The sequence below is a fragment of the Pelobates fuscus genome, chromosome 5 (assembly GCF_036172605.1).
Source record: "Pelobates fuscus isolate aPelFus1 chromosome 5, aPelFus1.pri, whole genome shotgun sequence".
NCBI classification, from domain to species: Eukaryota; Metazoa; Chordata; class Amphibia; order Anura; family Pelobatidae; genus Pelobates; species Pelobates fuscus.
Genome location: NC_086321.1, coordinates 353,653,880 through 353,798,058, shown reverse-complemented (window position 1 = coordinate 353,798,058; position 144,179 = coordinate 353,653,880). Strand labels below are relative to the sequence as shown.

The following is a 144,179-nucleotide window of genomic DNA, read 5'->3' as shown; positions in this document are numbered from 1 at the left end:
ATTAGTGTTAGGCACTCCTGAATTTGCAAAAACCCCACGGCCAGCTCTCGTGTTCTTGTCTGTTCAGTGAATGCCTCACATATTTATTTTAATAAATAACCTGTAATTAACTACTCACTAACTACTGCAATCACATTTCTTCGGGGAAGTAATGATTTGCATGACACATGGCAGTATGTTGGAAACAACTAAGGATCTACTGTTTGTATAGTAGGGCGGAGGGTCAAGCAAGCAGAGGAAATGTGTGTTTACTGTGTGCTATGTGTGCTGCGATACTGTTGTCTTTATGAGGGCTGGGGTAGGGGTTATTACTTCTGGCTATCATAGCATGATATGGGTACCACAGTGTGTATGGAGCACTGCTGTACTAACATATATCCTCACTGCGTTAGAGTGAACTCCTATTAACACATTAGTTTTTATATGGTTTATCTCTAAGCCTGACAACCAAACAATATTTTTGGCAATAGGTGGGAGATAAATTACTTATGCACTTATAATAAATAAGACTTTTTGCCTCCCAGTACCTGTCCTTAAAGGGACACTTTGATCAGCAAAATCACTATATGGTAATGCAGTGATTTTGGTGCAAAGACCCAGACACTAAAAAATGAAAGCAAATGTAACTAGAGGTACATCCACGTGAAGCCATTGATTCACAGAGAAGCAGTGGATTCAGTGCTTCTCAGCGACTGCTGTGCATGCGCTATAGGGCCCCAGTGCTTCTCGATGAGAATTCTCGTTGAGATTGGATTGGCCTAAAATCATGAAACTGGTGGACCTGCTGCAGCACTAAGACTGGGATTACAGGTGAGTGTAACATCTTTTTTTTAATTTTAAAAGGGTTGGCTCAATAAGCTAAGCATGCACAGGCACACTGGAATGTTATTAATAAACACATCTATTTATAAGGTTACAATGTTCCTTTAAGAGCCCCCATTTATATTATTACCTCACTCTTCCGTTATTGTCCTATTAAATACCCCTTGACATGGACTTTTTGCTCTCAGGACTATCCTTTTCTGTTCCACGATCAGCTTGTCTTTTTTAGAATCCGGATGTGGATCTCAGCTGCCCTTCTTTCCCTTTGTGCTTTCCTTTTAACCTTTTCATTCCATTTTCTCCTGCTTTTTCAGCTTTTCTGTGATGATGCTTATGTTTTCTTGTGATATCATCCTTTCCATTTGTAGTGGAGCTTGGATCTTCAAAGCAGGTACCTCGGCTAGTTTCCCTTCTTCTTACCGTAGAATACATTAGAGTGAGTATAGCCCTATCCCCATAAACTAGCCGAGACTTGGTGACTGTAAAACCAAGAACACTTTATTGGAACAGATCACACATATTTATATACAGAGAAGTAAATATTAGACCTCAGGGAGTGATCCACATAACAAAGACAGTTACCTCCCTGGCACCATCAGGTTTGGGTTGATGACCGTTAATTATATTAGTTTAGGCTAATGACATTACACACTTGCTGTGTCTTTCCCAGACAGGAACGCCAGAAAATCTGAGCCCAAAAGTTCCTTTTCCCAACGTGTAACCCCTGAACATTTTATATCACCACCTAACTTGTAAACTTAGCGTGTGTTAAAGTGTTTTGTGGCTAGGAGTTCCAAGCATGTTGCTTGCTCCTGGACTTATAAAAGGGGTTTCTGGAGCTCTGGGGACATGAGTGCCCTCAAGTACTGGCCATCCCCAGATGTCTCCCCATCCTCCTGACAGCCTCTCCAAAGAGAACTATGTTAGTCCACATGGTGTCAGATCGCCACCCAGCTGAAGGTTTAGCCGGCTTCGGCTAAGGTCCGATCCTCTGAACAGTTCCAGGCATCCCCTTGAGTTCCTGGTTGGAGGTCAAATCAGGGATATGATGTTATGGTGTGGCTGGTGATGAGGGCACTTGGCATGGTTGTGTCTGCTTGAGCCAGGGGGAGACTCAGAAAAGAGTGATATAGCCTTTTATAATATTTTCAAAGCGAGCAGTAACACCGATCTGTGGTGGAGTTGCAAGAAGTACAGGAAAGCTCTTCATATTTACTGACATCAGATGGTCAACTGATCTGTGGGCTTCCCTCCAGTACTGACATCAGCATGGGATGAGCTTAGATTCAATTACACAACTTTGCTGCCTTACTGACAAAATAGTGTGATATAATAACATGCTGATCTCCCCTTCCAATTACTTTCTTGACATTTCACAGCACAGCATCTTTGTAGGTTCAAAAGGAAAATATATAAGAGTTAAGAGGCATTGCATTTGTGCATATTGATTGGCAACCTGTAAACAAATTAATTGTTGTCTTCTACCCACTGTGTCCTTCCTGGTATGCGCGAGGTCAGGACACATTATTTGACTGGTCTGTAGTTTCATTAATCAGATCTTTTTCTCTCCCTGACATGGAAAAGTATTTTTAGTGTGGTTGGGAGGGACTTCAATCTATCTGCACCTTCTAAATGTACTATAAGTAACCTCTGCAGCCCCCAGCACTCAAAAAGAGTGACATCCCAAACCTAGTGGTATTCAACTTCAAACGATGACCATTCTCTTGCTTCAATGGGTCTCCTTGTCCTAAGCAGCTGTTATAGGGATTACTGTAACAATAACACAGAGTGACAGGAAATACTAGCATTTCATTATAAACACACAACTGCCACTCAGTGAGGTTACAGGGTCGCGTTAGCCCACACTCCCTGTTCATCCATGTGCACTGTGCACTGGGGCAGGCGTCTTGAATCCTGACAATATTTATGACTCTTCCTATAGAAATATAAATCTGATGATGCATGTATCGATGGGTCACGTGTGGATATGTTGATATCTTTACAGTGCAAAATTCAATACAGCTGATTAAAACCCCAAAATAGAAGCTTTGGGGGCATTAATTAACACCGACAGAAACAAGCTTGTTGTACACGTCAAGTGCTTCTCACTGTGCCAATGAATCTCTATGAGAATAATTCTCAACATTCAGCGTCATCATGCCCAGATTAGAAAGACTTTTAGTTATTGAAACACTTTATGAGGAAGTTCCGCAAGGGCTGTTTGATTGACAGCCAGTAGAGGCTTACTGTCTGACAAATGTGTTTCTTAATAACAGCAATGTTTACAATTGTCAGACTGCAGGGACAGGATCTATACACTAAAACCATAAAGGCAAAATGCGGTGGTTTTGGTGATTAGACTTTCTATTTAAATACAATGGGTTAAAGGTAAGTCATATCTACAGTAGAACCATATCACAATACAGAACATAATGAATAAAACATTGGCGTCATTCTCTTCTGACTCTTGGTTAAGGCATTATCATATTATATTATAATTATTTTATTATTATGTTAAATAACATGTAGAAAATATTCAAATACAATTATATTCTAAAAATAAATGTATAGCTCACCACAACCAATTTAAGTATTATTTACTTGTTATTTGTGTAAACCGCATGAATAACAAACATTAGGAGATAATGGAATCATTATGTATCCGTAGAGGTGAGTACGTTTGCGGGAAGCAATGACCTCATCGAGCTGCATGCAAATGATTGGATTACTGCCAGTTTTTTTGCTTTGAATTAAGTTACACATTGTGATCAAGTTCCTTCAGTGGTATGAGAGGCCGTATGGATCCTTCTATTTGGTGGTGATACCGGAGAAACTGACGGAAGCCAAGCACAGAGAGATGGACACAGGTTTCTTCAGGAAGGAAGAGATTCTTTATTGGATCACCGATCGGGACTCAGAGGGACTAACGTCACCAAAATACAGCAAGTTCTGAGCCCCGGACAATAGTGCAGGCTCCTTATATAGGCACATAACTCCTCCCATATTAAGCTCCACCCGCACATTCTCTTGACCAATCAATACAAATAAGAATTAACTTCCTGCTTGACCGCATGGCTTGTCCAGCACAATGGAGGAGGGGAATACTACATCCTGTATTCTTGCACATGCTCCGTACACTACTGATCGTATCTTGCCTCGTGCAACCAACTGATCGATACGTCAGCATATGCACGTACACATGCCACGTGGTAATCTCGGCCTACTAAATTTATTTTTACCGAGATTCCACCACATTCCCCCCTTTGATGCCTCTTGATATTTCACAATTACTTGAGGCATCACTTAACCTTAGTTTGCATACACCACAAGTTACCTTGAACCAGACCAGACTTATCTTATGATGTGAATCTTCAACACTCATCTTCCTGCATTGGTTCTCCCTGATCTAGAGCCTCATATTTATAAATTGCCATTATCTGTGCAGCAGCCTTCCTCTCTGCTATATTTTATATCAGACTTTGCACAGACCTAACTACTAAGGGTATAAGACACGGCAGGAGTAGACACAACATTAAAATCAGTAGGACTCCACCTACCACTGCCTTAAGCCCTCCAAACCACTCATACCAGCTACCAAACCAACTGCTTGGATTATACCCTTTCCATACCTGAGTAGGCACATGCGCTAGTTTAACCATATGGCTAGTAAGCTCAGCTATTGCTTGCCCTTCGTCATCTATTTGAAGACAGCAATTGCTCAGGTTAAACTTCCCACATACTGCCAAAAGGTAATCCAAGGCTAATCTATTTTGGTATACTGCTGTCCTCATCCTGGTATTATGCTTCGCTAGAAGATTGAGCGCTTGTGAGGTCTCGTTAGTAATAATCCCAACCACCGCCTGTAATCTTATAATACGGTTGAGCATATAAATAGGGGTTCTATAACCAAAGGTACCATCTTCTGCCCATGTGGCTGGCCCATAATAATCTATAATACGCTGGGGAGGCCATTCATTATCTTCCAAGGCGCCTATTTCTATGGGTCCCCTTTTCTTCCTATGATTCACATCATACACTTTAACACCTAAAGTCTCACCTGTTTCAATAGGTAACAAGAAGAAGGATGGTTTGAGCATACCCAACACACATGCCCCTTCCTAGTCCTGTGGCAACTCCGAATAGGCTTTCTTACCACAGATCCAGTACAAATTTGCTGGGGCTCTCCAGGTAGATGTGATGGATAGATCAAACCACACATCCTTTAAATTGGCGTATCTAGCAAACGGGTTAGATGGTTCTGAGACATTTGAAGCCGACCACCAAGTTGTATTCTTTGTATCATCATCATAAGCTTTTTGCCCTAGACAAGTTAATTCTCCTACAGAAGTATTATACATCATTCCTTTCCTTGCTATGCAAACATAACCTATGATGGAGGTCTTTAATCTCCACTCAGATTTACCTCTAACACTCATATGATAATCGGCTTGTGTAGATATTAATTGGTCAACTGCCTCAGAACCAGACATTACCTCCTTTGCTTCCCAAGGCCATTGGTCTCCCATGTTAGTACCTCCACACACATAGCAGTTGGTAACATTAAGACTACCGGCAATACTTTCGGCTAAATCAATGAACAGGTTTTTAGCATTATGGGGGATCTTATTATCTATACTCATCTCTTCATAAAAGGAATGGTATAATTGATGAGTCTGGGAGGATACCGTATCAGTCTCTATCCCTATAAACAATACTGTCCCAGGATCTAAACCCGTCCCATATATTTGAAACCCAAATAAATTGCCATACTTGTCTAAGAACTTGTCGGGGTTATTTATAAGTATATGGACTGGATTGCATTCCATAGACTTACAATATGGGCTGGTAGGCAACTTAGTCACTATCATGTCCTTGTCTACTGTCTGTCGCCAAGTTGCCCACCCCACACAAGACCAATATGGGCAAAAGTTATAATCTCTATTAGGACTCACATATTTATTTTTACTACTGGGACAAGTATATTTATCGTTAGATCCATACGTCCTCTCCCATCCAAGATCCCCACATACATTCCACGGCTTTCTACCACTTGATATCGCCTTACATGCATCAAATAGCAGAACACCCAAAGAATATACGGATTCTAATACTGTCTTGTTAATTAGGGTCCCCTGAGGATCTCCATTCCTGAGAGTCAACCAAATTGTACGAGGTTGATACTCCGGACTGAAGCACTTAGGTTCTCCTATTCCTAAATGGCACACACTATATTCTATATTTAGGTATCTACATCTTGATACATCTCCTTTACACTCGTATTGTGAATGCCAAATTAGGGTTTGGGAAATATGGTTACCTGTTCTTGTAGTCTTAATGCATACCTCACAGCTAGGAGTGTCGGTACCTCTACCTTCCTGAATATAAAAATACACATAAATAAACATTATCAAGAACACATCTTTCGCCGTCATCCTCAGTCTTCGTCCGTGCGAAGGCACCTCAGCTTCCAGGGTGTAAGGGCTGCAGGGAATGGAGTTCTGCTCGTCTTCACAGGAGTCCCTTCGAGACTTTCCCTGGCTTATACACTATACGTCGGTGGGCGGACAGGCTTTATTATGGCCTTCTCACTCACGCACCAAATCTCTGAAACAATAAAATTTTGTAATCCACAAAGTTCCTCGTTACTCCGACTGAGTCGTGCGTTTTAATCTTGCAGGGATTCTCTGGATCTGCTGTAACTTGCCAAGAATCGACTGCTGCTGGTTTAACCCTGGAGTGATGTATCCACGGAGTCACTTCGGCTACTTTTATCGCTGTAGGGGTAGACAAAAGAACAACATAAGGACCTCTCCACTTGGGCCCTAACGGTACATTATTCCACTCTTTAATCCACACTTGGTCTCCTGGGTGGTGACTATGAACTGGGGGATAAATATTCACAGGTAATCTATCTTGTACCCATTTCTGTACCTCCTCCATAGTCTTACCCAACTCTACAACCTGCTGCCGGGTAATTCCTTCTCCCAACTGACTCAGATCCCCCCTTAAGTTACCAAGTACGGGAGGTGGTCGCCCATGCATGATTTCAAAAGGAGAGAGGCCCATCCTTCTGGTAGGGGTACTGCGGATTCGCAATAGAGCTATGGGTAAGAGAACGTTCCACTTAAGTTGGGTTTCCTGACACATTTTAGCCAACTGATTCTTAATAGTTCTATTCATTCTCTCTACCTTACCAGAACTCTGGGGTCTATATGCCGTATGAAGCCTCCACTTTATACCAAGCATATGAGTCAGTTGCTGTAGGCACTGATGAACAAAAGCTGGACCATTGTCCGATCCTATAGAGCAGGGTAGTCCATATCGGGGTATTATTTCTCGTAGCAGGAATCTCACAACTTCTCCTGCTTTCTCTGTACGAGTAGGACATGCTTCTACCCAGCCTGAATAGGTACACACAATTACCAACAGGTAACGATGTCCACCCGATTTAGGCATCACTGTATAGTCAATTTGTAAATCGGACATGGGGAGTCCCCCCATAAACTGGACTCCTGGTGGCTTTACTGGTCCTTGTCTTGCATTATTTTTAGCACACGTTACACATCTTCGTACAATGGCCTGAGTCAAGTTGGACAATCTTGGTATGTAGAAATGTTTTCTGAGAGATTCTTCTGTGCTGTCTCTCCCAGAATGTGTCCCGTTGTGATAATTTTGGACAATTTCTACCGCTAGTGATGCTGGAATGACTATTCTTCCATCTTCTAACTGATACCATTTGTTCTCCAAATACTTTCCAGGTTCAGTCTTTAACCACTCCTCTTCTTGAGCTGTATAAACTGGAGTCCATTGAGACAGTGGAGTTGGTATAAGAGCAGCTATATGCCCCACATACTCCTGTCTTCCTGATTCAGCGGCACGCTTAGCTGTACTGTCTGCCATCCGATTTCCTTTAGTTACATCACCATCTCCTCTCAGATGCGCTCGACAATGTATAATGCCGACTTCTTTCGGCTCCCACACTGCTTCCAATAGTTGTAGGATTTCAGCTGCATATTTGATTTCTTTGCCTTCTGAATTCAATAGTCCTCTTTCTTTATACAAAGCTCCGTGGGCATGAGTGGTTAAAAACGCATACTTGGAGTCCGTGTAGATGTTCACTCTTAAACCTTCAGCCAATTGTAACGCTCGTGTCAGTGCTATCAATTCTGCCTTTTGTGCTGATGTTCCTTTCGCCAGTGGCCGAGCTTCTATCACCTTGTCTATTGTTGTTACTGCATATCCTGCATAGCGGATCCCTTCTTTCACATAACTACTGCCGTCGGTGTAATATTGAACATCGGGGTTCTGGATGGGAAAATCACGAAGATCTGGTCTACTTGAAAATACTTCATCCATTACTTCCAAACAATCATGTTGACTTTCAGTAGGTTGTGGCAAAAGGGTAGCTGGATTTAAGGTGTTTACAGTCTCTAAATGCACTCTTGGGTTTTCACACAACATTGCTTGATACTTGGTCATACGGCTGTTACTAAACCAATGATTTCCTTTGTAATCCAACAACGTCTGTACTGCATGTGGGACTCGTACATAAAGTTCTTGACCCAGAGTGAGTTTATCGGCTTCAGCTACTAGCAGGGCGGCTGCAGCTACGGCTCTTAGACAAGGTGGAAGTCCGCTGGCCACTGCATCCAGTTGCTTAGACATGTAGGCAACAGGTCTTTGCCATGATCCCAAGTACTGTGTCAATACTCCCACAGCCATTCTTCTTTGCTCATGTACATACAGGTAGAATGGTCGTGTGTGATCAGGTAGACCTAATGCTGGGGCACTCATCAAAGCCTTCTTCACATCTTCAAATGCCGTTTGCTGTTCTTGAGTCCATAAGAAGGGGTCGTGCTCTGTACCTTTGATAGCTGCATACAGAGGTTTTGCCAGTATCGCGTAGCTGGGAATCCATATCCTACAGAAGCCTGCTGCCCCCAAGAATTCTCGCACTTGTCTTCTATTCTTGGGTATCGGTATTTGGCACACAGCTTCTTTTCTCTCTGGCCCCATAATTCTTTGACCTTCAGAGATATGGAATCCCAGATATTTGACAGTTGGCAAACACAACTGAGCCTTCTTTCTAGACACCTTGTATCCTGCCTTCCAGAGAATGTGTAGTAGATCGTGCGTTGCTTGCTGACATATTTCCTTTGTAACTGCTGCTATCAACAAGTCATCTACATACTGTAACAATACACACTCTCCTGGGATGGACTCGAAATCCAGTAGATCTTGACTTAGAGCTGAACCAAATAGGGTAGGTGAATTTTTAAACCCTTGGGGCAGTCTTGTCCAGGTCATTTGGCGTTTTGAGCCCGTTACAGCGTTCTCCCATTGGAAAGCGAAAATACATTGACTTTCTGCGGCAATTCGGAGGCAAAAGAAGGCATCTTTGAGGTCTAAGACTGTAAAGTAAGTAGCCCCGCCCGGAATTAAAGCAAGCAGGTTATATGGATTGGGCACAACTGGGTGTATACTAACAACCGCATCATTGACTGCTCTCAAGTCCTGCACAGGTCGATACTCATCTGTACCGGGCTTTTGAACAGGCAGCAATGGGGTGTTCCAGGGGGAAGTACAGAATTTTAGGATACCATACCGTATGAACTTATCCAGATAAGATTGGATGTTCTTCTTAGCCTTCTGCGGGATGTGATATTGTCTTAGGCTCACTGGATAAACCCCAAGTTTTAGTTCGATTTTAATAGGTGGAATATTGCGGGCCAGTCCTGGTGGGTTGTTCTCTGCCCAAACTCCTGGTATGTTAAATAAGGACTCATCACTCCTAGGGTTTTGGCTAGTCAACGCTGTATAAAGTCGCCACTCTTCTTCCTTTGGTACGGATAATGTCATAATACCTGAAGGTCCATTAAACTTTAAGGATGTTGTTCCATTTGGTAGGAACGTAATCTGCGCTTGTAATTTAGATAGCATATCACGTCCCAGCAATTGGACTGGACATTCAGGCATATAAAGGAATTGATGTTTTACTACGTGGCCTCCCAATGTACAGAGTCGACTTTTAAGAACCGGTTTTTCAGCACTTCTTCCAGTTGCTCCTATCACAGTAATAGTCCTTCCAGATGGAGGAGCAACTAGATTAGTCACCATTGAATGTTCAGCACCAGTGTCGATCATGAACGCACTCCTTTTTCCCCCTATTGATACATCGACCATAGGCTCCGCTCGACCAAGGGGGATGGAGCCCGGTCGGTATCAATAGTCCTCCATGACCGTGTCAGCCAATCCTACAAAGTCCCTACCTTCTCTATCGCGGGACCTTTGCGCTGCTGGAAAATACCTATCTTCCCTAACACTTCCTCTGTTCCCATTGCTCCCTCTATTACCATTACTCCCTCCGGGGCCTCCTCGACCTCTCGCTCTGCCTCTAAAGTTTCCATAACCTGTCCTAGGTCTGTCTCTCTCATACTGTTCTCTTCGCGGACACTCATTTCTCCAATGCCCTTCTTCTCTACAGTATGCGCACTGATTTCTACTTAGAGGTTCCTCATTCCACTTACTATCGCCTCTATCTGGGCCCCGTCTATCTACGCCTGCGATCGCTACCGCTAGCATATCTGCCTTTCTACGCATCTTGCGCTCTTCCTCTTTCTTACTTTCTGTTTCCCTGTTCATGTATACTTTATTCGCTACCTCCATTAGTTGGGTGATAGACATACCTGCAAACCCTTCTAACTTTTGTAGCTTGCGCTTAATATCTCCGTAAGCTTGGCTGACAAAGGCGGAGTTCACCATTCGGGAATTATCTGCGTCTTCCGGATTAAAGGGGGTATACAAGCGGTATGCCTCCAATAATCGGTCATAAAAGACACTGGGCGCTTCATCACTTTTCTGAATCACCTCAACTGTCTTCGACATATTAATGGCTTTCTTTCCTCCAGCTTTCATGCCAGCAATTATAGCGTCTCTATAGGCTCTGAGTTGAACCATATCAGCACCATTTACATTCCAGTCGGGATCGGTGTTAGGATAATGTGTTGCGGCCCATGCTGCTGGATTGGCTTGATTCAAAGCACGGGCTCTGTCCTCTAGCGCTTTAATGGCCGCTTGATTAATTCTTGTCCTTTCCTCATTGTTAAACAAAGTCATTAATAACTGCTGGCAATCAGCCCATGTCAGGTTATGTGTCTGAACTATCGAGGTGAACAGATCAGTCATAGCTTGTGGTTTCTCAGTATACGAGGAATTGTGGGTCTTCCAATTCAAGAGATCGGTTGTCGTGAACGGGACATATACAAAGACTGGGTCAGCATGTGCCATTTGACCTGCGGCATCAATATAGGCTGACCCGGGATTCAGACGAAGAGGCATCTGATAATGTTTTAATTGTTGGGTACCGGTCAGTTGTCGGGTTAGTATGGGGCTACGTGGAGGGGCGTCAGTTATGGGTTCCAGTCGGGGAGAAATAGGGCATGAGGATGTGGGAGCTTGGTTTTGGGAAAAGGTAGTAAATAAAACACTTCGAGCCGAGCTAGAAGAAGCTTGACCGGAAGTCTGAAGTGGCGCCAAATCAGGATATTCAGATCTAATGGAGGTTGGCTCTGATTCCGGAAGGGGAGATTTAGTACGAGAGGGGGTGGATTCTGTACTGGAGGAGGAAGCGGAAGTGGATGAGGGCAATGAGGGAAGGGTTGCAGGACTTCCTGCGTTTGCGTCACTTCCTCTTAAAGGGAAGTAAGGGGGCGGCAAAGGGATCTCGGACTCAGGGGGCGTGTCCAAAATGGGCCTAACACCAGTCCTAGTGGACAAACAAGTCCTAGCCACCATGAGGCGACATTGCTCCTCGTGGCATGTCTGGATCCATTTTGGCGAGTCATTTACGGCCTGTCTCCAACAATCAATATAAGGAAACTGCCCGTAAAGTTCAGGCCTACCCGATACAGCCACGTGTAAGCGCTGTACCAGAGTTGGATCCAAACTGCCACGTGGCGGCCATGCCGCAACCAAAGTAGGCCACTCCCTAGTACACAAAGTGACCAAACGTACAGGAGACATTTTAACCCCAAAATCACATGTTTTGAATCCCTTTTTAAAATTCTTCACCATACAACCTAAGGGATCCGGAATCGTTGACTGCGACGCGCCCATACTTATCAATGGAACGTCGTTGACAACGAATACTATGCACGCGTACTATTCAACAGTCACACCCGTTTCCTCTGGCAACAGCACCACGTGGTACGGTTACCAAGTGAAACGTATACAATAACACAATAAACACTCAGGGAATTCCCGTACACACACAGCTGTTACACCAGTCACTAGATAATCAATATTATGCCCTTCGGCGAAACTATACAGTCACCCACGCTATAATTCTCTATATACGAATTACCCGTCTATAACACACCCCAGTAACATCGTCTTTTACAAATAGCGGTTACAGTACGGTTAGCATAGGTCAAAGCACAATTTAAGGTCACAATACAATTATTAGTGGTTATGGTGTTAAACATGCAATGGACAACAGTGATTAGTACTTATATACAGTGTCAGTAAATATACAGGGTTATGGTACCGTGCACTATGATACAGCAACACACTATTAACACTCTCGCTAGACGGCTGAGCTCGCGCTATCTAACAAGATATACACTTTACTAAACAATCTTTAACACATTTACAATTCCCAACTAAACTATTGGCCAGTACCTTGAATGGACTACCTAAAACTATCTACATCCGTTTTGGTTAGCCACACTGCCCAAGCACCACATATAGCGAGCTAGAGGACCGAATTTACACAGACGCCTCTTAGTCGATTACTATCAAAAATCTAGTGGGTTCCAAATTTACACGCCTTCCCACTTAGCCAAGATAGGTTGAGAGCTAGCGAACCGAATTTACACAGACGCCGCTTAGTCTCCCGGTCCCTCCGACCTAGCGAACAAAATATACACCCTAGAACGCTAGTCTAGACAAGACACCGGTGTCCGGCTAGGGCTATTTACACCAGAACCCCGCCTGACTAACAAAATCAAACGGTCTGACTAAAGAGCGTTCGATCGAGCGGTGCGCCTTCGCTCCTTCCCTCCGACAGAGGGGGCAGATTCCATACACAAATAACCCCTTATGGGCCTACCGCACAATCGGTATACCCCTAGTGGGTCTGCCGTCTAAAACAGCAGTTGTCTTACCTCCTCGTTCCTGAACCTGAGTTCACACTCATCGACGGGGACACCCCAGCACTTCTTACGTAGAGGCCGATGATCTCCTGGACAACAGACCAGTGGCGCCGAGACGAAGGGAGGTCCACGCAGAAGTTCAGGGGTGCAGCCGTAGAGAACGTGGGCAAAGATAGACCGTCTCACGCCTCTGCCTCTCAGCTACCGTTGAACGATGAGCTTCCCGGCCAATGCACCAAATGATACCGGAGAAACTGACGGAAGCCAAGCACAGAGAGATGGACACAGGTTTCTTCAGGAAGGAAGAGATTCTTTATTGGATCACCGATCGGGACTCAGAGGGACTAACGTCACCAAAATACAGCAAGTTCTGAGCCCCGGACAATAGTGCAGGCTCCTTATATAGGCACATAACTCCTCCCATATTAAGCTCCACCCGCACATTCTCTTGACCAATCAATACAAATAAGAATTAACTTCCTGCTTGACCGCATGGCCTGTCCAGCACAATGGAGGAGGGGAATACTACATCCTGTATTCTTGCACATGCTCCGTACACTACTGATCGTATCTTGCCTCGTGCAACCAACTGATCGATACGTCAGCATATGCACGTACACATGCCACGTGGTAATCTCGGCCTACTAAATTTTTTTTCACCGAGATTCCACCACATTGGCAGAGTTTCAAATAGAGGTATGCAGAATATTATGCCACCACTTCACAGGAAATTGTAGAAACCACAATGTATTTCTATATTTACAGTATGGTGTGGCAGTTTCACACAAACTTTTTGGCACAAATCCTACACCCTATTGACTACTGCCAATATTCTTAACATCCGCCCTGGTGTGCTCTGGTTGTAGTAGTAAGTAGAGACAGCTGCTCCCCCTTTTTTGGTGGATTTACTACTACTGAAATGTGTTTGACTACATTGCACACAGTGAAAGAAAAGAAGGATTCTCATCCTCAGTGATGCTGTATCCTGCCTGCAACACTACTACGGCCACACTCAGTGTAGGTTGGGTTCACTTATTCAGCTATTCCAGTCCAATCTGTCTCTGTTGACTATTGGCATTATCCTCAGCATCCCCTGTTCTCAGCCTAAGAGTGGATGGTGGTAGTAGTGGAGGAGGTACTGCTGGTGGTAGATGGTAAAAACGGCACAGAATCAGCACCAGTGGACCTGCTAGTGCCTTCTTGTTCTGATTTTTCCCTCAGTAATATTGACTTGTGGTGTCTTTGCAGATGTTGCTTCATACTGGCACAAGTGTAAACAAACTTTTAATATGTGTAAATCAGTGATTCCAATGCAAAGCTAACAGCAGGCACACCACTAACCATAACCACTGTGCCAATGTGGCAGTAACTAGGCAAGGTAAAGTTTATTTGCCTTTTTATTTTAATTTTTACTTACCACAATACCCCAGAAACACTTAACAAAAAAAAAACCTGTCAAACTATAAATTGGCAATTCTAATTTGCTGTTTAGTGGCAGTAGGTAGCAGTAGGACACAGCAATTTATTTATTTATTTATTTATTTTGCTTTTTACTGAACAACACACTCCCTAAGAAAGGATTTTCTTTCTAAAAAAAACACTTAATAAAAAAAGTAAACTTTTAATAACTGTAAACTGGTAAGATAGTCTCACACTGGGATCAATGACTCTCCCACTCAAAGTTGTTTCAAGTGCCCTGGCAGTAGCTAGAGTGGTAGATACTCTGTTCAACCACAGCATTAAAACAAACTGCCTAATAATATCGTGTAGACCCCCTTGTGTTGCCAAAACAGCTCTGATGTGTCAAGGCATGGACCACAAGTATAAGACATTAGCAGAATATCTTTCAATTCCTGCACCTTTTGAGGAGGGGGGCTCCAGGGATCAGATTTGTTGTTCAAGCACATACAGCAGATGCTCAATCAGATTTAGATCTGGGGAATTCGAAGGCCAAGTCAACACTTTGAACTTTTTGTCATGTTCCTGAAACCTTTCCTAAACATTTTTTGCATTGTGGCATAGTGCATTTTCCTGCTGAAAGAAGTCACTCTCATTAGAAAACACCAGTGAATGAAGTGGTGTATGTGGCAGTCAATCTCTAGGCAGTAAGTACATGTCAAAGTAACATCCACATGAACGCCAGGAACAAAGGTTTTCTAGCAATACATTGCTCAGAGCATAACACTGCCTCCTTTGGCCTGCCTTCTTCCCATAGTGCATGCCGTTGTCATCTCTTCTCCAGGTAAAAGATGCACAAGCACCTGGCCATCCACCTGATCTAAAAGAAAACCTGAATCATGCCCTCTGCTGTTTAGTATATGCCACCCCTTGACAGGTGCCATTGTAACAATATAATCAATGTTATTCACTTCACCTGTCAGTGGTTTTAATGTTGTGGCTGATCAGTGTACATCAATAACCTAAACCCAGTCTTACACTTGAATAAATGGCACAGTATTACTGCTGACCTGTCTCCCTCAATAGCTGCAGTCAAAGTATCGTTAAGATTCCTTCTCGGAAGATAGATAGATAGATAGATAGATAGATTGCTTTATGGCTTCTACTTTTTGCCCTCTATTGGTCATTTGACACTTGATCTGTGAATAAAATCCACATTTACTGTTTGTCCCCTAACCATCAATCGTGTTTTGATTTCCACCTCCTGGTTGGATAGGAGATAAACATGACTGGGCAGACCTCCTATCTATCATGACAAACAATGTTGCTTATTTGCCCTCAAATCAAAATGAGCATCTTCTGGCATTGAACGAGTCATTTGTTCCAAGATTCTGGCACGTGGAGATTTGGAATTTTCATCCCATCACCCAAACAATCTGAGTTCAGACAAATTGCTGTTCAGATACAAATCTCCAAGTCTGATAGATAGATAGATAGATAGATAGATTACATGTATTCCTCTATCACACAGAGTATTGCTTAAAGTAAATATTGAGCAAGTGGCAAATAACTGCTTTAGCAGTAAAGTACTTTCCAATTAAGTGGGCTGTACTTGCCAGATACGAGTTACGAAAGCAGACTTATTATGCTCCAGCAAGCGGTGTCATAGGACAAGAAGCCAAATGGTGCCTGCACTGTGCGAACTAAAGCCAAACAAATTCCATTCAAAGGTATTCCTTACATGGATATTTGGCAAGGGATGAAGACTTCATTATTATGTTTTTTTTTTTTCTATGAAGAATAGATTGGTATGGAGACGTAATCAGCTCTAGGAAATGAGTAAGAAACCTCCCGACACGGACAAAGTAATTAATTGGAAAGAAGTTAGCACAGAAGCTGATTAGGAGGGACAGCGAAAACTGTGATACAGGGAAGATGTATATTCAACAAAAGTATATTATTTTCATTTTTATATATTTATATCCACTTACTATATTCAGTGACAGTAGAAGACAGAGCTTATGACAATGATTGACAGGGAGGTAAGGTGGAAGCAGAATAGAGGGAAATGCAGAATTGTGAATTTCAATATCTATTGTACATTTTAATATATTTAATAAACACGGTCGTGACCATATAGGGATGCGTAAACACTGTTACAATTCTCGGAAGTGACTGATCTCCCATTTATTCCTTATAGGTTCACTCTAGACAACAACAAAAAGCAGCTATCATTGCCTACCTCTCCTAAAAGGTTAATCCAGTTTCTGTATTAGCATGTTAGGAATTAGGTGCCTCTTTGTCAAGTTAACGTGACTGCCGATCCCGTAACGTAACACCATCATCCACCAATCGAATTAATCAGCCTTATCAATAAAGACATGACAACTATGTCAAGTGGATAGGTCAACAGCCACAGTTTTATTAAAACATTTGCTATCTTAAACAGTTAACAACCAGCCAGCTGAAGGGGTGTCTGCCCACCAGTCAAGTCATTTTCCACCATAGTCCTAAGAGTCCCTGATGTGGTGTCTGCCCACCAGACAAGTCATTTTCCACCAGAGTCCTAAGAGTCCCTGATGGGGTGTCTGCCCACCAGACAAGTCATTTTCCACCAGAGTCCTAAGAGTCCTTGCGTTCGGCCCCGCAACAAGCCCCCCAAGCCTAATCCAGGCGTTCTTGGTCCATGCGCTGACCAAGACTACACCAAGCTGTGACAAAATGAAAAAAACAAAAAACAAACAAAAGACAAAAAAGGGGAGAGACTGAGGGAAAAACTACTCTTCTTTAGAAGCAGGATGGGAAGGAAATGGTAAGTTAACATGGAAATATGTGGATGAAATCTTTTACAGGGTGGTGTATGGGATCATTTTACGAAGTACAGGTTCAGGAAATGCCAAATAGTTGGAAGATATGGAATAAATGGGATAGTAAGATAAAATATGGTAAAATATGGAGACACGAAGCAATAAGGGAAAGTAAGCCTGACAAAGAACACGTAGGTAAGATGAGCCCGGAGACTATGGACATAGGAGTGAGACTGATGTAATGAGTGGGGAAAATAAAGTGGGCAATAGGTAGGTATAACTGCAGAGGTCAGTGTCATAAACACCACCTGAAAATACTTATTCGCTATATGTGTTCGTGTGCCGTAAACCGACTTCCTTCTGACACAATACTTCAGCAAAACAATAACACAGCGTTGTGTGTGGGTTTGTTCTCTCATCTGGTTAAAGATGTTCTCTCTCTTTTCTACGTATCAACTTACAATATACACACATTCTGTGTCCTTGTGCTCTCATATTACCCAAATTACTACCTAACTTTCAATGACATTGTTTTTTGTGTTTTTTCCTGTTGTTCCTACAGCCTAATGGAATAACTGAGATTGTTATGAGAACGTATTTTGTTGACACTAACAGATAGCTTTAATTATTACCAATAGTAATATATGTTCATCAATATCATAGGGGGTCATTGAGATTGTTATCAGAATGTATCGTTAACTTTCACTGATCAGCCTCAACATTAAAACCACTGACAGGTGAAGTAAATAACATTGATTATATTGTTACATGGGCACCTGTCAAGGGGTGGAAAATATTAGGCAGCAAGTGAACAGTCGGTTGAGTTCCATGTGTTGAAAGCAGGAAAAGTGGGCAAAAAGATCTGAGTAACTCTGACAAGAGCTAAATAATGATGGCTAGACGACTGGGTCAGAGCATCTCCAAAACGTCAAGTCTTGTGGGCCGTTGCCGGAATTTAGAGGATAGTAACTACCAAAAGTGGTGGATTATGGATCTCTTCCATGATCATTGAAATCTTCTCAGTGAGGTGAGTTGTGCAGTTTGTGGCAGAAGGAGCAGCAACAAGGCGAAGTAGGGAGTTAAAAGTGTGAAAGAGGCATTTGGGTTCTTGGGTGTTATGGTTTTGACAAAAGGTGCAAAGGGAGCAGTAGCAGGACAAAAACAAAGTACTAAAAAGGGATATAATAAACTCGTAGACAGGGAAAGCCAAGGCCAGGGGCAGGCATAAACGGTATAACTTTGTGGGTGAGCACCCAGCATTTACTTATTTAGCCTTTTCCTGGGGCTATCTTGTCGTTTAGTCGAGTGTGCCCACCTTGTCTCATTTGCATTATAAACGGTATAACTGTCAGGTATATCAATAGATCAGGAGGTAACAAGAATTACAGGAGTGTATGCACTGAAGAACTTATTATAACTGAGCACTGAGACTTGGGTTAGCTATGGTTATATAGGGGATATAAGGGTTCCCACCTCTCCCACACCATTGGTTAACTGATTTCCATCTTTATTGTTTATTGAGTCCTGTGCCCCTTTAAGAGGCCATCCTATGGATGCGCGTGCACTTATGACATCACTATGGGGTTGAGGTTCCACCTGCTTAATGTGTCCAACAGGTTGGGGACCCAAACTAATTGTGGGCCATGGCAAGAGTTGCCGCACCGCTTCCACCACTCCCTCTTCCCTGCTGGTGAGCACGCCAAAGTCTCCAGCGTGCACTGAAGAGGAACCGCGATGGCTGCGGGGTGAGACGCAACAAGGGAGAGTGTTGTAATGAGTGTATTGAAGTATAGGGTCAGTTTAGTTTGCCAATGTTGTAACTATGGGCTATGGTTCTTCGGGTGGCAAGGGCGACTCTCGCCGACAGTTTGTTTTGGGCTCTGGTGAGTGAGTCGTGGGGTTTTGACAAGAGCCATATCCAGTCAAGTGGAATGTTGCTGTGTAGTATTCTGTTGACTGTGTGGGCTATGTCGTACCATAGTTGGGCTATTGGCGGCCATTGCCACCACAGGTGTATGTATGTGCCCTGTGCGCCACAGCCTTTCCAACACTGGTCAGAGGTGGCAGCGTGCATTTGCTTCAATCGTAGGGGAGTGAGGTACCAGCGAAACATGGTTTTGTACGCTTGTTCTTTGTGTGTTACGCATATGGAGACGGCCGCAGTGGCTTCCCATATACTCTGCCAGTCGGATGGGTCCCCGGTTGGGCCTATGTCCCTTTCCCAGGCTGTGGTGTACGTTAGTGCGTTGGGGGTGTTGGTGAGGTGTAAGATCCCATAGATAGTGGAGATTTGTCCCCTTTGTACTGGTGTAGTCATGCACATCTTTTCAAACAGTGTGTGCTTGGTGGTGGCTGTAGTTTGGTTAGTTGGGTGGGATAGGAAGCTCCGGATTTGTAGGAAGTGGAAGTGGTCGAAGGTGGTGAATGGGGTGGTGTTTGGGAGGTGTGTGAAGGGTAGGAGGGTTTGTCCTTGAAAATAGTGATAGAATCGGGTTAGGTTGTTGTCCTCGTATCTTGCAAAGTGTTGGGGGGTCATCCCGGGGAGGAATCTTTTGTTGCGGAGGAGTGGCGTTAATGGGGAGGGGGTGTTGATTAGGGCGTGTTTTCTGGTTATTCTGTCCCAGAGTTGGATTGAGTGGGTGATTGCAGGTGTTGTGGGGGGGGGGGGGGGAGGGTTGGTCTGTTTGGGTAGCCATAGGTATAAGGAAGGGAAGTCGCGGCCAAAGAGGTCATGTTCTATGTCCACCCATAGTTTGAGTCCCGCTGGGGCGTGGAGGTTTTGGATCTGGGCTAATTGTGCTGCTTGGTGATAGTCCCAGAAGTTTGGGAGTCCCAGTCCTCCTTTCTTATGTGGGATGTAAAGGGTTGCCCTTTTGATCCTGGATTTTTTGCCTGCCCATATAAATCGGTCTATTTGGGTCTGTAAGGTTTTGAAGTCTGGTCTGGAAATGGGTATAGGTAGGGCCTGGAACAAGTATAAGAACCGTGGGAGTAGATTCATTTTGACTGACGCTAAGCGCCCCAGCCAGGATATTGACAGGTTTTGCCATGTTACCAGGTCTAGGCTAGCGCGTTCTAGTAATGGGAGGTAGTTAAGTCGGTAAGTGAGTTGTAGGTCTCGTGGCATGTGTGTACCCAGATATTGTATGCTTTGTGTTTCGTAGCGAAACGGGTATAATTCTTTTAATGTTGGTAACATGTCGTTGGGGATGTGTATTGGTAGAGCCTCGGTTTTACTGAGGTTCAGTTTGTATCCTGATATTACTGCATATTCGTCTAGGAGGGTGAGTAATGGTGGCAGGGAAGTGTCGGGGTTCGTCAATGTGAGCAGTAGGTTGTCTGCGTAAGCCGCTATTTTATATTCTACTGTGTGTACCGTGATGCCGGTTATGGTCCTTGTCTGTCTGATTTTTTGGAGGAGGGGTTCCAGGGATAGGGCGAAAAGGAGGGGGGGCAGGGGGCAGCCCTGTCTTGTGCCGTTGTGGATCGTGAAGGAGGGGGGTTGGGCATTGTGGATTAGGAGGTTCGCTGTAGGGTGGGAGTATATGCCTCTTATGGTGTCTAAAAAGGATTCAGGAAAACCCATCCGTTGGAGGGTCGCGAATAAGTAGGGCCAGAGGATTCGGTCTAACGCCTTTTCGGCGTCCAGGGAGAGGAGGAGTGTGGGTTGGCGTCGATGGTTGGCCGTCCAGATCAGGTCGTATATCCTTCTGGTGTTGTCGCATGCCTGTCGGTGTGGAATAAAACCAACCTGGTCTGGGTGGATCAGCTTGGGGAGGAAGGGGTGGAGTCGGTTTGCCAAGATTTTTGTGAATAGCTTTATATCGGTGTTTAATAGAGATATTGGTCGGTAGTGGCCTGGGTCCTGGAGGTCCTTGTGAGGTTTAGGGAGTAGGCATATGTTGGCTCTGAGCATGTCCGGGGGTGGGGTTTCCCCTCCCTGTAGGGATGTGAATAGGTCTAGGAGGTGTGGTAGGAGGTTCGTCGAGAAGGTCTTGTAACACAGTCCTGAGAATCTGTCAGGTCCTGGGCATTTGTTGGGTTTTAGAGTTTTCATAGCTAGTGTGATTTCCTCTATTGTTATGGGTGCGTCTATGGCCTGTTTTCCCGCGTCCGTGAGGGTGGGCATGGGGATTCGGTCTAGGAAGGTCTTTATCGTGGCCTGAATGTGGTTTGGGTTTTGTCGTGCTTCTGGGTTGTGGTCATAAAGGGAGGAGTAGTACTTTTGAAAGGTTGCTGCTATTTGCCCTGGGGTGTTGCATGTGGTGCCTTCAGGGGTTCGGATTTGGGTTATGTGTTTGGTGCGGGTCCGTTTACGGAGTCTGTGTGCCAGGAGTGTGTCGGCTTTGTTCGATTTCTCGTAGAACATCTGTCTGGTCCACTGGAGGGCCTTTTTTGAGTCTTGTGCCATGAATTTTTGTATTTCCTGTCTGTGTGTTTGCAGATGTGCCGTGAGGGTGGGGGTTGGATTTGTTTTGTGTTGGGGCTCTAGTGCTCTGAGTGCGGTTAGGTGTGTTTCCAGCTGCTGTAGCTGTTGTTTCTTGTGTGCCGTGGCCACTGCTATCATCTTGCCCCTTATGACCGTCTTGTGGGCGGCCCACAGGGTACATGCGGATGGGACTGAGCCTTTATTAGTGGTGAAGTACTCAATGATCTCTGTTTGGATCTTCTCCCGGATTGTTTTATCATTAAGGTGTATGGGGTTGAGTCTCCAGGACCATGTCTTTGCTGTTTGTGGGATACTGATGGTGAGGGAGGTTTCTGCGTGGTCCGACCAGGTGATCGGGCCTATGGCTGCGCTTGTGACTTGGGGGAGTAGGGAAGGGGATATGAGGAACATGTCTATGCGGGAATAAGAGGAGTGCGGGTTAGAATAGAAGGTGTAGTCCGCAGTGGAAGGGTGGAGTATTCTCCATGCATCGACCAGTTGGGTGCGGGAGACGAATGCCTGTAGTATTTTGTCGTTCCGGGTGGGGGGTTGGGGTCGTGTGTGTGGTGTTTGAGGTCTCCGTCTGTCAATCGCTGGTGACAGGGTGGCGTTGTAGTCCCCGCCCGTTATCAGGTGGTGTGCGGAGAAGAGGCGGAGGTGCGCCTGGAAGGAGCTCCAGAATTGGATGTTGGGGTCGTTAGGGGCATAGATGGAGGAGATGGCGTATCTGTGTGTTCCCACCTGGCCCAAGATCGTTACATATCTGCCTTGAGGGTCTGGGATTGATCGTGTAATGGTTAGAGGGCATGTTTTCCTAACCATGATTGCTACTCTGTTAGTCTTCCCTTTGGGGGAGTTTGCCAAGTAGCAGTCCTTGTAGTGCCTACTCAGGAGCGGGAATGCCCGCGTGTGTTCGTAATCGGTTTCCTGGAGTAGGATGACATCCGCTGTGGTGCGGTTGGCCCATCGGAGAAGGCGGTGTCGTTTGGCCGGGTTGTTTAGGCCTTTACAATTAATGGAGATGCATGTGAGTTGTGCAGGGCCGGTGTTTCCCCGGCTTTCTGTTCCCGTGGGGGGTGGTCTCTGGGGTTGTGGTGGCATTGCGGCGTGCCCGGGGGGTTGAGTGTGGGTGGGAGGGGGGAAGGGGGGGAGAGGGGTGGGAGGGGTGGTGGCTGGGTGTAGTGTGTGTAAACCTGGTCTTACTTTGGTGTTGCCAGGTCGTCCTGGGGGTCGGAGTGGTCAGTCCTTTTCTCGCTGGTCTAACGAGGAAATGTGGTGAACAGGGGAGAGGGAAGGAAGAGGTGGTTCGTCCGTGTCCACGTCTCCCTTCTCTCCGAGCATCAGCGTACTTGAATACGCACTATATCGGTATCTGCGGGTAGAGAACATTTGTTAGATAAGTAGGGTGTCAATGTGTTCATGCGGGTTGTGGTGGGGTGGATACATAGATGGTTATACATAGATAGATACGGAGCAGGTGTGCAAGATAGAGTTGCATGTCAGGAGGTAATGATCTCCAAAGAAAAGAGAGAGTTAATCTGCATTAATAACAACAATAATAACATCAATAACATTAACACCAATAATAACATTTTGCCTAAAGCTTTTGTCCTTTGTCGCCCTGACTCCGGTGCGATAGGGGTCGTGCCATGGTCTAAGGTGGAGGGCGTCTGCGTTGGTCTGGACTAGTTGGTCGGGGGCCCACACCTGGTGAGGTGCGCCGAGACAGGGAGCGTTTTGGGGGGGTGTGAGGAAGTGAGAGGCTGTGGCGGTAGTGCAGGAGCTTGTCTCCCAAACCTTAGGTGCTGGTTGTTGAAGTCTAGTGTCTGCACTTGGGTTCGTCTCCTTGGCCCGCCTCCTGTCTGGGGGTACCGTCCGGTTCGGTCGTGTGGCGCGGCCCAGCGTGTGTTTTTGGGCCGTTAGTGCGTTGTTGCCCGGTCCACGAGGGCTGCATCTGGGGGCGGCTGGGCTGTCTGGGTTCGGGATCTCCCGGTTATGGGTGCCCGGTATGTTGTGGGTGGTGTGGCCCTTCTATGTGGGTCGAGCAGGGGAGGGGATCCCTCGTCAGTGGAGCTGCTAAGTTTTTATGTCGCCCACTATACTCCCTGGTCCCTATAGGTTCCCCCCCTTGCGTCGTCGGGCGGTGGGGGTTTAGGTTGGTACCGGGATGCGCCATGTTGTGTAGTGGGCTGCCGGTAAGTCAGAGTGGGTATCCAGGGGGGGGGCTAAGCTATGTCCTACTGGTCTCAGAGTGTGAAGTCACCCCATTTTGTCCTGACACGTCTTATGTCGTGGGTAGGCGTGGTGTGGGGCTGGGTGTTCCGGGGAGTCCATGTCCCTGGACTTGTCATGTTATAGTAACCCCATAATATGGTAAATTACAACATTATACAGCATATTCGTGTCCCATACTCCACACATTAGAAGGGAAAAGAAAAAAGAGAAAATAAGGGCACATTATATCTGTGAGGCCGGTAGTTTAGCTTGTTCAAGAGATGGCAATGATTACCCTTCAGTCCCCAGTCGCCACCGCCAGTGCCCACAGGGGGTTCCTGGAGTGTCTCTGTGGCCGTGCTACCTGCAGGATGGGCGCCAAGTACCCATCAGGGTGTGTATGCCTGGCGGGCTGAGTCCCTCTGCGTTGGGGTGACTGGCTTATTGCTCGAGCGTGTGGGCCTCGTTGCGATGCCCCCTCCTTACATGGGGGGTATGCGTTCAGCAGTTTCTGGGCCCAGGATAGGCGTAGTGGGCAGGCAGGGCCCTGGGAAGTGGGAAGGTGTGTCCGTGGGCTGTGGCCGAGACAGTTGCCCCTGGAGGGGCCCCCCATCCGGGTAAGCGGGGCAATGGGTGGTGTGGGAGAGCTTGGGTTTACTTGCCCTGTTTTGGAGCGTCAGGATGAGCCGTCTCGGAGTCTCAGGGTGCGGGCCCAGTCCCAGTATCTAGTCTCTGTCTCCGGTTTGTGAGGGCGTTCTTTTGCGTGGTGTGCGGCGTGGAGACCTGGCATATCTCTCTCTCTGAGGTCGGGTTCTGCCGCCGGCGTCCCGGCCTGTCATTGGTGGTGGTGTCTGTAGAGTGATGCCCAGTGAGTCTGCAAATGGTGTCATTTCTGCCGGGTTCGTCAGAATGTAGGTTTGGTTTTCTTTGCGCACTATTAGTTTAAACGGGTGCCCCCACATGTATCGAATGCCGTGGTGGTTTAAGGTGAGGGTCAGCTGCCGGAGGTCCCTCCGTTTCTTCAGGGTGGATGGGGCGAGATCTTGGTAGAGTGCCAGGCGGGTCCCCTGGTATTGTGGCGGGGTGGTTCTGGCAAGGTTGAGGATTCTTTCTTTAATCCAAAGAAGTGTAATCTGATGATGACATCTCTGGGGGTGTCTGGGTTCATGGCAGGCGGCCGGAGTGTCCTGTGTGCCCGGTCGATAGGGAGGTCTTGCGCTGAGGCATTGGGCAGAATAGTTGTGAACAGGTCAGTGAGTGTGTTGTGGAGACTCTCTGCTGTGACCGTTTCGGGTAGGCCCCGGATCCGGATATTGTTCCTTCTGGATCTATTATTTAAGTCTTCCAGACTTTCCTCTATGGCTTCGATTTTTGCGTGGAGGTATGTGATATCCTGGGAGTGTGCCTGGGTGGAGGCTGTAAGCTCTTTAATGCATGTCTCCGTGTGGGTGGACCTGCTCGTCAAGGCCTCGATGTCTTCCTTCAGGCCTGAGAGCCGTTTATCCAGTTCCGTCGCCATGTGGGTTTTTATGTCCATTGTGGCTTCTTTTAGCATGCTTTTCATGTCGTGCAGTGTTAGAGGGGCATCAGATATGGTTGTGTATTCGCTACCTTCGGAATCTGTGCCGTGTTCGTCCGTCTGTTGGCGGCAAGATGGCCGCCGTCGTTCTTGTTGCGGGCGGAGTATTGTGGCGACCGAAGGCGTCTGTTCTTTCTTTTGTTTGCCACCCCCCATCTCTCCGGGTTGTTGCTGGGCGAGCGGGGTAAGTGGTGAGGGTTCTCTGAAGGGGATTTGCGGGTCGTGCGTGCGGATGTCGGCGGATTGAAAATGCTGGGAAGAGGGAGCTACAGGATTATGCTGCCATCTTCCTGAACGGTCAGGCTCCGCCCCCCCAAAGTAAGGTGATTCTTATACCAACCAGGCAAAGGCAATAATTAATAAAGGATTATTTTAAATGAACAAAAAAATTGTCACAGTGTATATGTTAAAACACATTCACATACTCCAACATATACAAATAAATATAATAATAAATAAAGAGAAATTTCACAGAAAACTTTAATACTCACAGTAGTAGCAAAATAACAATATTTCTGTCCTAATAAAGCTTTTGGAAATGGTAAGCCACTACAAATTTGATTTGGCTCTTAAAATACATTACAAAGTTCTTAAGGTTTCATCGGGATTAAATCATTTTGTTGTGGCTTATCTCAGGTTCTAGGACCAGTTTGCCTGAGGGTGGGCTAGGGGTGTTAAAATTCCAGTTTAATGAGAGGTACATGATGTAATATATTTATGTACAGGTGTTCTGATCAGAACCAGGTCAACTGATAAGGCACCCTTGAACCAGATACTGGTTGTAAAAATACCTTCGGAATTTCAGTTCAGCACTTCGGAACTTCGGCACTTTGGCACTTTGGAACTTCGGGAACTTCGGCACTTTGGAACTTCGGTTCAGTTCGTCATTTCGAAATTTGGCACTTGGGAAATTCGGCACTTTGGCACTTCGGACATTTGGAAGCATCCGAATGTCCGAATTTCCGAAATTCGTCCGAATTTGCATTCGGAACGAAACGAATTGCACATGTCTACTATTTAGCTCTAATTTAGAGTCCTTTTCCAGTGAGTTGACAGATGGCCCATTTCCCTAGCCTAGTTAAAGGCAGCCCTTATTATGCTATAATCAGTTATGCCACTTCTTTTGGGTAACTATTCTATGACTACACACGCCACATTACTTAACAATATTTTTGACAAGGAATCAATGACTAGTTATGCATCAGTATTTGTGATTAGTATTTATTACTATGTAGGTCAAGACATATTGACTCACGTTATAGCACAACAGTGGTAACAAGACAGGAAGCATTAAATCTCCTTTTCCTGGTTTGCAGTTTGGCACATGAGTTGAAGGGTAAGGACTTAAGATTATACGATGCCCCCTCTCCACTAACAGTGAATGATGAGAGCAATGAGCCAACTGAGTAGGCAGTTGAAATGGAATACTATCTGTCTCGGTAGTGCGTGGCTTTGCTACGAGGGTAAGTGAGAAGGGTTAGGGAGGTGGAGGGATGCATACACTGCAGGGGTGTGCAGAAAGATTTGGGGGTGAACAGACAGCATGTGGCTAGACAGAAAATATCACAAATAATACATTTTTTTAACAACATAAATAATGTAAAGAATATGCGATGGGACGGGGCACAAGAGGGTCATAGGCAAGGTAAGGAGGGTCTGTGACTCCTTTAGAAAAAAACATTGAGGAACACTGCACTAAATAGTAAATCCTGACAAATGGAAATCAGAACCCCAAATTTAGGACATGTTTGACCTAAAGTTTAAAACTCTGTCCAATGTGTCAATAATACCAATATTCGGGCCAAAATCCTCACAAAAGACCTTCATGAATATGTGTTGGGGGATTGAGGTACCATTACAGCAGAAATAATAGTGCCAGTCAAATAATTTTAATTCCCCATTCATGGCACAGAGAAATTGCTGTGCTAGAATACACACTAATAAGGGTGGTACATGCTAATTTTCAGGTACTCTATTAGGGGCATGAGTTGTGGATAGCACAAGGATTATTAATGCTATTGGTATGGTGGTCAGGGCAATTTCTAGATGCCTTCAACGAGAAAAGCAGGTGAGATATGGATTATTTTGCAAACCTTGAATGGCAGCTCAAGTGGGTATGGCAAGGTACTCCTATTCCCAAATAGAATATATTTTAAGGGACACTATAGTCACCAGAACAACTACAGCTTATTGAATTTGTTCTGGTGAGTAGAATCATTACCTTCAAGCTTTTTGCTGTAAACACTGTCTTTTCAGAGAAAATGCAGTGTTTACATTACAGCCTAGGGATAACTTCACGGGCCACTCATCAGATAGCTTTTAGAGATCCTTCCTGCGTCATGGCTGCCTAAAATGTATCCATACATTCAGTGTCTCAGACACTGAACTTTCCTCATACAGATGCATTGATTCAATTAATCTCTATGAGGAGATGCTGATTGGCCAGGGCTGTGCTTGAATTGTGCTGGCTCTTTGTCAGTCTCAGCCAATACTATGGGGAAGCATTGTGATTGGATCAGGCTACCACTTCTGCTGATGTCAGCAGGCAGTGGGCAGGTCAAAAGAAAACAGGGACAAAGTAAGCAGCTCCAGACCTGAATATAAGTAAGATGTTACTATATTTAGGGAGGCATGAGGGGGCAGGGGGGCTAGATGGTGGTTTTAACCCTATAGGGTCAGGAATACATGTTTGTGTTCCTGACCCTATAGTGCTCCTTTAACTCCCATTGCTCCAAAACAGGTTTGACATTCATTGGGCTGAATATGGGATGGGGTAGATGGGATGCTGTGATTTTACTTGATCATTTTTAGCCCAATCTGAATGCAGAAAAATACAAAATAAATATAAGATTGCTTTAATATATAATGTTTACACATGTACAAACATTTAGTTTATAACTCAACTGTGTGTTAAATACAGAGTATAAAGAGCCAAACCAGATCATTTCTGTGATAAAAGTGCTAAAATAAATATAAGTTACTGACAAAACAAAAAAAAAGGTATATTAAAAGTCTCCACCCAAAAAAATACACCCCAAACAAACCAAATTGTCAAAAGTGAGTTGAGCACTTAAAAAAATAATTTTTATTGACAAAAGAAGATGGCTTATGATGTGATACATGTTATGGACATACCTGTAAAATATACAAGAAATACAAATATCCCAAGGATAGTTATTTCAAATTTAATTAAATCACATATTTATTGTTTATTTAATTGCTTATTAGCATTTAATTAAATTTTTGGCCTTATAACTTAGCAAAACCATTAGATCGGAAAACAGTTTTTTTCTAAATACGTTGACATTCTTGCACATTTATCGATAAGCAATATGAGATACATCTTCAGGATGAAGTCACAGTTGTCCTCTTTGATGAGCAAAACACAGCTGGTCTCTCTGGCATTGAAAGGGTTGAACATTTCTGATCAGCCACACACCCTTAAGCAGCTATAATCCCTTGTGTGGCATGCAGGCCTTGACTGTAATTACCTCTCCAGTACACACTGCACATTTCTGTTCAAACACCTTGTAATAGACAGCTGATCAATATCAAGTGTTCAGGAATGTGGCAGGATCATAAAATTCCATCAAAGACAACATTGTTCTTAAACATGCATGGAGATTGCTGCTTCATGCCTAACCTTGTAAATAACTTTTGGAATGGGGCTCAGTTTTTCACCCAATGAAAGCTTGATAAACACTTTATATATATATATATATATATATATATATATATATATATATATATATATACATACAAATTAAAGGAACACTATACAAAGTATTCCTAACACTACAGTGTGGGAAATATAGTTAGGTCCGAGGCCCCCCTCTCTGGGAAGATAAGAGGTTATTTTATTCTCCTTTTCTCCACCACTGCGCCAGTCATGCTGTGGCTGGCCCCATCACCATAGCTGAGATTATTAATCTTTATTGTCATTGTTAATTAGCCGTTAAGTGGCATAGGTGGCTACCTAGGGCCCGGGCCCAGTGGAACCTTGTCTGAGCCTGGAACAATGGCTCTGTCTATGAGGGGGCCCTCCATGAGCTGGAAGGTAGATGACAAGATTTCCTTGTACGGTCCTGTGTCCCCTCACGTTGTCCTGGAGCTTGTGGTCTGCACTTATATTGAGTGCAGATCACTTCAAGAATTCCATTGAGGTCCTGGCACTTCTTAATGACTCAGAGCACCACAGACAGTGTTCCGAGTCATCGAATGAGCACCAGAAACCACAAGGGAGCCATTGTAGTGATCTGCACCAGAGAGAGGTGCAGACCACAATGCTTCCCAACCAGGTCACTAGCGATAACAACCTTGAGATGGGACTTCACTGGACCACCAGGGATAACAATCCCACCTGTCAAAGGTATGCAGGAAAGGGCTTATGACTAAATTAATAGGGAAAGATGTGTGGAGACCTCTACGCAACACTCTTAACACTCAGACTACACAGAACAAAGTATCTAACCCAGGGCTCTGAGTATTCTTAATCCGGATCTTACCCTGACACCAATTTTCATTTGTATAGCCCCAATGACACTGACATAATGGTGTATTTAGGCTCAATACTTGCTTTGCTTTATAAAGTGACATACACAAGGTCAAGGGGATGATCAGAACCATGTCATCATGTCATTACCAGTGCCACCTTCCATAAGAGAGTGCCCAACTGAAGTACCATACATAGTAGATTTAGCTGGTGTCCAAATAATAAGTGGATTAATCTTTATTTTAGTGTAACCTGACAGATTGCTGAAGTGGGATTTATATTGCGCAACTTTTACCCCATCATATTGGTGCAGACATTTCAACATTAGCATTTTGTTATGACTGTGATTGAATTATGAGAGATAGGTACCAGGTTAGTGAAATTTTAGTTGGAACTGCATTTATGATAAATGTATAGGGTAGGGGTTAGTAACCTATGGCATGTGTTTCATGTATAGCACTCGAGGTGCCTTTGCAAGACACTCATAGCTGCCAGAGCCAAATAGGCCTATGAGGAGTCCCATTGTGACTTCAGATATCTGCCAATACAACCTGAGTAGTGATTGCAGGTGGTGAGGGACAGTCCTCAATTTACACATTGCAGCACTTAAAGGAAGTGATCTCTGATCGTTTTCTCCCAGCACTTGTGAACGTGAATCTGCACTGGAGTAGACCAGCCCACAGCAACTATCACAGCTCCTGCCATTGACCGGCCAGTGCGGCCCCCGCGAAACCTGTGGGAAACCATTGCTAGATATACACAAAGCTGCAGAAGAAGCCTCCCCCTCATACAAATATTACAAACAGCCCACACCCAAACACACACACAGTGCTCACAAACACACCACCACTGACAATCAACATACACTCACACAACCCCTCAAACAGCCTCTCACATACACACACCACCCAACACACTACGTGACATATCATCTACATACACAATACCACAAATTACTAATGAATATATACAATAAAACAGCCCACAGACGCACAAATACAATGCTGCACAGCAACTGCAGCACCCACAAATAACACAAGCAGAATACGGCAACGTACACACCTCAATCTAAAAAAAAAAAAGGGACCGGCACACCAAGCGACTTCAAGACTTTGTTTTTTGTTTTGGCACAGTACTGCTAAAAGGTTGCCTACCCCTGGGATAGGGACTGGTTTAGAGATAATGGTTAGAGTTGGAGGTAAGGATTTGAGGTTTAGACATTACATTTCTAATCATTCCCAACAATCTCAGCCATTCCAAAATGATTGTCCTTGTCCCATCAGAACGTACCTTACATCTTGTACCAGAAACCTCCGGAATCTTCCATAGTACAAGCTTATTCACCAAACTGTTAACTATTGGAAAATCAAAGAGTATTTCAAATTCTAGACCAAACTAGCTGAGCTGAAAATATAGCTGATGTGAAAAAGGTTTCGAATTCAGCTATTTTGACCTAAAAGTTGAAATTCACTTTGAATTTTTTTTTTTTTTCTCATTTATCGTTTTTATTTATGCATAACTGCATCACATATCAGAGCATGTAAGGTACGATACATAGATAAGAACATTGTGCGTACATCATTTACAGTATTCAACATACAGATCTTAATGTGATGCATACAACAGTTTTAGTGTAGTTTAAGGAATTTTATACTAACTGGGGTGGGGGATGGGGTACAGAAGAAAAGAGGGGAGAGGGGTGGGGGGAGCCCTGGACTCATACACAATAATACACAATAGTACAAGTGTAGTAACATAGCATGTTGTTATGCAGAACATATTAGTGTGAACGCACACTATACTACTCTTTTGTCCACCTGGACTTCGTGTCTTATCTCGCCATATGTTGTTTAAGAGGTCAGCCAGCTTGCCCACTCGTGTTCATATTTTTCCAAACGCCCTGACAGTTTATATGCCATCTTCTCATAAGCACTTATTGTATCCAATTTGGTTGTTACCACTTCCAATTGAGGGGCTTGTTTGCATTTCCAGTTACCGGCTATTGCTATTTTCGCTACCGTAAGTATATTTAAAACCACCTTTTTGTGGGGGTGTGTGCTAAGGTCAGGTATAGTATGGAGCAGATAGTTTTCTGGGCGTAGGGGTACGTTGAAACCCGTCTTATGAGAGATTAAGGTTTGGATTTGTTTCCAAAAATCTTGCAAAGAGGGGCATGACCAGAAGGTGTGGAGCATATTACCAGTGCTTGCCTCACATCTCCAGCACAAGTCCGTAACACCTGTATACATTCCCGCTAACCTCTGTGGGACTAAGTACCACCTCATGTTTACTTTACAATAGGCTTCCCACAATGAGAGGCCACTCGAAGCTCTTTTTGTGTTTTTCATTGCCACCTGCCAGTCCTCCCGGGGGACTTGATATCCTAGCTCCCTCTCCCATTTCGTCATGTATTGCAGTTTGTCAGGGATATTGTTGGTGGTGATCGCGTTGTAACATAAGGAAAGGGGTTTTGCAAATTTGGATAGCGATATTTGGCTCGGAGTGAATGCAGGGTCTATCTGTCCGCATAGTGTCTGTTTGCTGCGGGTTTGCAATATGTTTTTAATTCTTAAGTACAAATAAAGGTCTCTCGAGTCTAGTCCTAGTTTGACTTGTAGTTCTGGAAAAGGTTTTATTTCACCCCCTGTCATAAGGTCACCCACCGCCCTGGCTCCTTTAGCCATCCATTTTCCTACCTGTATGTCTGGGGAGTAGGCTGCCAGTGTTGATAGCGGAGCCTTTTTGAAAAGTTGTGTTGGGTCCAACACCAGAGGGCACCAGATCCTCCACGCCCTGAGCAAAATGCTCGAGCAGTGAAAGTTCGGGCCCGCTGATGTCCGAGGCGTTGCGCATGTCCACAAATAGTGAACAATGTCTTTTGTGTCCAGGCATGCATTTTCTAAAGACATCCATAATGGGGCGTGGGGTGAATTATATTCTCTAATGAGCCTTATCCCCTGTGCCAGAAAGGACGCTTTGTAGTAGGCTGTAATGTCGGGTACGCCTAACCCTCCCCTGTTGTATGGGAGACCCATACATCCTTTGGCTACTCTTGGGGGTTTTCTCTTCCATACGTGTGCGTTGATGGTGCTTTGGAACTGTTTGAGCAATGAACTTGGCAGGGAAATAGGTAGGGTTCGGAAGAGATACAGGATATGTGGCATGATCATCATTTTAACCAAGTTGATACGACCTAGCCATGAAACCTCCATTCCCACCCATTTGGCGAGGGTAGTTGTGATGCGTTTAAGCATAGGGTAGTGATTTTCTTTGGTTAATTTATGAGGGGATTTGGTGAGTTTAACTCCCAGGTATTGTATAGAGTTTGTGCGCCAGTCAAAAGAGTGGTGCGACGTCAGCCTGTCCGCTACATCTTTTGGTAGATTAATCGGTAGAGCTTGCGTCTTGGCTATATTGTTTTTATAGTATGACACCAAACCATAGTCTTTCAGCAGGTTTAAGAGAGAGGGCAGGGAAGACTCTGGTTTGGTAATGAATAACAAGATGTCGTCAGCAAATAGAGCAAGTTTTTTGGTACCCCCTGGGGTGTGCAACCCATGAATAGACGAGTCCTGTTTAATGATTCTGACCAATGGTTCCAAGCACAAGATGAAAATTAAAGGGGAAAGTGGGCAGCCCTGGCGGGTCCCATTACAAATGTCAAATGTTTTGGATACGAAACCAGTGCTAAACACCTTGGCTGAAGGGTTTTGATACAGGGCCATTATGCTAGATTGAAAGGTCGGTGGGAACCCCATTTTAGCAAGTGTGAGTAGCATATATCTCCAGTGTAGACGGTCAAATGCCTTCTCTGCATCGAGCGCGAGTAGAAGTCCCGCTTGCTTCGAGGCATTTGCCCAGTCTACCAGGTTTAAGAAGTGTCTGGTGTTATCACCTACTTGTCGGCCTTGTACGAAGCCGGCCTGTTCTTCCGAGACCAGGTCCGGAAGTATCTGTTTTAGCCTGGAGGCAAGTAACTTGGCGTACAATTTGGTATCCGCATTTAAAAGGGAGATCGGGCGTAAGTTTGCGCATTGTGTGGGGGGTTTGTTGGGTTTGGGGAGAGTTACAATGTGTGCTTCCAACATTTCTTTGGGCATAATCCCTACATCTTTGATATGGTTAAACAGCGATGTGAGGGGTCCGGTTAGCTGTTTGACTAGTGTTATGTAATAATAGTTGGATAGTCCATCAGGACCGGGGGCTTTGTGTTTGGGCAAAGAGAGGATCGCGGTCTCTACTTCGTCTTGCGTGAAGGGGCTCTCTAATTGAGTGCATTGCGCCTGGGTTAGTCTAGGTAGAGGTGCTTTATCTAGAAAACTGGAAATTTCGTCATCTGTAGGTTGATGTGTAGTGGAGTTGGTCTCTAGTTGGTATAAAGAGGCATAATATTTTGCTAGCTCGTCTACTATATCTTGGGGGTTATACAGTTTATCCCCTGTATCTGAGGTGATGTAAGGGATTTTAGATTGTAACTTTATTTGTTTCGCTTTCCTTGCCAGCAGTCTACCCGCCTTGTTACCTAATATGTAGTGTGATTGTTTTAAGAAACGTAAGTGGCGCTCGGTTGTGGCTAGGTGGAGGTTGTGTAGCTGCTTGCGGAGTATCATCAGTTTCTTGTGTGTGGATTTGTTTGGGTTTGCTTTGTGGATGGCCTCTAATTTAGCCAGGTCCTGCTCTGTATTTTCTAGCAGCGTTTTTTGACTTCGCTTGGCCCTAGCTCCCATTTGAATCAGTTCGCCCCTCACGACCGCCTTATGGGCCAGCCATTGCATGGTAGTGGACGACGGGCATTTTGCATGGGTCGTAAAAAACTCCACTACTCTGGTTTGAAGCCTCTGGAGGTGGACCGGCACGTCCAGTAGCCCCTCGTTCAGTCGCCATGTGCCTCTACCTCTAGCTGGGTATGGTATACGCATAGTCACTATATGTGGGGCGTGATCGGACCAAGTAATCGGACATATCGACGCCTTGGTGGCAAAGGGCAATGTTTTAGTGTCTAGTAGGCAGAGGTCAATCCTCGTGTATGTCCTGTGGACTGCAGAGTAGTATGTGTAGTCTCTGCCACTCGGGTTAAGGCCTCTCCAAGTGTCGTAGTAGTCATGGTCATTCAATAATTTCCTAAGGTGTTGACCCAGGGAGACTGAGTGAAGTTGGGGTGATTTATTGTCTTCCCTTTGTATGTCGACCTCAGGGTCTGGGGCGCAGTTGAAATCCCCACATATGATTGTGTGACCCATTTTCATGCTATCTATCTTGCGGAAAACCTTAGTGAGGAAGGATTGTTGTTTAACGTTAGGTGCATATATAGATGCTATCGTCATCAGCAGGCCATTTAGAGAGCCTACTAATATCAGTATTCTCCCATCGCGACTTGCAAATTGTTGGGATGGAGTGAATACCCAATCTTTATGAAAATATATAGAGACACCTTTGGCCTTAGTGGGGGACATTGCATCGTAGCTCTGGGGGTAGTGTTTAGTATAAAATTTAGGTGGGTTTTTAACACAAAAATGCGTTTCCTGTAAGCTAACAATGGCCGCCTTAGATTTGGACATCTCTACCATCGCCATTCTTCTTTTATGTGGGCTGTTGAGACCTTTAACATTTAGATTAAATATTATCAGGGAGTCACCCATAGTCCTGTTGTAACGCCGACTGGCGTTGGGGTTTAATGGGAACACTTGCACCTCTTGTTGGGCGTTGTGGGGTCATTCCAGAGCATAGGAGGTTTGGGGGGAAATAGGGGAACAGAAAAAGGGTATAAGTAACGAGCAACTATAACACATATAAAGCGCCATTAAGAGCGTCGGCGCTCTTCGTGGGTGAGATGCGAGGGGGCATACGGCCCTCCTCACAGTACTCATCCTGGGGTCGCACCAGTAAGACGGGCCGAGTGAGAAACAGCCTGTCATTAAGCGGTTTTGTTCTCACCCATGTTGTCTGTATTTTGCCCCGTACTGTACATTCGCGTATATGGTTTGGTTACTATCTACGGCCTAGAACTCATCTGGGGTAACTGAGGTGTAACATACAGATTTCACATAATATTCACATTTGATATTTGTCATACTCACAACCCAATGTATTGCATGGCACTTATCATGGTGACAATAGAAAGGCAGAGTGACTTTTGGTTGACATATGTGACAAAGTTCAAGTTCGTGACAGTCGGGGCAAGTACCAGGTCTCAGACGTGTTTTCGTGGCGAGCCCGCCATTTGCCATTCTGCATGTGGTCTATTCGGCGATTTTGAGCTCGCAGCGTCTCGGTCTTGTAGCGGGAACAGTCCCCATTCTTTCAGCAATCGCATCCCCACTTCCGGATCATTAATAACGTGTGATTTGGCGTTTCTCCATACGAGTAGTTTTGTTGGGTAGCCCCATCGGTACTGTATATCGTTGTTTCTCAAAGTCTTTGTGACCGTAATGAATTCTCTGCGCCTGCTCATCGTCATGGCCGACAGGTCCGCAAAAAGCTGTACAGTAGCGTATGGGTCCGGTAGTTTAGGTAGTTTTCTTGCCGCTTGCAGTAGAGAGTCTTTCGTCGTATAATAATGAAAGCGCACTACCACATCACGTGGCGTGTCTTGTCGCAGGTTTTGCGGTTTCGGTAACCGGTGTGCTCGGTCCATGAGCCATTCATTATCCGCCATGTTCGGCACCACTGTTTTGCATAGGGACAGGAGGAATTGAGATAGTTGGTCTCTCGTGACGGATTCTGGTACGCCGCGAAAGCGTATGTTGTTACGCCGTGAGCGGTCTTCCATGTCCGCGATTTTGCTTTTAAGGAATTGTTGTTCTTCCAATAGGGATTGAACTGTGTCCGCCATGGTATCTTGAGCAGCACAAATATCGTCGGTGCGCGCTTCTAAATTGTTCGTTCTTTCCCCCAACTCAGCTATCTCCTTCTTAATGTCATTTGTGGCCTTCTTTAAATCCGATTGTAGGGAAAATCTGAAGTCTTGCAGCATGGCAAATAACTTCTTTTCAGTGACCGGAGCGTCAGTGTAATGCAGCTCCTCGCCTTCAGTGTGGATATTTGCGGCCTGCACTGTTTCCAGCTCCTCACCTCCGCCATCTTGCGCCGGTCGCGGCCGGTCACGTTTAGTCTGGCGGATCGGGTCTGTAAGTTTGGTTTGCTTTGCAGGAGCCATACCAGGTGTTGTTAGGGTGTCACGCACGGGTGTCGATGTCTGTCGGGTGGAATTGCTGCTGTAAACCACGCTTTAGGCTGTGTCGGACCGGGAGCTCTCACTCCATGCGTCCGTCCACCTCGGCAGTCGGCCACGCCCCTCACTTTGAATTTATTTTAATTCCCCAAAATTCTCACTAGTCAATAACTCTGATAGACAGATCAAAGGAAATGGAGCTTTGCATGTGTGCTCCACTGAGTATTTGATCCGAAATTTAACACACTTGTGTGTCCATAAGTGTCGTTTGTGTCTCAGATGCAGGTAAGCGTTCCTACCATAAACCATAGAATTGTGCTAGTGACTCTCCAGACATTTCTAAAGTGTTCGAAAACAACCAATATGTACAATAACACCATGTTACCTTAGCAACGCCAAGCCTCAGCTATAGTAACATGTTATATGCCATAGTCTGCGATACAGTTTCAATGATAATATTTGCAATAGAGCAGCAGATGACATCAGTATTTGGTTAAAGGGTTACTCCAAGCACCATGACCACTTCAGTGATTTGACGTGGTCATCGTGCGTATAGTCTTTATGTGAAGTGTTTCACTATTAAACACAGCACCCTCAAGTTTAGCTCTGCTGCTGGAGGTGTAACTCCATGTCCGGCAAAGTCATTGGGACATCATTAGCTACCCCAGAAGAATAGTTCTGGACTGGCTGATTTCAATTATCTGCATATTTGGTGTCTGTCGTCAGCGCCTACAGCAAGTTGGCCCCAGACAACCAATGGCATCATTAGTCACTGAAAAAAAGGCACTCCAAGGCTTAGATGGGCATTTTTTTGAACTACAGTGTCCAGCGGCAACGTTTTGTCCCCATGGTCTTTTTCAAGCTGTGTCTTTTTTAACCAATGGCGTCATGGCTCCCCATATCCTTTCCTGACCCCCCCTCCGCATGCATCTCTCTAGTCTCAGCTAGGAGGAGTGATATCAGTGGAGAGGATTTAGCAAGGTTAGAACTTACCCTTGGTGCTTGCAGAGGCAAGTTTTAGCTTTTTTATTTTTAAGTGTGGGGAGAGGACCAGGATAGAAGGGGTTAAAAACAGTATATTTTGGTTGATGTAACCCATTAAAGGAATGCTTTAGTGTCAGGAATAGAAACATGTATTCCTGACACTACATTCAGCGCCTTCATGCAGAGCGCCTCCATGCAAATTGTGCAGTACTGACACAGGAAGCACCTCTAGTGGCCGTGTGAGTGAATGCCACTAGAGGTGTTACTAGGCAGAAATATAAACAATGCCTTGAAAAGCCTGCAGGGACATGCTATACACACCAGAGCAACTACACTAAGCTGTTGTTATTCTGGTGACTATAGGGTCCCTTTAACGTTTTAGAAAGACTAAGCTATTGAATTTAGCAGCATAAGTAACAAGTGTAACCAGACAAACGCCTTCAACCTGGCCTGGGGAAACAGAAAAGCTAGCTTCAGTTAATCAGTATAGCCTCTAGGTGGCGCATCCAGCCAACAAGCTTTTCCCTTTCATTGCATCTGGGCTTTTTCTCTTTTTTTTCAGTCCCCACCCTATGACTTGATATAGGGGAGGAGAAAGGAAAAAGCAGGTTAAGAGTCATTCACACACAGAATGATACACTCTAACAGCCTCTGAGACAGCGCCACTCCTCCTTCACCAAGGATATATTAACTCATATTGAGAGAGGAAAATACGGAAAAAAAAGCAGGCAGCAGACCTACAGACAATGGATCCCCTCCCAATCTACTGAGGCTGCAGGGAAGCACTGACGGATTTCCAGTAAGGAAGTGCCTCTCATCCTGGGATTTTTATTGCTGGTGTATTTATAGTGTAGGCGGTGGTGGTGGTACAGTGTCATCATCTGGACTGGATTATTTTGGGGGGCTACCCTCCTCTTATGGAGGGGGCCAGGGAAGCATGTGCTGCAGCCCCCCAGCTTGGAGGCTGGCCGGTGTGTGTTATACCTTCTCCTGCCCTGAGACAGCACCAGCTGTGCCCCCGCTGCACCTGGATCCTGGGGACCACCTAAAGAACGGTGACATTCTGTTTTAGAATCCTGGGCGTGTTCCAATGGAACCCTGGCGGACTAGCCAGGCACCAGCAGTGATCTCGGACTAGCATGATGCACAGACGCTGATTTGAAACCCCTCCCCAGGGTAAAAATGATGGCATCAAAGGATGGTGGCATGGACAGCTGTGACCTGAAGACGGCCAGGCTGTGGAGGGACGCGGCTCTGAGGTCCAGGAAGCTGAGGAGCAGCCTCCGCCAGCTGACACTGAGTTGTGGGGAGCAGAGCAAGCTCACCTTACCTGAGAACCTGTCTGATGTGGAGGTGCTCAATTTGGGCAACAACTCTCTGGAGGAGGTGCCTGATGGCTTGCAGAGCCTGGCTGAGGGCAACCTGCACGTCCTGATTTTGCGCAGAAACAAGTTCCTCAGTGTCCCATCGGCGGTGTATGAGCTGGGCAGGCTGACTGAGTTGGACATCAGCCACAACCGGCTCACTTGCCTGACTGAGGCGGTGGGGCTGCTGAGCCAGTTGAAGAAGCTCTGCCTCAGCCACAACCAGCTCCAAACGTTACCCAAGGTGATGGGTGGGCTGCTCCACCTGGAGGAGCTGGACGTCAGCTTCAACCGCATCAGCTACCTACCTGACACCATGCAAGGGCTCCCCCGTCTCAGGACCCTGGACCTAGACCACAATGAGCTGTGCCACTTCCCTCAGCAGCTCCTGCACCTGCCCACCCTGGAGGAGCTGGACTTCTCTGGCAACAAAATGCTAGGTAGCAACTGTGGTGGTTCTCTTCCAGAGGACATACGAGTTATGAAGTCTCTCAAAGTCTTATGGCTGAGCAGCACTGGGCTTTGCACTTTGCCCTACTCATTTTGTGACCTTGTGAGCTTGGAAAGTCTCATGCTGGACAATAACCATCTCGACTCCTTGCCTGCAGGTTTTGGGTCCCTGCAGAAGCTCAGGATGATCAACCTGTCTTCAAACTCCTTCCAGGACTTCCCCAACGCCCTCTTGCAGCTCCTGGAGCTGGAGGAGCTGTACATAAGCCGTAACAACTTAAGTGTGGTTCCTGAGGAGATAGCTAGATTGTTCAGACTGGTGACCTTGTGGTTGGACAACAACAAGATTAGGTATCTACCAGACTCTATTGTGAATCTCAGTTTATTGGAGGAGCTTGTGTTGCAAGGTAACCAAATAGCAATACTTCCAGAAAACTTTGGGAAGCTCTCCAAAGTGAATATCTGGAAGATCAAAGACAACCCTTTGATACAGCCTCCTTATGAGGTATGCATGAAAGGAATTCCTTACATTGCTGCTTATCAAAAAGAACTTGCCCATTCTCAGCCTGCTGTGAGGCCAAGGTTAAAGTTGGTCTTCATGGGCCTGAAGAATGCAGGTAAGACTATTCTTAGGAATTGTTTGACTGAGGGTCAGCAAGTCACCCCCATTGTGGGAAATAAAGGAATTGAAGTTACAAACTGGACTGCTGATGCTGAGAGGAGACTCACTTTTATAGTGTATGACTTAGCCGGGGACCAGAGCTATGATATCATTAAACCATTTTTCCTTTCCCCTGGTGCTTTGTACATTTTAGTGGTTAATTTAAAGTCCTACATTTCCAATAATTTTTATACCTACATTGGTTACTTTTTACATTTTATCAGTGCCAAGGTACCACATGCAGTTGTCTGCATAGTTGGAACTCATGCAGATTTATGCGACGAGACAGAAATGGAGGAGAAATGTCTGGATATACATCATCAAATATCCTTACAGGAAAAGAGGGACTCTGAGACTCTGCACAATATAGCTGAAATTGTTGACGAAGCTTTGTGTCAGGACTATGATATGCGTGCCTCAAACCCCCATGCAGCTTTTTACGGTGTTAACGATAAAAATCTGAGGAGGAAGAAAGCTAATTTTCAATATCTAATGAACAATCGTCTTCAGATCCTTTCGCCTGTGCTTTGCGTTAGCTGCCACGACTATTCGAATATCAGGCGGTTGAGGGAGAAGCTCTTGTCTGTCGCAGAACACCGTGAAATCTTTCCGAACTTGCATCGTGTTCTTCCGAAATCCTGGCAAATGTTAGAAGAATTGCACTTTAAACCTCAGGAGCTCTGGCTGACCTGGTGGGACTCGGCCAGATTGGGCCTACAAGCAGGGCTTACCGAAGACCGACTGCAGAGCGCCCTATCCTATTTACACGAAAGTGGGAAACTACTTTATTTTGAAGATAACACTACTCTTAAAGAGTACGTTTTTCATAATTTGACAAAACTGATTGACATTTTGAATGTCTTTTTCCAGAGGGATGCTTCGGTTCTATTGCAGAAACTAGCTTGTGACAACAAAACTGATGATCTGAGGTCTACACAGCTTCTTCATTATGTGGAAGGGTTTCTTCTTCATGGTTTGTTGCCTAATCACATTCTAAAGATGTTACTTAAACCGCATATCAAAACGCATCAGGACTTGCAGCTTATCTTAGAACTTTTAGAAAAGATGGGCCTCTGTTATTGTATCAACAAACCCAAAACCAAACCGTTGAATGGGGTCACTGCTTGGTACAAGTTTCCATGCTATGTGAAGAATGAGGTGCCTCATGCGGAGGCCTGGATCAATGGTACAAACCTGTCTGGACAGTCGCTGGCTGTGGAACAGCTGCAGATAGAATACAGTTTTCCATTTATTTTCCCACCTGGATTATTTGCCCGATTTAGCGTTCAAATTAACAACCACATAGTGCAACGTTCAGATGGTAAATTTCAGATCTTTGCCTACAGGGGAAAAGTACCGGTGGTGGTGAGTTTTCGACCAGCTACAGGAGCCTTACAGTCAGACATATTGTCTATTTCTAGTCATGCTTCGTTGCCCAATATATGGACAGCATGGCAGGCTATAACACCACTGGTTGAAGAACTCAATGCGTTGCTACAAGAATGGCCAGGCCTTTACTACACAGTGCATGTTCTTTGTTCTAAGTGCCTTAAGAGAGGATCACCCACTCCACACACCTTCCCAGGTAAGGCTACATTTTGTTTCCTGAAATCTAAGAGGTTTAAGAACAGTTTGCTACAAACTACCAATGTTTTTTTCTTTACTCCAACTGCATAATGTGGAATTTAACACTTCTGTATTATGTCAATTTTGCCCGAACTGGAACTAATAAGTAGCTGAAAGGGCTTATGAAGGGTTTGTTCATCCCATTCAAACAATTAATGATTGTAGGTTGATGAAAACTGATATCAATGCGAAGATATTCTGTATAATCAACGCTGTCAAGGTGGAGTTGGTCCTTGGGTACAGAGAGCAGCCTCAGTTTGTTTACAAAGGGTTTATTCAATAAACTCCAAATTATAGCATATTGAAATTCATATGGCAAACGTTGGTCAAAAGTTTAGTTACAACTGGATTACATTTTGGATTTCAATTCACTGTAATTTGGAATGTAGCATATAAATGCCCTAGTCACAGAGTTGAAGGGTGGATGCCCAACTTAAAAACATTAGGCCAACAAACCAGAGGTAGAAAAACCGCCCCGATTGAATGAATTCGAGATTTTATACATCTCAGCTTTTATTTTATTTTTATTTTTTTGTTGCAATAAAATTATACAACTTAAAGTGAACCTGTTATGAAAAAATGAACTTCCCTGATATCGCTTCCCAAAGTCTTGTTTAATTTTCCCTCTTTGGGACCCATCACCAAGAAGGGCAAATCTCATCAGTGATGTCAGCATGCCAAGGCATTGGCTGACAACTGAAAGACAAACTTAATCTAAACATCAAACACTAATTTAATGTCCATAAGTTGTTTAGGGCATGACAGGTGCCCTTTTAAAGGGAGACTCCACTACCCAAATAAAAATAACTGTTTTGTTGATATATCCCCAGTGAAAGTATACGTGTCTTTAATTGCACATGTCTTTTTATTATTTTAAAAACAGCTTGCATAAGCTGCGGATTTCTTGTCTGCAGCCTTTGCAAGCCCTCACCTTCTAACCCCGCCTAGACTTTCTGTGGCTGTCCAATCACAGTCTTCCCAACGCAGCTCAATTATAAGTTTCTGCAAGGCAGGTGCTCTGGACAGTTGCTGTCTTTGAGTTTAGCTCCACAGAGCTAACCAAACCAGGAAGTAACAGGACCTGTAGTCAGCTTGGAAGCCAAGTGGGTGTAACCTGGTTAATTTGTGAAATTGACAATTTCTATTGAAAATCTGCACATTTTATAAATTGAACAAAAGAGGACATGCTCTTCACACAAAAAGTACTTTTGCAAGCTGAAATGCTTTGAGGGTCTCTGAAGTGTTCTTTAAATGTTTTCTTATTTAATGTTTGACTGCAATTTGGTGATACGGCCTGAATCTCTACAAATTATAAATACGTTTAACTGGTGTTTGCTTTTAAGTAATTTTTTTCTCATTAATAAAAAAAAAATAGTTGCATGGTTTATTTTAAAATTTCTCATTGTTTTTGTCTGTTTGGTGAAGCAGCCATTTCTGTTGTGATTAATGGCTTGTTGGCAGGACTATATTATGCCCCAAGAAGGCCGGCCTTATGGGTCACGCCACGTATGATATAAACCATGAAAGTTCCTGTTGAGGATTTCTATTTATTTATATTTCAACAAAACAAAAAAGGCAGTTGTAACTCAGAAGCTTTTATGCATTAGTCATCGATTCTGTTACTTTGTTTTTTTTTAAAATATGTCTTTAGGTTCCAGCAGAGGTAGTTCCAGTCCTCATCTTAGGTAACAGTGCCCATTACCGCATGATATCAGTGTTGGGCATATTGCCAAGCAGACAAGCTGTACGCTGTAACGTACAGAGCTGAATGACTGGTTGAATTACCCCGGAATACCAAGTAAAACTGGTTTTATTCAAATGCAAAGAAGCATCGTTACTGAAATCCCCTCCGTTCGTTTGTTGAATTCTATTTCAGTAGTAGTGAATTTCTTTTCAACACTGTAGTGATATTTATTAACGTGTGAATTGTTGAGATTTCAGAGTGAATTCAAAGTGAATTTTAAATTTTAGATCCAATTTGCTAAGCTGGAAAAAAAACTCTTCAAATCGGCAGTTTTTCCAGATTGGCAGATTTTTTAGCCCAAAATGTAAAATTTAGTTTTTCAATCCTGATAATTCACACTTTAGTGATTAACCCTGTCAATAAATTATTGGGAAGGGAGGATTCGGGTGCAAGTGTATAGGAAGCATATGATTCAATTTACCACTACCAAACGCGTATGAAACCTTTTCTGTTTCTATCTCATTACATTTGTATACACATAACAGTGAACCACGTATAATAGGAAAATAATGACATAGCAGGGTAGTAGATACATCATAAAAAACCACAAGACCAAAGGTCAAGCGGATTATAAATGGCTCCAGGACCCAGCGATGGGATTATTTTTAGTCCTCATGTAGTGTTATGGTAATGATGTTTTAAGAGGAGGGCTTCCCTGTATGAGCCGTCTGGGGACCCTAATCTTTGTCAGACCAGGGCTTACACGTTCCAGTCTGCCTTAGATTAGTGCGAGTTACAGTCCCAAACAGCAGCTATTTCATCTGCCGCTAATTATTGGTTCAGGTATCGCTTGGGAGTGTGACTCCCACTAATCTCGGGCATAGTTTAGGTTCCTCTGACTTCATGGAGGTAATTTGTGCAATTATTACCTGCTCATTGTGCGGAATAATTGCACAGATGACATCATCATCCATAGAGTATGGGATTCTGTAACGTGATCTGAGCAAATCATAGGATCATGGTTTCGAATCACCTATTGCTCGGAGGATGACATCATCATGTAATTATTCCCCTTAATGAATAGGGGATAATGCTTGATTCACCTCATGCAGTTTGTAGGATATAATCTTGGGCAGAACCTATATTTATACTGTACTAGCCACTTTCTGTCCCAGAGTAGAGGGAGTTACACTCCTGTGCAGCAGCTGAATTGGGTGCAACCAAGGATTGCAACTCCCACTAATCTCTAGCAAACCTGAGACATTTCTTTCCCTGTACTGCCCTTACAGTAATCATCTTTTCTCATCCTCAACTTTAAAGTATCATGTGACATAAAAAGGTACATAGAGTTCACGAATGTAAGCTCGTTTGAGCAGGGCCCTCAACACTCTCTGTTCCTGTGCGTCCAACTCGTCTTGTTACAAATACGTTTCTGTCAGTCCACCTTTTGTGCAGCGCTACGGAATTTGTTGGTGCTTTATAAATAATAATAATAAAGGGGAAGCGTATTTTGGGGGAAAACAAGCCATCTTGGAGTTCTAGAGTCTTTTATAAACAACTCGACCTTTGATGACCCTAATGCATGGTTTACAATTTTAAGCATGAGCCTCTGTAAAGCAGGCATTTCCTTATCCTCTGCTGTAAAAACTGTTGTTTGATCAAATGTACTATTGTACTTTGCTGATCTCTGGTGCTGGCAGATGGTTCTGAGAGTTGCAGTCCAGTGTCCTCTTCAGGATTGCCGTTGTTGCTGGCCTTATTATAAGAGTGGATGGGTCATCCGTTAATTACGTCCCAAATAAAAATGATCAAGGGCGTTGCGAAGCATTGTTCTGGTGATTTCAGAAAATGGGAGAAAATGGAAACCCCCCTTGTGAATCATTAGTGTGATTTTCTCGAAAAACATGAGTCATTTTTCTCCCTATTACAGCGTGAATAAATTACTTTTACAGACTGCTGATTGTGTGTTATATAATTGAGCTTCATGATGTAATCCTGGGATCTGCACATCACCAGGAAAGCAATGCTATTTGGATAAGCATGCCAAGCATTTAACCCAATTACTCAGGTTTACCTGGTACGGCAAATATGTTGGGTTTTTATTTATTATATATATATATTTTTTTTTTATTGAACACTAAATATGGTAGCAAGTTAAAATCAGACTTGCAAAATTTAAGTGAAAAAATAGAGAGTGTAATATTTAATGTGTATATATAAATGCGAAAGGTTAGTGAATAGTGCTTACACACATTTTCCATTCTTGTTTTCTTTTCTGAATACATAGCAAGTTTAGATTTTACTGGAACACGCCATGCTTTTCCTAACCCCTCTGTTTTACTTTTAACCCCTTAGTGACCAGACAACTTTTGAATTTTCTTACCGTTTGGGACCAGCGTTGTTTTTACATTTCTGCGGTGTTTGTGTTTAGCTGTAATTTTCCTCTTACTCATTTACTGTACCCACACATATCATATACCGTTTTTCTCACCATTAAATGATCTTTCTAAATATACCATTATTTATATCATATAACTTACTATAAAAAAAAGTTTATAAAATATAATGGAATTATGTAAAAAAAAAACACTTTCTGGAACTTTGACCCCCAAAATCTGTTACTCATGTTAAATAGTTTTTAAATTTAGTTTAGAAATACCCAATGTTAACATGTTCTTAGCTTTTTTTTTTTTTTTTAAAGTTATAGGGCAATAAGTACAAGTAGCACTTTGCTATTTCCAAACCATTTTTTTTTCAAAATTAACGCAAGTTACATTGTAACACTGATATTTGTCAGGAATCCCTGAATAACCCTTCACATGTATATATTTTTTTAAAACAAGACAACCTAAGGTATTAAACCTGGGGTGTTTTGACTCTTCTTATGCAACCATTTTACCACCAAATTATGCCAAATTTAATAAAAACAAACAATAATTGGTGGGGTTTTTTTGACACACATAGCAATTTAAGAATACATGTACTGAGAACTTTAAGAATTACTGCCAAAGAACACCCCAATATGTGTTCAGCAACATCTCCTGAGTACAGTGATACCCCCCATGTATAGGTGTGTCAGGTTCTCTGGGGCCTAAAAGACCTTATTTGGAGGGTGCGCATTCCAGTTTTCCAACTTGGAATTTTCACAGCTGGTCATCATGCACCCATGTCCTATTTTGGACATTTTTGAAGCCGGCCAATGTAATTTACCCCCATCAAACCATATATTTTTGAAAAGAAGACACCCTAGGGTATTTCAAATTGTGGTATTTTAACACTTTCCAAGCACTAATTCTGCCACCAGTCTTTGCCAACCTTTTGGGTAGTCATTTTGTTGTGTTATTTTTCACGCACATTGTACTTTAGTCATGGATTCTCAGCTCCTGTTATGTATTACTGCCAAAGAACACCCCAATATGTGTTCAGCAACATCTCCCGAGTACAACAGTGCCCCCAATGTACAGGTTTTATGGGTTTTTGCAAACTTACAGGGGTCAAATGTAGGGCTTTCCCTTTTCCATGTTTGCACATTGAAATTTGCCAGATTGGTTTGCTGGGCCTATGTTGCTTTTGAGACCGTATAGCAGCCCAGTAATGAAAATAAACTCCATCATGGCATACCATTTGTAAAAGTAGACCACCCACGGTATCCAATATGGGGTATGTCCAGTTTTTTTTAGTAGTCACAAAGTCACAACCCCTGGCCAAAATTAGCATTTATATATTTTTTTTGTGTGCATTTTTCACACATAATCTGCCATTTCGCCGCTGATATTATCAGTTTAATACATTTAACTGCTCTAACACACTCATATTTGTGTAGAGCAATGTCTCACAAGTACAACAGCACATTTTAAGTCAGGTTTTATGGTGATTTGGAAAGTTACAGGGTCAGTATTGGGCTTGCCCGATTCAGTTTGCCAGAGTGGCTTGCTGGGTCTGTGTTGCCTTTTGAGACCATATGATAGCCCAGGAATGTGAAATAACCCCATCATGGCATACCACTTTCAAATGTAGACAACCCAGGGTATCCAAAATGGGTATTTCCAGTCTTTTGTAGTAGCCATTATTATTATTTTTTATAATAATATATATATATATAGTTATTTTATATATATATATATATATATATATGTGTGTAATTTTAATGGCTTTCGATGCTCTGCTCTACACTGCCGGGCGCCACGTGGGGAAATCTGGAAGTGATCGCTCTGGGGGGAGCAATCACTCGGGTGCCCGGCAGTGAGGGGGGGTATTATACAATACCCATAGAGCGGCTCAAATTAGCCGTGGATGTATGAGGTACGTCCGTGGTCCTTAAGGGCCGTTTTTTGTCGGACATACCTCATACATCTGCGGCCACTAAGTGGTTAATGCCTTGGAATTGTTTTTTTTAGATATTTGTATTAAATTATCACTACACGATACTTAATTAATTAATTCCACTTACTCTCTGCAAATCTGCGGCTTCTGTAGAGAATTGGAACTGCTGTGTGTCTTCTGTCAATCCTGTTTTCAGTGCGAGCTCTGTACATATACTATAGACCAGGGGTTCCCAATAATTTTTTCCCGTGGAACCCTTTGACATAGTGTATCAACATCGTGGACACAAAGATACACACACACACACACGTGCAGTGAGCATGCAGTTCCTGGTGTCTACTGGGGCTGCTGAGCGGCTTGCGAGCAGGCCCTGGGGTCCAGTGGGGCCACTGAGTGGCTGGCTTGCGGGCGGCGAGGGAACAGTGATGCTCCCTCGCGCTCCTCTTAGTGATGCCGGAGCCAGAGTGATGTCATATTCTGGCTCTGGCATCACTGCTGTGCATGCGAGGGAGCTGAGCAGGGAGATCACTGCCCACTGCTCCCTTGCCGCCTGCGGCCATTTTGTTTTTAGAAATTTTGGCGGAACACCAATTGGGAAACGCTCCTATAGACTTAAAGGCTAAAAAAGGGTCACAAGAGTATTCTGAGAACGGACAGCAACTGAAATAGCCTGCAACTGGATCCCAGCTCAGAACTCAAGCTGGTTTTAGCTCATCTTGTGCCATTACAGAGAGAACACATCTGAAGCATATCAGACTGGTCCCACCCATATGGGCAGTCCAGATCCGAAATGCCAGCAAGTTCCCTCTGCACGAGAAATACAGCAACCCCAGACAATCGTTTCTGCCTTATTAGGCATCATCAGTGAGGCATAGCTGATATCTCTCTAGGCACCGTGAGCAAGAGGTCAACATCTGGATTACCCTTTGAATTTATTGAGAGCAAAAAACGGGTCGCAAGAGTATTTTGAGAACGGACAGCAACTGAAATAGCCTGCCCTTCGGTGGGTTCCCACTCAGAACTCAAGCTGGTTTTAGCTCATCTTGTGCCATTACAGAGAGAACATATCTGAAGCATATCAGACTGGTCCCACCCACACGGGCAGTCCAGATCCGAAATGCCAGCAAGTTCCCTCTGCCTAACAAGACAATTACAGCGTTATTTACTAGAATTAGAAAAATGTCAGGGATCCAAAGTGAAATTATTCTTTTTTTTTTTCCAATTGAACTATATTGGCCTCAAAGGGACACTCCATAGATCATAACTTCATCAGAATATTTTTTTTATGGTGTGAAGAGATCCAACAGTCTAAAATCTGGCACCAGTCACTACTTTTTTTGGTTTGAGGTTTCAATCAGGAAGGGCCGGGCTCCGCTGGTAGGCCGAGGAAGTCAGCTGATGCTCTCAGCCTATCAACAGCCGTTCTATTACAAGGCTTCCTGATTGAGACCTTGGACTAACAAGAAGGCTTTCGGATTATAACCTTAATTAACAGTTTAACTTCTAAAAGTAAAGCCGGTGCCTGGTATCTAAGAAGTGGTTATGGTGCCTGCGTTGTCCATTTTAATTTGAAATTCACTTTGAAGCAAGTAACCTTTTTAAACATATGCACATACATACCGCCTTCCTTTAAATAAGCTATTAAATACTCCAAGTACCATAACCAATGCAGGCTGTTTTAGTGGTTATGGAGCCAAAAGTGTCCTCTGAGGTAAATAGTCAAACCTTTTTAAGAATGATTTGGTTTGACAACTTACCCAGGTCCCCTACTTGAAATCTGTTGTACCACAGTTCGTAATCTGTTGATATAAGAGTCTCTGGAAATATTGTTTTTAATTTTTACTGTATAGTTGAAAGTTTATTGGAATAATCCCAAAAATAAAATTCTATCAGGATATAGAAAATCTGCATTCTGAGTGCAGTCACCGTAAGTAACTATTCATGTCTACTTAGAACTCTTAAATAATCTTTAGCATCACAGCGAGGTCATTGTTTGTGTTAATATAATACTATAATGGGCACCTAGTATTTTGGAATGTTTTATCATCTAAATCTCCCAATCCTGAATGCATTTTGACTCTTACATAAACAGGACTTTGTAAAGGTATTCTGACCAATGTCCAGGTCACTAATCGAACAGCACTACAAAATGGCACACACTTGCTCGGTTTTAGCCATGTACACACATTACAGGTATTTCAGATAAGATTTCAATACGTTTTTATATCACAGAGAAATTGCGGGCTTCAGTGGTTATGGTGAATTTCATTATTGTCTACTTTGAAGACTAAGTATATTGTGTATGAAGTCCTGGAAAGTGGTCTAAAGCCTTGTTTCTCAACCAGTGGGGGCTGACGGGGAACTTAGGCAAATTAGGCACCTGCTTACCCGGCTGGCAGGTGGCTACTCTGCCCAAATACAGTGTTGGGGAGGGGGTAAAGGAGGCGGAAGTGGCGAGGGTGTTGTAATCATGATTTTTTAACACTGCTCCGGTGCTCCCTTCCGCACCCTGCCTTACTACCTTTAATGAGGTTTGTTCAATATGGAATTGATTTAAATATCAGTGTCTACACGTTTCATCTGGCATTGAAATAAATAGAAATTACTTCCTCAAGGCAGGCCTGCTTCTCAGTAGGAGATTGGGAAACCCTGGTCTAAAGTAGTAAAAGTTGGGGCAGTCACCATAGAACCAGCAGACACATTCTATCAGTGGCTTTGTCTTGTTGACATCTTTATACACAACACAGTTGTGTTTATTCTTAGTTTTTTTTGTTTTTTATGCAAAACAATAAAATTTACACTTGTTTTTCCAAATTACATTTTAAATGTCACCTTATTAAAGTGAGGTTGAAAATTTTGATTTTTTAAAAATTTTGTAATTTTTTTTTTTAATTCCCCAAATTTAAACAGATTCTGTTTTTTTTATGTAAAGGAATGTTGGGATATGAATTCTCTGTCTGCTTGCAGTCATACGGTCATATCCACCTTTTTTTTTTTTTGGTGCTGGTAATGAAAGCCAGTCTCATGCTGATGCGTTAGAGAGCAGTTCAAGACTAAACATTTCCTAGCTCTGGCCGCGTGCCTTTGAGATTCCTAGAATAACTCCATGATGTACTGAAGTCATAGATCCCAGACGCACACAATACTTCTTAAATTAGGGCAGTAAAAAGGTAGATCCAAAACTGAGAGCTTCACCGTGGCTGGAAAAGCATCATAGGAGTTGTTGTGCAACAACTGTGGATCTACATTTTGGCCACTCCAGATCACTTGCGACCAATTCTTTTCTCTCTCTCTTTTTTTTCCCTGATGCATTATTCACATCTATCTATACGGTTTATTATGATTAGATTAATTAAATGGCTTAAAAGGTACTTTTTAAAAAAAAAGGGACAGTCTACTTTTGGTTTCACTGCCCTTAGAAATGCATTCCAGACTCTCGAGGCAGAGAGATACTTTGTGTCTGTGTGTACACAGTCGCTGTTCAAGAATTGTCATTATTACTTTGTAATGGATTCATGGTTATAAGTATAAGTAAACATCACATTGTATTTGTTCTTTGCTGTTGATCTTACAATGATGCCTGGAAGCTCTCCCTTGAATAGACTTTTTAGTTTGGCTACTAGAGCACAAAATTCATTTTCACTCTTCTTTAAACTCTGGAGAGGCTCAAATAGGCCCAGGAGGAAGCTTTATGTGAACCTGTCACTCAGAATTAACATTCTTCCGTAACACAGGGTGGTTTTATAATGACCTCTCACTTATATTAAAAATTGCTGGGTCAGAAGTCCAGCATTGTTGGATGTGTGGACTAGTGACCCCAGACAGTTTCATTGTTATTGATTCATAGTAAAAAGCTGTATGTTCTGACAAATCACTGAAGTGGTGATGGTGCTTGGGGTACTCCTTAACACAACTACATAACTAAAACACCCCAGTTTTAGAGAGTACTAACCACATTTCAGTATAAATGGGTGAAGTTACAATATTAAAAGTGCAGTTCAGCTTGATCTGTGAATTCTGGAACCTGAGACCCTCATTGATTAACTTCAAGATTTCCGCATATATAACAACATGTATCTTGTCACAACTTACTGTCACAACTTACCTTTCCCTACGCAATCTCCTTACTCAGTTGGGTCAGCCTGTGCTCCTCCTTAGCTCTTCTTTCATTTTCCTGCTTAAAGGAGCACTATAGTGCCAGGAAAGCAAACTTGTTTTCCTGGCACTATAGGGTTATTAGGTCCCCCCCCTCCCTCAGGGCCCTCCTCGCTCTGGGCTGAAGGGGTTAAAACCCCTTCAGCCACTTACCTTAATCCAGCGTCGGGATCCCTCAGCGCTGGAGACCTCTCCTTCGCCTGCCAACGTCGGCTCTGAATGCGCATGCGCGGCCAGAGCCGTGCGCACGCATTAAAACCCCCCATAGGAAAGCATTACTTAATGCTTTTCTATGGACATCCAGCGTGTCCTCAATCGGATTTTCGCATTGAGAATCGCGGAAGCGGCCTCTAGTGGCTGTCAGGGAGACGGCCACTAGAGGCTGGATTAACCCTCAATGTAAACATAGCAATTTCTCTGCAGAGTTAAAACTAGGGGGACCTGGCACCCAGACCACTTAATTGAGCTGAAGTGATCTGGGTGCCTATAGTGGTCCTTTAAAGGGACACTGTAGACACGGAGATCATTGAGGTGGTCTGGGTGCAGTGTCCCTATTGCACTTAGTGCTACAGTGTTAAACATTGCAGTTCCAGAAAAACTGCAATGCTTACATTGCAGAACTAAGACTGCCTCCAGTGGCTTAAGGTGCTTCCTGCATCCAAACAGTCCTGTATCTGACACAGAACGTCCTTACGCTTTGCATGACAACATCCAGCGTCACATTTTTCATCATAGGAAAGCATTGATTCCTGGCACCATACAGATGCAGATAGAGAAACACCGCGCCAGATGTAATGAAGTGTAACAGTGAACTGTATACCTACAGGATATTCCAAATATAAATGAACTCCAAGAGAAAAATAGAGAAATATAAGTATAATACAGTACAGATAAATAAAAATATATATGTGCTGGTGATGGTAATACACTCACGTGTCCCAGAGTTACCTAAGAGCTCTGCTATCTTCATCCTGCTTCCTGGACATCTGCTATGTCCCAAGGTGGGAATTGTACCACCCAAGGCTTATTAAGCTAGAGCAAGTACTGCTCTAGAGAATGTAAGTACATTTTAATTTGTACACATTCTTATAATATCAGCGTACATCACGTATCTTTTGTTTTATGTTTCCTGTACATGCTGGAATAATACCATCAAGACCTACCTATATCCTTAGACGGGTATTATAGCATCCGTGCCTTATTCAGCAGAGCTCTTAGGTAGCTCTGGAACACGTGAGTGCATTACCATCACCAGCACATATATATTTGAATTTATCTGTACTGTATTATACTATTATTTTCTATTTTTCTCTTTGAGGTCATTTATATTCGGAATATCCTGTAAGGTATACAGTTCACTGTTATACTTCATTACATCTAGCGCGGTATTTCTTTTGTTGTATCTGTTTTGTGTAAAGAGGTTTTGAGAATTCCTTTATTATTCACTGCTGCCACTTCTGTTGATTATAGTGAGCGCCAATAAATCCCTTTATTCCTGGCACTATTGTATTCCTTTAAGGACATGTCTCCAAGCAGGGCATGGAGTCACTTCACTCCATTCCTATACTACTAGCCAGCGCTAGCAGGATCGACTAGGGAGTTGCCATAGCAATCACAGTGCATGCGCTGTGGTTGCTATGGGTGGAGAGCAAAGATAATTCCTGTGGGAAGGCTCTTCTGCTCTCTATGTCTCTCAATACGGTTTTCTCCAAACCTATAAAATTGCTAAAACAACATATAAATGTAATTTCAAGGTCTTTTTAAAAAAGCTATAGTTATTACAGCAATGATCTTTTTATTCACGGGTTTGGTGGGGGCGTATATTTCACGATATGCCTCATTTATTTTGAAACTTATCTGTTTCTCTAAATTAGTAATTTGAAGACTTATTTTAACACGTAAGATTGAGCTATGGTTTTCAAAGTCTGTGTTTTCACCATGTTGAATTAAACTGAAACACGCTAAAAGATTATTATTTAAAATGATTTTTAAAAAAATTATTTGTTTTGTTTTGTTTTTTTACAATCAGTTTTAAGTTATTAACTGCTCCCTATTTACTTTCTTAATTGTGATTACGCTAAGTGACACACATCTCCTGAAAACATTGCTAATCTTCTGTAAGCATTAATTAGGTTTTCCATAAACTTGAATGTTTTATGAGTTTAAAATATAAAAGCATTTCATCATTGAGTCAAGACTGATTGGACTCAAAGCCCAGATTTCACATTAAGAATTATTCATTAGATTTTCCACATTTGTAGAGTTAACTTAGAACGTCTTCAATTTTCCGATTCGTATATTGACTGTCAGTTTATTTCCGTCTTCTAATGGTAAATTAGCTGAAAAAAATTGTCCCATCTAATGGACAATGCAAAATTATTATAGTAAGGATACCAACTTTGTGGTGAGGACTGAACTCTCCAGGGTATAATTTTAAAACCTGTTTACGGGTACATAGCAAGTATTGTTTGGTTTATAGTTGCAAATCGTAATAAGCAAATAAAAAACAACTGCAGTCGTCCAGGTTTAAGATTGGCGAGTCTTTCTAAGTTGATGCAAACCTTGCCCTATAACTTCATTGAGGCTGCTGCTTAAAAATATTGTAATGTTTACATGGTGCATAAATGTATAAAGAGTCATTCAGGATGACATTTGATGTTTGCCCTTTTAGAAAATTGTGATTTAAAGGGAAATTTTTATTTCCCCAAAATTGTTAGCATTTGGTTTACTTAACATCATATTTAACACGTGTATTTTTGAGATATGAAAAATAAAATTTAAAGGTAAAATTACATGCCTCTTTATTGTGAAAATGGATGTCTCCATCTTAGAACCCATTGTTGTTATAAGCTCTGTCCTTTCCATTTGGTAATCAGCAAACAGCACCTGCATGTTGGTTAAGAAAACTTTTATTTGGGGGGCGTGGCCTGGACCTGAACGCGAGCAGTCGCATGGTTTGTTAGCTCCGCGGCTTTTAGGCCCTCATATACCTTTGAAAGACCCAAATTGACGGAAAATTACAAAAATCCGGGAAATCTTATACCATGTCTCATCACAGAAGCAAAAGGGGATCAGAAAAGCAAGACAAACTGCACTTTTTCGGCAACAAACAGGGGCAACCAAAAGGGGCCCAGATACCGGAAGACTCGCAAGATGGCGCTGAGTCAGACGACGAGCAAGGAACACATGCGGAGACTGCAGGCCTCGTGCTGACAGCGGAAAGCCTGCAGGCTATGTTCGACAACATGGAGGCTAAGCTGCAAGGTACACTGCAGAGATCATTCACGGACATCCGCACAGACATCCAAAAACTGGGGTCCCGTACCTCGGAACTGGAAAACATCGTGGAAGCACAAACTGAGGCACATAATCGCCTAACTGACAGGATGGAGGAGGCATGGGACCGCCTAAACCAATACGAGGCGAAACTCGCCGATATAGAAGACCGCGCAAGAAGGAGCAATTTGAGGCTGAGGAATATTCCGGAACAAGTAGGCCCGCAAGATCTACAGGCCTTTGCAACTGGGCTGTTCCGCCTCTTAGTACCGGACATCCCGCAAGACGTCCTGCTGCTGGACCGTATACACAGAGTCGCAAAACCACAATACTTGCCTGCAGACATCCCAAGGGATGTAGTGCTCAAAATGCATTACTTTCACGCCAAGGAAGCAGTCCTCAAGGCTAGCCGCACACGCATGGACTTGCCTACAGAATACCAGAAAATCAAGATTTTCGCAGACATCTCCGCCATGACACTCAAAGCGAGAAAATCCTTCAGCATGATCACGGAAGCTCTCAGATCGAATAACATCGCATACAGGTGGGGATACCCGACCAAGCTGCTAATTCACCGCAACGGGACTCTCACAGCTCTCGCAAGCCCGGACAATGGCCTACAACTCTTAAAAGACTGGGGTATAGACATGCCTGCCTCTCAAGCAAAACAGACTCAGGACAACCGCTTGCCTTCAACATGGAAGAAGGCGAGGAAATAAATGCCACCACAATGCCAAGATCTTTCCCGAGTCCGCAAGTATCAGATGACACCGCTTAGTACATAGTTATAAGTATTGATTGTGTTTAGTGTTAACTACTTTAACAGAGGCTTTGGTTTAGCCTAACAAACCGAGTGACAAACAAATTTGGTAACATGGGGTGAGGGTGGCGGGAGAGGGGAATCACTCGACCCCAATAGCAGTAGTAGAAGTGCCAGCTCTACCAGGAGCGGGGTAGGTCGGCCCCCAGGCACACCGCCCGCGTGGCCTCACGAGACATTCCCCATGTTACGGAGACTAGTTAACTAGCGGATAAAGGTATTGAATAGATAAGTATGTATAGGGTCTATAAAATTGTTATTGAGTCAGCGAGGGCCAGCCTCGCGGTAGCACCATCAACCAGGATCGAAGCTTTTAGCTCCGACCCCCAAGGTTCCCCATATGGGTACCTAGCCAACAAATTGGCAATATTGTTCTCCCTAGTAATTGTATGGCAAAGTTGTGTTGTTAATTGTTATGTCATTTGTTTTTTCACTGTTATGTCACCTTACCTATCCCGCACCAACCCCCGCCCGGGCCTAGTGGGTGGCCCAACCATTTTAATTGCCCTTTACGATAACAGATACGCTGCACTCCCAAACCTGGAGCTGGACTCCGGAATGGGCTACAAGACAGGTGCCCAAAGGAGAATGCAAGAGGGGATCTGCCTGGCTCGACATGGCTGGGGAAGGCAGAGCCCTCGTTTCGAACTACTTTCACTTGCAATATACAGATACTTCCCTTATATGACACCCTAAAGTTGTATAGTCATAACGTGAGGGGACTCAACCTCCCAGTGCAAAGGCATCTCCTGGAGAGGGACGTTAGGGTACAGGACGCAGACATAGTGTGTTTACAAGAGACGCACTTTAGGGGAACGACGCACCCACGCCCACTGACCTCTTTATATCCTCACCAGTTCCACTCCACGGCAGCTACCAAATCTAGAGGGGTATCCACCTACATAAGCAGAAAAGTAGCCTTTGATTTGATTTTGGAAGACATAGACAAAGAAGGCAGATATGCCATTATAGTAGGCCGTATAAACCATGTTTTGTACACGATAGCCAATATTTATGCCCCCAACACCAACCAGAGGAATTTTCTCCATAAAATAATGGGAAGGGTAGCGAATATACAGCAAGGAATGACGATTATCTGTGGGGACCTAAACCATGTCCTGAACCCAACTCTAGACACTACACTCTCCCAGCATAGCCCTAGATATAGGCCACTAAAAAGGCAATGTGCAGCCCTGATGAAATTACTGACCTTGCACCACTATTATGATGCCTGGCGAGTAACACACGCCGAAGACAGAGAATACACCTATCATTCGTCAGTCCACAATACCTACTCCAAAATAGATGGGTTTCTGGTGGGGGGGGCGGACTTGGAGCAGATAATAGACAGCAAGGTGGGACAAATAGTATGGTCAGACCATGCCCCCGTGGAATTAACTCTGAAAGACAAATACGATTTTAAGCATAAAAGCCCCTGGCGCCTAAACGAGACCCTCCTTACCGATACCACCTTCTCAACCTCACTGAACGACTCTCTTAAAACCTATTTTAGGGAAAACGCGAGCCCCTCGCTGTCACACCACACACTATGGCAAGCTCATAAAGCGGTTGCAAGGGGAATACTCATAAAACAAGCATCACATATAAAACGCAAAACACATGCTAAAGTGCTAGGGTGGCAAAAAGAGCTCTACTCCCTGACGGCCCAAAATCAGATTAACCCGACAACACAGAGGAAAAATCAAATTTCCCAAATACGGCACGAATTGCGCCAAAATGCGCTTGACAAAGTGGGATATAATTTGAAAAGAATGAAGGCAACACAATACTCTCAGGGGAATAGAGCAGGGAAACTACTGGCATCGAGGTTAAAAAAACAACAACAGGCACAAAAAATAGCGTACTTAAACACTGGTGCAGGAGGGAAGGCTATAACCCCCTTAGACATCAGCAATGAGTTTGCAAAATATTACTCAGGCCTTTATAATCTCAAACACGATCCGACAACACACAAACCACTGGAGACAGAGATTGCTGACTACTTAGATAGCGTAGAGCTCCCTACCCTGACGGTTGTACAACAGGAAGCATTGGCGAGTCCAATCACCGCAGAGGAGGTTAGAGACACAATTAAAACCCTACCGAAAGCTAAAGCCCCGGGCCCAGACGGCTTCGCGAATTCCTACTATCACAAATTTGGGGAGGTTCTAGCACCACATTTAGTGGCAGTATTCAATGAAGCGATACACACGGGGACACTACCGGGAGAGATGCAGGTTGCCCATATCATTACTCTCCCCAAACCAGGTAAACAACCAACATGCCCACAGAACTTCAGACCAATTTCGCTCCTCAATACGGACGTCAAACTCCTAGCTAAACTATTTGCACTAAGACTGGGACCCATGCTCCCCCATATTATACATGATGACCAAGTGGGGTTTGTGAGGGGCCGACAGGGAGCAGACAACACAAGGAAAGTCCTTAGCCTCATGCACAGCCTTAAAGCGGCTGGGTCCGGGGGGGGTGTGTTGCTGTCCTTGGATGCGGAGAAGGCCTTTGACCGGCTGGGATGGGGATTCCTGGAGGCGACCCTGAGAAGGTTCGGGCTCCCGGGGGGCTTCATCTCGGCGGTCAGGGCCTTATATTCGGCACCAGCGGCACGAGTCCTAAACTCCGGGTTTGTATCTGATAAAATCAGGATCACTAATGGGACAAGGCAGGGGTGCCCCCTTTCGCCACTGCTGTATGTGATGGCGCTGGAGCCCTTGGCAGCGGTCATAAGGGCACACCCATCCATTAATGGAGTACAAGTGGGCGACAGGGTATATACCCTAAACCTCTTTGCGGACGACATACTCCTAACATTGACGCAACCACAAATTTCTTTACCTAACTTGTTACAGTGTATACAGGACTATAATAAAGTATCCTACTATAAACTTAACCTAACGAAAACGCAGGCGTTGGGCATTGATCTACCGGGCCAACTCTTGCGTAACCTGAAGAACTCCTTTAACTTTGACTGGAGGGATGATTACCTAACCTTTCTAGGTATTAAGGTAGCTAGGTCAACACACTTAATGTTTAAGTATAATTACGTAAGGCTGTCCAGTGAACTCACACAAATACTTCACCAGTGGGAAAGTGACTTCCACTCCTGGCACGGGCGAATAGCGGCATTCAAAATGTCGCTACTCCCCAAACTGCAATATCTGTTCCGTACACTACAGATTCCCATCCCCAAACAATACACACTAGCCCTACAGAAACAAGTTACTCGTTTCGTCTGGGCAAACAAAAAACCCAGGGTAGCACTCCAAGTACTCAAGAAACCAATACAACAAGGAGGAATGAACCTCCCTGACATACATTTATACTACAAGGCCGCACTCCTCTCCACAGTAGCAACCACACACAGGACAGATTCCGTACCCCAATGGGTGGCTATAGAATCCTATTGGGCGGGCAAAGTGGGGCTACACCACCTATTCTGGGTCCCGAAACGGCTACGGCCGGATACACCGTACATCTTAGAACAGACCAAGTTGTTATTAAATACATGGGATACACACCAAGTCCAACTAAGCGGCCCTCTGGCCACTTCGCTAGCCACAACGATGTATAGCATCCATTTGAGGAACCAGACATTTGATCACAACATATGGGAGAAAGCGGGATGTACACACGTATACCACCTATATAACGGAACGTCCTTAAAACAATTCCCAGACCTACAGGAGCAGTTCAATTTACCCACTAGGGCAATCTTCCCGTATTTACAGCTTAAATCTCTTTTGCAAAAGACATCAGCCAGCCTCCAGACGCCAACAATGACCAGATTTGACGCCTGGTGCTTCAAGGGGGCACCACACAAAAAGATTTTTAGCTTAGTATACGCTACACTGTTGGAGAGTAAAAAACTCACGGTAGACAATTTTAAACACGCATGGCACGCAGATTTGGGATGCACCTTCACCGAGGACCAATGGGCTCAAGCTTTCACGGCCCACAAGGGTAACACCTCCTGTATCACACACTTCGAACAGGTACGGAAACTACAGTACCGCTGGTACTTAGTACCAACGAGACTGGCACATGTATACCCGGGCACATCCTCCAGTTGTTGGAGATGCGAGGCAGACAGGGGCTCCCTACTTCACATATGGTGGTCCTGCCCACGTATCCAACCATATTGGGCCATGGTAAGCGAAATCATTACGAACCTATTGCCTGCACCTATGAGACTCACACCAGAAATCTGCCTCCTGTACATTTGGCCAGAAGGTCTTACCAGGGTACATACAAAACTCTTATTTCATACGATAGTGGCCGCATGCCTCCTCATAGCTAGAACATGGAAAACACAAACGACCCCCAAGAAATCTGCACTACTTAGGCAAATCCAGACAAACTGGGATTATGAATCAATGGCATATCGCCAAATAGGGATAACGGGGGCAACAGCGGAGGCACGCAGCATATGGGATAGCTACTGGACACAAACGGGATGTACAATAGATGGGGAAGAGTGAACAACAGAGTGGATGGGAACACCGAGGGATAGGTGATATAAAGTGATATAAAGTGTTATAAAGTGTTGTAAAGTGTTGTAAAGTGTTGTACAAAGACGCAACGATACCAATTGTCGAATCATGCTAAGCGGGACTAAGGACCTATGGGCTGAGGTCACAATTGTTCCTTCTCCTTTCACCCACAGTCATCGTGTCACACGGGGACTGGAAATGTAGCAGGTACCCGTAACACCCGTCAAATCAGGCTGATAATAACGTAGTGCAGTTTTGATTTATACCCACTTGTATATAAGTTACCCCCGACCCCTCCCCTACACATCCCCATAAGCCTCCCCCCCATACCATTCACCACAGAGGCATGAAACACATTAGTAAGTGGCACCTCCGGGTAGGCGCGGGCACCCTCCCAAGGGACGTCCTAGAGGGTAGAGAACATTCTGTGACCGACAATCATCTCCCCGGCCTCCCAGGTTGTGGATATTGTTGATGCATAAAGCACTGACTACTGCAATGTATGACTTGTATGACTTGTTTACGTGTTCATGGAATTATACCAAGAATGTAAAAACTTAAAAAGTTATGTCCCTCCCCTTCTTTTCTTCTGTACCCCGGAAATAATTACGCATTATGCTAAGAAAGAAAGATAAAAGTTGTCAAATTGGAAACAACAAAAATGTATAACTAGGTAATGTAAATTGATAATGAACAACTGGTGAAACTGGTATTACTTTCCCCTCCTAACCTTACCCTTTCTTTTCTGTACCCCCTATGTTCTGCAAAAAAAAAAAAAAAAAAATTGTCAAATTGGAAAAAAAAGAAAACTTTTATTTGGGTTGTTTCGTCATTACTGGGAAGTGTCAAGCCATGTTCTAAAGTGTATTCTAAAAATGTGAAATATATGGTACTGTTGTACTGTGGGAGAGGTTTTTTTTTTTTGCTTTTTTCTTTATATAAACAACGGCTTTTGTAAACTTTCACCCTTGTAGGTTCCACAGCTATAAAACACCTCAAGTTCATGTATTTTTTTTTCTTCTAATAATGCCAAATAGATCCACTTTCTCTAAAGTCAAACACATGCATACCTATGTCCCTTTTTAGCAGGTCCCTCGCGTGTACTGTTATGATGCCGATGCTGGGATGGTGTCATATCCCAGCTGCCACATCGCTCACACCTTCCTAAGGCCAGACCTGGTGTCACCCGGGGCAGACTGCCCCCTGTTACTACGCCACTGCATATGCCTCAAAACATCCTCACTCTAATGCCAGCATATTTATTTATCTCTAAGCTGTGTAAACTCTGATTTGTGTTGCACACAACCTGTCACGGTGTAGACAAGATATTTCCCACCATGCTGTTGCCTTCCACCTTTGTGTGTGTACTTGGAACTATGTCCAGTCTCCCTGAAATAATCACTCTGCGTCACTCTCACATACAAGTTTTGGCCATAATCCCATGGAGTAGATTAAAGGGACACTTTAGGCACCAAAAAAACTTCATCTTAATTAAGTTGTTATGGTGCCAGGCAGCACTCTTACTTCAAGTTTGAAAACCCCTTAGTTGCCTCCAGCGCCAGTCTCAGCTTCCTCCTCGGCAGCATCTGGCTTCAGAATTTTAATTTACAGGAAGCGTGAAGTGCCGTCGGGCAGGGGCGCCGCTGATTAGGTGACGCTCTCAGCCAATCAGTAACTCCCCATTCACTAAACTAAATAGGAAAGAAACGTGCATTTCTCAAGAGTGCCTCCAGGGGCCTCCTGGCACTATAACAACTTTATTTATATGAAGTTGTTTTGGTGCCTGCAGGGTCTCTTTAAATAGTAAGTTTAGTTTACAGTCTATTGTATAAAACAGTAGAGACGTACTGGATTCTGCACTCTCCAAGTTTCAGGTGCTCTGAAACCAGGGCTGGCCAGGCCACCGTTCCAAGATATGCAAAATAAATAACGGTTCAGGTACTCCGGGAGCACTCCGGGGTAACAAAAAATAGCAGCTTTATTGGGGTTCGACCCAACAAGTCATTATCAAGCTTGATAAAGACCCAGTAGGGTCAAAACTTTGCTGTTTTTGCCCCAATAAAGCTGCCCTATTTTTTGGTTATCCCGAAGTGCCTAAACCGTTATTTATTTTGCATATTCTATAAAACAAACTTTGGACTTACTAATACACATAGGTTGTGCGCAACATGTCCATACACATGACTTATTCAGCATACTTTCCATTTGTGATGGGTTGATTTATGATATCTTGAAGGGTTAGACTCCTTCACTATTAGAATAGAGCATAAACGTTTTATTTTCATGTATTTTGCATTGTGAAATCTAGTCTATAAAGACTTACTCAACCTCACTTATACTCCATCTTTGCTTACTAGTCAGTAAAGGACCGAATTTCTTTGCCAGAAGCCACTGGCCACACAAAATAAAACATGTTTTCTCTGCACTATTGTGAATGTATAGTACAAACACAGAGCACCCAACCCGTGCACCACATATTTTCAGGGTCAACTCCTTGGTGCCACTACGATAAATAATAATTAATCTTGTGCTTGACTGTCACAATTCATCAACAATGTATGGCTTAGAAAATTGCATAGCGACAAGATGGTCTTTTGTGATTTCCTTTTTAATCAGAAAGGGGAAATTTGGAATTGTTCCAAATATAATATTGATCTCTGTTTGGGAAGTAAGTCTAAAAGCGAGACAATAAATTTAAATACAGCCATCAGGATATGATAAATGAAAATAGAGAATATCCTTTAACATTGTAGTGATCACTTTAACAGTAAAACGGGGGTTTAAGAGCCCATGATAAAGGAAGCCGGGGTCAATTCTAAAAATGAGTGGAGTATGCGTAGTCACAAGCCATGATAGGAATTTGTGGTTGTTTTACAAATCCAGGTCTGCTGAGTTTGAGTTAGAGGAGAGCAGGAAACTCTATGGGTAAACCGGAATTGCTGTAGTAGAGTCTATACATTAGTATCCATCTGTGGAGAGAAGCAGTGGTGGTTCACCAAATCCACATCAGCCAAGTGTCTGTCCGAGGAAGCGGTGAAACGGCAAAGGTGGATTGGAGAAAAAGTCGACTTTCCACTTGCTAGAGTCTAGGAACATGGAAGAGCCAGGAGGTAGACAGAAAGTGGTGGTTTAATTACATCTTGATGAAACCGAGGTTGTTGAAGAGACTCCGTAATCGAGCTCTGAAAGTATGTCAGGAACCTGTTTAAAAAGGATGAATGCAATTAACTTGATAAAGGAACAGCACATTAATTGAACTATACCTTAATATGAGATTCAAAAGCCTATAAAAAGACCTAATATTCATGTATCAAATTGATCATATATGAGTAAAGGGAGACAATACAACCATGACAAAACTGAAAGGTCCATTTATATTACCTATTCTTGGTTCATAAAAAAAAGAATTATATATATATATATATATATATAAAAAGCTGCATAAATGTGAAAGCTTATTCTCGCTAAAATCTGATCAATATATTGAATGCACATTCACATCTCAAATAAGATATAGGAAGGTTTCATTTTTCATCTTCTGCAGGGCTTTATTTTGAGACCTGTGAGGTATTATCTGACTAGCCGCCAACGTTAAATCAATATATTCCTACTTTAGGGCGGAAATTGTGTGCATATAATGAAAGTAAACATCCACCCTCTTTAGACCAGGAATGTCTTCGTTCAAGGGCAACCTACTGACCTGTAGATCTACTCTGGGTGATCATGTTGCAGTTAATGTTGAAATAATATACAGAAGCATGATTTTCCAGCAGCATGGGGTGGGGAGCTTGTACAGGTACTGTTTTAAACAAAATAATGATGATTCCTGGGTGTAGAGGGGTGCACTTGCACCCTCTGTCTCTATGTTGTGAACACCTGTGATTATCTACTTTCTGCAGTGTGAGTGGTATTTGCTGTTTATAATAGATGTCTTCATGACATATTTCTCTAGAATGTAGGAATCATTGCAAAGACATATAGGTTTTATTTTTTTCAGGTTCTATGAACCTATAAATAAACATTTTTAACTATTATCCCAGAATTGTATTCCTACATTCTAATTTCTCATGATGTCCGCGGGTTTCTCCTGCTCTGTGTCCTATAACTGTTGCTGTTCTCTCCACATTCCGTACCCTCCAATGTCTCAATGCTTCTCTGGTACGTCCAACCATCTCCTTCGATTCTCTAACAACTAACAATTCTTTCCACAACCGTGTTAAGTCAATTAGTACTTCAAATCCCCTACAACCACTCATCTCAAAGCAATCCTACTAACGATTTCTCTCATAGCTGAGGAACTGCAATATTTATGTTTTGCCTTAAACCCTCCTCTAGTGATTTCAGATAGTCACTATAGGCACTTCTTTCTCAGAACTATTGGTTTTTGAAGGTTTTCGCCAATTACGCTTCTCTGAGAGGAACATTGGATTCAGTGTATCTCTTAGAAAAGCATTGAGTTAGTTGCCTCTCTTTGAGAAGCATCGAACTGGAAGAGAATGGCAATTACTGCCAACGTGCCCTATGGATGAGAATTATTGGACAAAAGTCATGATGACTTCACGTGTGAGAAGACTGCAGCGAAGAGACTGTCCCAGTGCTGGATTACGTGGGTTCCACAAAAATCTAAACATTCTGAAGTTATAAATATAGTAGATAAAGGAAACTCTTGAGACCTCCAGCCCTCAGAACTTCATCGTAATAAAGTTAAGGGGCCTTGAATCCTTTGGTGTCCGGGTTATACAATTTTTATGAACAGTTTAACCTCAAAGTTGTCCCTCCAGGTGCCTGTCCACACTACCTCCTCAGTTTTCCTCCAGCTGCCGCATCAATTAACCCCTTAAGACCGCAGGACGTACTATGCCGTCCTTATTTTGGTGGCTCTAAAAGCCGCAGGACGGCATAGTACGTCCTGCGATCTTATGTACTTACCCGGTCGCCGGCGATCCCACGCCGGCGATCGCGGTATGGGGGACTTACCCGGGAGCCCAGGGAGTCCCCCTGCGTCCTCTTCAGCCACCCAGGGCCATGTGATCGCGAGGTCCTTGCGAGGACCCCGCGATCACATGGACGGCATAGCCGTCCAAGGCATTGCCAGCAGGGGGAGTGCCTGTAATGACAGGTACTCCCCCTGCTGTCTGAAATACAAATAAAAAATGTTAAAACAGTGTAAAAATAAATTATATATACTTAGATCATATATATATTTATTATATATATGATCTAAGTATATATATACACACATATACACACATACACATAAATATGCATACACTGTCTACGTGTATTTTAATATTAATAATACATAATTATATATATATATATTAATATCAAAATACACGTACAATGATATTGATTAAATATATATATAATTTTCATTATATATATATTTATATATAATAAAAAATAAATAAATATATAAATACGTTAAAAAAATAAATAAAAAAATAATAAAAAAATAATGAAAAAAAAATAGATAAAAAATATATAAACATGCGTAATTTCGTTCTAACTGTATTTTAAAATTAATATATATATTTTGATATCAAAATACATGTAGAACGAAATAATATATATATCTATATACATAAGTATATACGTATATATCACTATGTATATACCTATATATAAATAAAAATAATTTAAAAAAATTATATACATATATATACACACATATATATATATACACACATATATATATATAATAATTCTACGCATATATTTATGTAATAATTTTACATAATTAGGTCATTTTATTAATTACAATTTGCAGGACCTGCCTGCCAACCCAGGCCAAAAGTTCAGGGAATTACATTGTCTAGCACTATATTTAACTCTGTAACTTTCCAAGACACCATGAAACCTGTACATGGGGGGTACTGTTTTACTCGGAAGACTTCGCTGAACACAAATATTAGTGTTTCAAAACAGTAAAATATATTACAACGACGATATCGTCAGTGACAGTGACATTTTTTGCATTTTTCACACACAAATGGCACTTACACCGACGATATAATTGTTGTGATACGTTTTACTGTTTTGAAACACTAATATTTGTGTTCAGCGAAGTCTCCTGAGTATAACAGTACCCCTCATGTACAGGTTTTATGGTGTTTTCAAAAGTTACAGAGTCAAATATAAGGTTTGCGTTTCAGTTTTTTCACATTAAAATTCGCCAGGTTGCCTTTGAGACCGTATGGTAGCCCAGGAATGAAAATTATCCCCATGATGGCATACCATTTGCAATAGTAGACAACCCAGGGTATTGCAAATAGGGTATGTTCAGTTTTTTTAGTAGCCACTTAGTCACAAACACTGGCCAAAATTTGCGTTCAAATTAGTTTTTTGCATTTTCAAATATTAACACTAACTTTGACCAGTGTTTGTGACCAAGTGGCTACTAAAAAAGACTGGACATACTCAATTTGCAATACCTTAGGTTGTCTACTTTTGCAAATGGTATGCCATCATGGGGGTAATTCTTATTTCTGGGCTACCATATGGCCTCAAAGGCAACGTAACCAATCTGGCGAATTTCAATGTAAAAAAACTAAAATATGTAACACGCTATATTTGACCCTGTAACTTTCCAAAACACCATAAAACCTGTACATAGGGGGTACTGTTTTACACGCGAGACATCGCTGAATACAAATATGTGTATTGTATTGCAGTAAAAGCAAACAGTATTATGACATTCACAGTTAGAATGTCACGTAGAACTAAAAAAATGTAAAAAATTCTTATTTTCTCCCATTTTTTAAATATTTTTTTCATATTAAATTATGTTCCATACCTAAATATTTGATGTTAAACGAAAGCCCCGTTTCCCCTGAATAAAATGATATATAATAATGGGGGGTGCATTTAATATGAAAGAGGTGAATTATGGTTGGACAGACATATAGCGCAAATGCCAGGTTTTGTTTACGTTTTTTTGGATCACAACTTGTACATTTGGCTGCGGTCTTAAGGGGTTAAGAAGATTCTGCTTAGTTGCCATTGATGTACTGAAAACGTCAGCTGATAAACTCGGCCTATCACCGGCTACTTATTGTGATTGGTGACCAGTGATTGGCTGAGAGCATCAGGATTCGTTACAAGCTTTTTTTTTGTATTCTTGCATGTGAATGTTTTGCGTGATTCATGCAATTCTGGCCATGTCTAAATCATTCCTCGTTGGTTCTACACAGTTACATTTGCAATTTTTTTGGTTTTAATTATCTTCATTCCCTAACATTGCAAACACCACAATTACCCAGCCTCTTTAAACTGGATACATTATTCTTAAAGGGACACTATTGGCAACCAAACAACTTTAGCTTAATGAAGCCGCATTGGTGTATAGATCATGGCCCTGCAGTTTTACTGCTCATTTATCTGCCATTTAGGAGTTAAATCACTTTGTTTCTGTTTGTGTAACCCTAGCCACACCTCTGATGCCGATGGTGTCCCTTTAATTTACAAAATTGTACTGTTGGCTGTATTAAGACAGCATCCATATAAGTAATGTTTATCTCTAAAGTAACTATGCATTACTTCATGAATTATTTCTCTTTCATCTATAAAACAATTAGTGTGACTTGAATTGAAAAACAGGTTTGGTATCCCTGGGCCATTACAAACTTATAAAGACTTGTCCTTCTAAATTACCTGCGTACGACCTGAAGCATGTCATCAAGCCAGTTGAAAACAGCCATTTTGGATTCAGTGGGCCTCAATAATGTTCCTATAGGGGATAGGTCCCTTGTTATCTAGACAATCTTTTGGGGGATTTTATATTTCCTTGGGGTCCAGACTTTATTACACTAGTTTATCTCTGTTCTCATAACTTTTTCCCTTTTTGTGTGAGGGACAGGTCACTGGTAGTCAGTCTAGTTAGCATGTCCAAAGCACCCTACATAAAACTCATGTGGAAATGTGTTTACGTAAAATGGAACGTTTACGTAAATGTTGCATGTTTTAGGATCTTGTTCTGTTAGCACCTTCTGGAGCATCTGAGCTCCCGTTGCCCCATTAAGTAACTCACTTGTATCACACCGACACTCACAAAACATCTGAAACAACTGTGTTTACTCTGTCACATACCTTCCTGGCGCCGTTTAATGCCTCCAGATGAGCCATATTGTTGCATCAATCTGCATTAGGTAAGCCATTATTGGTGTTATTTGCTTAATCAGAATAGCACACTTTAAATGGATTACTCCAAGCACCATAACCACTGCATTTATTTGAAGGGATCATTGTGCCTGGATTCAATGTGTGCAGCTTTTCGCTATAAAACACTGTGCACACAGAGATTAACCCCTTACCTGCCACAGGTGAAACCACATCTCTGGTAGTGTCATTCTGTGATGGAACAGAGATAAGTTTTACGGTTTGTTTTTCGTTTTTTTTTTTTATAGTTTAAGTTAAAGGGGTGGGTGGGGGGGGCGGGGGGATGGTAAACAAACTCAGAAAATGTTACTCTAACCAAAGTCGGTGTTTTATGACAACACTGGTTTTAGGCCGGACTAACCCTCTAAGATAAAATAGCCCACAATTGTAAATAAGGATTTTAATATTGTGTGTTATGTGAACCGTGGTGCATTGGATGAGATCTTTTTTTCTATTTTAAGTGAGATGTTTGTGTCTCTGTATGTAAAACTCTCAATAAAATTCTTTGACGATCAAAGCTTGGCTGAAACTGAATTCCATAGAAGACTTCCATAATTCCCTCTACAGCATATAGAATAGTATATCCTCCGTATGCTGGAACAACTGTATAAAAAAAAAAAACAGGTGTTTCACTTATATCCAGTATTGTCAAAAAAAACAAAAGTAAGAGTTGTGTTTTTTTAATAGTTTTTTTTTCGCCATTGGCACCATTAATTTATTTCTTGACACATTGTTAAAACTTTCCGTGGGCAGTTGCTCAAAATTCCATCCCTGAATGTGTTGGATTGCATTGTGTTACGCCTACAAACGGCTTCGATGCATGCTAAGGTGTGTAAGATGTATCAGATTCAGACTTGCATAGGCCGGACGCAAGCTGCGATAAAACCACTTTATCATATACCTCTGCTTTCAGTACTTCTGTTGTAGCTGCTGCACAAACGTAACAAAAACGGTTTGGGGAAGAATCTGTTTTCATAGAAAGGATGACCTCATTCTTTGACTTTGTTAATCACAAGTGACTGGGGCCTGTTGCATGAATAATGAATAACTATATAGAAAGGATCACGGAAGGCTGTGCTGTAAAAAAAATACATAAAAATATTGGTCTGCAGTTCTGGAATTTTATCTGAACATTCCTTCTTGGAGACCCAAATACTCCATCCGTTGTTGTTTTTTTTTCTTTCTTTTCTATCAGGGAATTGGCATGTTTGCTGTATGTTACAATGACAGTGTTGCAATCCAGTTATCAGTTACATGTTTTTAAGGGGCAGGAAAATGTACTTGAAACATTCCTTTTATATAAATTTGGTTCCATAAAGAGGCCCTAATTGAACTAAAATGTTTTTATTACTCTTGACCATAACTTTGCTTCAGTTTATTTTACTTTTTTATCCCATGATATCACATGTAAGGATTTAAAAGGACCACTATAGGCACCCAGACCACTTCAGCTCAATGAAGTGGTCTGGGTGCCAGGTCCCTCAGGTTTTAACCCTGCAGCTGAAAACATAGCAGTTTCAGAGAAACTGCTATGTTTACACTGAGGCTTAATCCAGCCTCTAGCGGCGGTCTCACTGAAAATCACAGTGAGAAGACGCTGGATGTCCATAGGAAAGCATTGAGCAATGCTCCTTTAAGATAATTTTTCTATAACTACGGTAACCCTCAGTGAAAATATAAACAGGAAGCATTGACTGTGCTCAGACACACAGCTCTCGGTAACTCACTGCTCTGTTCAATGGATGGGTTGAACCCCTAGCCAGTTCAGTTACTTCATCATCTTGCAATAATATTTATGCTCAAAGTAAAAAGCATTTTTACGAGTTGACTTAATCCTGTGTGTAAACTGGTAAAGCATAAGGTGTTATGGTGAGGTGATATTTATGTGGTCGTTAACTCGAATAACTCTACAAGCTCGTTAACTCTACAAGCATGCCATTCTAGTTGCCTTTTAACAGTATAACTCGCGTTACTAGCCAACCAACACTGTTTTATTTTGGGAATGAGTGAGTTTAATGGTGTGCACTCATACAATTATTAGTGCAGTGATGATTTGTAACGCATTCTAAAGGCAGGCAAAGCATCATGGGAGCTGTGGTTCTACAACACCCGGCGATCTACCTTTTGGGCACTCCTACTATACTATAACATAGCCCCACCTGTAGCATGTGCTGCTTATAAATGCCATAAAAAGAGAAGCTTTATATATGACATCCTAAAAGGGACACTCTGGACACCAACGCAACTTTAATTCCTTTGATAGATTGTGGCCTCTTTAATATGCCAAAGATTTTGCATGCTATTTTATCAAACCCACCTGCCCCCTCCCCCCCACAAAAAAAGTCTGCACCTTTAAACATGCCCCCTTTTGCCACACCCATTCTAAAAAGATGTCTTCCTTATCTGTACATAGAAGATCAAGTTGGGGGTGGGGGGATCCTAGGTCCACTGCTGTTTGTCCGGCTCCTTCCTGCAGCGTGTGGACTGACTGCAGAAGTGCAACTGTTTAGAAAAATAAAGAGGGTATTAGTAGTGATAATGCATCCTTTTGTACAGCACTACTGAATTTGTTTGCACTTTATAAATAATAATAATTATATGAGGGAACGCCAAACCAAGGCCCACAGAGTCCCAAGTTCCCCAATACCCCAAAGGCCAGTACTATGGATCTGCAGTCAGATCATTGTGCTAAATTTATGGTCTCTGGGATTTTATTTTATTTGTTATCTTTTTAGTATGAAAAAATTGGGGGATGCCACCGTAAGCTCTAAACCTGACACCGGTTATTGCCAGTAAATAAGGCATGTAGAGTATGTTCTTGTAGCCTACCGGTTGCGTAACTATGTTTTTTTCTATGTAATTATGTTTACTGTGTTTGTAACCCAGAATAAAGCCATTTCGGAGAGAGGTGGTAGAGAGTGCCCACAGGGTGGGCGGGAGGAGACAACTATACACCTTGCAGGCACTCTGCCTGCAAGGGGAAGATGTTATCATGTCTGTCACCAGCATGCGCTGTGCGCTGACGACCGATATTAAATATGCACAGAATTGACATTGGGCAACCCGGAACAGAGTTCTGGGATGCTAATATCATGTCTGCGGTGGGTGCAACTTGCCCACAGTACACAAGTGCCAATAAATCAGTATGTGCAGTGTTTCAAGCTGATACTGACTCCTACCACCACGACTACTTCAAATCACTGAAGGGGTCATGGTGGTTGGAGCAACTCTTTAACCTTACTTATTTTTTTCTGTTTGCTGGCAGACTTTAAAATGTACATTATTTAATATAAATGTTGAGATCCCCCCTATGTTTCCATCCTCTTTTCCAAAGAACACAAGCAATATAGCTCTAAAGTGGAATTTATTCATATTTACAATCCTGTAATAGGTCAAGATTCTATGATATCCATACTGTGACCATATGTTTAAACCAGCGTATCCTCCCCCTCAGAGGCGTAACTAGAAACCATGGGGCCCCGGTGCGAAAATAGCCCTGGGGGGCCCCCAAACATCCCCGCCCCTCCATACTTCCACGCCCCCCACATGCAGACAAACAGATACACATGCAAACACACACAGACACATACATGTAGACACATACATACACACATACACACAGAGACCCATACATACATACATACATACAGACACACACACAGAAATATAGACACACACACATACATACATACATACAGATACACAGATGCACTAACAGACACATACACTCCTATACACACATACACTGCTATACACACATACACTCAAAGACACACACTCAGACACACACATTCACTAACACACACACACACACACACACACTCAGACACACACAGATACACTCACAGACACAAAAAATATTCATTTTTTTAAATTTAAAAATGTCCACCCAGCCTCCCTACCTGGAGAGCTGGCGTGGGGCTTCAGTGAGGCGGGTGGCTGTGTTTCCGGCAGAGGCAGCGAGGGAGCTGTGTACTCCCTGCTCTGCTCCCTTGCACCGGGCGGTCCATCTACTGATGCCGTGAGCCGGAATATGACATCATATTTTTGCTCCCGGCATCAGCAAACGGCGTGCGAGGGAGCAAAGCAGGGAGAACACAGCTCCCTTGCCGTCTCTTCCTGGAACACAGCAGCCTGCCGGGAGGGTCTATTAGGTGGCCAGCAGGCCACCTCTTGGGCCCCCTCATGACAGGTGGAACACAGGTGGTGGCATCCCAGTCTGACAGGAAGTGCTCTCTTAGTGAGCACTTCCTGACAGACCGCTCGACCACGCTACACACAGTAGGGGAGCAGCACAGCTCTCCCCTCCTGCCAGACACCCGCGGACCTGGGCCGGTGCGGCTGTGTACCGGCCCAGAAGGTTTCCAGGCGGCCCACGGTCGCAGGGGTCGTGGCTGCGGCTGGGCCCCCTGGAGTGAGGGGCCCGGTCGCAGCTGCGACCCCTGCGACTGTAGGTACGCCACTAACCCCCTTGCTTTTGATTGCTTGTGGTATATATGCACAAAAGAGACTAGATCTACAGTATGTATCTTGCACTGAAATTGTTGGGGTTTTTTGTTGGATTTTTTTTTGTCAAGAGTATTAAATCTTTAATACCTAAAACCACAAATTCTCCCTGTTTCCGTTGTTTCAGTAATCTTTTCTAATGAATGAGTTGCCTAACGTAACGTTATAATATAATCTACTGTAGTTTGTAACTAGAACAAAGGGCACTTGTTGTTTTACAGCTGTACATGCTATTTTTTATGTTGACAATTAACTAAACTTGATGCAGTGTATTCACAGTGAATCTTCATTTGTTTAAATACAGCAGGTCTTTTGCAGACATCGTCCCACTGCAATCCTTCTCAAACCATTCTTGCACAAATACTGTGTTTGTATTTTGTCTTGGTTGGAGAATTGACTTTATGTAGAGCAATTGGTGACAAAATCTAATTCTATTGCATTCTGTTTTGAATATGTTTATTTGAGTCGCATAAAAGCGTAGGCAGACATTTTATGAATTGCTGAAGGTAACATATGGTTGCCTGCGCAGAGGCATATAAGTCAGAAGAAACAAGCAATAAAGTAAATTGGATGTACATAGACTTTGCGAGATTTGATATAGCAAGGGCATTCAACAGGCATATTAACGCATTATACAGGCTGTTTAGTCATCCGCGCCATACCTATATCTAACTATGCGTGCGATGGCGCTTTCCGTATGAGTAGTCTTATACTTAATGAAATATACATGCAGTTAAGTAAATTAAGCGTACATAAACTTTGCGAGGTTTGTTTTTGCTTTAAATAAATCCTAAAAAAAAACATAGCAATAGTACTGATAAACATTGACTTTGTGACATGTGGTATATCAAGGGCATTTGACAGGTATATTAACGCATTTTACAGGCTTGTTAGTCATCTGGGTAATACCCATGCCTAGCTACGCGTGCGATGGTGCTTTCAGCGTGGGTAGCTATATACGTAGTTTAATAAACATGCAAATAATTAAATTAAGTGTACATAAACTTCGTGAGAGTTGGTTTTTGTTTCAGATAAAACCTAAAAATCTACTAAACTGCGGGTAGTTAACCAAGAAAATGTGTCAGTACTGCGCCTGGTAGCATTGCGCCTGGCTTAAAAGCTCTTTTTATATCTAGCTGACGTGGAGTCAGCATGTTAGCATCCTATTGCATTCTGAATGGTGTAACTACACAACAACTAAAGCCTCCTGGGCCCATAAATGCTACACCATACTGTAGTGGTGATGGTGCTTGGATTGTCTCTTTTAAAAGTGATTTTTTTTCCCCCTTAATTTTTAGACTCTCAATGGAGGCCAAATAAACTAATCTGTGAAACGAACACTTTAACATTATGAATAAATATATTTATAATCTGCAGTGAATGATACTTTAATTAATTCTGGTTTAGTTGAGCATCTTCTATGACAACACGTAAATATTCACAGTTTTTAAATTAAAATACAATTAAATCGTGAGAGGAAAACATTTAAACTTGGCTGGATGTGGAACAATTTCTAATTTACTTAAGAAAATGAGTTCATACACAGCAGAAAGCTTTACCTATTATTAACATATCACTCTTTCCCCTTATCTTAAAAGCACAGGGCTTTTAGTTCCAAAAAATATATATTTTTAAAAAGCAATTACTTTTGGATGTCTTGTTTTTGATAGCGGGATCAGGGTGCAAAAAGCTAATTGATGTTGCCATAGTGCGTTGAATTCCCAGGACGCCGGCTGTCTGCATATACAATTCTGTTAATGGAAATATTTGTTGGAGCTAGGTTTTTATATTGTATTCAAAAGCCATCTGCAATAACAAGCATTCTTGAAAAAACTAAACTGTCCCTATGTAATAATACTTAATAATTAGAATATTAGACTTACTAAAAAAAAAATGTCAAGCTTTTATCCATATAAGGATACTCCTCTTGGCCTGGGATAGACTATAAATTAAAGGAGCACTCTGGGCACCATAACCACTTCAGTGCAGAGTTTTTGGTGTCAAATCATTTTTAAGCTGTTTGTCAAAAACAAACTGCGGCTCTCGTTTAACCTTGCCCATCTCCTGTGACATGTCTCGGAGCAGTTTAGCTGAAGTACACATCCCTTAGCTGAATCGTATGAGAGGCACTAGGCCTGGCACAAACCAGGAGGACATCACCCCTGCAGATGGCTCCATAAGAATTGCGTTGCGCTGCGGCAGTCACGTTGCTAAGGTTTTTACCCTTTACCCAAATCCTATTCACAGCCGGATTCTACACTTGCTGAGATTCATGGCAAAACAATACCCCACATGTATACTTTGATAAATAACTCAAGGATGGAGTTTTGATCACCTGGAAGAGTACCAGAAGTTTAGTTTGACTTATTTCTGTTGCCAAACTCGCACCAAGTAAACACTTCGGTAGCTTTTAATTACGGTGACTAGGAGAATCTGTCACCATCTGAAAGGTTGCTCTGAATCAAAGTATTGTTTCCTTGCCAAATTAACCCCTCAAAGACCAGTTAAATTCTTCGCTGTCATCGTAATCTGGCCCCTAAAGACTTTACACCACTGTGGTGTTTCCTGCTTGCTCCATATTGGCAGCTCCATACAGCCTTGCAGTCATTAAATGATTGGCACATTCCATTCTGGAATCGGATCCTTAAAGACCAAATTGTTATGACAACACAGACCAACGTTCAGCCTTCAGGAGTTAAATCCTATAACTAATGCTGCTAAATGTTACACTTCTCAGAGCTGACCTACGGTATGTAGAAAACATTTTATTAATGATCATTAAATGCACGTTAAAATATTTAGTGTGCTATCCTTCATATTAAAAAAGGAATGCTGCCTGATCACGGCTTCTCTTGCAGGGTTATTCACTGAAAGCGACACAGTCACGCCGAACTCGCCTTTCCCCAATTGTTTCCTCTTCCCTTCCTCTTTCCTACTCTGTCTTCCTTTTTAAATTTCTTTGATCTATTTCTAACTAAATACATAAGACAAAGTAGGGGCTCTTTTTAATAGACTGTTTTCAGCAGAAGGGTTAACCCTAGAGGGACCTGGCAACCAGACCACTTAATTGAACTGAAGTGGTCTGAGTGCCTATAGTGGTCCTTTAACCCCTTAAGGACACATGACATGTGTGACATGTCATGATTCCCTTTTATTCAAGAAGTTTGGTCCTTAAGGGGTTAAAGTTCCACTTCCTGTGTCTAGGACAGTTTTTTTCCCCCTCAGAATACTTACCTTTCCTCTATATTCTCGCATTGCCTCCTTTCGCCATTTACGAACGTCCTGTGAAGTGGGTGTGCACAGGAATTTGACCGCCCGAACTGGTGTGGGCAGATGGAGGTGATGTGGTATATGTAATTTCCAGGAACACTAAGATGGCGGCGCTTAGAAAATAGATTTGACGCGAAGAAATTAGGCAGTGAAAAAAAGGGGAAATGGGGGACCTAGAGGCATTTGGGGGTGGTTGGCTTGACAATAAAATGTAGGGTATTCGGGAGAGGGGATAAAAAAAAAAAAAAACAGACTGATGCTGCTTTAAGTGAGAATTGAAGATGAATTTAAAGTGAATTTAAAATTTAAGATCAAAATAGCGAAACTGGCTAGTCAGCTATGCTTTCCATTCAGCCAGTCTGTCCTTAAATTAAAAATTCACTTTGAATTCTCACTTTAGTGGTTAACTGTTGGTCTCATGATCTTTCACGGCCCAACAATAATATTATACAAACAAACATAGTTTATAATATATATATATATATATATATATATATATATATATATATTAGTCTGTCTGGCTGCAAACTAGCCTACAGACAATACAGAGTTCATGAAATAAAATATAATAACTTTTTGTTAGTCAACTTTAAAAACCACATCCCAAGCACCATAACCACTGTAGTCTAACTTAACGACATTTTATTTTGATTGGCTATACCTAACGTTAAAGTGAAACCAGAGACCAAACGCCGCAGATTAGGAGAGAGAAAATAGAGAATTTGGCACGCCTGCCATGATTTAGCAACTGGCTAAAGATTATACATCTTTGCTGCAGTAAAAATTTGCATCAATACTTCCTTTGTGACTGTGACACATCATAATATATTTATTGTGTTCAGCCTGTGACGTTGCCTTTTTGATTTTAGGATTGTCTGAATAAAAAAGGAACACGTAGCGACTTCCTAATTCATTTCTAATGTATAATACAGACAATCTTTGCTGTAATAAATGGTGTTTGTTTCGCTTCAGCTAAGTGGCATTTGCACATAGCAGGGCGATCGCCCCAAGACGACCTTACAAACAAGATGGCAATCACTGGGGTGTAACATGATGGCATAATGGAAATGCACTGCAGCAGTGAAGGTTAATGGGTTTTCTGCGAAATTTGCTTAATGTGCGCTGTTCTCAAAAAGTAAAGGGGAAAACAATTATCTTTCTAAAAAAAAATTGTAATAGCCTTACAATGATTTTAGAGATATGTCGTAAATCATTATACACACATACTTCCCCAGTGCCCTTCTTTGGTTGTTCAGTCCCCATTCCCCGGTGCCTCTATTTTTAAGGAGCTCAGCAAGTCTGCTGCATATAAATCTTTTGCTGAACTTTAGCCAAATATGCAGAGATGTGCATTTATATTGTGGCAATTGTGTGTTTAATAATATGGTTTGTGTAAATGAAATATGTGCCTCTTGCAAACAACTTAACATATGTCAAGAATGAATGTTAATATGCCAAGAATTATTGGAACAACCTCGCCCTCTGGCTACGTCTACGACACACACCCAAAGAGGAAAACACAATATTAGCGTAAAAATGCCCCTACGTACAATCCGTGGGTTGTCTACTTCTCAAAAGTGTGTAGGTTTGTGAGATGTTTTTGTGATTTGCGAGAATGTTTAGTTTCTATTTTATTTATTTATTTTGCATGTTTTCATCACGTTAACTGATGACGTCTGCGTGTGTCTGGGTTAGCAAAACTAAACCCTATCCAACCAATAAATATGAACTGTCACTTCTCTGGGAGTCACCACTGCGCAAAACACGGAAAATTTCCTGCAACTTGTATCAACTATTTTCATTTGCTTTGGTGTTGTAAGCTAAAGAGGGTGGATTTCTACATTTAAAGGGACACTATAGTCGACAAAACAACTTTAGCTTAATGAAGCAGTTTTGGTATATAGATCATGCCCCTGCAGTCTTACTGCTCAATTCTCTCCCATTTAGGAGTTTAATCACATTGTTTATGCAGCAATAGTCACTCCTCCCTGCACGTGAGTTGCACAGCCTTCCTGAACACTTCCTGTAAAGAGGTATCTAATGTTTACATTTCCTTTATTGCAAATTATGTTTAATTTAGAGTATCTTATCTCCTGCTCTGTTAACAGTTTGCTAGATCCTGCCGGAGCCTCTTGTGTGTGACTAAAGTTAAATTTACTGAACAGGAAATAAAAACCTTTAAAGTAAACTATTTCTGATTGAAATTAAACCATTTAGTTTCATGCAGGCTGTGTCAGTCACAGCCAGGGGAGGTGTGGCAAGTACTTTATCAACAGAAAAAAAGAAGATTTAACTCCTACATGGCAAAGAATTGAGCAGTGAAACGTCAAAGGAATGATCTATACACAAAAACTGCTTCAATAAGCTAAAGCTGTTTTGGTGACTATAGTGTCCCTTTAATTTTATTTCTCACACCTCGCAAAGACATATCTGTTAAATGTCGATAAGTAAACATAATACCAAAAATATCATCGGAATTGAGCAACGTGCTCAAATTTGGCTTGGTGAGGCAAGAGTTAAATGGATTTGTCCACAAGACTGAATAATATTCGTAACAGTAATGAGTATAAACACACATTTACATATGGAATCTGATCGTGAAAGGTGTTCGTGGAGTCCCAGTTCACACATATGCTTATTACACTCTCAAAGGAAACTAGAAACCCTCAAGTAAAAATAAACCCCCTCGTCTCCCCTTTAACCTTTCTATGTTCGGAATACACAAACCTAAAGGTGGTAGGATTGCTGACTGGCCTGTTGGAGTCTGACAGCTAATCCTACTACAAATGTAATGCCAGTTAGATGTGCTGCATGCCTAAGGTCAATCTACTGTACATCTGACCTCGGCAATCTATTAAGGAGAAATGTGATCCAGGCCAATAATGTTTAGTGGTTACTTAAATGCACTGTACCTCCAGTAGTCTGGTAGAAAATAAGAATTTATATGATAATTCTAATTGGCGGATCTTGTAGTAAAAGTTTGATATGTCAAAGGCAGACAAATTGTGAGGGTTGTTGTTTGTAGAGCATTGACAATGTCCTCAGTGCTGTACAGTGGGTGTGCAAACATACACATTGGCAACAAAGCAAATTTCACATATATACGAAGAAAAGCTTAACAATTTATAGTCTAAAGGGAGTGGGGCATATTTACATAAAGAGCTTTCTGTACAAAGTGCGAGTTGCCTTTTTAGGTTTGTTGACATTTTATAATTTCTGAACATTATAGGACTTATTATAGGAAAAAAGCATGTTGGTGAAGGTCGAGCCAGTGCACACATTGCATTGAAGGACATGTAGTTCCCTGGTAGCTATTTTCCCTGGTGGCCGTCCCCCACCTGCAGAAAATAAAAAAGTTTTTTAATTATATTTGCTCCCTTGTAGTGCCGATCTCCTTGCTGAGATCAATATCGATGATCTCAGCCAATCCAATGCTTTGCAATACGAAAGTATTAGGAGGCTAGTGTGCATACGTAGTTTTACTCTATTTCCTCAGAAGCGCCACTAGTGACAATCTGAGTGACGCCACTAGTGACAATCTGAGTGACGCCACTAGTGGCAATCTGAGTGACGCCACTAGTGGCAATCTGAGTGACGCCACTAGTGACAATCTGAGTGACAGCCACTAGAGGCAATTAAACCCTGCAATGAAAACAATGCCGTTCTGCAGCCGCAGAGGTGGGAACATGGCCTCCAGGAAACCACTTTATTAAAATGCATATTGTGTCCCTTTAAGGCAAAAACAGCTGAATCAAAAAAAAATATCCAAAATCAGCTATATTTCCAGTTTGACTGTTATGGTCTGTTAGGAACGCTGGTATGTCAGATACCCGCTCGCTTCGGGTTCCTCACGAACTGCTAAAAGCGGAGTGATTATAGCTTGCCGTTCGGGTGTTGATTCGAACGTTCTCCAGAAGAAAATACAGTATCCCAAGTAAATTCTCCAAGCAATCATATGCATATCCAAACATCAGCCTAAACTAGATGAAGGGTACAATAGGAAGGATTTTTTTATGCAAGTACCCATACGAGGGTTTACTGTGACATATTGCAGGGGCATTCCACACGAGACCTGAGAGGGGACTATGACAAAATACACACTGTAACTACATTGGCTCTCAGGTCCAGGATACTCCCACACAAAACAAGATAATCCCTCCCCTGTGCCTGTGAGATAATTGAGTCAGGAACTGTACTAAACTCAATTATCTCCAGGCACAAAACACATACATTTTAATAACCCCCCGAAAATACCCCAAAACACATGGAAACCCCACAACAGTCACACCCCCTGATCTCGGGGCTCAACATATCCAAAATTCACCAAGATTGGTTTAGGGGTTCACAATTTCCATGGAAGTCATATTTTGACCCACCGCACACAAAGTTTTATGCCTAAAACAGTTCCACAGTTTCAAAGGTAACGGTCGGTCTATTTCGGGGAGTTCTAAAAACGAACGAATCCACAAACTGTTCCACTGGCTCATGGGTAGTGTTTGTTCCCCTAGTTTGTGGGAACAAACCTACCGAATAGTGCTCTCCTGGCTGGTCGGTGAAAAAAAAAAAAGCAGGCGTACCCAAAGTTGACCAACGTTCGGGAAGTCGAGTATCCGATTTTAGTTCCAGACACTCGACGACCAAGTCCCGCTGCCTCTTTTCGTGCGAAAAGAGGGCCGCTGTTTTCTCCAGCACTTGGCGATCGGCCATACGAACGGCGGCCACACAGAGAGAGCACTTAATCTGCAGTTCCCTTTGTAGTTAATGAGCCAGAGGGTGGTCGGTGTTCGGTAGTTTTATCTACTGAACGAGAAAAATCCAAGTTAATGAACAAAACAGGGTAGTTTCTTCACATGGTCTAAAATTTCAAAGTCACTTTGAATTCCCAATAGTACTCACTTTGGTAAATATCCCTGTTTATGTAGACTGCCAGGTGCACAGGGCAGGGCTTATAACAATGTTTGACTGGAAGCCAAGATGAAGACTCTCCATTCCAGGATATAGGCAAATACAGCTTACAGTGTGGATATTTACATTTAATTTTATTTGTCAAATCTCGCAAATATTAAAGATAAGGGACAAATAAGCCATGTTGGGAAATAATGTTTCCTTTTAAAGAAGTATGGCTTTAGAGAGAACTGAAATGAAATCAAAGGAGAATTTAATAGAGTTTTGTAGTTTTGTTGTGTTTTATGTTTGTTGTTTTCTTGCAGAGCTTAGGGTCTGGGACATACTTGTTTTTTAAGTGACAATAAGTACCATAAACCATGAAAAACAAGGATTTAGGACTGACACGAGGTGAAGTATGGGAGACCTTGCAGATGGGATTGGAACATAGGAGGATAGTTTATGCATGATAGGTTACAGTTATCAAAGTGCGTGTTAATCAGAGAAAGTTAAACAGCCTGTGCTGTGGAGTCGATGGTAGCAGTGACTTGTAAATTGGTGCATTTTGAGGCTATTTGCCCTAAATTCCGAATTAGCTATTAATCCACGACAAAAAAGCTAATTTAGAGGTCAGGTTTTTTTTTTGTTTTTTTTTTTACAAAAATGTAATTGGTTTTCAACAAAATGCTTCCTTCTCTGTATTTCATAATATATTCCCATCATGTTTTGTGCTCTCTGTAGAGATCTTCTGGATCTTTTAAAGATTTTTAACAGTGCAGGGACAGCAAGATTCACGTAGGGGTTTGTGTGCTAACACTGAAGGGCACAAGTAATTATATCCTCCCTGACAGGTCCTCAGACACTGTTGCACAGTTCCATGTAACAGAATCAAAACAACTTGTCAGATGGAACTTTAAACATTTTGTTTGGTACAAAGTACAACTTCTATACTCCTCTTATTAAATGTCAGGTGACACACGTACGTACATAAAATATAATGTTAAAGAGGTTGACAATCAAACCCAACTGCCTAAATCTCTAATGCAGAGAGTAGGAACATGGGATCCCTCTAGCTGTAGCAGCAGTAACATTGATTTGTATATTGTTCTGAGTATTAGAATTACACCAAAAGAAGACATGGACAATACAATACCAATGCAAATCAGTTTAACTAGTAAGTGGTGCTACATTTAAATGCAGTAAAACCACATCTGCCAACAGAGGGCGCTTGCCATGAGCACTCGTTATAATGTTTCTCGACTGTATTTGCATTTAAATTATTGGAGCTATAATGAACCAATTGTACTTATACTATCCTTACCTTTTGTGTCACTTTACCCCACTCCCTTTAGCATGTAAGCTCATTGAGCAGGGCCCTCAACCCCTCTGTCCCTGTGTGTCCAACTTGTCTGGTTACAACTACATGTCGGTTCGTCCACCCATTGTAAAGCGCTACGGAATTTGTTGGCGCTATATAAATAATATAATAATTGTACAAACTATCTGGAAAAAAATGAAATTTTTGCCTAACGATACACTTTAGTGTTAGGAATACAACTATGTATTCCTAACACTAACGTGTTCCCTCAGCCCTCGCGGCCCACCACCGCATGTTGTAAAGGGTTAAATGACCCTTTATTCACTTACCAGATTCCAACGCCGTGCTCCCTCGGCGCTGGGTTGCAGTCCGCCTCCTCCAGCATCATCCGATGGGGGGACCTAACACTTACTTGTGGCGAGCACATTAGACCTTTACCTCAGTGCTTTCCTGCGTGGTTTTCTCTGACACTGGTCTCACAGAGTCAAACTCTGTGAAACTCCAGGAAGTGCCTCTAGTGACTGTCTAGTAGACAGCCACTAGAGTCAGTCTTGGTACTGCAATGTAAACATTTCTCTAATACAGCGATATTTTACAATGCAGGACTAAGAGAAACAGGGATACTGCACTCAGACCACTTCAATGTAATGACCAATGAGATGAAGTGGCTTCCTATAGTGTCCATTTAAGTCTCTCTTTACACTTAAAATGAATCCCAAAGATTAGAACCTGTAAATAACGTAGATATTCTTTGTAATCTGGAATGTAATAATTACACTGATCAAGGCGATACACATATATATTCTATAAGCAAAGTGTTTCTAAACTGCTGTCTTATTATCGTTTGTTATATCATCCGTTACATAAGTGTCAAAGAGATTACAGTGTGTGTTTGCTGGACTTTGGAATCTGTCTTTAACGCGTGTTTAAATGAATTGACTGTTACATGGAACACAGGTTTCTGAGTTGCAGGTCAGCACAATACACAAATATTGATCATCCTGCTTCATCGCACGTACGCTTTGTTACATACCTTTTCAAACAAAGCTTGCAACAAAATGAAACCGGAGTACTGTACAGCATCGTACACTCTATATAATAATCTGGAATCTGCAAACACTCCTGAAGTCCTATAATGTAGTTTTTCTGACGATGTCTGTAATGTAGCTTATTATATAAATGTATTCCTGAGTTGTTGTTTTTTTATATAATCTACTCCTTATTCTATTACAGGCATGGTCAAAAAAATAGTGCCTACTGGGACAACTCCCATGATGCTTTGCCAGCTTCAAAGCTTACATTATGTCCACACCTGCACTAAATAATATTAGCTGTCTGCCTCAAATCCTTGTAGTCAAAAGATTTTCTCTTATGTGTAATTAAAGGAGTTTGGATGTAGTGCTGGTGCTATTTTTAAGGTACTGCGTCTTAGCCACTCAGAGCAGGATCCATTTTACATGCTTATGCAGTAACTACAGCCTGTGACATACTTCGATTTATGTAGCCTCACATTGGCTATGTTTAAGTATTCATGCAGACAGGACTTTAGCTAATTGTGTGCCCATCCCTGCACTTGGCATTGTTTGTGCGTTTATTTCCAATTGCACGTAATGTGCTCTCATTGTCTTGTTCCAAAGAATTCCGCATACGGTGCTCTGACCCCACTGATGTCACTGGCAAGGCTGCAGAGATACTGTGGTTTGTGAGATCCGGCTCACTCTCAATGTCTGACATCTCTTGATGGCAAGCTAGAACTGCAGCAGCAGCTGCAAGGATCCTTTTGACGTTTACTGATCGATATAGCGCTCATTATCTTCCCCTATCGCAGTACGCTGCCATTCAGGCCACCGCTGGGTGCCTGGTGACATTCTCAGAGCTCTTTCTCAGCTTACTGTGACCCTTGCAGTGAGCACCCCCTGATCCCTTTGCTGACTGTCCTGATGTCTTTGGAAGGAAAATGATTAGAGGAATGGTTACGTGGCACACAGAATCCTAGAATTCACTGGGATTCTAAGACCGTTTGTGAAGCAGCATCACGTAGAGCAGCTGTGGATTGGCTCCTATAGGATTCTATTCACAAGAAATGCTCTGACACAGAAATGGGTTCTTTTATAACTGGAAGATCCAGGCTGGAAAGAAAACAGATTCTCTAGCTTGCAAGCGATCATTGCTATTCAAAGATGGGAAGTAAAATGTCCTTAATTGCTGCATGGGTGGATTAACCATCTGACCACCTACGGCAGTTGTCTAGGGCCAGGACTTAGACAGGTGCTCAGTGTTCCCAGCTGCTAACTCCACGCTTAATTGATCTATCTCTCCATTTGATTGACAGTGACATGTGGCTAGACTGTGTGCCCCTTTTTCTGCGTTGTGGTGATCCTGAAAGCGGCACTGTCATCCCCCCACCGACCCACCTCCCTAAAAATTAGTATTTCATTATGATGCAATCTTCATGAAATACTCATCATGACTGTGCTGGAATTTCACTGATATTCTAACCCAGTCAAGAGAGATACAGAGACTCCCTGTATTTCCCCTCTGCCTGACTTTCTTAGACTCAGGGTGGAGTTTTAAGAGTCAATCCTGGGATCTCCCATAGATCTGAGTGCTGTACTCTTGCGCATGCACGAGAATAAAGCCGTGACCAGGAGCAGTGCAAGAAAGATGGCGGCGCCCTTGAGGGACAGGGTAATTTAAGCAATCTAACCTTTTCCCGTCCCCCCCCCCCCCCACGGTCACCGGACCACCAGCTGAGATGTCACCGTTGGGAGACTTTGGAATTCAGCAAAATCCCTAGACGGTGAAATGGCATCTTTAAGAACGATCTGGAACAACATTAGTGGTTGGTCAGAACAGGGAAATATGTGTTGTTGCGGCAAGTGCGAAGCAGTGGCACCACGGGTGTTTTGTGAAGTGCGCTGGCTAAATTTCCCATGATGCTCAACCAGTCCTCAACAGGGTTATTCACTTAAGCGAGAATTCAATATGAATTTCAAATTCAGGGAAAAAAAGAGCAAAACCGGAAACATTCTCTAAAACTGCTATTTTTTCAAGATCGATTACTTTGGCCTTAAATTTAAAATTAACTTTGGATTCTCACTTTAGTGAATAAGTCTGTTGGTCTCGTTTGACGTAATTGCGTTAAAATGAGTGTTAGAGAAATCTAATCAGATATCAGTTTCACGATTACTTCCTAGGGTGATCAGGAAAAAGAATACATTCTAAAAGCAACATTTGTTGCTGTTGCAATCCTTGACAGACCACTTGGTGGAAGTGGAATTCAAATCAATCAAGTCTCCTTGTAGCAATAGTAATGTTGGACAGACTTTAAAGTACAGAAGGATCCGAGGAGGAAACATCACAATTATAGGAAATAATATATTTCATGTCACAGGAAATCATGCACTCTGTCCGATGGAACATGCCATTTCCTGTACTGAGATATCCCACAGATGTTTCAAAATGGCAATATATTTATTTCAAATCTGGATTTTATCAGCGAGTAAATCTGTCAGCAATAAATTCTACTATGATTGTTTAAAGGGACACCCTGAGCACCATAACTACTACAATAATACATAGTGGTTATGGTGCTAAGTGTCCCTTTGGGTGATGTCCCTGTAGTTCCTATATAAACTTTTTATTTTACATTTTGTAAGAGGAAAATCAGGGGATTCCTTAGCACATTACGCCCACACCACGCAAACCACAGTATGAGGAAGTTTACTTCCTCAATATCGTCCCAAAATATTTGTACAGACATGTGGTAAGGGTCTTTAAGCTCTGAGGTAGCAACGGATTTGGTACTACAACAAGCTGTAGTGTTTATGGTGCTTGGAGCATGCGCGTGCAATAATAGCAGGGGGCCATCGTTGTGGAAAATGTAGATGTTTTTAGAACTGATCTTAAGCATGATCTGCAAAATCTTCTGCTATCCAGCAAAATATATTCCAAAGGACAGGTAAAGGTTCTCGTGCCCATCTGTGTAAGTGCCCATCTGTGTAAGCTGGTAAGAGCCCCTTGTCTTAAGTGAAATAAATAATGGCTGCAGGCACTGCATACTTCACTGTATCTCCACCAAATTATTTATTACTTCAGTTATTTGAATGCCACATATTGCCGTGGCACGTTAATGCATTTTGTCCTTTGTCGTTGTGCGTGTGTTTGTGTGTATTTGTGTGTGTATAAGTGCTTGAAAAGAAAACAAGAATGAATGCTTTCAAACAATGTATTTCTGGCTGAGAAAGGCAGGTAACATTTGTAGGACAATCTGCAAATTAAGGCCATGGCTCTATCTTGAAGTGGAAGATTCTGCCCTCTTTATATTGTGCCGGTCCAGCTCTGCTATTTTTGTTCTATTGGTCGCTGTGACATCATTACAATTCAGACTCTACTATATCATTTCAGTATCTGCTTTTGCTGCCATTTATGAGATTTGTTTTTTTTTCCTGCGTCCCTAGAAGCAAAAAAAATAAAAAAAAAATAAAGGGATCCCAAATTAGGGACTTTCCTTTTAAATTCAGGACTGTTGGTAAGTATGGCATTGTGCCAACAATGTTATAGAACTGTCTAGAAAACGTAGAGTGCTGTAGATGGATGTGTTACGTGGGACCATGTGGCATTTTGAGCAGAATGAGTTAATGTTACAAATTCTAGCATTATTTTTTTTATTTTGTTCCCGTTAAAGAAACACTACAGGCACCATAACCACTTCAGAGCAGTCAAGGTGTTATGGTGTAAGGCGGTCATGGATGCTGTCCTTCTTAACTGGTTAAACCATTTATTTTTCCCACTAACTTTCCTCAAAGTAGAGCATCCACATCCTGATTGAAGTGAAGAGCCAGAGTGATCGGGTGCAGTTTTGCAAACATTGGGGTAGATGTTGTATGCGGCCTCCTCACCATAACAATTTCACTGATTAAGTTGTTATGGTGCCTGGAATGGTGCTTTTAGGCCTTTTTGTTTGCCCTGATTATTCCTATCTATGGAGACTAGAGTATGTTGTATATTTATCTGTCAGAGAAGCTGTTAGAGCACAGATTTGCTTGTGGTTGGTGCTCTGGCGATGCTAAATTTAGACGTAAATATTTGCAAGCAGTTTTTTTTCCTCTTCATGTTTCCATCCCTCTATACCATCAGGCAGAAGGCTGTTATAGAAATTGAAAATCTGTTATGTGTCTAATAAATGATCTGAAAATGACTGATCATTCACAGCCTTCCAAGAGAATAAATTACATTGGTGAAAACCTAATTAAATGTAACTGCAGCATTTTAAAGGGGCACTTTCCATAACATAATCATTCCAGCTCATTGTAGTAGTTATGGTCTTGTGAGTCTATGGGTGACATCCCCTGTTTTTATTGTAAGAATGTTGTGGATGTGGATGACAATAGCACCCACAGAGGAAAGAAGATAAATCATTCTAAAATGGTTTGGCTAATTATAATGGGGATACTAGGGCACTCCCGGCACCAAAACCACTACAGCAAACTGCAGTAATTAGAGTGCTTTAAGTGCAACACCATCCAACTTTTAAAGCAATGATTGCTTTAAGTGCAACACCATCCAACTTTTAAAGCAATGATAAGCTTAGAGCACTGGAGATGGGTTAGAACGTGAGTTTAAAGGGTTACGCTGTAGTGGTTACCAGTACCCTGCTCTGGTTTAGTAAATGTTAGCCCCCTTATCTGGAATTTACCGGGCTCCTGGTCCCCTATCCTCGCTGCTAATGATCCTTGAAAGAGTTGTGTATGCGAGATTGACAGACTTCCTCGAGTCCAACTCTCTGCTAGACCCGCTTCAGTCTGGTTTCCGCGCTAAGCACTCTGTGGAAACGGCAGTGACCAAAGTATCCAATGATCTACTCGCTGCAAAATCTCGTGGTCACTACTCTGTCTTAATTCTCCTTGACCTGTCTGCGGCTTTTGACACTGTTGATCAGCAACAGCTTCTTCTCATCCTCCGCAATATCGGTCTACAGGATACTGCTCTCTCCTGGTGCTCCTCCTACCTCTCCCAGCGCTCTTTCAGTGTTTCTTTCTCTGGATCTGCTTCTTCTCCCCAACTCCTCTCTGTTGGTGTCCCCCAAGGTTCAGTCCTTGGTCCCCTACTGTTCTCCATCTATACTGCCTCCCTTGGTAAACTCATTAGCTCCTTTGGCTTCCAATATCATTTTTATGCGGATGACACGCAAATCTACCTGTCCTCTCCTGATCTCTCCCCGTCCCTCTTGACTAGTGTCTCTGACTGCCTCTCTGCTGTTTCTAACTGGATGGCTGCCCACTTCCTTAAACTAAACTTGACCAAAACTGAAATTCTGGTCTTTCCTCCCTCAAGTGTTGTTACTCCTGTGTCTCCCTCCAAGTCAACGGTGCTACCATCAGCTCCACCACGCAGGCTCGCTGCCTAGGTGTTCTCTTTGACTCCGACCTCTCCTTCAAGCCTCATGTACAATCTATCGCCAAATCCTGTCATTTCCATCTCAAAAACATTGCGCGCCTCCGCCCCTACTTAACGCCAGATGCGACTAAGTTGCTGGTCCATTCCACTGTCCTTTCTCACCTTGACTACTGTAATCCGCTTCTCAGTGGTCTTACGTGCTCCCAACTTGCGCGGTTACAGTCCATAATGAATGCGGCGGTGAGGCTCATCTTCCCGTCCGCCCGCACCTCCCATGCCTCACTCTTCTGTCAGTCCCTACATTGGCTTCCTATAAAATATAGGGTTAATTTAAAATTCTGGTTCTTGCTTTGAAATCTCTACATAATGCTGCTCCCACCTATCTATTCTCCCTTATACACAAGTATGTCCCGTCTAGGCCCTTACGATCTGCTGAAGACTTACGTCTATCTTCTGTCCGTACTCCCACCTCTGATGCTCGCCTTCACAAATTCTCGAGGGCTGCACCGTTCCTGTGGACCTCGCTTCCCTCCTCCGTTAGATGCTCACCCAGTCTCCACTCCTTCAAAAAATCGTTAAAAACCCCCTTCTTCATAAAAGCGTATCAATTAAACTGTTAATAGCTCCCAACTGATTCCTCTTTTGCAACTGTCACTAGTCGAATACTATCCTTACCTTTTTGTGTCATTTTACCCCACTCCCTCTAGCATGTAAGCTCATGGAGCAGGGCCCTCAACCCCTCTGTTCCTGTGTGTCCAACTTGTCTGGTTACAACTACATGTCTGTTCGTCCACCCATTGCAAAGCGCTGCGGAATTTGATGGCGCTATATAAATAATAATAATAATAATAATAATGAGCTTCCAGCTTCTGCAGAGTTGCAGAAGCTGAGTATGTCAGTTGACTGCTCTCAGCCAATAAATCTCACACTGTGCATAAACAATTGCTACGAATTGGCATTAGCCAGCCCAGAACTCTAATTATGACACGGCTGGAGTGGAGATACACCTCTGACAGCCAAGGTAAACAAAACTATATGTGCAGCTGTGAGGTGATCCACATACACAGACTCCAGACACCATGACCACATCAAATCACTGCGTTAATTTTTTTATTGAAACGTTTTGCTAAAATGACGTTAACGGCCCTTGGGATAATTTCCTAGCCTAAAAATTCTGATTCTCCACTTTAAAAAAAAAAAACAAAAAAAAACTTATCCTTTAAACATTGCTGCAACTAATAAGGAAGGACCTTCTGCTGCTTGATAGCTGTGGTTAAAAAAAATAAAATAAATTGGGAAAAGGGTGCATTATTGTGTGTTATTACTCCTGAGTATGATACACTTATATACCATAACTAATTTCTCACATAAATAACAAGAGATCGGTATTTTCCTTCTCAAGGTATGGGTGACCATTATATGGCAAAAATCTACCGGTGCTGTGTAGCAATAATGTTTTTTGAATGAGCTTCACTTTCAGAATATGTATCTAAAAATTGCAGTTTTTTCCAATATCAAGTGAAAATATAATTTTCGTTCAGGACTTTGATATGATAACCTTTAACAGCACAGCACACCAAAACTTTACTTAAAAGCACAGCAGGTTTCAAAAGAGAGGAAAACTGAATCAATTACGGTAAAATTCAACTTTTCATGGGCCTAATTGGGTAAAAAACAAAAAAAAGTACTTTCCATTGATGTATATTCAACCTTTTGTATATTCGGTCTGTTTTAACAGAGATAACAAAAAAAAAAAAAATTACATCGAATGCATCACATGGTTAAATCATCTGTAGCCTTTAAAAAAAAAAAGTCCTTACTTTGGTTCGAGCATATCACATATGAGATTTGGAGAATGTAGAGTCACCTAAACAAATCTTTCCGTAGCATACTTTTAAGGAAGGAATACCTCCCAAGCATCTAAGGCAGGCTTCCCCAAACTCCGGCCCTCCAGATCTTGCTGAACTACACCTCCCATGATTCCTTGAATGAAATAGATAGGCGGAGAATCATGGGAGTTGTAGTTCAGCAACATCTGGAGGGCCGGAGTTTGGGGAAGCCTGATCTTAAGGTGTGACAGATCTGTCACAAATTCAAGGTGCTATGCCAACTTCCCAGGTGGGTCCGATCTGGGGATACCAGGAAAGTAGCCCGAATAAGTGTGGAGGAAGGACGTTAGACGATCTCATGCTGCAATGATTAACGTTAGGGCCAGGTATTGGGGTAGGCAACCTTCAGAACTCTAGATATTGAGGATTACAGCTCCACTGATGCTCTGGCAGGTGGGAGGTGTAGTCCACAAGATCTGGAGTGCCGAAAGGTTTCCTACACCTGGTATACAATGTAGCCATGTAACCGTATAAAACTATACGATGTTTCATTGCTGTGGGCGGTATGTATGATGAAAGTGGAGGAGATATAAGCTTCTTCATGACTCTCAAGTATTTTTAAAAATTAAACTATGAAAGGCTTCATCGTGGGAATATTCCATAAATTATACATAATATATGCATAATAAAAAAACGGGATTATATTGCTTTGACTTCAGAACTCGCACTGCCCCATAATGCTTCAGTCATGTTTCTTCTTGTAGATGGTTGCTTGCGATTCCATGTTTCACATTTGCCTGGAAGGTCCTGATTATTGTATGTCACCGAAAAATGCACAGCTTGCGCACACTATCAGTTTTTAAAAAATAAAGAATGTTCAGCGTCCTCATGAAATGGTGTTTTAACATCCTATTACAGCAGTACTGAGCATCCACCTTATTTAGTAACTTAGCAGAGGTGATACCGAAATAAGATTCCTAGGGATTTAAAAGATCAGACCGTATAGATGACATGGTCTTTTAACTGGTTATACATAAACAGACCAATATGACTTTCTCATCATCATTAACAGAGCAACTCCCTGCTTGGAAACCAGAAACAGGCTAGTGCTGCCCCCTAGTGCTACACCAAGCAGAAGACATGCTGCACTGCCTTGATAAACTGATAGAGGTTTTGTTTTGGCAACTGAATGTTTCAAATAGTCAGAGATTTTATTTATTCAGTTCTTTTAAATGTTTTAACATTTAGTTTACTGCCTGCGGCACTATTTATTTATTTTTTTAAAACACAGAACTACATGCATATGTGTTTGTGTGTATGTATATGTCTGTAGATTGTGTGTGTGTGTGTATATATGTGTGTATATGTATAAATATATATATAATGTGCGTGTGTGTGTGTGTGTGTGTGTATTTAATTATATATATAATTAAATACATAAGCTAAATTTATTGATTCATCTGTAATTTTTCATTTTTTTTTTGTTTCCTTGATTTTTTTATACCTCTCTTAAACTGCATATTCTAATGCAGCGTTCCCCAAACCAGTCTTCCTGTGGCCTCCAAAAATCCTTTAAATAAGTCATGTAACATAGTGTCCGCTATCACAGCCTAATAACCGTAGTCAATCAATCTTGATTTAAAACCTCAACATTTTTCCAATTTTGCTAACCAGACCACATGTGTAATAATTCTCGTTTTAAAGACTATTTTGAATACTGATCCACTTACAATATACCAGGCCTATCTGATTGTGTGTTTGCCAAACACAAGCTGCTGGAGACTGAGAAGTACTCCTAATCAGGGCATTTAATATTTTGCTGAGTTGTAGAACTAGATATGTGTGCAGGATTCTGCTTAGTTACTTGTGTTATCGAGATGTTCTTCTTGTATCGAATGTACAAACAATCAAACTGGTTTGACATTACAAGATATAATTTAAAAATAAAATGTAATGGATCATATTAATGCATTTTTAGTATTGATTATGTGCATTTAATCTGGCAGCCAAGTATTTGATGCCGCTATCCTGTTAACATGCTCTACTAACAGTAAAAGTTTAAAAAGGTGCGTTGATTGCAAAGAATGTACATGTTATACATAGGTCAATCCATGAACGTTCTATCCAGGCATCTGTCCTCTCTGAACTGGAGAAAGTTCAAGAATTCGTTCCTTGCAAACCTTCGCAATGCTTTCACTGCGTAATAACGTTCGGTCTGTAATACTCTGAGCCAGTATTAGAATTAGCCGCTTAAGGTCTGAAATCTATCTATCTCCTTCCAATAATCTTCTCATTAAGAGAGTAGGTGGAAATGGGGCATTAGGTTCTTGTTGCCAAGTTTGCTGATAACTATAAATTAAAGGTACCGATTTGAGCTGATTTGCCGAAATTTTAATCTATTTACTTATTTATTTTTTTAGGAAAATCAATATATTTATAGATCATTTCTAGAAATATTATCCATGCTAATTTAGCACTGTGTGATTAGGTTAAATTTCTAGTAGATCATTCATTATCTGCCATGCACTTATTAATGTATCTGTTTTAATCAGATGATCATCCTCTATTCTGCGCTAATGCCTTTTTAGACTGATACTCCTCTATTTTAACACAGTCAATCCCTAAAAGCAGATAATGTGTTTTTAGAAGTTAAACAGACACTCAGAGCACCTATGCAACATTAATGCATTTGATGGGTTTTGACCTCATTAATATGCTGTATTTTTTTGAATCCTCAAATCTTTAAAGCTTTTGCACACAAAAAAATACTATATACTTGTGTGTTTTTGGGGCTCTCTTTCACGGTGTTATTAACATGTTTATTTACTAGCAGCTTTAGGGTGTGGCTAGATTTTGTGTCTATGAGTAAGGTACTTAGTACCTATTGGTACGAAACGCGTTGGGCAGCTCTCCTCTTAGTGTGGTGGTGGGCTCTCCTAGTTTGCCATGGGATAGAAGACATGGACATTATTCTTTGGAGAGAAAAAAAACATTGCACAGTTCCCAGTGGCTAAAACAATAGTTTTCAGCCACCACAGCAGCAATGAATAGCTCAAAATAGGCATGTTTACGGAGGGTTTAGGACCTATTAAAATTGTGAATTAGTGATCAGAAGAAGGGCAGAATAGAATTTGCTCGGTGCTGCCCCTTGGTTATAATTGATACCATTGTATGGGAGTAGGGAGGTGGGGGGGTTGTTAACAGAAAACAGCGCTCTCCCTGGCACCTGGAAAATGCACCCCTCCTCAGCCACGTTGATAATGTAGCTTTAACACTGCAGTTTTATATTATTACTGGTATTTATAATGCACCAACATGTTCTGCAGGGCTGTTCTAATGGATAAAAAGGTAGTACAATATACTCACATAAATACAAAAGGTAAAAAGGGCCTTATCGTGAGCTGAGAGCTAGCCATAGAAGCTAAAGCTACAATCTAAATGTTAAAATAGGGAGCTGAAATAAGAGGCAGACTGGGGGGTACGGAGGTGATGGCTAGAGAGAATAACACGATAATTGCAGCCACTAGTAACATGCGTTTAATTAACTTTTTTTGTTGTTGATGGTTTGATTGACAGAAATAGGTCCCTGAATGTTTGCTAGCTGCCGTGAAAATGTCACTGTCCGTTTCTGTTTCAGTGTCAGCCTGGTTTGGCAATGAACTGGAGGAAAGCTCCCAGAGACTCTGTGCTTTAGTTGGTTAGAATGGACCGTAAGTACATACGGTCAGTTTGTACCCCATCAGGTACATGCTCTGATGCACAGTCTCCCTGTCCAAACCTGAAAAACAGGTCTATGTTGGAATTCTACCATATGTTAGGACCAAAGGAGCTTTGTGTTCATGACATTTAAGTGTGATAATCACTGATAAAGTGCTTGATAATCACTGATAAAGTGCTTAATTACAGCGTTGTATTATTGTAAAATAGCTGACTCTCTGATGGAAGGCCAAGTCATGCTCCAGATTCCAGTTCGGAAGGGTACAATGGACTTCTTTGAGAAGTCGAACGCAACACCAACACTAAGCTACATAGTCTCATGGTAGAGGTACATCATGTGGCACTAAAATGTTCGGTCATAAGAAATGTATTTATTTTTTTTTTTTTTAAATAAACAGATTTTATTTAGTTTCTTCTCTAAGTCCTATAATTATAGAAATGGCTTTTGCTAGTAGCACATATATTTAATTCGTCTTCACGTGTTTGTCATGTTGCATCTGTCTGTCGGCCATCTTTATAAATAAAATAAATCGTACAAACGGTTCTAAAATAAGTCTTGCAGTAATGCCCGCCCTTTCTTGCTCGGTTGCTGTGTAAACAGTGATCTGAAATCTGTCCTAACATGGCATTAGTTAGAATTTCTGATATGATCTGTAGAGGGAAACATCCAGTGTTCTGTAACCCAAGCCAAATGTTGCTGTAGAAATTGCTCCATATTGTTGTCAGAACTTTCCTCAGTATTTTATGAGCTTTAACTTACCAAGAGCACTTTAGAGGTGATTTCTTTCTTTTTTTAACGTTTTTTTTGTGACTATTAAGTCCTGTACTAAAAGTGGATCAGTGTGATAGATTGTAAGTTATGTTCAGTATCCGACTTGAATCATTTATCAGTTGCCAGGGAGGTCATTCTCAATGACCTATCGTTGGATTAGAAGCAGACATGAGTGGCCTGTCTGTACAGATAGATTTACATCTCTTTCCTTTGTACACAGAGTTCTGTACTTTTTGTTTGCCTTTTGTTTTAGAGATATGCATGGTATTATGGTGTCTGAATAAAGGGAACGTTTGGAGAAAATCTACACATACTTTATCATTTTATGCAGAACCGCTTTAATAAAATAAGACTGTGCAATGCCCCAGGGGTTAGGACCAGGGGTGGGTCAGGACCAGAAAAGCAAATACTACAGAATAATGGGCTTAAAGGCTTTGAAAACAAAATGGCAATGGTCCTAAGGAGACAAGAGTTTAAATAGGACCAGTGGCATCATATTTGTGCAGTGGCTTGGAAGATACCCCAATTAAAATACTTAAAAAGGGGTAATGGTCATGGCTCGAATCATGCTAGAATTGAACAAGGTCAGAATGATGTGAGCGAAACCAAGTGACAACGATGTTGCGCATAGATGGGAAGAGAGAGACTGTGGCAAACTTGACATCAAAGTGTGAGATTTTGGTAAGAGGCCTTAAAGATAGCCAGTTAAGCTCCAGACATTGTGAGTTTGGAGAAAGAGGGAAATAATGATCAGGAAAAATAAATATATCCTAAGTCTGGATTTCTATGCAGTCCCTATAAATGACATGATAGCCTACAATGGTGACCTCAAAAGGTGTTTGAAGCCATTGATATCATTGCATTCCATATATTGTACGAAGAATGGGGAATCATAATCTCTCATTCTATATGCATCAGAAAGACCAAACTTTTGGTTGAATCTACTGAAACTAGGTTTTATAAAAAACACCTTTTTTTTTTTTTTTTTTTTTTTAATTCTTTATTTTTGCGTGTATTGGCAAACAAGATAACATAATTCGTGATCAGCAGATAAAATTTTTTTACAATACATGGATACTTTCGCCACTTAGCTTAGTCTACACAATTTTATTTTTAAATATGCGGGATTACCCAAGTTTCCCTGTCGGTTGTCCTCTAGCTCATGACTGGGTAGGGCGGTGATCTTGGGCCTTATGTGCCTTGTGGCCAGTGTACAATACGCCCTGGTAATTAAGCTATAGTAAGGCACTCATAGTTGGGCTTGGGTGCCCTCGAAGCCGGGTGTGAGGTCTCATTTTGTTAAGCTGTACCTGAGGGCGGGGGTTATGCTTTATGCACCCAGAGGGTTGCTATTTTTGCGCTGGCACGCCGCTTGATAGCGCATGGGGGGGAGGGTGCTGAGGTACTGAGCTAGATCTAAGGCTTACGGAGTCGGCAACATAACATAGTAGTAATAGAATAACATATAGAAACATATAAGCAACTTTTGATCCCTTTTAGATAAAATGAAAAGGGGAATAATATGCAACATTTATAGGGTTTGTGCGCGTGCATATGGTAGTGCACAGGCGACACTCAGTCCCAACGTTCAGGGTGGCTGTGCCGTTGTCTTGGGTGCACTTCCTCTTGGCACGAACGGGGTGATGTCTGCTACATTCCAGGCTGGGTGGGCTGTAGTCTGTGGTTGTGCTGTCGGTAGGCCGAGGGCTTGCAGGAAGTTCGAGGCTTCAGCAGGGTGTGAGATAGCGTGTGTCTTCCCTGCCTTGCTGGCAAGTAGCCTGCGGGGGCCCCACTTGTAGGTAATAGACTGCTCCTGAAGCACTTGGGTTATGGGCTTAAGAGAGCGCCGCCAGGACAGGGTGTTTCTAGAAAAGTCTCGGTAAAAAGCGAGCTGATCGCCTTCAAAGGGCACCGTGGGAGTACCCCTTACTGCCCCCATAATAATGCCCCGGTCAGCGTCACGTACCAGTTTGAGCAGGACTTCCTTAGGCGTCTCCTGAGCTGAAGTAGTTGTTTTATTAAGCCTGTAGCAGGAGTCCACTAGTATCTGTTTGGAGTGCTTGGGCATGAGAAGGGTGGCAAGGAGCCTCCTGCAGTAGTTGGGAAGTTCTGTATCAGTTATTGCATCCGGAATGCCTTTTATTCGTAGGTTACGTGTCCTGGCTTTGTCTTCCAAATTGGCTAGTTGAGCCTGGTGATCGGCATATTGTTTCTGCAGTGCTCCTATGGCAGTATCTGTGGCTGTCTGGGCAAGCTTGTGGCCTGCCATGCTTTCCTCCATAGTGTGCATGCGGGTAGTGAGTGCGGATACCTCCTCCCGTATTGGCGCCAAGTCAGCCTTGAACATGGCTTGAATCTCCGCAACCAGGGCTTTGATATCTGCCCTCGTTGCGGGGGCCGAGTCCCCAAGCGCTGTGGCCGCCAGTGGCTCCGTTCGTCGCCTCGGTGGGGGAGAGAGGTCGGCTGTACTGCTGTCCTCGTCCGAGGACAGATGCGGGTAAACCTCCGCGGGCGCCATCTTGGCGTGTGTCGGCCTCGCTGCATTCCGCATGTAAGTGCCAATATCTTGCGAACCCGAGCCCGGGTCCGGTCGTAGCTTCTTGCTTTTTTTCCCCATATCGTCGGGGTTCAGGCAGCTGCCAGAGGAGGTCTGGTTGCAAGGGATTTTCGGGATTTTCAGTCTTTTTCTCGGGCTGAGTATCAGAGCAGCTCCGAAACGCTTCCAGCTCGTTTGGGCGCCGGCTCCGCCCCCTTTTTTTATTTTAAATATATTTTAAAACTGATTTTCTTTTATTTAAAGTGTACCTGTCATGCACCAAACAGCTTATGCTCATTAGATTCAACATACGATTTAGTCTATATATTGTGCTAGCAGTTTTGCTAGAAAGTGTATAGATTAAGAGAAAAATCTATTTAAAAATAAAAAAAATTCTCCCAGCGGTCAGTCAAGGTGTCGGTGGCAGTCCGATAAGGGTTAACACGAAGACCTATAAAGCGGCACTGGAACGGAGGGAAAGTGAATACATCCTTATATTTTATATTGAATACACCATTTATCTTCATGATAAATGGTGAATTCAATGTATATGGGAGTGATTTAAGGTACATTATTTTTCTCATAACAGTTTCACTTTAAATCTGATTTTTGTGATTTTAAATGTTTATATATATATATATATATATATATAATTTATTTTTTGCTTAAGGAGGAACAATCTGTATAAAGAAAACATGTTCTACTTAAGATACATTCTATTCCAAAGGTTATTCAGCATGGGATATAGATTAGTTATGTAACATGAAGCTGTGTATTCATGCAATATTTACATTTTTGGTTAATTAATTCCATTAATCCAGGTTAACTGAATTTGTGTCTGCAGAGACAATATGAAATATTCACACAAAAAAAAAAAAGTTTTAAAATAATTGTTATTCTGCAACAAACAATGAATCTTTAATTTAAGTTGTTCTCCAAACATGACAGGTGCATTGTCGCCATATGGTCTGGAGGAGCTGTCTATTACCTTAACCCAACCCACCCCTAATGAAACACTGACACGTTTGGGTATGGGTCAATATGTCCACAGCTTTTATTTATTATATTCATAATCTGATAATATTAATAACAATAACATATAAATAACATTAAAAGTCATTGCCCACCCCCAAATCCTCAGCCATCCAACATTATCACTTCCCCACATATCAAATCGCAAGGCAATGACCCATCATATATAACATAACTTAACATTGTATAACAATCCATAAGTATAACAAAACAAGATTCAACATTTTTCACACAATCCTGGCAGGGGTATACCTTGATACCCCTACACCACCCAGATTCGGAGCTACCACCGTGCTCGAAACCCACCAACATCTTACCAACAGATAACCAGTCCATTTCGAAACAGCCAACTCACTACTCTTGCTCTGCTCTTCCTTAAGCAGGCCCGTTACCCCCTTAACTTTCCTTTTACTAACCCGCCGCTGTGACCAAGCGGGCAAAAAAACAAACCCACTAATAAAGGGAGGGAGGGACCGATTCAGCCTGGAAAGTCAATTAGCAATTTCTAAAATGGCCGACATTTATATCAGCCCACCCAGAATCCTGAGATGCCAATCAACACCCTGCTCTCCCTAAGCCCGCCTCCAAGCCCTGTCAAGGCCCCCTCTGCTAAGCTGCGCTTTCTTCTTGGGGCTACATGATTGACCCATTAAACTGGAATTAGTCCGGCTTACAATCATTTCATCATTATAGATCTATGTATTTCTAATGGTGTATAACAAAATCAGTTCTGATAAAACTGTTTAACTATATATTTTCTTCTGCTGTGAGCATACAGAATCAGTGACTTGGGTAGCATACAGTGTCAGTCACTTGGGTGAATGCTGGCAACAACGCCATTTGCAAAAACTGTGAATAAGGTTCTCAGTAGTACGATCAGATACAATATCTTACCTTCGATCAGCCTTGTGAGAACACTGTTTATTTTTGCACATGGGGCTGTAACCATCAAATGCCCCAAGTCACTAGCTGTGCATGCTCACAGTATGCATTTGATTGTCATGCACACTCCTAACTCATTTTTTGTACAGGTAGAGAAGGACGTATAGCTTTCTCTAGTTATTTCTCGGGATGGGGAGGAATGGAGGCCAGCTTCTAGCGTGTAATTATAAGTAATTTAGATTTAAGAAGGACAAGGACAGACAACCTTCTAAAACTATAACTTGTACAATGTTATTACAATGTGCATGTATTGTGATGGTACTTAGAGTGCCCTGAACAGTTTATTTGTTTGTTTATTATTATTAATTATTATTATTATTATAAAAAAGTAGGTAATAGTTGGAATTTCGCTGTGTGATAGCGTTATTTTAATCTATGAATAACTCTTCGATTATTAAAGAAACTGAAAGGCAAAATGTATTTGGAAAAGTCATTGTATGTTTTGAAGAATTTCAAAGTACGTCAATACTTAAACAAACTTCTGAATAACTGCATTAAATCATTTTTTTTTTTCAGACTACGTACGTCTTTGTGACATTATGGGTCAGATGTTACCATTTAGATAGCTGTTATTTATTTGTTTGTTTAAAATGTATCCGAGGTAACGGATTTGTGACTCAAAATATCTGATCTTGTCAGCTTACAACAGAATTGGCAAGCTATGTATTTTTAGTGTACTAAGGCTTTTAAATGCGCTTTGTATTCTCAAGTTATTTAGAAAAGTATTAACATGGACGTTCATTCAATTAACACCGTATTGTAGTGAATAGAAAAAAACAAATGGACTGTTTTAGCCCAAATTTAGCAAACAGTCAATGTTTCTGACTTGGCCTCTTAGTTTACAATTGACTATAACGTTGTGTTTTCTGCAGAAACCCCATAGGAATACAGTAAATAACTCAACCCTTGACTTAGTGTGTCAGACGTAGATTTAAACCCAAGATAGCCAAAAGTCATAACTTGTCTGGTTGGAGATAACTTCCATTTTTGCTGTTCTGTAAGTCAGTCTTCATACCATAACTAACGGCGTAGCATATAAACCCTGTAAATACATTGAGTAATGCCTTAAGGGAGTAAAAGCTTCTGCAAAAATGTCATATTGACGGTGGTGCAGGGACAATAATTCTGGAGTAAAGTACGAAAGGTGGAACAACCACTATGGAAGCTATTGGCATTGAATTGCTCTCCATATTTACTTGTGTAGGTTTCTGTAGTGAAACAGTGCTGAAATAACTCCTTTTTTATATTCTTCTTTGTGAATTATTGACTTTTTAAATTGCTAATTGATACATTTGTTACTATACCTCGGTGATTGGTCGGACCAAGGCCTACCAAATATAACTAGGGCGTGATTATCTTTATTGACAATTGAACATACCTAATAATTTGCCAAGTTAGTCCTATAGGTTCAATGATTCCCAATCCAGACCCAAAACACACTCTGGCAGTCCACGATTTAGGCATTTCCCATTTTGGTTCCAGTGGGGATACTAATAAAACGTAGGCCATTAGTGTGCATAGATCCTGACTTTGGCAGCTGCCCATCTCTGCTCATCCCAAGTCTTGTGTCCTATTGAGGGTTGTTCTACCAGGGTTGTTCTACCAGGTGTTGTGTCTGGAATCACAAAGTTGACCTACAAATTGGCCTGTTTTGGAAACCCACTGACCTATTTACCCAGGTTGTTGCAGCTGAGTACATATCAAAGCCTGGCACTGGCCATATTTCTTAATTTGAATTTTAAGTAGCTACAGTTCTATATCTTTATCTTGTTTTATCTGGTCAAGGGCACTATAATCACCCACACCACTTTTTTTCAGTGAAACGGCCTGCCCTTTTAAGAGAATTTTTTTTTTTTTTTAGAAACTGCAATGTTAAGTCTACCTGTAGTGTCTGTCATACTGGCAGCAACTATAGGCGTTTTTGTGACACTGACCGAATGAAACTCGGTCATGTGATGTGAAAACCCCCATAGGAAACACTCAATGTGCGTGCACATTAGGTCACCAATGCTCAGCGAGCATTGAATTGGATCATCGTGGAGGAAACCATGCTTCCTGACATTGCGGCAGGTGGAGAGGCAGTGCCTCGGGAGCCGTAGCACTGGAAAAAGGTAAGTAAAACTTTTTTATTTGTAAGGTTTTTTTTTGCTAGATCTACTGACACGTACACTATAGTGTTAGAAATACAGGTTTGTATTCCTAATGCTATACAGGGAGTGCAGAATTATTAGGCAAGTTGTATTTTTGAGGATTAATTTTATTATTGAACAACAACCATGTTCTCAATGAACCCAAAAAACTCATTAATATCAAAGCTGAATATTTTTGGAAGTAGTTTTTAGTTTGTTTTTAGTTATAGCTATTTTAGGGGGATATCTGTGTGTGCAGGTGACTATTAATGTGCATAATTATTAGGCAACTTAACAAAAAACAAATATATACCCATTTCAATTATTTATTTTTACCAGTGAAACCAATATAACATCTCAACATTCACAAATATACATTTCTGACATTCAAAAACATAACAAAAACAAATCAGTGACCAATATAGCCACCTTTCTTTGCAAGGACACTCAAAAGCCTGCCATCCATGGATTCTGTCAGTGTTTTGATCTGTTCACCATCAACATTGCGTGCAGCAGCAACCACAGCCTCCCAGACACTGTTCAGAGAGGTGTACTGTTTTCCCTCCTTGTAAATCTCACATTTGATGATGGACCACAGGTTCTCAATGGGGTTCAGATCAGGTGAACAAGGAGGCCATGTCATTAGATTTTCTTCTTTTATACCCTTTCTTGCCAGCCACGCTGTGGAGTACTTGGACGCGTGTGATGGAGCATTGTCCTGCATGAAAATCATGTTTTTCTTGAAGGATGCAGACTTCTTCCTGTACCACTGCTTGAAGAGGGTGTCTTCCAGAAACTGGCAGTAGGACTGGGAGTTGAGCTTGACTCCATCCTCAACCCAAAAAGGCCCCACAAGCTCATCTTTGATGATACCAGCCCAAACCAGTACTCCACCTCCACCTTGCTGGCATCTGAGTCGGACTGGAGCTCTCTGCCCTTTACCAATCCATCCATCTGGCCCATCAAGACTCACTCTCATTTCATCAGTCCATAAAACCTTAGAAAAATCAGTCTTGAGATATTTCTTGGCCCAGTCTTGACGTTTCAGCTTGTGTGTCTTGTTCAGTGGTGGTCGTCTTTCAGCCTTTCTTACCTTGGCCATCTCTCTGAGTATTGCACACCTTGTGCTTTTGGGCACTCCAGTGATGTTGCAGCTCTGAAATATGGCCAAACTGGTGGCAAGTGGCATCTTGGCAGCTGCATGCTTGACTTTTCTCAGTTCATGGGCAGTTATTTTGCGCCTTGGTTTCTCCACACGCTTCTTGCGACCCTGTTGACTATTTTGAATGAAACGCTTGATTGTGCGATGATCACGCTTCAGAAGCTTTGCAATTTTAAGAGTGCTGCATCCCTCTGCAAGATATCTCACTATTTTTAACTTTTCTGAGCCTGTCAAGTCCTTCTTTTGACCCATTTTGCCAAAGGAAAGGAAGTTGCCTAATAATTATGCACACCTGATATAGGGTGTTGATGTCATTAGACCACACCCCTTCTCATTACAGAGATGCACATCACCTAATATGCTTAATTGGTAGTAGGCTTTCGAGCCTATACAGCTTGGAGTAAGACAACATGCATAAAGAGGATGATGTGGTCAAAATACTCATTTGCCTAATAATTCTGCACTGCCTGTACTGTTCCTTTAAACTCATTTGAAGGAATATTCAGTAGAATGGAAGCGTTAAAAAACAAACAAAAAAACAATACAAACATTGCTATAGAATGTATAATGCCCATGGTCTAACCATATTTTCCTGCACAAAACATAATCTTAACTTGGGTTGATGCTTCTTGATAATTTTAAAATTGAGGTATCTGTTTAGGAATGTTTTTTTTTTAAGTTTGTGTATGTAACATTCAGTATAGAATATTATTTATTTCTCTAATCATTTTTTTTTTCTCCTCTGCTTCACAGGAGAGTTACTGACTCAGCCACGGCCAGAAGGAGTAACAGAAATAATCTGCCCCAAGAATGGCAGCGAACGAGTGAACGTAGCCCTGGTGTATCCCCCGACCCCAACAGTAATCAGCCCCTGTTCCAAGTGATATCTTCAACGCCCTGCTTATCCACTGCAGTATTTATGAACTATTGAAAATTATGGAATATTTAAATTTAGACAATCGCTAACTACCCAAAAACAAGGACAGAGACCCATTTGGTATTTTAAAACAGAAGAGAAAACGTAATTATTTGGGAGGTGGAAAGATAACTGCAAAACTTCAAGGTAAATTAATCTTTTTTTTTTGTGTGTGTGTGTTTTGTTGTTGTTATTGACTTCAAGGTTTGAACACAGCATTGTACGTTGTTATTTGGTTCCATTGATTGGTGCAGCAGGTGTGAGGAGGTTTCTGCAGAACCCACCACTGCCCACTTGAAATCCCAAACCGCCCACACTAGTGAGCGGTAGGGACCAGGTTGACTACCCCTGGATTACACAAACAGTCCATTGCTTTGCCCCATCAAAAGCACTAAGCCCAGATTAGTGTAGATAGGATTTGCCAAATAACATATTTGTTTTAATTTTAGATGGACCGCCTTAGGAATATATATAACTATACATATTACACATTATGTTAAGGTACGTTTTTGCCACTTACTCTTAAAGGAACACTAAATTGCTAGGAATCAAACATTCATTGGATATCCCCTTATTGATTGCCAAAACAAAAATTTCAATCCCTATTACTACTTAGTAGGCAGCAGCTATAAGGACTGTTAAGTAATGGCTTGCTCATTCACAGAATATTGCATTCAAGTGAACTTGTCATTACAGATTCATGTTTGCAGTTTTCTATTCATCTGACTTGACTCAATCTATACAATGTAAGTGATTCTTCCCTTAAAGGGACACTGTAGGCACCCAAACCACTTCAGCTCATTGAAGTGGTTTGGGCGCAGTGTCCCTATTGCCCTTAGTACTGCAATGTTAAACATTGCAGTTCCAGAGAAACTGTAATGTTTACATTGCATCACTAAGTCTGCCTCTAGTGGCTGTGTACCAGACATCCACTAGAAGGCTTCCTGGTGTGAAATGGACCTTTGGTCCGGTATCTGACTCTGGACGTCCTCACGCTCAGATTCTTCCCCATAGGAAAGCATTGATTCAGTGCTTTCCTATGGGGAGATCTAATGAGCGTGGCATTTGCCGCGCATGTGCATTAGAGCCCGCTCATCATGGGACAGAGGATCAGCTAAGTAAAAGTGTTTCTTTGTTTTTACCCTTTATTCACTGGCTAGGGGGGCATGCGAGGGAGAGGGGAGGCAGGGGGAGAAATAGTGCCAGGAATACAGCTTTGTATACTATCCCTAATATTTTAATTGATTTCCAACAACCCAGTCTTCTTCTTAGAGCATCAATCGTGTTCTCAGTGGGTGGTACACTTGCTGTAATGCATACGCCTTGCTTCCCATAACAGGTCCTCAACAATGTTTGCTTTATGGAATCTAAATAAATAAATAAATTTTATCTGCTCTCTCTTTTCATTCTCACATTGCATGTCCAAAGCACCTGCAATAAATCACCCAGCCTGCCCCTCCTCCCTTCTTTCTCTTTCAGGCACTGCTTATTTTTGGGCTAAAGGCAAGCAGAAGAGACACTCAGGGGAGGGTTTCACTGATAACCGAAATGCAGAGTACGGCCTTCTTATGTCTGTGCTGGTCTGCAAAGACTGAATTCACTGACATAATGGGGGGAAAGAGTTTTTTTTTTTTTTTAATGCTCTGATTTTAGAGAATCTAAACATTTGCTAGCAATTCAGCGAACGAAATGGATAGATCAAATCTGATTCTCTCATTTCTGATTGTTGTATTTGTCATGACAGGTACCCTTTAAGCTTTGAATGCTTGTTTCTTAAAAGAAGAAAAGCTACCACACCAAGAGGACATAGTCTTAAATTAGAGGGGCAAAGGTTTAAACGTAATATCAGGAAGTATTACTTTACTGAGAGGGTAGTGGATGCATGGAATAGCCTTCCAGCTGAAGTGGTAGAGGTTAACACAGTGAGGGAGTTTAAGCATTCATGGGATAGGCATAAGGCTATCCTAACTATAAGATAAGGCCAGGGACTAAGGAAAGTGTTTATAAATATTGGCAGACTAGATCGGCCGAATAGTTCTTATCTGCCGTCACATTCTATGTTTCTATGTCTAAAATACATTAAAAAATGTATTTTTTAGAATTTTAGAATTCTAGTAGATTCAATTGTTACTTTTGCTATTATTATGAATAATAATTTTATTTTCTGTCTGGGTTGCCTCTTACTGTCAGGGTAAAAAAGGCATGCACTATATTGGTGCACATTTCTTTATCTTTAGACTGCCTTGCGATACCTTGATGATATTGATAATAACATACGAACGTTGTGATTTAAAATGCTTACAAGAGTAAATAATCTTGAAAATTAAAGGTCAACTAAACCAGTGACATGGTAACATTGTGTTCCATTCTACCAAGGGCTTAATTGACAAATAATGATAGTTTGAAATTCTCTGCTGAGTACTCCCAGGAGAATATAGTACAACCTCACCCAATTGCAACCACACACCCAACCCCTGATTTAAAGAGGAAAAAAGAGCACAGAACACCATTATGCAATTGGGATATTTCCCAATGTGTTTAAATACTCCACAAAAGGCAAAATGACTTTTTTTTATCATGCTGTGCAGGATTAACAAGTGATTCTGGGGGTATACTTTCACCATGCCTAGTGTCCGACACAAATAGAAAACCCGTACTATTTGAACGGTACACACTGTTGTCTAACAATTCAAAGGGGTGGTTTGCAAATGCTTGTAGGATCAAATTTATCAAGCCTAAAACAGGAGGTTACTGTGTGGCAAAGTGCTATATAAAAAAAAATGATCTCCATGGTAACCAATTGGATATAAAAAATTAGCACTATAACACTGGATAACGCCAGTGTTGTTTAAAAAAAAAAAAAAATGTTGGCCCACTCTGTTCCAATGTGATCACGAGGCACCCTAGAATTCCATTAAACTTTTAAAGTGTTCTCTCAGCAGAGTGAACCCAGCTCAATATATTGATCTTTAAGCACAGTCATAACATTCTACTCAATACATAAAACACTCTCCCAGCACTCTGTGGGTCTTGTAACACACACTCATACAGTTCTACAGCTTGTATTGGCTCACATGCAGCACAGTCATACCATTCTATGGATATAAAAACACTCAAATGGCAATCCGAGCAGTAGTTAAATTTGGAAACAAAACTTACGACACGGTAGCCTCCACCACAGTCTGCTATCTGCAATTCCTCAGGGGTGGGGGCCAGGGGGGAGGACATTAGGCCCCCCCTTATTCTGATTTAGGTCCCCCACCCGCCGCTCAGGGGTGGGGGCCCGGGGGGAGGACAATAGGTCCCCCCCCCATTATTTTACATTAGGGCCCCCATCCGCCGTTCAGGGGTGGGGGCCAATAGGTCACCACTTTAGTTTAAAAGCCCCCACTCGCGCTTCGCAGGTGGGGGCTCGGGAGGGGGGACCTTTTTTTTTTTAACATGTTTAACAGAAATGCCCCTACTTGCGGTGTAGCGAGTAGGGGCATCATTTACTAATACTAAGTAATCTTTACTTAGTATTAGTAAATTTGGCTGAAAGACCAATTAAGGTCTTTCAGCCTTTTAGTAGATAGCTCCCTAATACCGTGGGAATTAGGGAGTTATCTACTTATTCATTCCTGTCATTACATTGACTGGCTAAGTAACTTACATTTTATATGAATGCATGTTACTTGATTGTTGTAAGTGTTGCAAATGCTTACAGCTGAATCCTGGCTATGTTTGTATACTTTTTATTTAAAATTGTATACAATGTAACATTCTTCTTCTTTCACTGGGTAAGTATATTAGTACTTAGGCAATACTGTGCTTCGGAACTTTGACACTTCGGAACTTTGGCAACTTCGGCACTTCGGAACTTCAACACTTCAGAAATTCAGTAATTTCGGAACTTCGGGACCTCGGCAATTCGGACATTCGGAAGTACCCGAATGTCCGACTTGCCCGAATTTTGTCCGAATTCATATTTGGACCGAAACGAATTGCACATGTCTACTCATAGGAAAGTGTGGTATATGTGTAGAGAGTGCATTATGAGCCATACACTTTGAAGAGTGCCTTATATGATCTTGCAAGTGGCAGTATGGAGCAAATTCTACATACTGCTTGGAGTGACAATGTGGTGCAGATACCTCCCTGTATTCAAACATACAGTGACTGTCTGCACAGATAGACTCTTCTGCAACGACACACTTTGACCCTTCATATATAATATACCTGCATTCACGCATACTGACAATCCACGCAAATGCTACCCCACATTCTAAGACCTGCCAACTTTGGGAAGTCTGATATTGGGTGGGTGGGGGTGTGGCCGGCAGGTGTGCTCTGATTGTGTTACAGGCAGGTGGGTGCTGATTGTGGGGAAACCGGTTGGTTGGGCATGTCATCCAAGTGTGCATGTGTGGATCCATCCAAGCTGCCTGGCTGGACAGCAAATCAGGTCTGCCTTTACAACAGCACTTTAGCACTGGTGTATGGGCTTGAAATGTCAAAATGTAAAGGGACACTCCAGACTCCTAAAGCACATCATCTTGCAGACATTCTTTGTGTGAGGAGCGTGTCTTTTTAAACAAAACATTTTATTGACCCTTTTATAAATTAATTTTCTAACACCCCACTGGTTGTCAATCAAGCAGCAGGTCCTGTTCCTGTTTTTTTTTAGCTCAGTGGAGCTAAACTCAAGAGGCAGCAATCAGTCAAAGCACCTGGCTTGCAAAGACTTCTCATTGAGCTGCATTGGGAAGACTGTGATTGGACAGCCGCAGAATGTCTGGGCAGGGTTAGAGGCTGGAGACAAGAGAATTGAGACTTTTGCAAGCTGTTTTTAGATTTACCCCAATGAAAAAAATGCATCATTAAATGCTTGCATGTTTTTATCGGGGATATGTTTACTAAACAGTGTTTTTTTTGTTTTGTTTTTAATGGATTTTGGCAGTGTAATGCCACTTTAATGTCACTGCAGTTAAACAGGAGCTTCAAGTGCACTTTGTCTCAGTAACAGAAACGACGGTAATTTGATTGTGAGGACACACACCCTCTCTACATATTCACCCTTGCAATAATTCACAAAGTGAGACTACACCCTGTAATTACACACACTGGCCGTTCACACACGGATATATATATATATATATATATTGTGACAGAGTGTTGGGGATGGTGGTCAGGGGTGTATATCTGGCACCCAGACTTTTGCACAGCCACTATCCTGACATGTGGGTAAGCACATGCAGCCCCAGGGAAAGTTACTTTTAAATTTATTTTTTTTCTCTGTTGTTATTTGGGTCCCTGGGGTGGAGTATTCGGAAGAGCGGGGTGGGCCGATTCTCCACCCACTGTCAGAGTGGTTGTGCATGAGTCCAGCCCAGGTTTTCTAAGGAGTTCTGGCTCACTACCTAACGAGGTCATTAGCCTCACCTGTAGGGGCTGTGAGCAGCTCTATAACTGCAGTTAACCCCTTAAGTCCGGAGGGCGTACTATTACGTCCTTTTAAAAGCGGCTCTAAACGCCGCCGGACGTAATAGTACGCCCTCCGTTTTTTAGTAACTTACCCGGTCGCTGGCGGTCCCACGCCGGCGATCGCGGTTCGGGGGACTCCCAGGGAGCCCCCCGCGGCACGTCCGCCCTCCAGGAGCCCTCCCGGCCATGTGAGAGTGAGGTCCTTGCGAGGACCTCACAATCACATGGCCGGTATAGCTGCCTGCTGCATTGCCAGCAGGGGGACCAACTGTAATGACAGTTGGTCCCCCTGCTGGCTGAAAATCAAATAAAAATGTTTTAAAACAGTGTTAAAATAAATAAATTATATACTTAGATCATATATATATATTATATATATATGATCTAAGTATATATATACACATATACACACATACACATACACCGTCTAGGTGTATTTTAATATTAATATATATATAATTATATATATATATATATTAATATCAAATTACACGTAGACTGATACTGATTAAATATATATATAATTATTGTTATATATATATTTATAAATAATATAAAAAAAATTAATATGTAAATACGTAAAAAAATTAAATAAAAAAATAATTAAAAATAAAATATAAAAAAATATATAGATGTGTTTTATTTCGTTCTAACTGTATTCTGATATTAATATATATATATTTATATCAAAATACACTTATAACGAAATAATATATATATCTATATACATAAATATATACGTATATATCACTATATATATACCTATATATAAATAAAAATATTAAAAAAAAAATATATATATATATACGTATATATACACATATGTATATATATACATATATTAATTCTACACATATATTTATGTAATAATTTTACATAATTAGGTATCCTAATTAATTACAATTAGCGGGACCTGCCTGACCACCCATGCCGAAAGTATAGGGAATTTAATTTGCTAGCACTATATTTAACCCTATAACTTTCCAAGACACCATAAAACCTGTACATGGGGGGTACTGTTTTACTCGGGAGACTTCGCTGAACACAAATATTAGTGTTTCAAAACAGTAAAATGTATTACAACCATGATATCGCCAGTAAAAGTGACGTTTTTTGCATTTTTCACGCACAAACAGCACTTACAGGGACGATATTATTGCTGCAATACTTTTTACTGTTTTGAAACACAAATATTTGTGTTCAGCGAAGTCTCCTGAGTACAACAGTACCCCTCATGTACAGGTTTTATGGTGTTTTCAAAAATTACAGCGTCAAATATAAGGCTTGTGTTTAATTTTTTTCACATTAAAATTCGCCAGATTGCTTACGTTGCCTTTATGACCCTATGGTAGCCCAAGAATGAAAATTACCCCTATGATGGCATACCATTTGCAATAGTAGACAACCAAAGGTATTGCAAATGGGGTATGTCCAGTATTTTTTAGTAGCCACTTAGTCACAAACACTGGCCAAAATTGGCGTTTTTTGCATTTTTCACACACAAACAAATACAAACGCTAACTTTGGCCAGTGTTTGTGACCAAATGGCTACTAAAAAAGACTGGACATCGCTTATTTGCAATACCTTGGGTCGTCTACTATTGCAAATGGTATGCCATTATGGGTGTAAATTTATTTCCTGGGCTACTATACAGTCTCAAAGGCAACGTAACCAATCTGGCGAATTTCAATTTCAAATGTAACACGCTATATTTGACCCTGTAACTTCCCAAAACACCATAAAACCTGTACATAGGGGGTACTGTTTTACACGTGAGACTTTGCTGAATACAAATATGTGTATTTTATTGCAGTAAAAGCAAACAGTATTATGACATTGACAGTTAAAATGTCATGAAGAACGAAAAAAATAAAAAAAAATCTTATTTTCTCCAATTTTTTTCATATTAAATTATGTTTCGTAGCTAAATATTTGATATTAAATGAAAGCCCTGTTTCCCCTGAATAAAATGATATATAATAAGGGGGGGTGCATTTAATATGAAAGAGGTGAATTACGGTTGGACAGACATATAGCGCAAATGCCAGGTTTTGTTTACGTTTTGTTTCGTTCACAACTTGTACATTTGGCTGCGGTGTTAAGGGGTTAAAGCAGGGTGGAGTGAGGGGAAGTGTTTTGAGGAGAAAGAAGGTTTGCTGTTTATTGTATCCTGTTACTTCTGAACAACAAGAAAATAAACAGGCCAGAGGCCTTTTTGAAACTGGACTTTGTCGTGACCTGGTTTTCTTTCCCTAGAGGGCTGTGCAGTTGCCAAAAGATCCTGGACAAACACACATAGGAAAGTAAGTTTGTCACAATATATATATATACACACACACATAAATTCACACACTGACCCTGTACACAACAATATAAAACATTATATGTACACTACGTGCGCATGCATTTATAAAACCAAAATTTGTCTATTCAGATACTTTTGCCTATTTCAAACAAGTGTATTGTATTTACTGTATAGCTAATGCACATTTCTCTTATTTTGTCAGGATAACAAAGTATAGGAATTCATCGCTGCAAATGGATCGGGGAGGAAGAAAATTATAAAAAGCACTTGTTTGAAGAGCACGAACAACATTTTTGTGCAGACGTGTCTTTCGAGGGACAGACTTTTTTTAATGGGCATGAAATGTGTGTTCCTGATAAAAATGGGGGATAAATATTGCAATTCTATTTAAAACTAAGATTTCTTGTATGGATGGACTGCAAGTGCAAAAACTGCTAATAAATGGCTATGGTATCTCAGGGATTTTGCTTGCCATGCACATTTAAGCCATACTATGTAAAAAAAAAATGGTTGTATTGTGAAAAAGCAGCTTTTTCAAATTTAAAAGAAAAATTAATTCACTGAAGTTCACCGCTTTTCATCTTGAATAAAATGGTCATTCTTTTCATAACATGTGTACCCACGAAAAGCACACCAATTTTCTACATTTCAAAATATGTTTTGGTTCTAAAAATCTGCATGAAAATACTGTATTGTTTTAAATTTTACTACCCAGTAAGGTGATGGTGGCAGAATATTTTCAAATCATACCAAATATTCTTTGTAGCACAGTAAAAATACAACCATATTTCCTGTGACAAATCTGGACCATTTCTGACACTGTAATCTTTTTCGAACCAATCAGATCGTTCGTGTGTTTCAGTCATCATTCCAAACAATGTAGTTGTTTGTAGACTGATGGAAAATTGTGTCTACCGAATCAAATTCCTTTTAATCCCCCCCAAAAATCAATTCGTCCTGGATTTACCTACCGAGTATTATTCATTGAATAAGACTCCACTGTTAAATCCTAGTCAGATAAATTAGTTCGGGTGTGGATACAAGGGGATTTGATTTGGAAGAATTGGCTCGAACACACTTTTGCACAAGTCTAGTAGCTGATCGAGACATCCCTTGATAAAGATGGCTGTGTAGGTTATGTTGAAACAGTGTTGTCCACCTCTTTGGGCAAATTGGTCACCAATTAAATACTAATAAGACAAACTTTTTTTTATCTCTTGTGTAATTGAATAAAATCTATGGGATCTCCCTTGTTGGCTGAGGGTCATATAAAGTCCCTTTCCTGGCCAAAAGTATTTTAATGGTGTAATATAAACACATTGTGCACCAAAACTCCCTCACCCTATGTTTTTTTTTTGGTGCAGGTTCATGGGCGTCCGCAGGAATTTATCCAGGGGGGGCATAATTGTAATGACATCCATGCTTGGTCCCTTTTTGACAGTGTTATGAAGGGGAGGAGCATAGTCATTATCCCATAAAGCCAGGGTGAATAGCATTTTCACAACTATGGTGGCAGGAATACATGTTTTTAAGCAAATTAAAGAAACATTCTGATCACCATAACAACTTCATCTAAATAAAAATGCTATGATGCCAGGAAGCCCCTGAAGCCCCCGCTCTCAAATGGTTTTACCCCGAAGGCTTCCTCCTGCTCCAGATTTCCAGGTCGCTCAGTGGTATTCGGCTTCTGAAACAGTGTCAGGAAGTGCAGATTGAGGTCAGGCATGGGTGCTACAGATTGGCTAGAGTGGTCAGTTGATGCTCTAAGCCAATTGCTAGTTTCCGGTTCATAAAAATGTTTTACTTTTTTATGAATGTGGAGCTACTGATTGGCTTCGAGTGCCAGCTGACCACTCTAGCCAATCAGTGACACTCAGTAAATAAAAGTAAACACATGAACACTGATATTTTTTTAACTGGGGAGATGAGAAGGTCCAAAGTTTCCCTGCCAGGCCCAGGTACCAAAGCCTTATGATGTGGTGCCCAGAATAAAGTGGAGGGTTCACTTCACTTGTCCTTCCTGCTCCAATCTCATTTTCTTCTCCTTCATTTGACAAAGTCTTCTTTTTCTTCTGACACTGTCTTCTCTCCTCCTTGGCTCCTTCTGCTCCTTTACCTTTCTGCTACTTTCTGCTTGTTGTGCTCTCCCTTCTGCTCCTGTCTCTCTCTGATCTTTCTGCTCCTTGCAGACCCTTTCTGCTCCTTCTCCTACATTACCTTTGTGCGCCTTGCTGTCCCTTTCTGCTCCTTGCTACCCTTTTCTGCTCCTTCTCCTACTTTACCTTTGTGCTCCTTCTGATTCTTTCTGCTCCTTTACCTTTGTGCTCCTTCTGTCCCTTTCTGCTCTTTGCAGACCCTTCCTTTTCCTTGCAGACCCTTCCTACTCCTTGCTGCCCCTTGCAGACCCTTCCTTCTCCTTGCAGACCCTTCCTGCTCATTTCTCTTCCTTCGCCTACTTCACCTTTGTGCTTCTTCTGTCCCTTCCTGCTCATTGCTGCTATTTTATGCTCCTTGCTGACCCTTCCTGCTCCTTGCAGACCCTTCCTGCTCCTTGTTGACCTTTGCTTCTCCTTGCAGACCCTTCCTTCTCCTTGCTACCCTTTTCTGCTCCTTCTCCTACTTTACCTTTGTGCTCCTTCTGATTCTTTCTGCTCCTTTACCTGTTGTGGTCCTTGCTGTCCCTTCCAGATCCTTGCTGCCTCTTTCTCCTCATTTCTATTCCTTCTCCTTTCTGCTCCTTCTCTTACTTTACCTCCCCCATGCCTCACTTCGATGATCTGTAGGCTATGTCTGCCCCCCCATGCCTCACTTCGATGATCTGTAGGCTATGTCTGCCCCCCCATGCCACACTTCGATGATCTGTAGGCTATGTCTGCCCCCCATGCCTCACTTCGATGATCTGTAGGCTATCTCTGCCCCCCCCATGCCTCACTTCAATGATCTGTAAGCTATCTCTGCCCCCCCATGCCTCACTTTGATGATCTGTAGGCTATCTCTGCCCCCCCCCATGCCTCACTTCGATGATCTGTAGGCTATCTCTGCCCCCCCATGCCTCACTTCGATGATCTGTAGGCTATCTCTGCCCCCCATGCCTCACTTCCCTGATCTCTACGCTATCTCTGCCCCCCCCCCCCACCCATATGCCTCACTTCACTGATCTCTAGGCTATCTCTGCCCCCCATACGCCTCACTTCACTGATCTCTAGGCTATCTCTGCCCCCCATATGCCTCACTTCCCTGATCTCTACGCTATCTCCCCCCCCCATGCCTCACTTCCCTGATCTCTAGGCTATCTCTGCCCTCCCCCCCCATATGTCTCACTTCCCTGATCTCTAGGCTATCTCTGCCCCCCCCCATATGCCTCACTTCACTGATCTCTAGACTATCTCTGCCCCCCCCCCCCATATGCCTCACTTCACTGATCTCTAGGCTATCTCTGCCCCCCCCAAATGCCTCACTTCACTGATCTATAGGCTATCTCTGCCCCCCCCCCCCCCCCTGCCGCCATATGCCTCACTTCACTGATCTCTAGGCTATCTCTGTCCCCCCATATGACTCACTTCACTGATCTCTAGGCTATCTCTGCCCCCCACCATATGCCTCACTCCCCTAGTCTATAGGCTATCTCCCCCCATCCCTCACTTACCTGATCTGTAGGCTGTCTCTGTTGCCTGCATGTGTTGCTCCCCTGCAGATTCAGTCAGAGAGAAGCAGGGATAGATGCAGCTTCCTGTCCCTGTCTCTCTCCATACACCGCGCCACCTACTGGCCGGCGCCGGTATTGCACTGTATTTTCAATTTCACACGAAAATCAGCAGAACAAGCTGAAAAATGCAGGGGCCTTGCCCCCCCTCCCCCCCCCGTGGATGCCCATGTACAGGTTGTGTGCAGTTCTGTCAATGTTCTCTATGGACTATTAGTCCAATGACTATGTTTATACAATAAAATATTACAATTAAAACAATCAGTAGGGAAAGGCTGTTGCCGTATGCCACATAGAATTCATAAGATGCAATTTAACGTATGTTAGTATGCTAGCCACCAAAATACTGTGCCCCAGATTCACTGTGATATTTTAATGGGCATGTGCTAAAAATTACCCGGTGCCACTTTATAGAGATTAGAGTGCCACACTTCTATCCGATACTCGGTTGGAAAGCAATTTGTAACTTTCAGAGGCCTAGGCAGCACACCAGCTTGGGACCCCCTTATAGAGCCCCAGGCTCTGTTCAATTAGTGTGTGAGGGGGAGGCTGAGAGTTATTTGTAGAGGGAAGGCTAAGTGTGTATGTGTCCTGGTTGAGTGATGTCTGTGTGCAGTGGCTGAATTTGGTGTGTGGAATAGTCTAATAGTAATGTATGTAGGCAGCCTGAGTGTTGTCTGTGTGTTTTTATTTTGTTTTTCGCCTCCCCCCCCTTCCCCTCCACCTCCTGTTTTCCCCTTTTTGCTGGAAGCGGTGTAATCACCAGCGATCCAGTGGAGGCAATTATTTGAAGGATCTCTGATGGTCCTTTGGGGGAGAGTTGTGGTCTGCACCAATATCAGGTGCAGATTACTTTCAGTTTACTCACATTCCTGCACTCAGTGAATGACTCGGAACACTGACTGAGGAGTTCTGACTCATTGAGAAACTCCACTTTATGGGTAATCCTGCTCTGGTATCTTTGTCTAGGTAGTCATCAAAGACAACAACTATGTCACCTTGCATATAGCTACTCCATCATTTTCCAGAGCCTGTCTCACTTGGTTCTGTTGCAACCAGATCTAAACAGTTGGCAAAATTCCCTGCTCTAAGCATCGTATGAGCTCTTAGCTTTCTGTACTGGGGGATGATTTATGTAAAATTCACAGGAACTGCATTGAAAACAACGTAAAGGGCATGATTGCTGACGTTATATACAGATTGAGTTTTCTGTAAATCTGCCGTGGAAAACTTCCCAGCTGTTTCTCCAACTCTGAAATATAGACCTAAACGTTAAAGTTCAATGGTCATTGCCCTGTTTAGTCAATACTCCGGTTTCTTTGCAGCATAAGAAATGTTAAAATATAAAAAGAAAAAAATGTTCTTAAGAACAACTTAGTAACATTTAAGACATGTTGATTCCTGTGTTGATTTTTCTGGGCGATTACATTATCTTGAGAACATCACCTCCGCTGATGGAAACCAGAGAATTCAAGCGAAGAAAAAATACATTTATCAAACTATACTTTACGGGTCACCCTTTGATTTTTCCATTTTTGTTTATTATTTAAAGTTGGCTGAGTTTTGTGTTTTTACACGCTGGTTTGGCGGTATGCAGTTCAAACTCGGCATTTAATATTCTATACTAGGGTTATAAGAATTGTCGCTTTGGATATTCCTTTCAAAGAAATGGGAGCTATGTGTGTATAACAGCCTCAAGGTTGGATTATCGAAAAATGTCACCTGTTTAATTTAAGAAATGTTTTAATACAATTGAAATATTAAGAGATTAATTAAAAGCAAAGTGTATGTTAAATATCAGAGCAAGTTCTATTTGGCCAGTGTTTGAGGGGGAAATGCGTTCATTGCCAAGAGCACCGTTCGATCGTTTACAAAACAAACGCACGAACGGTTGTAGATTCAAAAGCCCTTGCGTTCGCTGTACAGCTTCGCAAATTTATTTTTCTGACTTACATTATATACAAAAGCCCATATATAAATGGTGTCCCCTCTTTGCAATACTCCACATCATGTAACAGCTATTTTTTCTTCAAAGACTTTTTAAATTTTTATCAGTATTAAGGAAGGAGGATCAGTTCATTTTCATCCAAAAGTTAATTTAAAAATATGCTTTCCCCACCACTGTAACATTTGGAAAAGATGATTGCAAAATATCTAACATGAGAGCAACCCTGTCAAAATTCAAATGTTAAAGTCAGGTATGCTTCCCAGCTACTCTAGCCTTAAATTTAAAATTCACTTTGAATTTTGAATTTTAACATACCTCTAGTGTAGGCTTTCCCAAACTCCGGCCCTCCAGATGTTGCTGAACTACAACTCCCATGATTCTCAGCCTATCTATTTCATTTGTAGAATCATGTAGTTGTAGTTCAGCAACATCTGGAGGGCAGGAGTTTGGGGAAGCCTGCTCTAGTGGATGTCAGGAAGGCAGCCACTAGAGGTGTGTTTAAACATGCAATGAAAACATTGCCGTTTAAAAAAAACTAAAAAAAAACTCATGTGACCTTCGAAAATCCATGAGGATGTTGAATGTCATCAAATGCCGCTCATCGTGAAGCATCAGATTCAATGCCGCCCTATGAGAAACTTTTGAGTGGGCAAGCACTGCACATGCACTTCTCGTCCTCAATGCTTCTCTACGAGAAGCTTTGGATTGGACGAGAAGGCAACAAAGCTACACCTGACAGATTACGTAATGAGAGTAGGTGCGGGCGGCAGTACTGAGTAAGTCTCTGGACTGTAAAAAGTTACGTTAAAAAAAGTTTTTATTTTTTATAGCAGTGGAATGACTGAACATAAATTATTAGGGCTAGAACAGTATAGTGTTAGGAACACATATTGGTGCTCCTTTAAATATAAACATGATGATTTAATTAAAAGAAGGAATGTCAATCAGTAGTTGCCAAAGCACCACCGTGTAAATCCCTATATTGCAAAATTTACATAATTGGAAAACGAAAAATATATATGTATTTCCAGTTCAAATTCGATTGTTTTCAATGTTTCAACGGAGCGGCTGTGACAGACACCCAAATTCAAAGTGAATTTCAAATTTAAGGCCAAAATAGCATAAGGAGAAAAAAATTCTCAATGTCACTAATGATTACAGTTTAGCTGATAGATTTGAAATTCGCATTGAATTCGGGGCGTGTCACTTATTTTTGTTATTTTTTGTTCATTCTTTATTTAAGCTTGAACAGCGTGAATATCAAATGAGAATGCTTGTGGTTAACGATAACAAATACATGACTGTAAGTTGCACTAAACATTAGGCTACATGAACTGCTTTAAAAGTGCATAGAATACATGAGCCATTATGTGTTACAGCATTAGTGAAGAAACGTGAATTATAATCACATCGGTTGACATCTGTACATCTCTGCAAGTGACTCAATATAACGTCCGGAATTAATGCCCACTGTTGAAATACAATAAACACTTTGCTGTATACCATCCCGCTCCTCGAGGATTTTAGCTCCTTTTCGGGCAAATCGGGAGTATAAGAAAAAGAGTAAGGGAAATGGAAGCAGAGTGATTAAAGGAGCCATGTAAAGCTCTTTCTGTGTAAAATATTGATATCCAAACTCATATGCTATGTGTTAAGCAGCTGGTTTGGCATAATTGTCCGGAGGCACAGTGACTGGAAGACACCAAACCAGAAAGTCTTGTGTATAGTGAAATATCCACCGGAGAGGTAATGCATCCAAACCCATTTAGGAAGCCCAGAGACCCTGTAGAACACTCTGTATGGGTGGAAAGATTATTAATTTCCTTCAAAGAGATTTTTGACGTAAAAAGGTAGACGTAGATTCATGCCAGTGCTTTATAGCTTCCAAATGTGTTCACTGTGTAAACGCTTCTCGATGAAGACTAGACACTGCCTAGAAGTTAGTGTTTGGCAAAAAAGTTGTGGGTCAGCTTACCTGCAGAACCTGCAGAGGGGGTAGGATTTTAGGGTCTTCAGGAAAGGTTTTGTTGTTTTTTTATTTGTTTATTTATTTTTATTTTTAATAAATACATATGTTTTATTTTAACTGCGTGGTTCAATTGCTTTAATAAGATATCAGTTGGGCTAACTTGAATAATTTGGTCCCAAATATGGATTTTTATTACTCCAGATTTTTCTAACTATTTTACTTGAACTTACTCCTCTCGAGAATCCAACTTGTTGAGAGATTTTAACGTATGTAATTCAATACAATCATTTGCCATTATTAATGAAATGGCTACACAATAGAAGCTTAAAGGAAATGTGTTATTTTAATATGCCCAAAGGAGGCGTCTTTCCTCCATCTTATCGCTGGTTAGGGATTTCCTTAATGTCAAACGCAGCTTAGCTCATAAATCTTGCTTTCTACCACTTCACCTCTTGTATTTGTTATATGTTTTTTTTTGTTTTGTTTTTTACAGTTTTTATTTAATTTGCTAGAATTTAAGAACAAAAAAATAAATAAAATCAAGGGCAATAAAGAGTGTGACATAATGACAAGGGCACATGAGACAAAAACAAAAATGTACAAATAACAGAACATATTATTCTGCAGGTATTATATCAATCCCAGATCAGATTTTTCATATAGGAGAAGTGGAAAAAAAATATGCTCATAAAGGAATACACCTGGTACCATAACCACTACAACATGTACTTCCTGGTCGAGTGGAAAATCATTTGCAATCTGACTACTTACTATGGGATAGTGCCAGATAACTCCTTAAACAGGGAATTGTTTAAAAATAAAACAACAAAAAAATATGTAAAAAGAAAAAGTAAAAAAGTTACTATACTATTTTTCATATTCTTTGTTATTGTTTATAATACCCCACCCTCCCATTTTTTTATATTAAATTGTTTGTAATGAGTATAAAACTTACCTTGAATCCAACACTGGTTTCTCTCGTTTTCACGCCCCCATCTTGACTCACGCCAAACTTGATTGGACAGTTTTGAGCTGGTGTGGGGAGGGGGGTGGACAATAGAGGGAAGGAATTAGTTTTTTTTTTTTTAAATGGAGAACTGAACACTCAATCCTGAGAGATGGGGAGGGTATGCACACAGGGAACTTAATCTACAACTTGCAGGTGTGCTCCCAATGATGCCTGCAAGTGGAGAAGTGTCAAACTCATGCGATAAAAATAAAATCTTTCTCTTACAAAGTAAAAGAATTACATTTTACTATCTATGATCCCATATTTTACTTACAGTACCTTCTTGTCATTTGTTTTAACATTCTTTACAAGATCAGTTACAACAAAAATAACAGTTGAAAGACAAAACAATGATACAAGTGAAGTTATCGAAGAAATCAGCACGTGGGTCCCTTAAAGAGACACTCCACTGCCCAAATAAAGAAAATACATAAATATTATTGTTTAGTAGATCTACCCAAAATTAAAACATGAGTGTGTTTAATTATGAATTTCTTTCATTGGAGTTATATATAAAAACAGTTTTCAAAAGCCGCAGATCCTTTGCAAGCCCTCCCCTTCTAACCCCGCCCATTATGATGTGTGTCCTTTCTTTGAACGAGGAACTAAACTAGTAGAGTAATTAGTTTCAGTTGAACCACTTCACCCAACGGTTAAAAAATGTCAGGATGGCCGTATGCAAGTTCAGCGCAGCCAAATTTCATTACTGGAAAAAGATTCAGGAAATTGAAACAGACAAACCGAAAGGGCGTGCAAATGGCCCAATGAGTGTACTGCAAAATATCGATCAGAACTTTTAAACGTTTATACGCCCGTCGTTGCCCAAACTTTCTCTTCTGAAGAATTTCAGAAAGTGGAAAACGACAGGGCAGAGCTATGCGGCACTGGAGCACAGACTTTGGCAAGGAAGCACTAGGGATCTCCAAGAACCACAACAACTTTTTAGTGTCATTTACTAAAGTGGGAATTGTGGGTAATTCAAAGTGAATTTCAAATTTAAGGCCAAATTAGCTGAAATGGAACTGACTTGGATATGTTTTCCAGTTCGGCTACTACGGCCTTGAGCTTGAAATTTACTTTAAATTCTCTTTGATCTCTCCCCAATTCTCACTTTAGTAACTAGCTCTGTGATTGTTCTAAGTACCTTGTCCATGTTCGACATTTCATTGAGAAGCTGAAGCTTGGCCAAGCCTCTTACGGCTTGATCTGGGATCAGCACAGCTCTCTTATTGACATTTTAAGAAGATCCGAAATCAAGTGACTGCATGCAAGATCAAGTTCATGTGACTCAGAGACATTTTTTTTAGAGCAAAACTATGATTTCAGCACTTTGTTGATTAAGAGATATTGTTGCTAGGATTTTCTATTATTTAAAATCTCTCTTGGGCGTGTTTTTAAAGGGACACTGTAGGCACCCTGACCACTTCATATCAATAATCTGGATGCAATGTTCCTGTCTTCTTAACCCTGCAGTGTAAAACACTGCCGTTTTTGAGAAATTTACATTGCAGGTTTATTAAGTCCAACTCTAGTGATTGTCTGGCGGGCACTAGAGGCGCTTCTGTAAAACTCAACCACGTGACGCAGAAGTTCTATAGGAAAGCGTTGACGCAATGGTTTCCTACGGGAAAGTTTAAATGTGCGTGGCACTCTATGAGAAACATTGGATGTGACCATCATGAAGGAGGTCATGTCCCCTCCATAACGTCGCGGGAGTCGAAGAGGTAAGCGGGTAAAAGGTAAAGTAAATCATCTTTTTTTTTTTTTCTTTAAAATTTAATGTAAACGGAAGGCAGGGGACTATTTAGAGGTAGAGAGGGACACTGTATCTTTAGTAATACAGATTTGGATTGCTGCATGTACATATATTCCACAGAGTAAGGAACAATTAGAGCATCTGTCACAAAAGCTAAATGACTGATGTCATGTGATGTCCAATTAAGTTAATACATTGGAATAATGGTGAAATGATCAAATCCAGCTTTAAAAAGCCTCATTTTCACTATAATCCTGTATTATTTAGCAGTGGGCGTTTGTGTGTGGGCACGGTATGTTTATTCTTGAAAACAACCCAGCCCATCCTCATTTAAGTGAAAGATAAAATGTTGAAAAGCAAGAAAAGTGATTGTAGCTAATATAAATATATTTTATCTGTTTATTGAAAAAGATTTTTTTTATTTACGACACATCTTATCCAATATTGCCCCCTGCTGGCAACCAAACGCATCTTATCATTCTTTTTGCTCAGTACATTGCGAGCTCTGTATTATCTGAGGACGGATGTTGTGAGATTTAACTCTAATAAGGTTAAAATGCCAGCAAGAATCATGTTAGTTTTCAGATATGACACTCAATACATTATCGCAGTGCATGATCTTGCCAAGCGATCCTGAATATCCCAGCTGCAGGGCAGCATAGATCACATGAGTGAAAGATAAATATAGTTTAATAAGGCCCTAGATTAAAAACGAATAAATAATAAATCACATTATACAGTCAATGACTTTCTAGTTAAAAAAAAATATTAGCATAACATTTATTTGAAACATAGGATGCTATTGTCTTCTGCCTCTGTTTGGTCTACACTACAGAGCTAACGGAATTGACGGCCAAGATGGACTAGAGTAGTTTGTTAGCTAACGGTAGATTCTGACCCAATATGGCTGCTTAGCAAGATAAAAAAAGTGAAATTTTCTCTAAATGATCAATGTACATAATTTTAAAAATATATCATTAAGTTTTTTTAAATATAAAAAACCTTTAAAAAACGAGAAGTAAAAATCTGATGGCAGTTGATGAAAGAGAACCTATAGTCCCGAAAATAGCAATAATTGTTTCAGAACTATAAGTTCTCTTCTGTCATTACGAGCACTGTCCATCTTTGCTGCTAAAAATTAAATTTAAATAATGATTATTAACCTCGTTTCTACAGTCGCCTGACATCTTCCGCAATCTCAAATCGAAGCATTGGATTGGAGATGTCCTCCTCGAGTCAAAAGCTTCCATGAGCAGTATTTGATTACAGGACTGAGTTCCACTTGGTTCTGGACAAGGAAGTGCCTCTAGTTACTATTAGAAAGACAGCTGCTAGAGCGGTATATAACCCTGCCACGTTTAACATTGAAGGGTTAAAATGACAGGATCACTGCACCCAGACCACTTCATTGAGATGAAGTGGTGTGAGTGCCTATAGTGGTACATTGAGCTCTAAAAAAGGTGCATTATAAGTTCGGAGAACAGGCGCCCTCTAGAGGACATGCTCCTGTAGGCAGGTGCCTTCCCTGCCTGATGGGAAATCTGGTCCTGCTGTTTAGTGGAAGTATGACAGTAAACCATTTTCATCCTGAAATTTAAAACATTGCCGTTTTGTAGATACATAGTATCATAAAGGAAGTGCAGTTCATATGATCTCTGACGTGTGTGATAGTGTTTGTGAGTGTTTACATTAAAAAGCCTGCTGCAGGGACAGGCTATAAACACCAGAACCACTACATTAAGCTGTAGTTGTTCTGGTGACTATAGTGTCCCTTTAAATCTGGTCTTGAACAGGTCATTGCATATAGTAAACTGCCTATTATTTCTCAATATTCCTTTATATCAACATGATTGTTGTGATTATCATGGTCTAGTCTTTATTCATATGGTGTGGGTTCCGAAATTCGGGACTGTGGGAATTCAGGACTTCAGCACTTCGGGACTTTGGCAATTCCCTAACCCTACCCGTATCCCTACCCCTTACCCTTACCCTACCCCTAACTCTTACCCTACCCCTAACCATACCTCTACCCCAACCCCTACCTCTACCCCTACTAGGGTTAGGGTTAGGGTTAGGAGTAGGCTTAGATTCCTGTCATCATTCCCTTAATTTTACCTCCCTCTCCTGTTTTGCCACTTTTCAGAAAACCGAAGCACTTCGACACTTCCGAAATGCGGCACTTCGGTTCTGTTCAGATCTTCCGAAATTCGGCACTTTGGCAATTCTGAAGCATCCGAATGTCCGAATTGCTGAAATTCAGTATACACTGGTTCTAGTGTTGCAGTGGCTCTGGCATCAGACTCTTTGCTTCAACTTTAAACAAACCTTTCTTCAGTGTAAATGTTACGGTTTAGGTCACACCTATCCATTTTACCCTTAACGGGGCACTATAGTGTCAGAAACACAAACGTGTATTCCTGACACTATAGTTCTAAAACCACGTTTAGGTGGTCGACCACCCTTACCTCCTGTGAGAAAGGTGATTTACTCACCCTTTTCAAGTGCCGAGTAGGGTTCCTCGTGTCCGGCCCTCTAAAATGGCAGTGTTTAAATTTAAATGCCTACAGGCACTGCAAATACTCACCAGAACAACTGCATTAAAGGATCACTATAGTGTCAGTATAACAAACTCGTTTTCCTGACACTATGTCATCCTTGGGGGACCCTAACCCTCACGGTCCCCCTCCCGCTGGGCTGAAGGGGTTAAAACCCCTTCAGCCACTTACCTTTATCCAGCACCGGGCTCCCTCGGCGCTGGTGACCTCTCCTCCCCGCCGACGTCAGCTCCCGAGTGGAGCGGAATGCGCATGCGCGGCAAGAGCCGAGCGCGCATTCAAACAGTTCATAGGAAATCATTTCTCAATGCTTTCCTATGGACGTTCTGCATGCGAATTTCAGATGCGTCAGGAAGACAGCCACTAGAGGTTGGATTAACCCTGCTACGTAAACATAGCAGTTTCTCTGAAACTGCTATGATTACATCTGAAGGGTTAAAACCTGAGGGACTTGGCACCCAGACCACTTCATTGGTCTGGGTGCCAAGTCCCTCGGGTTAAAACCTGAGGGACTTGGCACCCAGACCACTTGGCACCCAGACCGACGTCAGCTCCCGAGTGGAGCGGAATGCGCATGCGCGGCAAGAGCCGAGCGCGCATTCAAACAGTTCATAGGAAATCATTTCTCAATGCTTTCCTATGGACGTTCTGCATGCGAATTTCAGATGCGTCAGGAAGACAGCCACTAGAGGTTGGATTAACCCTGCTACGTAAACATAGCAGTTTCTCTGAAACTGCTATGATTACATCTGAAGGGTTAAAACCTGAGGGACTTGGCACCCAGACCACTTCATTGGTCTGGGTGCCAAGTCCCTCGGGTTAAAACCTGAGGGACTTGGCACCCAGACCACTTGGCACCCAGACCGACGTCAGCTCCCGAGTGGAGCGGAATGCGCATGCGCGGCAAGAGCCGAGCGCGCATTCAAACAGTTCATAGGAAATCATTTCTCAATGCTTTCCTATGGACGTTCTGCATGCGAATTTCAGATGCGTCAGGAAGACAGCCACTAGAGGTTAACCCTGCTACGTAAACATAGCAGTTTCTCTGAAACTGCTATGATTACATCTGAAGGGTTAAAACCTGAGGGACTTGGCACCCAGACCACTTCATTAAGCTGAAATAGTGTGGGTGACTATAGTGTCCCTTTAAGCTTTAGTTGTTTTGGTAACTATAGTGTCCCTTTAATCTTCATTACTTCTACAACACTTTGTAACCTTGCAATGTCATCATGATTACAGTGAACTGGAATTCTGTGCCAAGTTTGAATATCGTAACATACATGACAGCTATCGTCATTTTCTGCAAGAGTATTTAGATAAAATGTCTATTGTATTTTCGAATTATTTTCAAATTATGAATTTGGTCCTGTTTTTGCAAGTAAGTTCCCTTCTATCTTGTTTAAAGTCAACTGATGGCTCATTGTTTATTGCTGTCTATATAGAGACAATGTCTTGAGGATATGAAGGTATATACAGTGTTTACTTTACTGTTGCTAGCACTCGATTTCCTTTATTGTCAAGTAGGTAAATCTCTGCATCAAATCTCTTTAGTGTCACACCTGCCGCCAGGGCCGGATTAACATAGGGGCCGATGGAGCTGCAGCTCCAGGCCTAGGCCCAAGGAATAGGCCCATTGATTTAAAAAAAGAAATATATATATATATTTTTTTTCTCACTACTCTTAGGATTGGCAGGTATTTCTCATGTATTTCTTATGGTTGCCAGGTATTTCTCAGAAGTATTTCTCAGGTATTTGAGGCTGCCTAGCCGGTGCCGGTATTGCAGTAATAAACAGAGTATAAACAGAGATTTTTCTGCAATACCAGCGATGGCCAGTAGGGGTCGCTGTTTGTGTGGAGAGAGGCACGGATAAGAAGTTACAGCATCTCCCTCCCTGCCTCTCTCTACTCATTGATCCGCGGGGGAGCAGCTCTGCACAGAGAGGCCAGACAGTAGGTCCGAGCCTGCAAGACATGGGGACGGTGAGAGACTTGGGGACACTGAGACATTGGGACATTGGGTGACATAGGGACACTGTGGAACAGCGGCCCCATGACTCCCAGTGGCCCCTAGTCTCTCAGTGTTCTCATGTATGCCAGCCAGTGTTCCTAGTGTCTCAGTGTTCCCATGTCTCCCAGTGTCCCTAGTGTCTGTGTCCCTAGTCTCCCAGAGTCCCCTTGTCTCCCAGAGTCCCCATGTATCTCAGTGTCCACATGTATCTCCCAGTGTCCCCATGTCTCTCCCAGTGTCTGTGTCCCCATGTCTCACAATGTCCCAATGTCTCTAAGTGTCCCCTAGTGTCCTAGTGACATCGGGACACTGGGAGACATGGGGACAGAGACTCTAAGGCACACTGGGAGACATGGGGATACAAACACTAGGGGACACTGGGCAACATGGGGACACTGAGACACTAGGGGACCCTGAGAGACATGGGGACACTGGGGGACACAGGGAGACATGAGGACACTTGGCGACTTTGAGACCTGGGAGACATGGGGCACTGTCCCTAGTATCTCAGTATCCCCATGTCTCCCAGTGTCCCTAGTGTCTCGGTGTCCGTAGTGTGCCAGTGTCCCTAGTGTCTTAGTGTTTCCTAGTCTCCCAAAGTCTCCCGGTGTCTCAGTGTCCAAATGTCCCCCAGTGTCCCCATGTCTCCTAGTGTCTCAGTGTCCCCTAGTATAAAAAAGAAAAAATCTCAGGCACTGAGATAGATTTTAGTAGGTTTATTGGACACTGCAACGTTTTGACCTGTACCCAGGTCTTTATCAAGTCTCCATTGTCCTCTATGTATCACAGTGTCCCCTATGTATCAGAGTGTCTTAGTGCCCCATCATCTCTCAGTGTCCGTAGTGTCTGTGTCCCATAGTCTCTCAGAATCCCCTAGTCTCCCAGTGTCCCCATGTCTCACAGTGCCCCAAGTGTCTCAGTGTCCCCTAGTATAAAAGAACAAAATCTCATGCACTATTACTCACTGTGATAGATTTAAGCAGGTTTACTGGACACCGCAACGTTTATACCTGTACCCAGGTCTTTATCAATTCTCCAGTGTCCCCTATGTATCACATTGTCTCAGTGCCCCATGTCTCCCAGTGTCCCCTCGTGTCTCAAAGTAACCCAGTGTCCCCATGTCTCCCAGTGTCCCCAAGAGTCTGTGTACCCAGGTCTCCCAGTGTTCCCTAGTATCTTAGTGTCCCCAGGCCTCCCAGTGTCCCAATGTCTCTCAATGTCCCCTAGTGTTTAATCCCATTCAGAGACTTCCTGCTTTACTGGACACTGCTGTTAGGGGGTATTGGTGTACTTGAAAGCGTGAGATTAGCATAGGGTATGTGTTTTCTCATAGCTGCATCCTATGAGTTTCCCTCCAGCACCATCTCCATCAGATACATGACGCTTAGGAGGTAGGACTGTTTTAGTGTTTTTGGTCAATAAGATTTTGTAATTAGGCCCATCATAATTGTCAGCACCAGGCCTACTGGGCTCTTAATCCTGCCGCCTTCTTCTCATCTGTAAGTTCCATGAAGTGTTTATCTGCCCTAAAGATGTTATCAAAGCTTTTGAACTTTTCAATGTTAGTAATTATAAGGGATGTTGCCCCTGTGTCGACCAGTGGTCTGGGTGACTATAGTGGTCCTTTAATTACGTCTTAAACTCTTCAAAGGGACTTTTCCATTCCTACTTTGTCTCAGTATATATTTTGACTGGGGTGGGATTTCAGTGAAATTACGGTCAATATGAGTATATCCTAAACATTCAATCTTTAGGAAATACTCATTTTTGATATGGGGTGACAGAGCCGCTTTAATTGCTGTAATGTCTTTCTCTCCACATGTAACATAATCCGTCAACTTTCATTTATGTCGTTCTGATTGGATGTTAATTCAATATATAAACTGACTATTCTGGGCTTTCCCTTGCGTGCATAGTAATCTCTCAATATTTGAAACGTTTTCCTTTCATCATTAGCAACCTTCCTCGTTATTAACGATTTATAGATTTTTATCATCTAAGAATTTAATTAACTCCACATATGCTTCCTCATTCTTACATGTGTCTTCATCCTCATTCATCCAGTTCATTTAGGATGGTTTCCTTAACCCCTTAAGGACAGAGGCAATTGTACAAGTTCTGATCAAAACAAAATGTAAAAAAAAACCTGAAATTTGAATTATATCTCTGTTCAACCGTAATTTAACTCTTTCATATTAAATTCACCCACACTTATTATATATAACTTTGTTCAGAAGAAACAGGGCTTTCATTTCACATCAAAATTTATATATGAAACACAATTAAATATGAATAAAATCTAAAAAAGTTTGAGAAATTAAGAAATGTTGTTGTTTTCCAAAGATAGGGTACACAAACAGGTCTTCCACAATGGTGATATTTATTTAAAGAAGCACAGTAGGCACCCAGACCACTTCAGTTAATTGAAGTGGTCTGGGTGCTGTGACCCTTTTGCACTTAGTGTTGCAATTACATTGTTTACATTGCATCTCTAAGTCTGCCCTCAGTGGCTGTCTGCCAGACAGCCACTAGAGGGTTTCTGGAATCCAAACGGACTTTTGGTCCGTTATCTGATGCTGGACGTCAGGGCCGGACTGAGAAAAAATATTAGGCCCGGGCATTTTTCAATCAGAGCGGCCCCCTAAGAAGGGGGCGGGGCCAGAGAGGGTGTGTTTTGTCATCACTAATGACAAGCACGCCCCCTCTCAAAGTGAGCATGTTAGTTCAATGCGCAGAGCCCCGCTGAAGAGCTCTGGCATTAGAAAAAGGCCCTGAATTTGTTCTGCGCAGCGCAAGCAAATTTAATAACATGCTTGCGCTGTGTTTGCTTTTAGATTGTCTCTGGTGTCTCCACAAGTGGCATACCAGAGGACAAAAGGGCCAAGAAAGTGCATGGTGCATATGTTTGGAGCCTGCTTGTGGGATTGCATGTGTGTAGAGTGTGGTGTGGTGTTGTGTAAATAAGTCAATTTCATTTGTGTTTGTGGTGTAATATGTGTGGCTAGGGGCTGTAGAGAGTGTGTGTATAGGGGACATAGTGTTATAGGGGATGTAGCGAGTGTGTGCATACGGGCTGTAGTGTGTGTGTATAGGTGACGTAGTGTGTGTAGGGGTTGTAGAGAGGGTGTGTTTAGAAAATGTTGGATGTGTTTGCTGACAAGGAATGTAGTGTGTGTGTAGGTGGTGCAGTGTGTGTGTGTAGGAGATCTACTGTGTAAAGGACCCAGAGTGTGTATAGGAGATTTTGTGTGTATGTGTGTGTGTGTAGAGGATTAAGAGTGCATATAGGGTAAGGGATCTAGCGGATATCTAGAGCGTAATTTGTGTAGTGGTGCAGTGTGAGGGGTGCTGTAGTGTGTGAATATATATATATATATATATTTATTTGGACGTATTGTATGTGTGAGGGGCGCAGTGTGTGTGTATGTTATAGGGGTGCTGTGTGTGAGGGTGTTTTTATCTGCCGTCACATTCTAGGTTTCTAATTTTCTTTGTCTGTTAACTCACTGAGGGTTATTTTATATAGTATATATATATATATATGTATGTGTGTGCTGTGTGTGTCTGGGGGTGTGCTGTGTGTCTGGGGGTGCGCTGTGTGTGTTTGGGTGCTGTGTGTGTTTGGGGGTGCGCTGTGTGTCTGGATGCGCTTTGTGTCTGTGTGCGGTGTGTGTCTGAGGGTGGTGTGTGTGTCTGGGTGCTGTGTGTGTCTGAGGGTGCTGTGTGTGTCTGAGGGTGCTGTGTGTGTCTGGGTGCTGTGTGTGTCTGGGTGCTTTGTGTGTTTGGGCGCTGTGTGTGTCAGGGGGTGCTGTGTGTGCCAGGGGGTGCTGTGTGTGTCAGGGGGTACTGAGTGTGTCAGGGGGTGCTGTGTGTGTCTGGGGGTGCTGTGTGTGTGAATGTATTTTTTATTTAAATTTAAATATATTTTTTATTCATAAAAAAGTTATACCCCCCCCTCCCTTCTTACCTTTAGCCTGGGAGCCGTTCTGCCTGGGAGGAGGGGGTCGCGTTCTGCCTGGGAGGGGGGGAGCCGTTCTGCCATCCTTCCCTGGTAGTCCAGTGGTGAGAGTGAATTCTGCAGTTCACTGTCGTGAGATCTGAGCGTTGCCGTGGTAACCGCGGCAATGCTCAGAACCCCGCGAGAGGTCCCGGCGGAGCTGCTGGCTAGAGCTCCGCCGGTCCTCTCCTCCGTCCCTCACTTCCCAGCTGGCGGCCGCCTGTAACAGTGCCTGTGGGGACGGTGAGGGAGAACTTTGATCTCCCCACCGGCCCATGGAGGCACACAGCGGGGCCGGCGTTCGGTAGAGCTGGCCCGCAGGGGCTGGCAGGGGAGATCCTGTGATCTCCCCTGCCGGCCTCGGCCCCACGGCCATCGCGGCCCACTGGGCATTTGCCCGGTATGCCCAATGGCCAGTCCGGGCCTGCTGGACGTCCTCACAGACCTCCAGCGTCAGATTTTCCCCATAGGAAAGCATTGAATAATGCTTTCCTATGGGGAGGTCTAATGCGCGCGCTACCATTGCCACGCATGCGCATTATGTCTCCCCCGCCAGCTGACGTCGGCGGGGGAGGAGCATGGGCGGAGCCTGACCCAGTGCCAAGGGACATCGTCGCTGGATTCAGGTAAGTAGCTGAAGGGGTTTCAGCTGAAGGATCTCTTTAAACTCAAAAATTACATCTGTCCTGATCGACATTTCGACCCGACTCAGGTCTTCATCAAGATCAACATTAAAAGGAAACATAGATAAATTAATAGCTTAATGTGTAAAGCATCTTACCGATCCCATCCGAACCCAGGAGTGTTCCCGGAAGTGGCACGTGTGTGACCAAAGTGCGTAATGTGATGACGTTGATGGCCTAGTGCAGCTACGTGGTTGCTAGTTAATACATCAACAAAAATACAAGTGAATAGCATGCCCCGTGCATAGTATAGACATTAAAGATGTACATAACAGAAGAAACAAACTGGCGAAAAATTACGAAGTGGTCAGGTGTATACCCCTGAAATGAGTGTCAACTAACTTAGTGGTAAAATAAGTGAAATATTGTCGGTGCACTGCAATGAACATGTGAGAGTGACAGGGAGACCACCAGAGTTTGCCACTAATTAGCGCAAAAGTATTACTGTTACATAATATATCCTATACACCCTGTTCCAAATTATTATGCAAATTATATTTTTCTCATTTACCTAAATAATTGATGTAAATAACAGTCAGCATAATTCTCATGTTATCAACTATTAAGAGTACAATTCAAATTTTATTGATAATGATAACAGTATTTTTTTAAACATTAAAAACTTACAATGCACTGTTCCAAATTATGACGCACAGTAAGTTTCAAAACACTTTATAGGTTGTAAAGAACTGAAAATTGTCATTTGTTGTGTTTGCAGTATATTTACTGAAATCAAAAGCTATTTCAATCAAACTTATAACAACATTTTAACTTTTTAAACATTTTAACAGGTCACGTTACATTTTAACATAAGACCCCTTATTTGATAGCAGCTTCAGAAGTCTTGCATCCATTGAACTTGTAAGTTTTTGGACAGTTTCTGCTTGAAGTTGTTTGCAAGATGTCAGAATAGCCTCCCAGAGCTGCTGTTTGGATGTAAACTGCCCCCCACCCTTATAGATCTTTTGCTTGAGGATGCTCCAAAAGTTCTCAATAGGATTGAGGTCAGGGGAGGATGGAGGCCACACCATGATTTTCTCTCCTTTTATCCCCATAGCAGCCATTGATGCAGAGGTATTCTTTGCAGCATGAGATGGTGCATTGTCATGCATGAAGAATATTTTTAATACGGAAAGCATAGTTCTTCATTCTGTACCAGAGAAGAAAATGGTCAGTCAGAAACTCCACATACTTTGCAGAGGTCATCTTTACACCTTCGGGGACCCTAAAGGGGCCGACCAGCTCTCTTCCCATGATACCGGCCCAAAACATGACTCCACCACCGCCTTGCTGACGTCGCAGCCTTCTTGGAACAGGGTGGCCGTCCACCAGCCATCCACTACTCCATCCATCTGGACCATCCAGGGTTGCACGGCACTCATCAGTGAACAGGACTGTTTGAAAATTAGTCTTCATGTATTTTTCTGCCCAATGCAGCCGTTTCTGCTTGTGAGCATTGGTTAGTTGCACAGTTGCAAGACTCTGGAGGATTCTACACCTTGATGTCCGTGGGACTCCAGAGGCACCAGCAGCTTCAAATATCTGTTTGCTGCTATGTAACGGTATTTTAGCAGCTGCCCTCTTGATCCGATGCATGGATCTGGCAGAAATCTTCCTCAATGTGCCTTTATCTGCACGAACCCGTCTGTGCTCTGAATCAGCCACAAATCTCTTACTAGTACGATGATCACGCTTAAAGGACCACTCTAGTGCCAGGAAAACATACTCGTTTTCCTGGCACTAGAGTGCCCTGAGGGTGCCCCCACCCTCAGGGTCCCACTCCCGCCGGGCTCTGGAAAGGGGAAAGGGGTAAAAACTTACCTTTTTCCAGCGGTGGGTGGAGAGCTCTCCTCCTCCGATCCTCCTCTTCTCCTCCCCGTCGGCTGAATGCGCACGCGCGGCAAGAGCTGCGCGCGCATTCAGCCGGTCGCATAGGAAAGCATTCATAATGCTTTCCTATGGACGCTTGCGTGCTCTCACTGTGATTTTCACAGTGAGAATCACGCAAGCGCCTCTAGCGGCTGTCAGTGAGACAGCCACTAGAGGAAATAGGGGAAGGCTTAACCCATTCACAAACATAGCAGTTTCTCTGAAACTGCTATGTTTATGAAAAAATGGGTTAACCCTAGAAGGACCTGGCACCCAGACCACTTCATTAAGCTGAAGTGGTCTGGGTGCCTAGAGTGGTCCTTTAAGTTTTCGTGAAATATCTAATGTTTTCATACCTCGTCCAAGGCATTGAACTATTTCACTCTTTGCATGAAAATGGTGCTCTGCTTAATAATGTGGAACACCCTCCTTTAGTAGTTTTTCCTTAAATTGAACTCACCTGGCAATCTAATTATCACAGGTGTCCGAGATTGTTTTCAGTGATCAAAAGAGCCCTGAGACACAATGCCATCCATGAGTTAAACTGAAAAACAAAATATTTAATCTTTGCGACACTTAACCCCTTAACGACGAGTGACGGACGAGGTCCGTCACTCAGGGGAATGCGTTAATGACGAGTGACGGACCTCGTCCGTCACCCGTTAAAATTAACCCCAGATCGCCGCAATCGCGGCGATCGTGGGGTTAATGGTGCTCCGGTCTGCCTCTGCATTAGAGGCAGACCGGGAGCACCGGATCCGGCTGCCCCAGTACATGTGCCCGCTCTGACAGCATGTCTGAGCGGGCACATGTGCTCTCTATACTCACCTCCGCCTCCCTGCACTTCCTGGTTCTGTGTGAAGTGCAGGGAGACGGATCTTCAGTGATCCTGCCCCCTGGTGGAAAAAAAAAATAGTAAAATTAAAATCCCACCCCCCTTTACCCACCCTTTACCCATTTTAATAAAAAATTAACCCCTTCCCTGCCAATTGATCACTGACTACAGTGATCAATTGGCAGGGATTACATTTTACTAAGATCTGATTTTTTTTTTAACCCCTGAGGGTTAATTCTTTTTTTTTTTAACCCTCAGGGGTTCAATTTATTTTATTAATTAATTTAAATATTTTAAAATTATAAATTTAGCTAGCTGGGGAGGGTGGAAGTTAGTGGGGAATTGGGGGGTTTAGTAGTACACTAACTAGGGGTTAACGTTAAAAAAAGTTTAAAAATAAGCTTTAAAAAGTTAAAAAATTAAGTTAAAAAAAAGTTTTAATAACATTTAAGTAAAAAATTTTAAAAAATAAACCCTTTACCCAGTCCAAATAAAAATTAACCCCTTCCCTGCCAGTCGATCACTGCCTACAGTGATCAAAATACAGATCACAGTATTATACTGTTCTAATTTTTTTTTTTAACCCCTGACGATTAACTTTTATTTCTTTTTTAACCCTCAGGGGTTAAATTTATTTAATTAACTAATTTAAATATTGTATAATTAAATATTTTGCTAGCTGGGGTGGGTGGGAGTTATGGGAAAATGGGGAATTTACTGTTAGTGCTGCTTACTGCTAGTTAGGGGTTAACGTAAAAAAAAAAGCTTAGAAAAATGTTAAATCTGTAAAAAAAAGTTTTACGAAAGTTTAGGAAACTTTAAAAAAATGAATAATCAAAACAAAAGTTTAAAAAATAGTTTTAAAAAGTAAAAAAAGTTTTCAAAAGTAAAAAAATACATTTAATAACGCTCATTACCACTACACCTGGTACAAGCTAGCGGAAAAATGATCCCACGCTAAGGTTCAAAATATGCCTTTTGAAATACCCTGGGATGTCTTCTTTAAGAAATGGTATGGCTTTATGGGGTATTTGGTTTATATAGCCTGGTAAAATACTCTAAAATGGGACATGGGCACAGCGTAAAAATTTAAAGTTTGAAAAAAAATGGAGTGGCTGTGTCCCAAATGTGCCCCTCCGATGTCCACATATACCTGGCAAAGGTACATACGGGGGTATTTTTGTACTCAGCAGACATAGCTGAGCAACATATGAAGTATTATACAGTGGTAGTACACATAAGGTTTGCAAAATATACTGTGCAAACTCACTTTGTGTGTCAAAAAGGCAGAAAAAACGCTTATTACCACTACACCTGGTACAAGCTAGCGGAAAAAGTATCCCACGCTAAGGTTCAAAATATGCCTTTTGAAATACCCTGGGATGTCTTCTTTAAGAAATGGTATGGCTTTATGGGGTATTTGGATTATATAGCCTGGTAAAATACTCTAAAATGGGACATGGGCACAGCGTAAAAATTCAAAATTTGAAAAAAAATGGAATGGCTGTGTCCCAAATGTGCCCCTCCGATGTCCACATATACCTGGCAAAGGTACATACGGGGGTATTTTTGTACTCAGCAGACATAGCTGAGCAAAATATGAAGTATTATACAGTGGTAGTACACATATGGTTTGCAAAATATACTGTGCAAACTCACTTTGTGTGTCAAAAAGGCAGAAAAAAACGCTTATAACCACTACACCTGGTACACGCTAGCGGAAAAATGATCCCACGCTAAGGTTCAAAATATGCCTTTTGAAATACCCTGGGGTGTCTACTTTAAGAAATGGTAGGCCTTTGTGGGGTAGTTTGAATTTAAAACCTGCAAAGATGCTTGGAAATTGCACATAGGCCCGGCGTCAAAATTCAAAGTTCGGTCAAAACTGATATGGCTTGGTCTCCTATATGGCACTGTAGCTTCACAAAATAGTGCCATAGACATACAATGGGGGTGTCCTTTTACTCAGAAGACTTAGCTGAGCATAATTTGGGGGGTTTGAACTTAGTGGCACACATGAAATATACAAAATGCCCAGCAAAAATGCAATCCGTATGTAAAAAATGCACAAAATTATTTTTTACCACATACTTTGGCATGTAATGGTAAAAAAATGGGGGCATGTTAAGGCACAATATGCACCTTATGAGATACCCTGGAGTGTCTTCATTTACAAATGGTAGGCCTTTGTGGGGTGTTTTGAACAGTCAAACTGTTATAATACCCCAAATGGAAGCATAGGCTCATTAAATCCGTCTCTCAAAATTCTACTGTGAATACTGAAAAGGACAGGTCTCCTGTATGGCACTGTAGCTTCACGAAATAGTGCCAAAGACATACAATGGGGGTACCGTTGTACTCAGCAGAAGTAACTGAACACATAATAAAACTTTGTACAGGAATAGCACACACCAACTTTACAAAATACACATGAGAAGTTCTTTGTTATAAGTTTGTGTGCGAAAACCCCCAAAAAACACAATTTTACTCCAATATTTAGCAGAGGTTGGCGATAAAATGGCTACGTAGAAAGTGTCAAAACAACCTTAGGTAAATAGCCTGTGGTGTCTACTTTATATAAATATATACTTTTGTGTGGCAATTTTGTTTTCTTTTATGGCTATTAGGCTTACAAGACAAACATACCAAATTCTAAAATCGCTCCACATAAAAAGTTTATTTTACTCCTTGTGCTTTGTGACCTGTAACTACCAAAAAAAACTTAAAATCCCAGACACATTATATATTCTGTAATTCAGAACAACTAAATTAATTTATTTTTAATTACTTTCCTTAACCTGCACTAATTATGTACACATTATTATTGCAAAAACTGTAAAAAAAACACACAAAAATTCATTTTTTTGCATATTTCTGTATTTTTTTTATAATAAATAAGCATTTATATATATATATATGTGTTACATCAAATTAAAGCCCTTTCTGTCCTTTAAAAAACGGTATATAATATGTGTCGGTGCAATAAATCAGTAAAATGCAAATTGCAGTTGAACGCAAATAGCAAAAAATGCAAAAAATGCCGTTGTCATTAAGTGAAAGACAAGCTTCTGAAGCTCTGTCCTTAAGGGGTTAAATAGAATTTGCATAATTATTTGGAACAGGGTGTAGTATATATCTGCAACGGCAAATCTTTTTACCAAAATACAAACACAATGCTAGATTAAAATAAAATAAAGTAAAATAAACTAGCATAAACACCAGGTCGGGCCTAAGAAACTCAGAATACTTAATATTTATGAGTTCACAGCTGTACAATACGTAACTATGCAGCATGACATTTAAAAACTATACTGAAGTTAAAGCATATAATTGGAAAAGAGGTGTGAAATAACGACTGAAACACTATCCCCAATCTTAAAGAACATAGAGTAAGTAACGCATTCATTAAAATCTTGGGGGACTATTGTATCCAGGTCCTAAGTCCTCTTTCTGCAGAAGCAATTTGGACTGATCTCCGCCCCATGGCAGTGGTGTGATCAATGGTCCAAAACCGCAAGGTGGAAAGTCTATGTTGTGCTAAGAGAAAATATATTAAGACCTGAACCAGTCAAAACATCGATTGGGACAGATGTAATTTTTACGTTTAAATAAATATCACCATTGTGGAAGACCTGTGTGCACACCCTATATTTGGAAATGAGATGCTAACGTGGGTTTGCTCGTAGGCAAGTTTTTTTTAGTGCCAAGTACATTTTTAAATACATATATATATATATATATATATATTTTATCATTCTATGTGTATTTTGATATCAATATACATATATATATATATATATATATATATGTGTGTGTGTGTGTGTGACAAGACCCACTATTTTGCCTACCCCAGAGTTGTTCTCTTCCTCAGTTCCTAGAGTTCAATTATGCTTCCCCTGTATTTGTCTAATAAACTACCAAACACTGACCAACCCCCTGGCTCATTAAGTACAAAGAAACTGCAGAATTAAGTGCTCTCTCTGTGTGGACGCCGTTCGTATAACCGAATGCCACGTGAAGGAGAAAACGGCGGCCATCTTGTCGCACGAACGCAGGCAGTCAGACACTCGACTGCACGAACATCGGTGAAACCATGTGAATGCCTGTTTCTTTCCTCGACTAGCCAGGAGAGCGCTGTTCGATAAGTTTGTTCGTATGGACAAGTCGAACAAATGCTACCTATGAGCCAGGGGAACCGTTCAACAGTTTCTTCGCAAGGAACTCCCAAAATAGACCGACCGCTCGCACTAAAACTCTGGAACTGTTTTGGGCAGACGCCTCCTGAGTAGTCGGTCCAAACTTTACCCGGTGGCAATTCGGCTGTGTTCGTGGGATCTGTTTGGACAACTTGGGCGCTCAGACCCCAGCTATCCGGGGATGTAATATTTGTGTGGGTTCCAATGTATTTAATATGTGTTTTTATGTATTTTCATATTTTGTGTAATTATTGCCTAGTCATGGTGACACTCATGGGTGTTTTTGCTGTGTCTCTGTACTGTATAAAAGTGGACATTTGAGCCTTGATTAAACAGATTAATTTTACCCCTTCATCAACTCTAGACTTTTCGCTTGGGACTTGGGAACTTCATAACTGACATATTCAGCCAGATGTATTGATATTAAAATATTTAATATTTATAATTATTAATTTGTTTATTTTTTTATTTTATATATTTATATATATAATTATTTAATTCTAAGTGTTAATATTTATATATTTATTTATATATAATTTACTTATTAGTACATTTATTTAGCATAATTATTATTTTTTTTTTATTACTTCTAAAAAAAAAATTGCTGTTTGGGGGACTGCCTAACAACCCAAGTGTAGGCAAAGCTGTGGACATGTTATCGCATGGCCCGGAAGGGACGGTTGGCTTCTGGGGGACTGCCTGGGTTGTCAGGCATTCCCCCCGTTCAGGATCAGCATGCATCGTGGCAGATGGTAAGTGTATTTGGCCGGGAGGACTCCCAACACTCATACAGACCACCAGGGAGACCGATTGTCTCAGCAAAATGAGCCCTTCTGGAACAAATTTCTATTTGGCTTGTTTCAGTTTTTAAAGAACCAGTGACTAAATTGCCTACCTGTGTGAAAGGAGGTTGGATGACATTTATATATCTGAGACTGTAGTCTTTCTGGTTATTATGGATGTCTCGAACCTCTACACTGTTATCCCACATACAGAGTGGGTTAAAGGTGATGAAAAAAGTACTCACCCAAAGACAGTCAAAGAATTCCGGCCGGTGTCCCAATTCCTGAGGATACTAAGGAACAACTTGAACCCCAGAAACAGAGAGGATCAGCTTAGAGTGATGTGATCAGATGGCTATGAAGAGTTCATCCCTTATGAGTTATCGCCAGGGTACGAGCCTTAGGGATATGTTGATGCATACCGACCAATACGCACGATTTTTGCTTTATAAGTCTTGTAAAAATAGTGGGTGTGTTGATGCCAACAAATGCTTTTACCAGCCACACACGGGAAAGGAATATAAGATAAGACACTGGATATCCTGCAGGATGTAATTTGTGATTAATAAGATTGTGTGCCCATGTGGTCTCCTCTCCTCAAGAATACCTTCAAGGAACAATTTCCTAATTATCATGGCCTCAATTAGATCACCCACATTCAATCTGGCTCTAGCCAGATTATTATGACTACTCAGTCATATGGTATGTATATAATTTTGCCCATCGGCAGGATTAGATTACTTTATTAAATTTATGTAATATGTTTATTAAATGTTTTTTTCTTTAGGTTAGATTGTATATGTCTTGGTTTGTTTAATTCAGTATTTGCGGAAATTGTAATACATTCCACCTTACATGGTAGATATTGTATTTTTACATAAGTATGTACATTGTGTCACCAGGACCGGCCCAAGACATGCTCTGCTTGGATCAAGGATGCAATGCTGCCCACCCCCCCACCTCCCCCTGCCTTGCACCAAAAGCATACCAACATTCATTATGGCATGCAGTGTGTGCAGTGAATGCAATGTATGTGTAGTGGATGTAGTGTTTATATCATATTCAGTGTGTAGTGAATGCAGTGTGTGTGTGTGTGTTCAGTGGATGCAGTGTCTGTGAATCGTGGATGCAGTGTCTGTTATTGTGTTATGGATGTAGTGTGTATTGTATGTAGTGTGTGTATTTAATATATTGTCTGTGTGTTTATACTGGAGGCAATGTGTGTTTGTTAAGTGGATGCAGTGTTTGTGTGTTCTGAATGCTGTGTCTGTGTGTTGTGGATGCTGCCTCTGTTATTGTGTCATGGATGTAGTGTGTATTGAGTGCAGTGTGTATAGAGAATATATTGTCTGTCTGTGTAGAAGTGTCTGTGTAGTGCATGTAGTGTGTGTGTAGAGTTGGATAAATGCTGGTGGGAGTGAGCAGTTTAAATAGCATTGGGGTTATCCCCCCTTCCTGCCTCTTACCTGTGGACTGGAATGGCAGAACAGTGAGTAGGAAGGTGACAGTATAGGTAGGCAGTGTGTAGGAAGATGACAGAATAGGGGGGCATTGTGTAGGAAAGGGACAGTGTGGGGGGATAGTGTGTAGAAAGACCGTGGGGGCAGAGTGTGGTGGTGACAGTGTGGGGGGAAGGGTGTGATAGTGACAGTGGTGGGGGGCAGCATGTGAATGTGACAGTGGTGGGAGACAGTATGTGAGGGTGACAGTGGTGGGAGACAGTATGTGAGGGTGACAATGATGGTGTATGGGTGACAGTGGTGGGGGGCAGGGAGTGAAGGTGACAGTGTAGGGGGCAGGATGTGAGGGTGACAGTGTGGGGGGCAGGATGTGAGGGTGACAGTGTAGGGAGGCAGTATGTGAGGGTGACAGTGATGGGGGGCAGGATATGACGGTGACAGTGTGGGGGTGATAGTCTAGGGGGCAGGATGTTAGGGTGACAGTGTGGAGGGCAGTATGTGAGGGCGACAGTGGTGGGTAGCAGGATGTGAAGATGACAGTATGGGGGCAGGATGTGACGGTGTGGGGGTGACAGTGATGGATGGCAGTGTGTGGAGGTGGCAGTGGGGGGCAGGATGTGAAGGTGACAGTGGGGGAGGGCAGGGTGTGAGGGTGACAGTATCAGGGTGACAATGGGTGGGCAGGGTGTTAGGGTGACAGTGGGGGACAGGGTGTGTGGGTGGCAGTGACAGTAGGGGGCATGGTGTGAGGGTGACAGTGACAGGGTGACAGTGGGGGGGCAGGGTGTGAGGGTGACAGTGTCAGGGTGACAGTGGGGGTCAGTGTGGGAGGGTGACAGTGACAGGGTTAAAGTGGGGGGCAGGGTGTGAGAGTGACAGTGACAGGGTGACAGTGGAGGGGCAGGGAGACCGCCTCTTTGTCTCCCAGGCACAGAGAGCCCGCGGGAAAAGAGCTGGTCTCTTTGTCCCAGCGGGCACCGCAAAGCCCACCAAACTCGCCAGCACACCAGAAGTGTCCACACCAACCTCAGTGACCCACACAACGGCCCCTGTCGCAATCTGCCTCCGTTCGCGGGGTCCCTTTGTGGAAACCAGGCAAGGGACGCATTTCCTTTCAGGATACAAAAGCTCCCCCTGGCTGGTGTTCGTCTGTACCAATGGCCGCCAGCTGGGTTAGTGCTAATTAATTGTTTCCCTTGGTGTTTGACACTATGTGGCGAGGTGTGAAGGTTCTAAACTGTCAGGGTATTTATATCGGCAGACATTTTTGTGCTATGATAGAAGTACAAAGTGTATATTCTGAAGTCATTGTTGAACAGACCAGACTCCATTTTGTTATTCTCAAGTTAACAAAGACACAACATTTCTTTCCTTTCTCTATTTCTGACCGCTTAGCCAGAGCTGAATGGAATGTGTATATAAACAACAAAGAGATAAGACATTGAGAACGGGGGATGGACAGACTGTATAAATTCTATTCCCAGACTTAGGTGACAGAGGAGATTAAACAATTAAATTTTACTTTCGATATTGTACAACGTCCCATTATAGTTTAAGGTGAAACTTAGTTCACAAACTATCAATTTTAGGAATTATAGCAGAAAATGGAGACGCATAGTCTGGATAAATCTGAAGAAATTCTCTTGATCTGACAGATAAAATAAGTAATAGCCATCATAAAGATAACGTAAATGACGTCAAAAATAGCCACCAGGAAAAGTTAACTCTTTCCTGGATAGGTATGTCTAGTGGAACAAGGCTGCCCTCTTGAGTTCAAATACTAAAATGATTACCTAGAAGGGAACCACACCCCACATTTGTGATTGGCTATCACTTAGAGGAATTTCCCCTTTAAAAAGTTAAGACAAGGGAAGAGTCAGGAGATTCAAAGAAAGGAGACTCAAAGATTGAGAAAGATTCAAAGATTGAAGAGAGAGACATTACAACACTCTCGGGAGATTCAGAGAGATCCAGGCAGAATCGGGCGACCAGAGTAACCAAGAAACTCTCACACTCCATGCAGAGAAAGAGATCTACAGGGGCGGACTGAGAACCCTCAGGGCCCCCGGGCAAAATAAATCAAGGGCCCCCTTACATGCCCCACCCACGTTGCCGCAAGCCCCACCCTTGCCCCGCCTCCAGCCACACAATCTTTAGACACAAGGAACAAAAGTGCAATATGTTCTAAACAAGTGTCATTTAATTAACGAATGCAAAAACCAAACTGTGCAAAATAAATAACAAATGCACAAACAAAGACAATTGCATAGTTCTACAACATCTGGGTATCTACCTTTTGGGCACCCCTGCTATAAACTATACAAAATCCAGTACACTCACCCAGAAGCTTAAAAGTTTTTAAAAATATAATTGTTTTAGCTACAGTAGCTACAGTATACGATCATCTGCATCAGCTTGTCACAAAGTCAATGTGTCCCATAATGTAAGCTCATTTAAGAGACTGCAGATTCCAGGTTTCATATATATGTGCTCCGTGAATGTTATAGGTGATTTTATATTTTTTTTATTTTATATTTTTCTAACAAAAGTTACTGTAATGCATGGCTTTATAAATTTGTTTGGAATCTAGGAGTCAACTAAAAAGTTAGGAGCCAGTCTTTTTTAAACGAAGAAAGCTTCATTTTGAACATGAAAAACACAATTCTTAAGGGGACGCTATAGTCATCAGAACCACTGCAACTTAATGTAGTTGTTCTGGTATCTGTAGCATGTCCTTGCAGGATTTTTAATGTAAAGACTACCTTTTCAGAGAAAAGACCGTGTTTACATTGCTGTCTTGGGACGCCTCTTGTGGCAGTCACTCACGCTTAGTTTCAGCCTCTGCATGGAGGCGCTGAATGTTCCCAATAGAGATGCATTGATGCTGATTGGCGCAGAACAGCCTTTTCTGCACATGCGCAATATCCTCCTAAAGCCTATGGGAAAGCATTGACTTAAAGATTGATGATATCCACCATGGAGGAAGGACCAGCCATAGGGTCGGGACCAGCTGCGGCAAAACAGGCAAAGCGTAAGAAAAAAGGTGAGTAAAAACACATGGCGACCTGGGATTTGTCGAGCCCTGCTCTAATAGAAAAATACATTAAGTGTATAAATGCACTGAAGCACAGAGAAGCTCCCCTAAGGAGATTCT

At 42.0% G+C, this 144,179-nt stretch overlaps 1 protein-coding gene across 2 annotated transcripts; it reads left to right on the top strand.

Annotated features, from left to right (window-relative positions):
- The first annotated feature begins 38,643 nt into the window (after window positions 1-38,643).
- Window positions 38,644-113,601, top strand: MFHAS1 (multifunctional ROCO family signaling regulator 1). Of its 2 annotated transcripts, XR_010090908.1 has the most exons (3): window positions 38,644-42,108; window positions 104,322-104,631; window positions 112,456-113,601. XR_010090908.1 is itself a non-coding variant. In XM_063455959.1 (2 exons), the coding sequence occupies exons 1-2, from the start codon at window positions 39,231-39,233 to the stop codon at window positions 104,450-104,452; spliced, it is 3,009 nt and encodes a 1,002-aa protein (XP_063312029.1). In that variant the 5' UTR covers window positions 38,644-39,230; the 3' UTR covers window positions 104,453-104,632. The 2 variants fall into 2 exon arrangements, 1 of the variants encoding a protein (XP_063312029.1); XM_063455959.1 differs by lacking the exon at window positions 112,456-113,601 and having other exon boundaries at window positions 104,322-104,632.
- The last annotated feature ends 30,578 nt before the right edge of the window (window positions 113,602-144,179 follow it).

Excerpts from the sequence above, each read along its gene's own strand:
- MFHAS1 (XM_063455959.1), top strand. The coding sequence starts at position 39,231 with ATGATGGCATCAAAGGATGGTGGCATGGACAGCTGTGACCTGAAGACG. Across the intron at positions 42,109-104,321 it reads CACTCCACACACCTTCCCAG|GAGAGTTACTGACTCAGCCA; the intron begins GTAAGGCTACAT and ends TCTGCTTCACAG.